This window comes from Coregonus lavaretus, assembly GCF_964263955.1.
Source record: "Coregonus lavaretus genome assembly, contig: HAP1_SCAFFOLD_973, whole genome shotgun sequence".
NCBI lineage: Eukaryota > Metazoa > Chordata > Actinopteri > Salmoniformes > Salmonidae > Coregonus > Coregonus lavaretus.
This window is the reverse complement of record NW_028165980.1, coordinates 33,324-177,502: the sequence shown is the minus strand read 5'-3', so window position 1 is coordinate 177,502 and position 144,179 is coordinate 33,324. Positions and strand designations below refer to the sequence as shown.

The following is a 144,179-nucleotide window of genomic DNA, read 5'->3' as shown; positions in this document are numbered from 1 at the left end:
GGAGCCCCAGACCGAGGGTGATTGACCGTCATCTTGAACTTCTTCCATTTTCTAATAATTGCGCCAACAGTTGTTGCCTTCTCACCAAGCTGCTTACCTATTGTCCTGTAGCCCATCCCAGCCTTGTGCAGGTCTACAATTTTAACCCTGATGTCCTTACACAGCGCTCTGGTCTTGGCCATTGTGGAGAGTTGGAGTCTGTTTGATTGAGTGTGTGGACAGGTGTCTTTTATACAGGTAACGAGTTCAAACAGGTGCAGTTAATACAGGTAATGAGCGGAGAACAGGAGGGCTTCTTAAAGAAAAACTAACAGGTCTGTGAGAGCCGGAATTCTTACTGGTTGGTAGGTGATCAAATACTTATGTCATGCAATAAAATGCAAATTAATTACTTAAAAATCATACAATGTGATTTTCTGGATTTTTGTTTTAGATTCCGTCTCTCACAGTTGAAGTGTACCTATGATAAAAATTACAGACCTCTACATGCTTTGTAAGTAAGAAAACCTGCAAAATCGGCAGTGTATCAAATACTTGTTCTCCCCACTGTATACATAATATGACATTTGAAATGTCTTTATTCTTTTGGAACTTCTGAGTGTAATGTTTACTGTTAATATTTATTGTTTATTTCACTTTTGTTTACTATCTACTTCACTTGCTTTGGCAATGTAAACATACGTTTCCAATGCCAATAAAGCCCTTAAATTGGAATTGAATTGAGAGAGAGAGAAAGTTGTGTTTGTGTGAGGCTCAGTAAGACATCAGTAGGAGCTAATGTGTTTGGAGGATTAGTTGAATCTGTAAATGTTCTTACTGAAGCGTGTGTTTGGATTGGTTAATGATTGGTTAAAACTACATGATGTAACTTTTTATGTGACCTGACTAAATTCCCATAGAAATGTGAGTTCTAGATCTGTAATCATCATCGAAAGGAAGTCTAAGAAGCGGTAGATCTGTGTGCGCTATTTCTATGCTTCCCGTTCTTAAGTTTAGTTTTTGCGGCTTTTACTTTCGGTTTTGCACACCAGCTTCAAACTGATGAAAATACAATATTTTTGCTTATGGTAGAGAGATTTCACAGCAGTTTAGATGGTACAATGATTCTCTACACAATGACTGCTTGTTTTGTCACATGAACTGAAATTAGGCGACCAGGAAATGGTGGTGTGATTTGTGCATAGTGCACCTTTAATGATTGGTTAATGATTAATGATTGGTTAATGCTTGTCGGTCTGGGAGAATAGGAAGAGGGGAGGGAGGAGTCAGAATGAATCAGAAGTAGGTTATTTTGACTTTTGCCCCTATTTCTGTAATGATGTAACTCTAGGTCACGCATGTACACATACCTAGCACTGTGCGTGTGTGTGAGAGAGAGAGAGAGAGAGGTGTACGCGTACGTGACATCAAAGTAGTAATAATAGAACAGTGTAGTTCTTCATCTGTCTAGACATGATGTGTCAGACCTGTTCAGAAAGGTATAAACGTGTTCTCCTAAGCAGGACATTTCTCTAACTCTCCTTCTCTGACCTCTTCTTTGCTTTCTCTGTCTCCTAGCAGAGAAATTGATGTTATTATGCACGCTTTCTTTTTCTCTCTTACACACACACACACACACACACACACACAGGTGAATGAATACATTTTTCTTGTATCTAAAGCGGCAGTATGTACTAATGACTCTGTCTGGGTTTATTCTCTGCAGGAAAAGAGAGAGGGAGCGGGGGAGATTTTTTTCCGTTTTCTCTTAGACTAAATTAGATGTTGCTGAGCTATCTCACTGTCTGACCTTGGCATAGTCTCTCTCTCATTCTCTCTCTCTCTCTCTCATCGCATCTCTCCCTCTCATTCCATCTCTCTCTTTCATTCGCTCTCTCTCTCAAGGTCTAAAGAAAGAGAAAAAATGGAGGGAGGTGAAGTATCCTCTAAGTATTCTCCAGCCGTGCTGTGTCAAGATGAGAGGGAGGTGAAGTATCCTCTAAGTATTCTCCAGCCGTGTTGTGTCAAGATGAGAGGGAGGTGAAGTATCCTCTAAGTATTCTCCAGCCGTGTTGTGTCAAGATGAGAGGGAGGTGAAGTATCCTCTAAGTATTCTCCAGCCGTGTTGTGTCAATATGAGAGGGAGGGAGGGAAGCTGCTGTTGTACAGTTTTATGTCCTTTTAGATCTGAGCTATACAGAGTTGTGCTGAAAGAGGAGGAAATGAACAGATAGATGCCTGATGTGAAGAACCACCCACAGTTACCATCCTCAATTACCCACACAAACAGACTACGGAGCCTGAGGATAGCCTCATTAGTAATCCTCTCCTTATCCCTGATAACGATCGATGGCAGCCAGTGTTGCTCCAGGGACCGGAATGAGCGTCGCACCTCCACTGATAACAATGAAGCTGTTTGCTGGCTGTAATTGCCTTTTCAGCCCTGAGACCAGAGAAGGTGACCGCTTTAAATACCCATATTTACACTACAAATTACTCTGGAGAGAGAGGTGAGGGGGGGTGATGACTCCAAATAGTCTTTGGGGGGCGGCTCTAGCGGAAGGGCGTTGAGGCTGAAATGGAACTCTGTCTCTCGCTCTCTCTCCCCTTCTGTTTAAAGTCTTATCAGGCGTGGAGCCGTGACTTGAGCTAGCTTCATTAGCCCCAACCTACACTATATATGCAAAAGTATGTGGACACCCCTTTTAATTAGTGGATTCGGCTATTTCAGCCAAACCCGTCACAGAACGGGACCGTCGAGTGCTGATGCACGTAGTGCGTAAAAATTGTCTGTCCTCGGTTGCAACATTCACTACGGAGTTCCAAACTGCCTCTGGAAGCAAAGTCAGCACAAGAACTGTTCGTCGGGAGCTTCATGAAATGGGTTTCGATGGCCGAGCAGCGCAATGCCAAGTGTCAGCTGGTGTGGTGTAAAGCTCGCCGCCATTGGACTCTAGAACAGTGTAAACGCGTTCTCTGGAGTGATGAATCACATTTCACCATCTGGCAGTCCGACGGACAAATCTGGGTTTGGCGGATGCCTGGAGAACGCTACCTGCCCGAATGCATAGTGTAAGTTTGGTGGAGGAGGAATAATGGTCTGGGGCTGTTTTTCATGGTTTGGGCTAGGGCCCTTAGTTCCAGTTAAGGGAAATCTTAACGCTACAGCATACAATGACATTCTAGACGATTCTGTGCTTCCAACTTAGTGGCAACAGTTTGGGGAAGGCCCTTTCCTGTTTCAGCATGACAATGCCCCCATGCACATAGCGAGGTCCATACAGAAATGGTTTGTCGAGATCGGTGTGGAAGAACTTGACTGGCCTGCACAGAGCCCTGACATCAACCCCATCGAACACTTTTGGGATTAATTGGAACACCGACTGCGAGCCAGGTCTAATCGCCCAACATCAGTGCCCAACCTCACTAATGCTCTTGTGGCTGAATGGAAGCAAGTCCCCGCAACAATGTTCCAACATTTAGTGGAAAGCCTTCCCAGAAGAGTGGAGGCTGTTATAGCAGCAAAGGAGAGACCAACTCCATATTAATACCCATGATTTTGGAATGAGATGTTCGACGAGCAGGTGTCCACATACTTTTGGTCATGTAGTATATCTGCTAGGCATTGATAGGGCTGCCCATTAAATGTTTACGATGGGCTGCGTACGTGCGTGCATGTGTGCCTGTGTGTGGGTGTGTCAGAAAATGATGTGCATGTCTCTGAAAATCTTCCCCCAACAATCCAGTTCCTCTTTCCACAGTGCAGTACTGCCCCTAGTGGTTTAATTAACTACATCTACAGTGTCTTCAGCATTAGTTCTGCAGAGGAACGGTTTGGAGGACTCACATTAACACAGTTTCACATTATTCACACAACATATGGTATGACTCTGCCTCAATGTCCTCTATGGTCAATTACTTCCTTTCATTCTTTTCAGGACTATTTTCACTCCCAATTCCTCCTATTGGCAGTGTAATATCATGGATGTTCACAACACACACACACAAAGTGTAATATCATGGATGTTCACAACACGCACACAAAGTGTAATATCATGGATGTTCACAACACGCACACAAAGTGTAATATCATGGATGTTCACAACTCGCACAAACAGTGTAATATCATGGATGTTCACAACACGCACACAAACAGTGTAATATCATGGATGTTCACAACACGCAAACAGTGTAATAACATGGATGTTCACAACAGTGTAATATCATGGATGTTCACAACACAGTGTAATATCATGGATGTTCACAACACGCAAACAGTGTAATAACATGGATGTTCACAACAGTAATATCATGGATGTTCACAACAGTAATATCATGGATGTTCACAACACGCACACAAACAGTGTAATAACATGGATGTTCACAACATGCACACAGTGTAATATCATGAATGTTCACAACACAGTGTAATATCATGGATGTTCACAACACACAAACAGTGTAATAACATGGATGTTCATAACACGCACAAACAGTGTAATATCATGGATGTTCACAACACAGTGTAATATGTTCACAACAGTGTAATATCATGGATGTTCACAACACGCACAGTGTAATATGGATGTTCACAACAGTGTAATAACATGGATGTTCACAACACACAGTGTAATATCATGGATGTTCACAACACGCACACAGTGTAATATCATGGATGTTCACAACACAGTGTAATATCATGGATGTTCACAACACGTACACACAGTGTAATATGATGGATGTTCACAACACAGTGTAATATCATGGATGTTCACAACACGCATACAAACAGTAATATCATGGATGTTCACAACACGCACACAGTGTATTATCATGGATGTTCACAACACGCACACAAACAGTGAAATAACATGGATGTTCGTTCACAACAAGCACACAGTGTAATATCATAGATGTTCACAACACGCACAAACAGTGTAATATCATGGATGTTCACAAGACTAATAACATGGATGTTCACAACACAGTGTAATATCATGGATGTTCACAACACAGTGTAATATCATGGATGTTCACAACACAGTGTAATATCATGGATGTTCACAACACACACACACAAACAGTGTAATATCATGGATGTTCACAACACGCACACAAACAGTGTAATATGATGGATGTTCACAACACGCACACACAGTGTAATATGATGGATGTTCACAACACACACAGTGTAATATGATGATGTTCACAACACACACAGTGTAATATCATGGATGTTCACAACACACAGTGTAATATCATGGATGTTCACAATACACAAACAGTGTAATATAATGGATGTTCACAACACACAGTGTAATATCATGGATGTTCCCAACACACAAACAGTGTAATATCATGGATGTCCAGAGTTTGAAGCAGGAAGGAGTTTTGTTAGTCTGATGTGGACATTTGATTTGTTCTCTATGCTGTTTTCTTTCTTCCTTTCATCCAGGAAACGTGACTATTTTTTTTATACACATTCAAAAACCTAACTCAATATTCTACATATGTTTTGCTCTCCTGTCCCAATAGACTTTTCAAACAAAGTAATTATGAGACGTTTCTGTTGAGTTGATGTAGTGGAATAGTATGCCGTTTGAGCCTGCCTGTCAGTAGAACGGAGTTATAGGATAGAATAAGTTTGTTACCAAGGGAATGTGAAGTGTGGTTATAAAAATCACAATAGACAACATTACACAACGGCATAATTCAGACAGTCCATGTATAACCCCTTTTTATAACAACCCTTGAGGTGCACAAAGTTGAAAAAAATATCCTTCATATTAAATAGACATGACAATAAGTTAATAATAATAAGCCATTTAGCAGACGCTTTTATCCAAAGCGACTTACAGTCATTGTTAAGTAGTACATTCTTTAAGTTCTGATGATAGAAGAAACGCAACATCCTACAATACCTGATTTGGCCAAAGTAGGTCACTGTCGACCTAATCTCAGGGCCATCTCATCCATTGGTGTCTTCAGTAACCTCCAAGACAGATCATCCCCTTAGCTACAGTCCTCTCACTTTGTTTCGATGTGTCACTCATGAACCTGCATTACCTCACAAGTGTTTGTCGTCCATTACCTTGCCACGTAGGTTCTGCAGGCTGAGCATGTCTAACTGACCGTTATAGACAACCAGGTGCTGCAGTTCGGGAGGCTGGTGAGCACGTCCAACACCTACGAGCCCGTCACCCAGGGAGACCAGAGGAAGCCTCTAACCGTGACTATGGACCAGCCGCTGCTCTGGAGCATGGGCATCTGCAGGGACAAGAAATTACATCATCGACCAGGATGCTCCACCCTCTGCCAGCATGGGGGGGGGGGACGACGACGATATACTCTCAATGGTGGATTGTAGGGTGCAAGTCTACGGTTTGGAACCCAGCCCCAATGTTACTTCACCGTAGTCTCTTAACAGACAACATTCACCACAGGCGGCCGGTGGCACCTTAATCGGGGAGGACGGCTCATAGTAATGGCTGGAACGGAATCAAACACATGAAACACATTGTTTCCATGCGTTTGATACCACTCCGCTCCAGCCATTATGAGCCGTCCTCCCCTCAGTAGCCTCCTGTGATGTACACAATATACATCTCATACATAAGAATCATCATACAGTCACACGCAGCTTTTCTTTAATTTATTAACACAGCCAAATAAACATTGCACACTGAATGTAAAAAAAATAAAATAAATCACATCCCTTCACCCCTATCCCATGTTGCCCCACTGTCTCAGGTTTCTGGGTATTGTAGTTCTGTAGTTGTAGTTCTGTCACACCTGCAGAGGTTCAGCCGCCCCTGAGAGAGAGAAGAACACCCATGAACAGGGCCACATAGGCAAATTAAGTTCCTCACCCAAATGTCTACAATCCACCACATGATTTGAAATAGAGCATGTGTAATGCATTCAATCAGATCAAAGTGCTGAAAAACAGCAGTATGTGTGATATTATTGCAGACCTATCTTCCAAGGCATTACTACATGCATCTATGCACATCATACCTTGATTACACATATTGGAATCATGTAGACTGGTAACACTAGTGCACTTTAGCTAAAATCACCCAATTTCTACGCTAACCTACAAAGCCAAATGGACTGAACTTGAAGGGTATTTTCTCCCAATGATGTACATAATAAAGTACTGACTACTGGTGTGTGTTCTGCAGTCCAGTCCTATGTTGAAGGTGTGGTCCTACTTACACAATGATGTTGTTGATGGGGATATGGATGAGCTTGACAAAGAACCCAATGAAGCCCATGATGGCAAACCCAATCGCTGTTGCCATTGCGATCTTCTGGAATTCTAGAAAATATCACAATTAGAATCTATCCTGTTACAGAATCTTGACAGATTTGACAGACAACAGCAGAAAAACTAGACAGAGCTTCACAAGAGTCTTCTTGATCAATCTGTTTTTTTAAATCAAGGGGTTTAAAATAGAAAGACTGCTCCATTCACTTGATGTCATGCTAAAAAAAGATTGGTTATATTGGTTGTTGTCATGTAAAGTCAACACTAAAGATTCAATCAGTGATGAATCAGCATTACTATCCACCTACTACTAATACTCTGTAGCTGCTCAGCTATGTAAGGTTGCAGTCAGTTAACTTGCTACCCAAGTAACCCCTTTGACAATTTCATTTTACTCATTTAGCAGACGCTCTTATCCAGAGAGACTTACGGTTAGTGAGTGCATACATTTTTCATACTGGCCCCCCGTGGGAATCGAACCCACAACCCTGGCGTTGCAAGCGCAATGCTCTACCAACTGAGCTACAGGAGGCCTACTGTGCAATGATTTTATGCTCGAAAGGGTGTAAACTCACTCAGCGGACAGTGAACTGACAAAAGACAAAATCCTAAAACAGGATAGCAGATTGTGTAACCTAAACACATATAGAAGTGTATCAGTAAACCACAGACACATACAGAGAGAAGACTGGGTGACTGATAACCATACCTTTCCTGTCTGGTTTGGTGCACCTCTTCACGAGCCTTATGGAGTCCTTGACGAACTGCCGACTGGGCTCAACGAACTGCATAACCTGGTCCATGATGGTTCGGCTGGGGAGTAAACAAGTCCGACAGATTTTCTGTATGGGTGCACGAATAAACCAGGTACTGGAGCTAACGTTAACTAGCTAGCTAGTTAGCTACATTAGCTATTTAACTGGTGTCGTTGGCAACCATTGACTAGGAAGATTTCACAACTAACAACTTGGTTGAGCAATCAAGACAGACATTGCTTTCTAATTTCAACGTTGCACTGAAAATCTCAAGATTGTTTGTTTATTTACCAGCTAACATTAATCTAACTAGCTACTGTAGACAGCACCCACAATGAAAGAAGACGTAGGTATATACCATTATAACAGTTTGGCTACCAAACTAGAATAATTCTTTAAAATGTGGTTTCTTACCTAGCTATGCTACTATATCAACGTGTCCAAACGAGTATCTCAGAATAAATAGATGAAGTAGCTAGGCTTTGACGTAGCTAAGAAAAGCCACGTAGCTTTCGGCAGCTTTTTATAGAAGACAGTTGACGTAGTATTCTGATGCGCATGCGTGAGTGCAGAGAGCAAGAGGCGAAGCGAGAGGTTTTACTTCGTCCAAAATCTGTCCACGAAAATAAGACCACGAAGTAAGGTCAATGAGAGTGTCGAATTTGGTCAACAAAACGTTGAATTGCTAATTTGGTACGTGCGTCTTATTTGATCAAATAGAAGATTCTTAATGGTTAAGTTGCTACGAATGCACTGATGTAAGTGGACGCACATAGGCATTTCGGCAACTTTGAAAAAAAAACGACTTTATATCAGAGTTGTGCCTGTTGTCATAGAGATAGATAGAATACTTATCATTAGTGATGAGCTATTAGTGCTTTTTGAGGTCGGTTCGGTTTCAGTTCGATTATCCCAAAAATGATCACATATTTCGGTTTTGATAATTTTTTTAGACATTCAATGCACAATGCATTATGTGGGTTGAATGCTGTAACAACACAGAATAAAACAATTAATAAAAAGACCCATGATTACTGCTTATCACTTATTAACCATCATTTCTTCACATTACTTTACTTTAATAAAATATTGGTTTCATTTGATGACTTTATTATTTCATTCCAAGTCATCATCTCATATAGAGCTGCTGCCTATGCTGTCTGACAAAATCACAATTTTAGTAATTATTCAAAGTAAATAAGGCATACTTTTATGACTGCTGAATACCAACTATCAATCACTTAGTCTTAGATCATGTATTTTCAGGCTCTCGTAGCTGCTTTCTATCCCTCTCGATCGTGCGTTCTCTCTTCTCTCCTCACTCGCCATGTCTTGCTCCTGACAGACCCCAGAAGTTTAAGTGGGCGCGCAATGGATTATGGTCATTGTAGTTAATTACCATGTTTTCTGTGCTAAACTATGTAGAATATTGGCCTGTTGGAAACTACAACTCCCTACTACATCACACAGTTCAGACTTGATCTGATTTATCTCTACAGAAACTGCACATCAAGCTCACAGAAAAAAACAGAACAAAATGGAATTCAAATAATTGAATCGACTTTGGTCAATTAGTTGTTTAAAAATGGAAAAATAACCAACATTTTGGTTAATCGCTCAGCACTACTCATCATGGATATAACCAGTTTTAGCATGGACATTGCTGTTGAGGACTTCCACCATTTTAAAATAGTCAACTGGGTGGGGATTCCTATGAGTTGGAAGCAGACCCGGCGCCAGGATAAAGGGGGAAGTTGAAATCGGTGAGCGGCACAATTTTGGTGGGTTCTTCCATTGACTGAGTGCTTTTGAAGTGACAGGTTGGCGAGAAATCTGTAGCCTATCTCCGCTGCGCTGTATCAGCACAATGGACAGATCCCTACACACTAAAGCAAGGCCGTTTTGGTAATGAATATAGGCTATAAGATGGATAGGGTAATTCACCTATTACAAACAGCCTATTTGAATGCAGCTGTACACACAGCTGTCTTACCTAAATAGTGCAAACTATACTGAACAAAAATATAAATGCAACATGTAAAGTGCTGGTCCCATTTTTCAAGAGCTGAAATAAAAGATCCCAGAAATGTTCCATCTGCACAAAAAGGTTATATCTCTCAAATTCTGTGCACAAAGTTGTTTACATCCCTGTTAGTGAGCATTTCTCCTTTGCCAAGATAATCCATCCACCTGACAGGTGAGGCATATCAAGAAGCTGATTAAACAGCATGATCATTACACAGGTGCACCTTGTGCTGGGGACAATAAAAGGCCACTCTAGAATGTGCAGTTTTGTCACTCAACATAATGCCACAGATGTCTCAAGTTTTGAGGGAGCGTGCAATTGGCATGGTGACTGCAGGAATGTCCAAAAGAGCTGTTGCCAGATAATTGAATGTTCATTTCTCTACCATAAGCTGCCTCCAACTTCGTTTTAGAGAATTTGGCAGTACATCCAACCAGCCTCATAACCGCAGACCACGTGTAACCACGCCAGCCCAGGACCTCCTCATCTGGCTTCTTCACCTGGTGGATCATCTGAGTAGGGGGAAGGGGGGTGCTGAGGAGTATTTATGTATGTAATAAAGCCCTTTTGTACGGAAAAACTATTTCTGATTGGGTGGGTCTGGCTCCCCAGTGGGTGGACCTGGCTCCCAAGTGGGTGGGCCTATTTAGACCTCTTGACTTTTTGTTATTTTGTTATGGTACAGCCTTATTCTAAAATGAACTAAATTGTTTTTTCCCCCTCATCAATCTACACACAATACCCTATAATGACAAAGCAAAAACCGTTTTTTTAAATACTTTTTTTCAAATGTATTAAAAATAAATATCACATTTACATAAGTATTCAGACCCTTTACTCAGTACTTTGTTGAAGCACCTTTGGCAGCGATTACAGCCTTGAGTCTTCTTGGGTATGACGCTACAAGCTTGGCACACCTGTATTTGAGGAGTTTCTCCCATTCTTCTCTGCAGATCCTCTCAAGCTCTGTCAGGTTGGATGGGGAGCACTGTTGCACAGCTATTTTTAGGTCTCTCCAGAGATGTTCGATCGGGTTCAAGTCCTGGCTCTGGCTGGGACACTCAAAGACATTCAGAGACTTGTTCCGATGCCACTCCTGCATTTTCTTGGCTGTGTGCTTAGGGTCATTGTCCTGTTGGAAGGTGAACCTTCACCCCAGCCTCAGGTCTTGAGCGCTCTGGAGCAGGTTTTCATCAAGGATCTCTATGTACTTTGTTCCGTTCATCTTTCCCTCGATCCTGACTAGTCTCCCAGTCCCTGCCGCTGAAAATAAATCCCCACAGCATGATGCTGCCACCACCATGCTTCACCGTAGGGATGATATTAGCCAGGTTTCCTGGTTTCCTCCAGATGTGACGCTTGGCATTCAGGCCAAAGAGTTCAATATTGGTTTCATCAGACCAGAGAATCAGCTCTAGGATGAGTCTTGGTGGTTCTCAACTTCTTCCATTTAAGAATGATGGAGGCCACTGTGTTTTTGGGGACATTCAATGCTGCAGAAATGTTTTGGTACTCTTCCCCAGATCTGTGCCTCGACATTATCCTGTCTCTGAGCTCTACGGACAATTCCTTCGACCTCATGGCTTGGTTTTTGCTCTGACATGCACTGTCAACTGTGGGACCTTATATAGAAAGGTGTGTGCCTTTCCAAATCATGTCCAATCAATTAAATTTACCACAGGTGGACTCCAATCAAGTTGTAGAAACATCTCAAGGATGATCAATGGAAACAGGATGCACCTGAGCTCAATTTCGAGTCTCATAGCAAAGGGTCTGAATACTTATGTAAATAAGGTATTTCTGTTTTTTAAAACAGCTAACATTTCTAAAAACCTGTTTTCGCTTTGTCATTATGGGGTATTGTTTGTGGATTGATGAGGAAAAAACGAATGTAATCAATTTTAGAATAATGCTGTAATGTAACAAAAATGTGGAAAAAGTCAAGGGGTCTGAATACTTTCTGAATGCACTGTATGTACTGCAGGACCAAATCGGAGAGATGGGTAGGAGCCTGTCCATGTAATGCTTTGTAGGTTAGCAGTAAACCTTGAAACCAGCCCTAGCTTTAACAGGAAGCCAGTGTAGAGAGGCTAGCAATGGAGTAATGATCACATTTTTTGGTTCTAGTCAAGATTCTAGCAGCCATATTTAGCACTAACTGAAATGTATTTAGTGCTTTATCCGGGTAGCCGGAGAGTAGATCATTGCAGTAGTCTAATCTAGAAGTGACAAAAGCATGGATTAGCTTTTCTGCTTTTCTGATTTTTGCAATGTTACGAAGATTGAAAAAAGCTGCCCTTGAAATATTCTTGATATGTTTGTCAAACGAGAGATCAGGGTCCAGAGTAACGCAGAGGTATTTTCTTTATACCAGGGAGCAAATATCTTGTGACAAATATATACGTTTAAATGTAGATCCTCGGTTAGGTGGTTAACATATTTTTGTCCTCTGATGTCCTTGGGTAGGTGGAGGGAGTCTGAAAGGGCATCTAGGAATCTTTGGGTTGTCCGAGAATTTATAGCGCAGCTTTTGATAATCTTTGGTTGGGGTCTGAGCAGATCATTTATTGCAATTGCAAACATAATAAGATTGTGGTCCGATGGTCCAGGATTATGAGGAAAAATATTTAGATCCACAATATTTATTCCACGGGACAAAACTAGATCCAGGGTGTGACTGTGGCAATACGTAGGTCCAGAGACATGTTGGACAAAACCCACTGAGTCGATGATGGCTCCGAAAGCCTTTTGCAGTGGGTCTGTGGACCTTTCCATGTGAATACTCAAGTCACCAAAAATTATAATATTATCTGCATGACTACAAGGTCCGATAGGAATTCAGGGAACTCAGTGAGGAACGCTGTATACGGCCCAGGATGCCTGTAAACAGTAGCTATAAAAAGTGATTGAGTAGGCTGCATAGATTTTATGACTAGAAGCTCAAAAGACGAAAACGCAGTCTGAAACTTGCTGTCACTAGTGTAACCAGGAGGAGAGGCCTCATTTAACACAGTAAATTCATCAGGCTTGAACCATGTTTCAGTCAGGCCAATCACATCAAGGTTATGATCAGTGATTAGTTCATTGACTATGATTGCCTTGGAAGTGAGGGATCTAACATTAAGTAGTCCTATTTTGAGATGTGAGATATTATCACAATCTCTTTCAATAATGACAGGAATGGAGGTCTTTATTCCAGTGAGATTGCTAAGGCGAACACCACCATGTTTAGTTTTGCTCGACCTAGATCGAGGCACAGACACGGTCTCAATGGGGAAAGCTGACTACACTGACTGTGCTAGTGGCAGACTCCACTAAACTGCCTGGTCTGCACCCTATCTATTGTGGAGCTAGAGGAGTTAGAGCCCTGTCTATGTTGATAGATAAGATGAGAGCACCCCTCCAGCTAGGATGGAGTCCATCACTCCTCAGCAGGCCAGGCTTGGTCCTGTTTGTTGGGGAGTCCCAGAAAGCGGGCCAGTTATCTACAAATTCTATCTTTTGGGAGGGGCAGAAAACAATTTTCAACCAGCAATTGAGTTGTGCGAGTCTGCTGTAGAGCTCATCACTCCCCCTAACTGGGAGGGAGACAGAGACAATTACTCGATGCCAACACATCTTTCTAGCTAGGTTATGTTGCCCTTGGTGACCTCTGACTGTTTCATCCTAACATCGTTGGTGCCGATGTGGATAACAATATCCCTATACCATCTACACTCGCCAGTTTTAGCCTCAGCCAGCACCATCTTCAGATTATCCTTTACGTCGGTAGCCCAGCCACCTGGTAAACAGTGTATGATCGCTGGATGATTCTTTTTAAGTCTAATATTGCGGGTAATGGAGTCGCCAATGGCTAGGGTTTTCAATTTGTCGAAGCTAATGGTGGGAGGCTTCGTCGGCTCAGACCCTGTAACGGGTGGAGAGACCCGAGAAGGCTCGGGCTCTGACTCCGACTTGTTGCTTAGTGGGGAAAACCAGTTGAAAGTTTCCATCGGCTGAATGAGCGACACCGGTTGAGCATGCCAAAAGCATTTCTTTCCAGAAGCCATGAGAAAATTGACCGGCTGCGGGGACTGTGCAGGGGGATTAAAAGCCAATTTATGCTTGATCCGAAAAATGTGGTTTGAGGCTTCGTATGGAGGGTGTGATGCAATTGCGGAGCCTCCGGAGGCATGCAGAGGCCATATCAAGCTCCGTACCACATCTATTTTTTTAACAATGCTGAGGGCTCCATATAGTTCCGCATTGACATGATTGGTTGTCGGTAGGTGAGGGTGGGAGGTCCTGTATAAATACAAACTCACTTCCTTGACGACTTCCTTCACAATAGCTCTGCGCTGCTCTGTGAAGCGCAAGAAGTATAAATGCCCTGACTTCTGCAGAAGCCGTATCTCCGTAAATGCTGCACGGCCAATGCAGATGTTGGATTGACCATGTATACGGAGCCTTCCGCATTGTTACAACATTTGGGAGGTGCACGGCGATGCGGTACGGAGCTCAATTTGCTTCTGCAAGCCTCCGGAAGCTCCACAATTGTGTCACACCCTCCATACGGAGCCTCCGACCATATGTAACGGATCAAGCATAAATAGGCTTTTACTTAGCTTCTTTTTTTCGGCAGGGGAGGTCCTGCAGATCTATTTCCAGATAAAGCGTCCTGGGTGAAAAAAATGAATAGAAAAAGGACAAAACTAAGACCTTGGTAAACTTGTTAAATACAGAGTTTGATTAAACAGTTATTAAGAGTACAGAGATAACGCGGAAGTGCGTTGCGTCACCACTCACGTGATGCTGCCACTACAATACTTGAAAATACAGAGGATCTACAACATTGCTCAATGTTGTCTGGAAGTGAGTTCCACAGCCGCGGAGCCACGCAACTGAAAGCCCTGTCACCCATAGTGTTTAGTCTGCTGAGATGGACCTGGAGGTGTAGCCAGAGAAGAAGAGGCTAACAAAATCTGTCCGCATATGATAAGCCCTTTTGTGTATGGAGGTCTATGAGAGTGTTAAATTACGTCAGGCTTCTTTGATCGAATAGAAGTTTCATAATGTTTAGGGCGTTAAACATTTACTGATATGCACGTGGCATTCCGGCAACTTTGAGAAAAACAACTTAGTTGTGCCTGTTGTTCACATGCGTATCTGCCCTCTCATTGGCTAGAATGGTCCCACCTGATCTCGCCTCCCACCAGATCTTCCATCTGCCATCCATCTTTGAGGACATGTATTTCCATTGTTAGAGCGGTCACTCGACTATCTTGTCAATTTAATAGATCATCTTTGGTACAGCCAGAGTCTGAACAGGAAGGGTCTGTGCTATCCGGGATCCTTGGGTTAAGGTTAGGATTCAAATCACATTTTAAGAAGATAAATTGTAGAGACTAGTGACAACCAGGCACAATGCCGATAGTGTTTTTTCTCAAAGTTGCCGGGATGTCACATGTCCTACTTATATATAGTGAACAAAGATATAAACGCTGAAATAAAAGATCTCAGAAATTTTACATACACACACAAAAAGTGTATTTCGCTCAAATTTTGCGCACAAATTTGTTTACATCCCTGTTAGTGAGCATTTCTCCTTTGCCAAGATAATCCATCCACCTGACAGGTGTGGCATATCGAGAAGCTGATTAAACAGCATGATCATTACACTGGGGACAATAAAAGGCCACTCTAAAATGTGCAGTTTTGTCAAACAACACAATGTCACAGATATCTCAAGTTTTGAGGGAGCGTGCAATTGGCATGCTGACTGCAGGAATGTCCACTAGAGCAGTTGCCAGAGAATTTTTAATGTTAAGTTATCTACCATAAACTTCCTCCAAAGTCGTTTTAGAGAATTTGGCAGTACGTCCAGCCAGCCTCACAACAGCAGACCACGTGTAACCCCGCCAGCCCAGGAGCTCCACATCCGGCTTCTTCACCTGCGGGATCGTCTGAGACTAGCCATCCGGAAAGCTGATGAAACTGTGGGTTTGCACAATCGAAGAATTTCTGCACAAACTGTCAGAAACCGTCTCAGGGAAGCTCATCTGCGTGCTCGTCGTCCTCACCAGGGTCTTGACCTGACTGCAGTTTGAAGTCGTAACCGACTTCAGTGGGCAAATGCTCATCTTCGATGGCCACTGGCATGCTGGAGAAGTGTGCTCTTCACGGATGAATCCTGTTTGTATGGCGTCGTGTGGCCGAGCGGTTTGCTGATGTCAACGTTGTGAACAGAGTGCCCCATGGTGGCGGTGGGGTTAGGGTATGGGCAGGCATAAGCTACGGACAACAAACACAATTGCATTTTATCGATGGCAATTTGAATGCATAGAGATACCGTGACGATGCTCTGGATCGACGTGTACGACCGTGTATTCCAGTTTCCGCCAATATCCAGCAACAGCCATTGAAAAGGAGTGGGACAACATTCCACAGGCCACAATCAACAGCCTGATCAACTCTATGCGAAGGAGATGTGTCGCGCTGCATGAGACAAGTGGTGGTCACACCAGAGTCTGACTGGTTTTCCGATCCTTGCCCCTATGACCTACAAATGCATATCTGTATTCCCAGTCATGTGAAATCCATAGATTAGGGCCTAATGAATTTATTTAAGTTGACTGATTTCCTTATATGAACTGTAACTCTGTAAAATCTTTGAAATTGTTGTATGTTGCATTTATATTCTTGTTCAGTGTACATAATTGGCCCCTACTCGTCATTATAATAGGAAGATGTCATGTGCACAGTCTACCACTAGGTGGCGACACTCATGTTGATACAGTCAACTGATCAGTTCATATCAGGTGGGTAAAAACGGTATAAGTCTATTTGTTCAGTGTAGTTATAGTAAAGGCTCCATCAGATTCTATGGTGTCGAAAAATAGAGGGAGTGAACAAATGTGAACGATGATGAAGGCCAATGATGAAGGTGCGTCGAGCGACTTGCAGATGCCAGACTGGTGTATTGATTCAATATGGCATAGTCCAGAAGGATGGCTGTATATTTGCATCTAACAGGAGAAAGCCACACCTTTGCCGTGGCAATCTCCAGGACGGGACGTTCCCACAGAACCCTGGGAGCACAGACACCATCGGGGGTGTGAAGACGGATGAAAACTTGAATCGACTAAATCAATGTTACTGTATGAATTAAGTTGTCGTGTTTGGTTTGTTTCAAGAGCTCAAAAATAGCTATGAGTTTTTATGTCTTATTGCATTGTCAATCAAAACATTTACAAAGAAAAAAAGCACCAAAACAAAGTGTCAAGGTAAGCCAGTTTGGATTAGGCTTCACTCCTATCACATCGTATCAAGGGAAATACGTCATTGACAGAAACAACTTGAATTGTTGCATCTGGTTGTGTTGTTGTCCTCCGGTGGCTAGCTCTCCGCCAGCTCTCCGCTCCAGACCTCCAGTCTGCCTTCACAGTCCGGTCCGGCCCGTTCCTGCTCCTCGCACCAAGCCAGTGGTGCGCGTCGCCAGCCCGGCCCGGCCTGTTCCTGCTCCTCGCACCAAGCCAGTGGTGCGCGTCGCCAGCCCGGCCCGGCCTGTTCCTGCTCCTCGCACCAAGCCAGTGGTGCGCGTCGCCAGCCCGGCCTGTTCCTGCTCCTCGCACCAAGCCAGTGGTGCGCGTCGCCAGTCCGGCCCGGCCTGTTCCTGCTCCTCGCACCAAGCCAGTGGTGCGTGTTGCCATTCCGGCCCGGCCCGGCCCGTTCCTGCCCCTCGCACCAAACCAGGGGTGCGTGTTCCTAGTCAGGTCCGGCCCGTGCCTGCTCCTCGCACCAGACCAGTGGTGCGTTTGTCCAGTCCGGCACGGCCCGTGCCCGTTCCACCGGTGCCTGGTCCGGCACCGGTCAGCTGCTCCACTCCGGAGCCAGAGCAGTCCGCTCCACCGGTGCCTGATCCAGTTCCGGTCAGCTGTTCCACTCCGGAGCCAGAACAGTCCGCTCCACCGGTGCCTGATCCAGCTCCGGTCAGCTGCTCCACTCCGGAGCCAGAGCAGTCCGCTCCACCGGTGCCTGATCCAGCTCCGGTCAGCTGCGCCACTCCGGAGCCAGAGCAGTCCGCTCCACCGGGGTCTAGTCCAGCTCCGGTCAGCGGCTCCACTCCGGAGCCAGAGCAGTCCGCTCCACCGGTGCCTGATCCAGCTTCGGTCAGCGGCTCCACTCCGGAGCCAGAGCAGTCCGCTCCACCGGTGCCTAGTCCAGCTCCGGTCAGCGGCTCCAGTCCAGACCATGACGTCAGCCCCTCTCCAGGTTCGGGGTCTCCCACACCAGGGTCCAGACAGGGCCTGGCGTATCGTGGGAGGAAGGAGAGGGGAAGCAGCGCGCCGAGGTCCAGACCAGACCAGGGGCGCAACAGGGAGGCGGAGAGTGAGAGGTCGTCACGCCCCGAGCCGGATCCGCCTCCGAGTCCGCACCTTTGGGGGGGGGGGGGGGGGGGGGGGTACTGTCACGCCCTGTCTCAGGGGACTCTTATATGTTGAGTCAGGGTGTGTATATTTGTGGTGTTTTCTATGTTTTAATCTATTATGTGTAGATCTATGTTGGCCGGTGTGGTTCCCAATCAGAGGCAGCTGTAGCTCGTTGTCTCTGATTGGGGATCATACTTAGGCAGCCTATTGGCACTAGTGGGTTGTGGGATCTTGTTCCTTGTAAGGTATGTTGTGTGTGCTACCTTGGACTTCACGTTTCGTTTCGTTTATTGTTTTGTCGAGTGTTTATTGGTTTAATAAACATGTACGTATATCACGCTGCGCCTTGGTCTGTCCCGTCATTAAACGAACGTGACAAATCCTGAAGTGACAAAAGCATGGATTAGCTTTTCTGCCAATTTCTGGACAAAACCTTTCAGATTTTTGCAATGTTATGAAGATGGAAAAAAGCTGCTCTTTAAATATCCTTCAGTTTTATTTGAGATGACTGTACAACCATCGAGATTCAATGTCAAATCCGACAGCAGATCTCACTGTTTCTTGGGACCTAGAACTAACTAACATCTCTGTTTTGTCCGAGTTTAAAAGTAAAACATTTGCCACCATCCACTTCCTTATGTCTGAAACACGGGCTACTAGGGTAGGACATTTTGGGGCTTCACCATGCATAGCAGTGAAAGTTGACATTGGATTGCTGATGCTATGTATTGGCCAATTAAAGGCTTTGAAGCCACCGGCCGCCATTTTGGTACTCCCCAATATTCCATAGGAATGAATGAAATTCTACAGTGTTTCAATTAAATGTTCCAATGAGCCCAATCAGTCCTCCATGACAACAAAATAAACCACAGAGTAGGCTAATTAGTCCTTCGTTTTTTGGTTACGCTCAGGTAAAACAATTTAGCTAATCTATATTTCCATATTTCCAAGTCCTATTCTTGAAGTTCAAGGGGTATTAAATTAATTGGAATGACTGGAAATCTGACAGACTTTGCCTATAAGATAATGGTTAAAATAGTTGTAGCAAAGGCTCCGTCAGATTCTGTGGCACCATATGTATTTGACTTCCTACCCATAAAACAAAGAGCTGACACATAATATACCAATTACACAACAAAAATGACAGCTGACATATGGGCATAGTAGTGGCCCATGTGCATGCTTGTTTGCGCGTGTGTGTTACAGTTGACGTATGGGCGTGGGGGCGTGGGGGCGTGGGGGCCCACTATTGACCGGTGTACTCCTTTTCAATGTGTTTCTTTGTTGAGTTCCAGTCACTCGCAAAGAAACATGACTCCTTATATTGTAGGTAGATAAAGAAATACTTCAACTGAATGGAAGGATCAGTTCTGTCACATTCTTTTACACGTCAGATTCTAATGACATGCGGTCCTGTCAGCTCACCTAGTGTTTCACTTGATCAGAATCCTTGACTTTTTTATGGGACATTTTACATATAATATAAATAATAATAATAATATGCCATTTAGCAGACGCTTTTATCCAAAGCGACTTACAGTCATGCGTGCATACATTTTTATTTTTTTTGTGTATGGGGTGGTCCCGGGGATCGAACCCACTACCTTGGCGTTACAAGCGCCGTGCTCTACCAGCTACATCAGACGACATAGACTGCATCATTTGTGAAGAGCTTCCATTTCAGAATGAGGGGTGCTGTAGCTCTGCTGGTGTTGCTGTTCTGTCTGTTTGGGGTCATGGGGTCAGGGAGAGAGTGTAGGGGTCAGGGCTGAGCTGAAGGAGCTGAGAGACATGCTGGTGGAACAGAGGTTGAACCAGCGTCACAAAGGCTGAACTGCAGCAGAGTAGCAAGATCAAGGAACTGAAGAAAGAGAATGCGGGTATTAAATGAAGTTGGATTTTATTGTTAATTGACAATTTATTGATTCTTATTAGGGCTCTACACTACATTTTCCCCATAGCACCAGCACTGAATTTGGTAGCACGCTGTGCAATAGGAAAATATGAAATTCACAAATCATTATAGAAATGGAATTTGCCTTCCGTTGTGTTAGGAAATATATTGTGCTGGGGCACCAAAGGGAAGAGACTGTTAAAATAATGCGCAACACTGCATTCTTTAAAACAAATAGGTCATCAATAATAGACTTGCAATGCTCAGCTTTATAGCAAGAAAGTCACAGGGCTGCCATTTGGCCCAGAAATGTATTACATATTATGTCTTTAAAGTTTACTAAGTTTATTTTTTGTAACTACAGCCTTGAAGGCCAGACTGAGTGCCAGTGAGAGGGAGATGGAGGACCTGGAGATAGAGAATGCAGGTAATGAACAGATAACGCCAAGTAAAGTTAATTAAAGGTCTAATTAACATTTTAATGAACTAATATTGATTTCCCTTTTATTATGAAAAAAATCAGCTATATTTTATTTTCATTGTGTTGTTTTAGTTTTTTCAACTGTCTGTTAATGTTTCCTTTCATGTGGTGTCAGCCCTGGAGGCCAGAGTAACAGCCGGTGAGAGGGAGAACACAGGTAATACAAAGAAGTCGTTGATACATTAAACTATCATCCTAAAAACATGGTTAGCTAAGTTTCAGTTTCCTAATGTATCTTTCTGTAACCGCATCCTGCGAAGCCAGACTGAGTGTCATTGAGAGGGAGGTGGAGGTGCTGGAGAACAAGAAAGGTTAAAGAGACACAAACCTCACCAAAACATGGTGGTCATTATCACTTACCAAAATACATTGTGAGATTTGATCTTCTTAGTAATATATGATGTATGCTAACAGTATTGATTTAATATGGCTCTTAATGGATAGTGCAGTTAATGCTCTCTACTGTATTAAAGATGTTTGTATAGTGGTTCTAACTAAAACACCTTCAGTGGCTTCCTGCTCTTCCTTGCACATGGTAAGAGCACCGTGCTGTGATGAACTCAGCTTTCTGATGTGAGCAGTTCTGGGGTTAAAGCCCCCAATGTTCCTCTCTAATTAATAAAGAAGCATTATAAAAGCTAAACAAATCTCTTTTGTATCCTTGAATTATAAGCGCTGCCTACTTGCAAATTGTTTACACCTATCCCATTGCTTGGTTGACTGGTTAACTGCAAGACGTGAAGCGAGAGGTTTTAATCCAAACAAAAATCTGTCCATGAAAATATGCCCACGAAGAGAGTATGGGATTTGGTCAACAAAAAATTTAATTGCTAATTTGCTACGTGAGGCTTATTTAATAGAATAGAAGTTTCGTAATGTTTTGGTTGTTACGAATGCACTGATATAAGTGAACGCACGTGTCATTTCGACAATTTACGCAAAAATGACTTTATATCGGAGTTGTACCCAAACTTCATTGAGATAGATAGAAGACTCATCATGGATAAAACCCATTTTAGCATGGACATTGCCATTGAGGGCTTCCACCATTTTAAAATAGTCAACTGGGTTGAGATTCCTGTGAGTTGGGAGCAATCAGCCAATGAAGAAGAAGAAAATTGACTACTTTAAAATGGCACAGACACTAAATTGGCACAGATACAAAAATGAGTCCTTTATTTATCTCTATGGTCTGTTGTTCACATGCATATCTGCCATTTCATTGGCTAGAATGGTCCCAACAGATCTCGCCTCCACCCGCCTGCCTCCCATCTTGGAAGACATATATTTCCATTTTTTAGAGCAGTCACTAGAATGTATTTTCAACATAATGGACAATTTTCGCTGCAATGCACTTAACCATAGACTTATACAGGACTTTTTACCCATCTGATATGAATTTATCAGTTGACTGTATCAATATGAGTGTCGCCACCTAGTGGTAGACTGTGCACATGACATCTTCCTCTTATAATGATGAGTATAATAATAATAATAATAATAATATGCCATTTAGCAGACGCTTTTATCCAAAGCGACTTACAGTCATGCGTGCATACATTTTTTTGTGTATGGGTGGTCCCGGGGATCGAACCCACTACCTTGGTGTTACAAGCGCCGTGCTCTACCAGATGAGTAGGGGCCAATTATGTACACTGACAAAAATATAAACGCAACATGCAACAATTTCAAAGATTTTAGTGAGCTACAGTTCATATAAGGAAATTAGTCAATTGAAATAAATTAATTAGGCCCTAATCTATGGATTTCACATGACTGGGAATACAGATAAGCATCTGTTGGTCACAGATACCTTAAACAAAAAAGGTAGGGGCGTGGATCAGAAAACCAGTCAGTATCTGGGGTGACCACCATTTACCTAATGCAGCGCGACACATCTCCTTCGCATAGAGTTGATCAGGCTGTTGATAGTGGCCTGTGGAATGTTGTCCCACTCCTCAATGGCCGTGCAAAGTTGCTGGATGTTGGCAGGAACTGGAACACGCTGTCGTACACGTTGATCCAGGTCATCCCAAACAGGCTCAATGGGTGACATGTCTGGTGAGTATGTAGGCCATATTCAGCTTCCAGGAATTGCGACATGGGTCCGTACATTATTATGCTGAAACATGAGGTGATGGCGGTGGATGAATGACACGGCAATGGGCCTCAGGATCTCGTCACGATATCTCTATGCATTGAAATTGCCATGGATAAAATGCAATTGGGTTCGTTGTCCGTAGCTTATGCCTGCCCATACCATAACCCCACCACCACCATTGGGCACTCTGTTCACAACTTTGACATCAGCAAACCGCTCGCCAACTCAACGCCATACACACTGTCTGCCATCTGCCTGGTACAGTTAAAACCGGGATTCATCCGTGAAGAGCACACTTCTCCAGCGTGTCAGTGGCCATCGAAGGTGAGCATTTGCCCACTGAAGTCGGTTACGACGCCGAACTACAGTCAGGTCAAGACCCTGGTGAGGATGACGACCACGCAGATGAGCTTCCCTGAGACGGTTTCTGACAGTTTGTGCAGAAATTCTTCACTTGTGCAAACGTAGAGTTTCATCAGCTGTCTTTGGTGGCTGGTCTCCCCGCAGGTGAAGAAGCCAGATGTGGAGGTCCTGGGCTGGCGTGGTTACACGTGATCTGCGGTTGTGAGGCCAGTTGGACATACTGCCAAATTCTCTAAAACAACATTGGTAGAGAAATGAACATTCGATTTTCTGGCAACAGCTCTGCTGGACATTCCTGCAGTCAGCATGCCAATTGCACGCTCCATCAAAACTTGAGACATCTGTGGCATTGTGTTGTGTGACAAAACTGAACATTTTAGAGTGGCCTCTTATTGTCCCCAGCACAAGGGGCACCTGTGTATTGAACATGCTGTTTAATCAGCTTCTTGATATGCCACACCTGTCAGGTGGACGGATTATCTTGGCAAAGGAGAAATGCTCACTAACAGGGAAGTGAACAAATTTGTGCACAACATTTTAGAGAAATAAGCTTTTTGTGAGTATGAAACATTTCTGGAATCTTGTATTTCAGCTCATGAAACATGGGACCAACGCTTTGTTGCATTAATATTTTTGTTCAGTTTATAGATAAACCCTGGTTTGCTGATGCTACGTACTGGCCAATCAGAGGCTTTGAAGCCACCGGACGCCATATTGGTACTCCTCAGAAGTAGTCCTCCATAGGAATGAATGGAATTCTACAGTATTTCAATTAAATGTTTCAAGGACAGAATGATGTGTGTTTTAGTATTTCTTAGTTGAAGTGCGGACAGTAACATTAGTACTCAAAAAAAATTATTGTTTTTTTATACATTTTTAATTGTTATGTTCAATTAACATAACATAATTTAAAAGACTGCCTTAAGTTGTCTGTAATACTTGCCAAAAATGAATGTAGACATTAATAAATGCATTTCTATTGCTTCCACAATCTTTTTTACAATGGTGGAGGAGTACCAAGATGGCTGCACTGTGGCTTCAATACAGCGCCCCCTTGCAGTCATCCAGGGTTTATATACATCATTGGTAAGGGGCTCTATTCAATCCATATCAAGTTCAGCCCTATAGCACACTTGAAATTCAAAGGTAATATCCGATTGAGTCGGCAGCATTTACCGTGAATGCAGTCTCTGCTAACACATCGGGTAGGCTGTTTGGAGTGGTTAGCCGACTGGATAAAAAAATAACATATATATCTATATATATATCATTATGTTCCCCCCTCTTCTAAAACCAAAGTTGTGCCCCTGCATACATCAAATTGTTACAATTTACAAATAATTCAAATAGATTAACATACTTTTATTGTAGTAATTCAATACATTTTAATACAATGCCATACAATGTATTGATACAATATCTGTAATGATGTACTACAAAATGATAATACAATGTACTATTGTAATCCAATGACATCTTATTAAGTGTCTGAAAAGGGAGGAAAAGAAAGGATGTATTTTCAGAGTTTTGAAACAGGACATCTCTGTCTACACAAGGCTCGGGCCAAAAGCTGTGCACAACACTGAGTGTACAAACCATTAGCAACACCTTCCTAATATTGAGTTGCACCCCCTTTTGCCCTCAGAACAGCCTCAATTCGTCGGGGCATGGACTCTACAAGGTGTCGAAAGCGTTCCACAGGGATGCTGGCCCATGTTGACTCCAATGCTTCCCAAAGTTGTGTCAAGTTGGCTGGATGTCGTTTGGGTGGTGGACCATTCTTGATACACATGAGAAACTGTTGAGCATAAAAAACTCAGCAGCGTTGCAGTTCTTGTCACAAACCGGTGCGCCTGGCACCTACTACCATACCCTGTTCAAAGGCACTTACATTTTTTGTCTTGCCCATTCACTCTCTGAATGGCACACATACACAATCCATGTCTCAATTTTCTCTATTTTCTTTAACCTGTCTCCTCCCCTTCATCTACACTGATTGAAGTGGATTTAACAAGTGACATCAATAAGGGATCATAGCTTTCACTTGGAGTCACCTGGTCAGTCTATGTCATGGAAAGAGCATGTGTTCCTAATGTTTTGTACACTCAGTGCATATGGGGAACAAGATTTTCAGCCCTCAACAAATCTATTTTTCTGTCTGTTTATGAAAGTAATAGCAATCATACTGTTTGTTTTATATACAGCTACAGTATATATACAGTAGTAATGCTTTTTACACATTTTAATCTATAAATTGAGGATGTAATAACTGTAGACAGAATACCCTAGTCACATATCAAATAGCATCCTATTGCCTATACTAAAGCCACTGTGTGCACTGTATAGGTGATCAAGGCAAAGGGTGGCTATTTGAAGGATCTTAAATATAAAATATATTTGTATTTGTTTAACACTTTTTTGGTTACTACATGATTCAATATGTGTTATTTCATAGTTTTGATGTCTTCACTATTATTCTACAATGTAGAAAATAGTAAAAATAAAGAAAAACCCTTGAATGAGTAGGTATTCTAAAACTTTTGACTGGTACAATATATATATATCTATATATATATATATATATATACAGTTGAAGTCGGAAGTTTACATATACCTTAGTCAAATACATTTAAACTCAGTTTATCACAATTCCTGACATTTAATCCTAGTAAACATTCCCTGTCAGTTAGGATCAACTCTTTATTTTAAGAATGTGAAATGTCAGAATAATAGTAGAGAGAATGATTTCTTTCATCTTGTATTTCTTTCATCACATTCCCAGTGGGTCAGAAGTTTACATACACTCAATTAGTATTTGGTAGCATTGCCTTTAAATTGTTTAACTTGGGTCAAACGTTTCAGGTAGCCTTCCACAAGCTTCCCACAATAAGTTGGGTGAATTTTGGCCCATTCCTCCTGACAGAGCTGGTGTAACTGAGTCAGGTTTGTAGGCCTCCTTGCTCACACACGCCTTTTCAGTTCTGCCCACAAATGTTCTATAGGATTGAGGTCAGGGCTTTGTGATGGCCACTCCAATACCTTTACTTTGTTGTCCTTAAGCCATTTTGCCACAACTTTGAAAGTATGCTTGGGGTCATTGTCCATTTGGAAGACCCATTTGCGACCAAGCTTTAACTTCCTGACTGATGTTTTGAGATGTTGCTTCAATATATCCACATAATTTTCTTTCCTCATGATGCCATCTATTTTGTGAAGTGCACCAGTCCCTCCTGCACCAAAGCACCCCCAAAGCATGATGCTGCCACCCTCGTGCTTCACAGTTGGGATGGTGTTCTTCAGCTTGCTAGCAGCCCCCTTTTTCCTCCAAACATAACGATGGTCATTATGGCCAAACACTTCTATTTTTGTTTCATCAGACCAGAGGACATTTCTCCAAAAAGTACGATATTTGTCCCCATGTGCAGTTGCAAACCGTAGTCTGTCTTTTTTATGGCGGTTTTGTAGCAGTGGCTTCTTCCTTGCTGAGCTGCCTTTCAGGTTATGTCGATATAGGACTCATTTTACTGTGGATATAGATACTTTTGTACCTGTTTCCTCCAGCATCTTCACAAGGTCCTTTGCTGTTGTTCTGGGATTGATTTACACTTTTCGCACCAAAGTATGTTCATCTCTAGGAGACAGAACGCGTCTCCTTCCTGAGCGGTATGACGGCTGCATGGTCCCATGGTGTTTATACTTGCGTACTATTGTTTGTACAGATGAACGTGGTACCTTCAGGCGTTTGGAAATTGCTCCCAAGGACGAACCAGACTTGTGGAGGTCTACAATTTCTTTCCTGAGGTCTTTGCTGATTTCTTTAGATTTTCCCATGATGTCAAGCAAAGAGGCACTGAGTTTGAAGGTAGGCCTTGAAATACATCCACAGGTACACCTCCAATTGACTCAAATCATGTCAATTAGCCTATCGGAAGCTTCTAAAGCCATGACATCATTTTCTGGAATTTTCCAAGCTGTTTAAAGGCACAGTCAACTTAGTGTATGTAAACTTCTGACCCACTGGAATTGTGATACAGTGAATTATAATTGAAATAATCTGTCTGTAAACAATTGTTGGAAAAATGACTTGTGTCATGCACAAAGTAGATGTCCTAACCGACTTGCCAAAACGATAGTTTGTTAACAAGAAATGTATGGAGTGGTTGAAAAACAAGTTTTAATGACTCCAACCTAAGTGTATGTAAACTTCCGACTTCAACTGTATATACATGCATTGGGATATTATTTTTAGACCAGAGGAAAGAGTGCCTCCTACTGGCCCTCCAACACCACTTCCAGCAGCATCTGGTCTCCCATCCAGGGACCTCCTACTGGCCCTCCAACACCACTTCCAGCAGCATCTGGTCTCCCATCCAGGGACCTCCTACTGGCCCTCCAACACCACTTCCAGCAGCATCTGGTCTCCCATCCAGGGACCTCCTACTGGCCCTCCAACACCACTTCCAGCAGCATCTGGTCTCCCATCCAGGGACCTCCTACTGGCCCTCCAACACCACTTCCAGCAGCATCTGGTCTCCCATCCAGGGACCTCCTACTGGCCCTCCAACACCACTTCCAGCAGCATCTGGTCTCCCATCCAGGGACCTCCTACTGGCCCTCCAACACCACTTCCAGCAGCATCTGGTCTCCCATCCAGGGAACGACCAGAACCAACCAAGTCTTAGAGAAACGTCCTTTAATTCTAAATATTATCTCTATTAGGTCGACAGGAAGCCGCACACGCACGCACACGCACGCACGCACACACACACACACACACACACACACTCACACACACACACACGCAGACACACACACACACACACACACACACACATACATAGATTGGGGAGAGGTCAAGGAAGGGTCAAAGAGCTGTATGTGTGTGTGCTTGCTTGCATAACAATGTTTATGTTATCTGTAAGACTGTGAATGAACTGTCCTTAGTTCTGTCCTCTATAGTATTCAAAGTTAAGCAGTGTGTATCTTTATGGACACAGGGTGTATGGCGAGAATTCAAACAGTTTTTAAAGCAACTGAACTCCAGCAAAAGTCGCAGACTCTTTTCTATCCAAATAAGATTGAGTGTCTGCCCCAATCCGTGACTGGCTAGTAGCCTTACTTCTGGAGCTAAGGATTAGATAGAGAGCTGTAATCCAGCCCCTATTAATTCTCCATTTAGACGGAAAACAGAGGCTAATATGCTGATTTACCATGTTAGCCTGGTTAAGTAATTCTTTACAGACTCCTCCAGACCACTTATAGAACAGCTAAATGCCTCGTTAGATGCTTTTTTGCCCTTCCGCGTCACTTTATACACACAAGATCTCCGCTAAACATAAAATCAAGATGTTTAACTGTCTCTCTGTGACCCGATAACTTCAGAACGAAGTTGACTACAAATAGAAAGTTGCCAATGTCTTTGCAATTGTTACAAACAAGCAAAGTATAAAAGTATGCTCCAAAAGAAAACCGAAAAGACTGCATTAAAAGATAAATACAGTACAGGCTACATCGACCTGTATATTTAAAACATGCTGAAATCCAATTTCATGTTCATTCAATTGAGTTCTATTTTGCTAATTGTAGACTAGGCTTACTGTCTGTAATTTTTGCCTCAATATATTTCATAATGTGTAACAACATGCACAATGAAAATCTATGATTTAGTGTATTATTAAAGGATAAGCTTTAGAATAAGCTGCCTCAATATTTGTTTTGCCATAGGTGATAATTTCTCTCTAGGAGCTGATCCGTCATCAGTATTGTGGAATAATTCTACACTCTTACAAAGAATGGTTCCAAAAGGAGAACCCTTTTTGGTTTCAGGTAGAACCCTTTTGGGTTCCATATAGTTCTACATAGAACCCAAAAGAGTTGTAACTGGAACCAAAAGGGTTCTACCTGGAACCAAAAACGGTTCTTCAAAGGGTTGTCCTATGGGGACAGTCGAAGAACCCTTTTAGATTCTAGATAGCACTTTTTTTTCTAAGAGTGTAATGTTAAGGGAAGATTTGAATGGGGAAAGCTTTCTTTTGATCATATCAGTATCTACACATGCTCCAATGACACACTTAGTGAATGTTCTCTCTGCATGGTGTTTTGGGAAACGCATGTTACATATTTGGCCGTTGCAGGAACGATGCATCGTTAAAACACTCGTAAGACTACGTTCCATCATTATTGTGAAACCGGGCCCTGGTTAAGAACATGCATGCACTGATTTAATGGAGCTAATGTGATAACACATACAAACTGAGTAGGCCTAGCATATCAAACGTATCTTTCCTTCAGTCAAATGACAACATCGCCCTCTAGTGGTCTCATCAGGGGAACGTTATTAACATTTGTCATACTTTCATAATTAATCAACATTATTTAAAAAAACCTGCTGAAAATCCAGTGTTTCTATGTCAACCTGTTTTGTTACAGTTCAGTCTTCTGTGATGTATATAAAGTGTAATATTGGGATGCAAACTCAAAATGGAATACATTTTCAATACATTATATCTGACATGGTACAGTTGTCTTCTTTTTTTAAGCCCATAACCATGTGTGTGAGGTGTATACTTTTGTTTCAAAGTAGATTATTTAAGACTACCAAGAAACCCTGATTTAGCCCACTGCAGTAAAAGGTTATTAATAACGAGTGCAACCTTGATTCTAGGGCCTAGGTTTTTCAGAAGGGTTTAAGCTTGGGTTGATTGATTGATCTTACCCAGGTGCTTGACTCCAATATGCATCTTGAAGACAACCGTGATGATGCCAGCATTGTTTGTTTATCAGGATATTTACCTGCTTCTCCTCTGCAAATACATTGCAAAAGCTTTCAGAAACATTCTGTCCCTCCCTCCCTCCCTCCCTCCCTCCCTCCCTCCCTCCCTCCCTCCCTCCCTCCCTAAGGGACCCTTGTTAATCAGCTCAGAGAACTCTCTGATAGACTTAGTGCCAGACAGATCCAGTTTGTGAACAACAGTGTTTTCATTTCCAGAATCTTCTGTGATCTCTTTCCTTCTCTACACGCCATGATGATGCGAGCACCTGAGAGGGGGATCAGAGGGGTCAGAGGTTACACAGAGGCAGGTCATAAGGTGAATAACACACGGCAGGATAAATGTGAAAGATGGCATTGTTCATTTCCGTTTAAAATCCCTCATCATCATAAATTAGTATGCATCGTTCTCTACAGTAAATATAATCTCTCAAAACACAAGCATAATATCTCCGTTTACAGAATATTCAATTGTTCATTTAACCATGTTTGTCGGTAAATGAACAGGCAGTGTAGACTGTTTCTTTAATCTGCATTTGGCACTTTACTGCTCATCCTCTTTTAATGAGCCCACGCACGCGTCCACATACACGCACACACACGTGCGCACTCACGCACACACACACACACACGTACGCAGGCACACACACACTCACACACACACCACACACAGTAACTGTCACGGCCCAGTAATTTTGGAATAGAAGCCAGTCATTATTCCATGGGAGCGTTCCGTCTGGAAGCTATGCGTTCCGTCTGGAAGCTATGCGTTCCGTCTGGAAGCTATGCGTTCCGTCTGGAAGCTATGCGTTCCGTCTGGAAGCTATGCGTTCCGTCTGGAAGCTATGCGTTCCGTCTGGAAGCTATCAAAGTGCCTTTGTTACTCTCCCTCTACTCTGATGTGGGAATCAGAATTGTTTCCTGAGTTCACTGAAAGAGCAGCCAATCATAATTAAAACACAAACGATAAACAAACAATTAGGAGGAAGTAAGAGTTTGAGTCAAACCAATCGCGCAAACAGTGATGATCCAGGGTGATCTTATGCTGACATAATTTATTAGTTCCACATGGGTGAGTAGTGTGTGTGTGTGTGTGTGTGTGTGTGTGTGTGTGTGTGTGTGTGTGTGCCCGCGTGCGTGCTTTGGACACCGCAACATTAACTTCTCTAGCTGTTGTCTACAGTGCATAATTAACACATTTAGGGATTCTATAAAAAAAAATTACCTTCAGAGCAATTTTCATTGAGTTAAATTAAAATGTACAGTACATCAACATTTTAAACTACACCAAAGTGAGTTGAAGGACAGAGGAAGGTAACTTGAGGATTATATTTCCAGTTCTTTAAGTGGAAGACTGGTTTCCAAACCAGGAAATAGAATGTAATGAATGTAATGTAAGGCTTTATCTTGGCCTGGCCTGTCTGGAAAAACATAACCAAATCTCAAATTGACCTCCTGGTCAAATTAAAGATGAATGAAAGAAAGTGTAATACAATGATACAATTTATAATTTTATACAACCAATCTCTTTCAACTATTTCCTCTAGCCTACTTCTTGACATCATAAAGTATGATCAATATTTCCTTGTATAAGAAATGGCTTTAGGAAACAAAAGAACCGACAGCTATGTATATTTTGTTCCCAGCTCTAACCTCAGCCATGAACAAGTGAAAGGTCTTTATGATATTTATTTTGTTTCTGGGAAAGTGGTAGGCCTGTCCCGGCTGTGGTCATTTACTGATGTCTTACTGAGCCTAAAAACACACAAACACACACACACACACACACACACACACACACACACACACACACACACACACACACACACACACACACACACACACACACACACACACACACACACACACACACTGTTGTGTTTTGTAAGAGGAAGTTGGTGCCAACTTTTCAAGTGCAGCCAACGGCACAAATCAGACCACGTGTGCAGAACCAGCTTCCATCTGCCTCTGTGTGTGTGTGTGTGTGTGTGTGTGTGTGTGCCCCACTGCATGCCTGGGACGGATGGTTAACGGTCTACTCTGACAATGCCCTCTCTGTCTCCACCTCTCCTGGATCCTTAATGACTGCTACTGATAATATCATTAGCAGATTGATCTCAGAAAGGGAATAAAAGCAGTTCAACCAATTTGACTTCAGGTGTAGCCAAAAATCCCATGTACATCAGAACAAAACTGTGTGACATTTACACATGATGGTCTTCATCCGAAAAATATTTCTCATTAAACTATTTCTGATAAAGGCGATAGTGCTGAAACAGTGACATGTATTCCTGGATGCCAAGGGAAGCCAAAAAATTGACAAAGAAAAAAAGAACAAAAATATAAAATATTTTCTCTTTCGTCTCTCTGTGTTTTCATAATTTTACTTCAATTCGCAAGAGGCCCTAATGTATCTCAGCGGAGAAAGCCTCAGAGCGAGAGAAACAGCGCCCCTCTGTCTCTGTATGTGTAACCCATCTATCTGATGCTGTGTGGTCAAAAAGAGTATGATATTGTTGCCGCCCGTAGCATTGAATGCAAGGGAAGCTAGTGAGCATCTGGCCTCCCTTGATAAAAAAAATCTACAATAATAGCCAATCAGCGCTGAGCTAAACTGAGCAAGCTCAGCTGTGATTGGTCCTGGAGCACCAAAAAAAAGTGTAAAGGAAAGCCAGTTTGGATTTGGCTTCATACAAATCACATCACATCACATCAAAAGCCAAATGTCATTGTCCTCCTGTGGCTAGCTAGCTAAAATTGGCCCTTCCCTAAATTAGCCATGGATGGAGATAGGGATTTGGACTTGTGGTTTTACTTAATTCTCCGTACCGGCCAATGATTAAAACGACGCTTCTGATCCAACCATAAATTCATACATTGTGCCTCTGGCCTGAGAAGATGGACGTTCAATATGTAGCTAGATGTAGAAGGCTAATGTTAACTAGCTAACAGAGTCCTAGACCGTTTAGGTGTAATATGGCTTTTTTTCTGGCTTGGCTTTCCAATTGATTTTAACCACGCACCACTACTGCAACTGAGAACTAGAAGCCCCAACTCCTCAACTTCACCGCTACTGGACTGAAATTAGAGTATGGGTTGAGAGAGAGAGAGAGAGAGAGAGAGAGAGAGAGAGAGAGAGAGAGAGAGAGAGAGAGAGAGAGAGAGAGCGAGAGAGAGAGAGAGAAAGAGAGAGAGAGACAGAGACAGAGACAGAGAAAGAGAGAGAGAGAGAGAGAGAGAGAGAGAGAGAGAGAGAGAGAGAGAGAGAGAGAGAGAGAGAGAGAGAGAGAGAGAGAGAGAGAGAGAGAGAGAAGAGAGAGAGAGAGAGAGAGAAAGAGAGAGAGAGAGAGAGAGAGAGAGAGAGAGAGAGAGAGAGAGAGAGAGAGCGAGAGAGAGAAAGAGAGAGAGAGAGAGAGTGGCAGAGAGAGAGAGAGAGAGAGAGAGAGAAAGAGAGAGAGAGAGAGAGAGAGAGAGAGAGAGAGAGAGAGAGAGAGAGAGAGAGAAAATGGCGGAGTGAGAGAATAAGACAATTGGAGATAATTCCACAGAGGATTAGATTGTACAGGCTAACACCTCATTCAACTATTCAAAAGATAACTCATATGCGTAAGAACAAAAGCCTGTACACCATGCACTTTATCTCTCCAGGGCAGGAGTCACCCTCCCCCAGTAGAGAAAATGAAATTAAAAATTAAAAGGTATGAATGTTGTGTTCTCTACCTCGCTTGGCCAGGTCCCTGGCGGTCTGCCAGTGTTAGCTCCTGTGATGATGACAGTCTGACCGTCTCTACCTCGCTTGGCCAGGTCCCTGGCGGTCTGCCAGTGTTAGCTCCTGTGATGATGACAATCTGACCGTCTCTACCTCGCTTGGCCAGGTCCCTGGCGGTCTGCCAGTGTTAGCTCCTGTGATGATGACAGTCTGACCGTCCAGACGCATGTCACATGACCAGTGGCTACAGAAGAAGTTCCTGACAGAGTCAGACACACAATCAACACAGTCAATCAACACAGTCAATCAACACAGTGTTGAACCTAGTTAAAACCATTTCGGGGATGTGGTAAGAAAGCTTATTACAGAGACAGGAAGTCTATGTAGTAATAAACTAACACAACACACATATTACAGAACAACACAACAACAACATACATACAATACACCCATAATGTCACTCTGAAACCCAGAGCAGACAACAATCAGAACATCAACTTATACATCAGCAAGACAATAAAGTAAACTTTCTAGCTTCAACAATGAACCACATTATAAAATGTAAATACTTAGTCTTACATGTAACCCTTTCCTGCAGTCAAATGACCTCGTGGCCTCATGGATGGAATATATACAGTACCAGTCAAAAGTTTGGACACACCTACTCATTCAAGGGTTTTTCTTTATTTTTACTATTTTCCACATTGTAGAATAATAGTGAAGATATCAAAACTATAAAATAACACATAGGGAATCATGTAGTAACCAAAAAAGTGTTAAACAAATCAAAATATATTTTATATTTGAGATTCTTCAAAGTAGCCACCCTTTGCCTTGATGACAGCTTTGCACACTCTTGCCATTCTCTCAAGAAGCTTCACCTGGAATGCTTTTCCAACAGTCTTGAAGGAGTTCCCACATATGCTGAGCACTTGTTGGCTGCTTTTCCTTCACTCTGCGGTCCGACTCACCCCAAGCCATCTCAATTTGGTTGAGGTCGGGGGATTGTGGAGACCAGGTCATCTGAGGCAACAATCCATCACTCTCCTTCTTGGTCAAATAGCCTGGAGGTGTGTTGGGTCATTGTCCTGTTGAAAAACAAATGATAGTCCCACTAGTGCAAACCAGATGGGATGGCGTAACACTTTTTTGGTTACTACATGATTCCATATGTGTTATTTCATAGTTTTGATCTCTTCACTATTATTCTACAATAGTAAAAATAAAGAAAAACCCTTGAATGAGTAGGTGTGTCCAAATAGTGTATATACTGTACATATATATATATTTTTTGTTGTTATAATTTTTACCCCAATTTCGTGATCACGATCTTGTCTCATCGCTGCAACTCCCCAACGGGCTCGGGAGAGGCGAAGGTTGAGTCATGCGTCCTCCGACACGATGAGCCAAGTAAAGCCCCCCCGGCCAAACCCTCCCCTAAACCGGACGACGCTGGGCCAATTGCGCGCCGCCCTATGGGACTCCCGGTCGGTAATGACACAGCCTGGGATCGAACCCCAGGCTGTAGTGACGCTGCAACACTGCAATGCAGTGCCTTAGACCGCTGCGCAACTCGGGAGGCCAGGGATGGAATATTTCTTACTATATTTCATAATTCATTACTATTAATAAACATTAATTTTTTTTAACAGCAGAAAATCTAGTGTTTCTATGTCAAACGGTTTTTATATTTTTCAGTCTTCTGTGATGTATATAAAGTGTAATATTGGGATGCAAACTCAAAATGTAATACATTTCAACTCTATATCTGACATGGTACAGGTGTCTTCTTGTATTTAAGCCCATAACAATGTGTGTGAGGTGTAGACTTTGGTTTCAAAGTAGATTTGTTTAAGACTACCAACAAACACTGTGTGGCCCTGATTGGCCCTGCAGCTGGGTCTGGTCTACTTAGTTCATTGACGTTCACTGAACCAGAACAAAACTTTTAAAAAACAGCAAGTGGGGTGTCTCGCTTCCTCTTCCATCTCTGATTTAGGTCAGGGTGCACCAGACGCTGTGTTAAATGGGGTAATCGATTTCCATTCTGTGAAGTTATTGGACTCGTTTCAGTGGTAAGGTGAAATCAACCGACTGTAGATGAAAGTCGAGGAGTGAAGTCGGGATTTTCAACAGACACTGATGTGGTTTACCAACAGCAAGGCTCAGATCAACATTGCAGTGTTGCCATTGTTTATAAAAGTGTATCTTTATAATGTCGAAATAAGCATGTCCCCAACCCCCACATCACACACCTACAAACTGAAAATGTATGTGTGTACATTGTAGGCTACAATCAATTGGTGAGACAGCCTCAAAGTTGGTTCCTCTGTCAGTCATGTCTTTGATGACATTTGCAGGTGTCAAACATAAACACCCTAATGATTGGTTGACAATTAACCTCCCACAATGCAGGAGATGGCTGCAGGATGAAGTTGGTGAAGAACAGCTGCAGAAACTTGCAGTCGCCTTCAGTCAAAACTACAAGACCTTTGATCACGTGATTTTTATAAAGTTCATGCAGTCCACATGTAGGCGCAAGTCGGACAATTGGTATCCCCATAATGCAACACACTTTGAAAGCCGTTGACCAACGATGGTCACAGATTTGACAAAAGTGATCCGCTTGAATGCTCCCATTGCCTTTGAATTGATTGGTTAATTGATCGGATCCGTTCAGTTTATTATTAACAATTCGGAGATAGCCTACCGGTATTCAAGTTTTGTATAGGCCTATTTTCAAAATGTTTGTTCCTTTTCCCTAGAATACAAAAGGACACAAAACATATTGGCTGATGATGGCAGTTTACATTACCATTTGTTTCGGCCTGAACAAGGACAGTCAGAGAACAAATATTTACAAAACATATTTCCTGCTTAGAATAATATGAACTTTTCTTTCCTGGAAAAATTGGCCCACACATACTGAGTGACTAAAAAAGTTTGTGAGACAATGTGTCACATCTGCTCCTGCTGCGCCCTCTACTGCTCATCCTGTGTCTCCTTGACCTGCCGTAACTCCCCCAGTACTCTCTCCCTCTCCCTCTCCCTCTCTCTCTCTCTGTGTGTGTGTGATTGTGTTGGTGGAGACAGGTGTGCTGGAGTCAGAGCAGATCCCCACCAGCTGCAACCTGTTCCATAATCAAGACCTCTACAAATACTCAGTCCGGCCACTTCCACGCTGCCAGATCGTAATCTCTGCTCAGTCAGTCTACGGTTCTAGCCGTTTGTTACTATTCAGATCCTGTTATCCTGTTGTGCCTGTTTTCCTCTCCGCTACAGTTCTGCCCGCTCTGACTCTGGTCCCTGTCTCCAGTCCCACGTCTCGTCATCCTGCTACTCTGTCCTGGATTCCCCACTCTACTACTCCCTTGGATTCCCCTCCGGACCTGCTCACCCTGTTTCAACCCCCCTCGCTCCAGCCTCAGCCTCAGCACCTGGTTTCCAGCAGTTTCCCCAGACAGGCACTCCATCTTCCCCCTGTGTTTCAATAAATACCTTGGTTACTTCATCCCAGTCTCCTCGTCTGAGTCTGCTCTTGGGTTCCCCTGTTCCACTCCGTGTAACACAATGTCAATGTTGTGTAGGAAAACTCACAACCTTTTCTTTTTACAATCCGAGGTTCAGTTGGCTGCTACATCATCTTCTTCTTCTATTGCGCTATGACTGAGCGCTCATTTTTGGACGTCCTCTTGTATGCTCTGACCCCTTAAAGTCCCCATAGGCCAATTTTTGTGATACTTGTCAGACCTCTTATATCGTGTTCTTCTAATAGAGAATTTCTGTGGAGAAAGATATTGCCGGTTCAAATAATAGAAAGTCTAAATTGCTCCCAACAAGAAAACAGACAGATTGTGGGTCCTGTCATTCAGCAATTTAATTGGATAATATTTAAATTTTCTCCAGAAAGCTCAGGAATCAAAGGTGTAGAAACTGAGAATTACATGATTTAGCTTAACTGAATATTTGACATATAGCTTTCCTTCACCAGTCTCAGAGAGTTTACTGACTGCAACAATGTCTCTCAACATTCTAGAACCTGTCTGTACGACTTACACTGAACATCAGCCCCATCATGCATCACCTGTCTGTCTCCCTCTTCACATTTTACCCTCACATTTACAATTTGATTAGTAGGACTTATGACAGTAATATTGTCTCTGTATTTGGTGTAAAGATAGCATTATCCAGCTGATGTCCAGTAGATGACAGCTAACACCCTTCATCACTACCAGCCCTGGCACTCACTGCCTGGGCACACTCAGTAAAAGAGAGAGAGAGAGAGAATTATAGTTATTTTAGCTCACACCCTTCTTCAGGGGAAATCAAGTACAGTGCAGGTTAGTGTTCAGGGTCAGGTGTGAGAGGTGAAAGGTCACTGACCTGTAGTAACCCCAGAGGTGAGTTCAGTGTCAGGTGCAGTACAGAGTGGTGCAGGCTCCCTCTGCTGGTGTCTTGAGGAAGTAGCTGAACTTCTTAAACATGAGCTGTAGGGGGCGCTTTCTGTGACATGTCAGATCAGTGTTCGCTACCCCTGGGGGAACTGCATAGGCTGTCACACCTAGACCTGTCAATACACACACACACACACACACACACACACACACACACACACACACACACACACACACACACACACACTCTCCTTGTACAAGTGCTCAGGGCATCTTTGCTCCATTTCCAACCCCTTAATGTTGGTGGTTAAACCATGAGACACTCACACTGGTGCATGCTTAGATCCACTCTCCATGCTATGGGGTGCACACACACACACACACACACACACAAACCAGGCCCGAAATCAGTGTTGCCAGCCCTTCTCATGTGGTTGTAGAGAAAATAGTCCAATCCGTCTCTGTGCTTCCGATAGAAAACTAATATCCTCTGAGAGACTTCAGAATTCCCCTCTTCAACCAGTCTGTCTTTCTGACACAGAAAACGGATGTGTTAAAGGATGCTGTGTGTCGCCTAAGACTCTGGTGTGTGTGTGTGCGCGCGTGCGCGTATGTGTGTGTGTGTGTGTGTCATGCCTCCAAATTGTTAATGAACTATTGATAGGCTACAGATAAAATCACACTTTCATCAGAGGAGAGTTATGTCGTAGAGCAATCCTCACAAAATGTGTATCTGAATAGTAACAGTATTCTCATTCTGTGCCAAGTAGGACCATTGAGGGAGTTAGTCAAGAGATATCCAGCCGTAACCCGGAGGCTCCTTATATTGGGCATCAAGTTTTACCTGACCATGTGACTTGACTGTGAAAACCTAGTGTCACATGATAAGGTAAAATCCAGGTCCCTACATGAGAGAGACTGTTAGAAAGGAATCTCACACTCCCATGCAGATTATGTTTCATCTCAGGTGTAATTCAAGCCTGTCTAAACAGCAGCTGAAAATATTCCAGTTTCAGCGTTTCTCTCTGAGATGTTTCTGGTAGTTTCCAGGTGAGCATCTGTTGCCCTGTGTCACCAGCAGAAAATCAGAAAACCTCATCCCTACAGGGAATACAGTGTGTGTGTGTGTGTGTGTGTGTGTGTGTGTGTGTGTGTGTTGTGTGTGTGTGTGTGTGTGTGTGTGTGTGTGTGTGTGTGTGTGTGTGTGTGTGTGTGTGTGTGTGTGTGTGTGTGTGTGTGTGTGTGTGTGTGTGTGTGTAAATCCTCCACTAGGTGGTATCCTATCATAGTTAGGTGCCAATGTTCTCCAACCTTCTAGAAACCAGCCTTATGCTACACACATCCCTCTTCTGTTCTGTTCTGTAGAAGGAGCTGAGGACATCTCATTTAAACCATGTGCAGGCTAGTTATAACTTTCTGTTTTCACAGACAACAGAAAATACCCTCCTCTCCTGGTGGGCCTCAGGGCCACTACCACACAAACGCATGCATGCATGCATGCACGCAAGCACACACACACATACACACACACACACACACACACACACACAAACACACACAAACCAGGCCCGAAATTAACATTGCCAGCCCTTCTCATGTGGTTATAGAGAAAATAGTCCAATCCTAAATGCTACGCTAGCTAAACGTGGCCTATGCTATGTTGGCCCTATACTGCCAGCTGGCAGCCATCTTGTGTGATAATGAAAGACTGTCAGTCTGTCTGTCAGCATTGGGACAGTGACAGAAACTGAAGCCTGGCCGCATGTGTAATTAGTTCTGTTTTCACAGTCATTATGGCTCTGAGAGAAGATAAATAACTATTCATTGTAATTACCAGATAGCAGACAGTAAACCATTGAATAACAGTAAGACTGCTGTCGTGATGGGGCTTGATGAAAAAACACAATGAATTTTTATCAAAACAGTTCCATCATTTATTGCAATTTGATTTGAATCAACATGTACATTTTATTTACAGATATGAACAAGGTAAAAGTCTCCACTTTCAACTCCTGAAAGCTTAATTTTATTGGTTAGCTATTCAATACCTGGTCTCAGACCTGGACTTGTGGAGCCAGATTAACAAAGCCATGTCTCGGTTTACACATGCTCTCAGTTCCTAAGGAAGGTCAATGGTGAACCATGAGTAGGTGCCTGATTCTCTTGGTGGGTGAATCCTGGGTCTCTTGCTGGGCACAAGACTGTTAGTCCTCTGAGCTAAAGCTAACACGTCTTTTTAGACAAGGTACTCAGTGTGGATCACCAAACCACTTCCATGGTTTTTGTAGTAAGATAATAAGGTATTTGGTTCCAGAGATTTCTTCATTAGTCCACCATCTGACAGCATAAAAAATATCAAAAAACTAAACATTTACATGTATAGTATACACTGAGTGGACATAACATTAGGAACACCTGCTCTTTCCATGACATAGACTGACCAGGTGAATCTGGGTGAAAGCTATGATCCCTTATTGATGTCAATCAGCGTAGATGAAGGGGAGGAGACAGGTTAATTAAATAATAATTTTTAAGCCTTGAGACAATTGAGACATGGATTGTGTATGTGTGCCATTCAAAGGGTGAATGGGAAAGAAAAAAGATTTAAGAGCATTTGAACGGGGTATGGTAGTAGGTGCCAGACCGCACCGGTTTGTGAACGGGGTATGGTAGTAGGTGCCAGACCGCACCGGTTTGTGTCAACAGTTTTTCACGCTCAACAGTTTCCTGTGTGTATCAAGACTGGTCCACCACCCAAAGGACATCCAGCCAACTTGACACAACTGTGGGAAGCATTGGAGTCAACATGGGCCAGCATCCCTGTGGAACGCTTTCGACACCTTGTAGAGTCCATGCCCCAACGAATTGAGGCTGTTCTGAGGGCAAAAGAGGGGGGGGGGGGGGGTAGGGGGGGACAACTCAATAGTAGGAATGTGTTCTTAATGTTTTGTCCACTCAGTGCATATAGCTCAACACATGCAGAGCATTTTCTTTAACAACAAATCACACTCGTGGTGCTCTAAGAACAAATCAACACCAAGGATAACAACAAGAATAGCGTCAAACTCATGGACTTCATTTCAGTTGTCTAGCACTTTTAGATCAGTCCGGATAAAGGAAAGGAGACGATGAAGGAAAGGAAGCAACATGAAACTAGGGTGACCGTATTACCGCCACACCAGCGGTCACGAGTCATGACGGCAGTCAAATTCCACATGACCATTTAGTCACGGTAATCAGGCTTCTCCAAGCTCTGATGCTGCTGATGGTCATTAGCAGCCTACCAAACTTGCTAACTGCCTGGTACTCAGCACTCCATTGTCCCTCTAATCACTCTGGCATCAATGCAAATGTCATTGAAAATCGAATCAAACACTTCATGAGAGCCCATGAGCTCATGTTGTGCAACATTTCTATAGTCTATGCAATTGCGTGAGAAAACAGAGGAGAATCCCATCAGCTTTCTACAGTACTAGACCTACTATATTTATTTCTCAACTTTCCTAATATTAGGCACATTGCTTATCTTTGCAACAGTATAGCCTACCTGGCTGGCATGAAAATGAACCACGGCTAAAGCGTCCTCCATTCGCTATTTAAGTGCATAGATTACATGTATTTTTTCAAGTTTGGGGAAGATCATTTTCACCATAAAAATGCACCTTTATAATAAAAGCATAACATGCATAATCGCATTTGTGTTCGCTTTTGAGAATGGTGTTTTCCTGCTAATGGAACATTCGCACTTATAGTGCTGTGTGCGCATTGCTGTGCTTTTAATGTGAAGAAAAAGCCTAATAGTGTATCAACATTTTAAGCTAAACGTTCTCATCTGTTGCGTCAGGCTCATTGCTTAAAACAGTTTTTTGATGCTAGTGGTTGTATTAATTGGGGATCTATCGCACCCAACAACTGTCCCAGACTATGTTTGGAATATTTATTTCTCGCACAGAATAGAATAGGTCAACTTTTGTACTATGGGGGATAGTAAATTGACATAGGCTAGTGCTTTTGCTGTTCGTAAGGCCTACTCATCTTGTTGGCTGACGAAAAGTAAATGTGGACAGTTCTTCCAATATCTTCAATATGCGCCTCGGAATTGGATAAGGATGCATGCAGTTGTGTCCCCGATGTGTCTGTCTTCACTTGTAGCCTGTGAGAAAGACCCAATCACGTGACAGAGAGCCCTGTAGCTCAGTTGGTAGAGCATGGCGCTTGCAACGCCAGGGTTGTGGGTTCATTTCCCACGGGGGGCCAGTATGAAAAATGTATGCACTCACTAACTGTAAGTTGCTCTGGATAAGAGCGTCTGCTAAATGACTAAAATGTCAAATGTAATGTGAGTGAGAGGTGCTATCGCACGCTGCCGGGAGAAGGGAATTATCATTATTATATTCAGCCCAAGGGCACAATGGCCACTGGCTGCAAAAGGCATAGATTTTTTTAGGGGGCATTATGGCCACACAAAGGGGATGCAGCTGGGAAATTCGAGGCATTATCAAGTGCTTGTCAAATTGTGAATGAGAGACTGATGAAGTGTGTACAGCCAGCGCAAAAAACAAAGCAGAGCTCATGCCTTTCATGCAACTTTTTTCAAATCATCATTAGAGTCGCATCATGCAGCCTTAGAATGTATTAAAAATCTAAACATACAGCCCAAAATGAGTATCACAACTAAAGTTACATAAATAGCTCTAAATTAAGCATACCAGTTTCTTTGTTAACCCTTCAACACAGAATAGCCGCATGTGTGCACTCCCTCAAATCGTTTGGTGAAAAATTCCTTTCTATTTTATTCAGCTTTGTTCATTTGTATTCTTCATATTATATAATATAAAATAATGCCACGGAATTCTAAGCAAATCTTGTCTGCTAAATGAACTAGTGTAGCCCACAGCCATTTGGCATAGCCAGATCAGGACCTAACATAAGGACAACTCAGAGTTTGTTATTCTGTTCTTCTGAAATAGACTACATTATCTTCATATCGTGTTTCTTTAGACCTGCCTAAAATAAATAATGGATTTACTGTGATGGTTTAGGCTACATTACATGGATTTATTAGACTTTCTAAAATGTAGATGTTCCAAAGGTCTGCATCAGTGGCTTGTGTGGAAGCCAGGAGATGCTAAATGTGTTTATGTTAATTACGGGTCAATAACTGTGAGACCGGCAGTTGTTTGCTTGTCAATCACCAGCTGACAAAATTTCATGACCACCACAGCCCTACATGAGACTATTGAGAAACAACCACAAGGTCCAGATGAGGATCACAGTCCTCCAGGTTCCAAGTCTATGGCCCAGTTCCAATACTTAACGCCAACCCAGGAAGACCATGGACTATTGTTTGGAGTAGGTCATAGCAGTAGGTTTTGGACTGGCTTTGCTCCTCTCATGGTTTTATGGTACACTATCCAACATTTTCACGTTTCAATTCTCCCTGGGCCACTCATCAGTCACTTCCTGAACCGGCAGGTTGTCCTCCAGCCGTAGGGGGTTATGGGTAATGGAGTTTACTGAGGATGGCACTGGCGAATGGCTGACACTTTTGGAGGAGGTGGAACTCTGGAACAGCGGAGCTCTCTCATTGGCCTGTTCCTGGACGGGGCTTCCGAACGCATCGTCTGGCCCCTCCCCCTCATTGCCTAGCGACGTCTGGCTGACGTAGACGACGATGACATCAGCGCTGAAGTTCATCACCTGACCGCTAGAGATGAAGGTGGTGTTGTTGTTCCCCGTCACCTGACCTGAGAGAGAGAGAGAGAGAACGAGAGAGAGAGCAAGAGAGAGAGAGAGAGAGAGAGAGAACGAGAGAGAGAAAGAGAGAGAACGAGAGAGAGAGAGAGAGAACGAGAGAGAGAGAGAACGAGACAGAGAGAGAGAGAGAGAGAGAGAGAGAGAGAGAGAGAGAGAGAGAGAGAGAGAGAGAGGGAGAGAGAACGAGAGAGAGAGAACGAGAGAGAGAGAACGAGAGAGAGAGAACGAGAGAGAGAGAGAGAACGAGAGAGAGAGAGAGAGAGAGAGAGAGAGAGAGAGAGAGAGAGAGAGAGAGAGAGAAAGAGAGAGAGAGAACAAGAGCGAGAGCGAGAGAGAGAGAGAGAGAGAGAGAGAGAGAGAGAGAGAGAGAGAGAGAGAGAGAGAGAGAGAGAGAGAGAGAGAGAGAGAGATACATAGAGAGCGATAAGGGGTCAGTTTAGCCAGCATGTTAGGGATGACTAATAGCCAGTGGGAGTGATACTAACTGTAAGTCGCTCTGGATAAGGGCGTCTGCTAAATGACTAAAATGTAATGTAAATGTAATGATGACGGTGCACAGTGACTACAGAAAGACCGTGGTTGGCTGCGGTACCGTAGACCATAGTCTTGGTCAAGGACATCATAACCATATCCTTCAACATCAGGGTTTCAGTATGACAAGCAGTTTCCATTCTATGTGAAAATGTCCAACTTTATTCAAATCACCACTTAGACGTAGAGAAGTACAGTTTGTCAGAACATTATCACAGACGACATGTCCTGTTCACTACAGAAATAGATACTGTTATTAAATCTGACATTATAACTTACAGCTTCAGCAGCAAACCTTGCAGCCAGCCACCACACTGAGCCATTGGAACAACTCTGGCGTTTGCATTCAAATCAAGAGGAACAAACTTCCATTTATTCCCTTATTTCCATGTTCATGGATCACACCACTGATGGAAACGTACAGACGTCCGTGTCTGTGTCCGTCTGCTGTCCATTTCAACACACCTCCCTCTTTCTATCCCTCCCTCTCTCTGTTTCACTTACCCTCTATTCCCATTTCAACTCTTTAGAGGTGCAACGAGACTGTCACCCCAGACCCTTCACACGTTGTTTACACACACACACGCACACACGCACACACACACACACGCACCTACGCAGGCACACACACACGCATGCACATATGCGTGCACGCACGCACACACACACACACACACACACACACACACATTTATCATAACATATGTGTGGGTGTCTGGAATCACATTTGAAATAACTTACTGGAACTGAATTACCAGTCTGGCCAGGAATACCTGGTGTCTCTGTTTACAGTAGACTGTCTGGAGTTACCCAAGAGGGGCAGATAACATAAACCATACACATGGCATGGTAAGAATAGAAGAAGAAAAAAACTATCTGACCACATGATTGTGAAACATTTTGGTCTAAAGTGGCTTCCTCTCCTCTCCTCACCTCCTCTCCTCACCTCCTTTCCTCACCTCCTCTCCTCACCTCCTTTCCTTCTTCCTTACTGATGTGATCATGTGATCATGTGATCATGTGGTCATGTGGGAGAACTGTCCTTGCTTCGCTCTCTGTACTATTCTCACCTATCCTGCAGCTCTTTGGCAAGGAGAGGAAACCTCAATAGACTGTTGAGATGCAGCCCCTGTCTCTCCCTTTCTCTCTGAGGTGTGATCCCATGTTTAACCTCTGAGCGGGAAGTCCAGTTAATGACATGTTATTACTGCATTAAGGGAAACTGTGTTTATTTGCTTACTGCTGCCTTTGGGCATAATTCAAGTATATAGTGATCAATGAGAGTCTGAAAGTATGTGAGTTTGGGTATTACTCAAGGGCTGTGTATTCAGAGCACATCTTGTTTCAATTACACCTGTGGTCACTTTGCAAAACCCTGTGGAACTCTGGGTAAACAGCTCACACTCAGAGAGTTAAACACACACAACCACACACACACACACACTGAATGTTACAGCTTGTAATCACTGGCTCCTCACACACATTCCTACTGTGTGTGGTCCTTAAGCCAGGCCAACAGGAGGACATTAGGAGGAAACCAATATACTCATTTTGGAGGAGCAACATTGAGATTTCAGAATCGTCTTTTCACAGTCCTAGCCAAAACAGTATACAATAACCCAGGTCCAATAACCCAGGTCCAATAACCCAGGAGAAACACCAGTGGATTTATTTATCTTTCCTCTTTAACAATGGTTGGAATGTATAATGACACGTGTATTTAGCCTTTTTCTTGTGAGTGTGGCACTGCTAGAACTCTGTGCTGTATCTACCTGAGGTGAGTGCTGGTTCTGTGAGTTGACTCAGGAGGCTCTCAGGGGCACACTCCAGCTCCGAGCCCCCATACGAGAGCTTGTTTCCCCACTTTCCCTCCAAGAAAGTCCCCGGTCTCGCTCACTGCTGGAGGCCTCAGAGGTCAGCTCGGACTGCCGGTCGCCCACAGTTACAGAGGTCACAGATGGGTCAGGAGAGATTGAGGAGGTCAAAGGTGGCGTGGCTTCTGTGATGGGTGTGGAGCTTATGCTGCAGTTCAGTCTGTATAGCCCCTCCCCTTTCCCTGGTGAGCTGTCAATTAGCTGACCTTTAACCTCTGACCTGGCTTGGGTCAGCGGAGGGTAGAGGTCACATGAATGGTCAGCGGGGGAGAGAGGGGAGGAGGTGGTGGAGCGGGGGAAGGAGGTGGGAGAGAGGGAAAAGGGGGAGGAGGTAATGCTGCTCCTCTCAGACCTCTTACCTTGCAGTCCCTCACCCACCTTGGCTCTCTCCCTCCCTCCATCTTTCCTTTCATCCTTCTCTCCATCCCTGCTCTCCCCCTCTCCTCCACAGGAGCAAGTCCCGAGGGTTCCAGGGTTGACAGCCTGGCTACAGTCTTCATTATCCCCTACCTCTAATGGTTCCCTGACAGACAACACACACACACAGGAGCCAGCCCACAGTGGAGACACACACACACCCTCTGATACACCCTCCTCACACACACCATCTTCAGAAACCTCCTCCGCCTCCCCCGACCTCACTTCCCACCCCCTCATCCTCCTCCTCCCTTCTATCGTCTTTCTCCTTCCTCTCCTCCTCCATCTCTTTAGAGGGTGGCAGTTTGACCCGGTCACAAGGTGTAGCTGTAGGACAGGTGTGTGGGGTTTCTGAGGGGGTGTGAGCCAGGCCAATAAGACAGGTTGTCTCACAGAGGGTGCAGTTCTGAACCTCTAGCCCCACTCCTACACCCCCACTGTGGTAGAGAGGGGCCAGAGTCTCCTGGAGAGAGAGACAGACAGATAGGTTAGACTATTTGTCACTGTTAATGCATGTCATCTCGACCACTAAAGAGAGTCTACCTTACCTGCTGTATCCTGGTCCTTTTCAGATTCTGGACACATGATCGTAAATTCACTGTAAGACATAAGAGGATGACATTTGTCACTAATTTCACTCATTAGTCACTAATTTCACTCATTAGTTAGTCATTTTATGCCAAGGCATATTTCAATAAAAGCAGAATTCTCTCAACATCATTGTCCTCTATGACAAATGTGATATCTGAATCAGGTACCTGAGAGTAGTCGAAGTTTGTCCTTATAGCAGAAGAGCAGGAGGATGAGGAGACAGAGGACAGTGATGACTGACAGAACACACAGTAGGACCCAGGAGGTAGAGGCACCAGAGAGAGGGGGTCCACAGACAGCATCAGTCTGGTCGCTCCAGTCTGTTTGTCACTCTTCCCAGGCCTTTACAACTGGAGGAGTAAACACAGGAGAGGAGAGGACACATGGTCATTATTCTGTTTATAGCAATCCAGGCATTCCCTCTCTCTTTATCTCTCTTTATCTCTCTTTATCTCTTTCTCTCTCTCCCTCTCTCTTTATCTCTCTTTATCTCTCTTTATCTCTCTTTATCTCTTTCTCTCTCTCCCTCTCTCTTTATCTCTCTTTATCTCTTTCTCTGCTCTCTCTCTCCCTCTCTCTCCCCTCTCTGTTATCTCTTTCTCTGCTCTCTTCCTCCTTCTCTCTCCCTCTCTCTTTATCTCTCTTTATCTCTTTCTCTGCTCTCTCTCCTCCCTCTCTCTTCTTTCTCTCTCTCTCTCCCTCTCTCTCTCTCTCTCTCTCTCTCTCTCTCTCTCTCTCTCTCTCTCTCTCTCTCTCTCTCTCTCTCTCTCTCTCTCTCTCTCTCTCTCTCTTTATCTCTTTCTCTGCTCTCTCTCCCTCTCTCTCCTCTCTCTTTATCTCTTTCTCTGCTCTCTCTCTCTCTCTCTCCTCTCTCTCTCTCTCTCTCTCTCTCTCTCTCTCTCTCTCTCTCTCTCCCTCTCTCTTTATCTCTCTTTATCTCTTTCTCTGCTCTCTCTCTCCCTCTCTCTCCCTCTCTCTTTATCTCTTTCTCTGCTCTCTTCCTCCTTCTCTCTCCCTCTCTCTTTATCTCTCTTTATCTCTTTCTCTGCTCTCTCTCTCCCTCTCTCTTTCTCTTTCTCTCTCTCTCTCTCCCCTCTCTCTCTCTCTCTCTCTCTCTCTTCTCTCTCTCTCTCTCTCTCTCTCTTTATCTCTTTCTCTGCTCTCTCTCCCTCTCTCTCCCGCTCTCTTTATCTCTTTTCTTTCTCTGCTCTCTCTCTCTCTCTCTCTCTCTCTCTCTCTCTCTCTCTCTCTCTCTCTCTCTCTCTCTCTCTCTCTCTCTCTCTCTCTCCCTCTCTCTTTATCTCTCTTTATCTCTTTCTCTGCTCTCTCTCTCCCTCTCTCTCTCCTCTCTCTTTATCTCTTTCTCTGCTCTCTTCCTCCTTCTCGCTCCCTCTCTCTTTATCTCTCTTTATCTCTTTCTCTGCTCTCTCTCTCCCTCTCTCTTTCTCTTTCTCTCTCCTCTCTCCCCCCCCTCTCTCTCTCTCTCTCTCTCTCTCTCTCTCTCTCTCTCCCTCTCTCTCTTTATCTCTTTCTCTGCTCTCTCTCCCTCTCTCTCCCGCTCTCTTATCTCTTTCTCTGCTCTCTCTCTCTCTCTCTCTCTCTCTCTCTCTCTCTCTCCTCTCTCTCTCTCTCTCTCCCTCTCTCTTTATCTCTTTCTCTGCTCTCTCTCTCTCTCTCTCTCTCTCTCTCTCTCTCTCTCTCTCTCTCTCTCTCTCTCTCTCTCTCTCTCTCTCTCTCTCTCTCTCTCTCTCTCTCAATTCAATTCAATTCAATTCAATTCAATTCAATTCAAAGGGCTTTATTGGCATTGGAAACATATGTTTACATTGCCAAAGCAAGTGAAATAGATAATAAACAAAAGTGAAATAATCAATCAAAAATTAACAGTAAACATTACATTAACAAGTTTCAAAGGAATATACACATTTCAAATGTCATATTATGGCTATGTACAGTGTTATAATGATGTGCAAATAGTTAAAGTAAAAAAGGGGAAATAAATAAACATAAATATGGGTTGTATTTACAATGTATTTATCACAATGGTGTTTGTTCCCTTTTCTTGTGGCAACAGGTCTACCAGCATGTTACATTTGCAACAAGAGGAATAAAACTCTAGACCACCTTTACTCCACACACAGAGACGCGTACAAAGCTCTCCCTCGCCCTCCATTTGGCAAATCTGACCATAATTCTATCCTCCTGATTCCTGCTTACAAGCAAAAACTAAAGCAGGAAGTAACAGTGACTCGCTTAATACAGAAGTGGTCAGATGATGCAGATGCTAAGCTACAGGACTGTTTTGCTAGCATAGACTGGAATTTGTTCTGGGACACATCCGATGGCATTGAGGAGTATACCACATCAGTCACCGGATTCATCAATAAGTGCATCGATGACGTTGTCCCCACAGTGACCGTACGTACATACCCCAACCAGAAGCCATGGATTACAGGCAAAATCCGCACTGAGCTAAAGGGCTGCCGATTTCAAGGAGCGGGACTCTAACCCGGATGCTTATAAGAAATCCCGCTATGCCTTCAGATGAACCATCAAACAGGCAAAGAGTAGATACAGGACTAAGATTGAATCCTACTACACCGGCTCCGACTCTCGTCGGATGTGGCAGGGCTTGCAAACTATTACGGACTAAAAAGGGAAGCCCAGCCGCGAGCTGCCCGGTGACACAAGCCTACCAGACGAGCTAAATTACTTCTATGCGCACTTCGAGGCAAGCAACACTGAAGCATGCATGAGAGCACCAGCTGTTCCGGACGACAGTGTGATCACACTCACCGTAGCCGATGTGAGCAAGACGTTCAACATTCACAAGGCTGCAGGGCCAGACGGATTACCAGGACGTGTACTCCGAGCATGCGCTGACCAACTGGCAAGTGTATTCACTGACATTTTCAACCTGTCCCTGGCTGAGTCCATAATACCTACATGTTTCAAGCGGACCACCATAGTCCCTGTGCCCAAGAACACCAAGGTAACCTGCCTAAATGACTACCGACCCGTAGCACTCACGTCTGTAGCCATGAAATGCTTTGAAAGGCTGGTCATGGCTCACATCAACACCATCATCCCAGAAACCCTAGACCCACTCCAATTTGCATACCGCCCCAACAGATCCACAGATGACAATCTCTATTGCACTCAACACTGCCCTTTCCCACCTGGACAAAAGGAACACCTATGTGAGAATGCTGTTCATTGACTACAGCTCAGCATTCAACACCATAGTGCCCTCAAAGCTCATCACTAAGCTAAGGACCCTGGGACTAAACAAATCCCTCTGCAACTGGAACCTGGACTTCCTGACGGGCCGCCCCCAGGTGGTAAGGGTAACCAACAACATATCTGCCACACTGATCCTCAACACGGGGGCCCCTCAGGGGTGGGTGTTTAGTCCCCTCCTGTACTCCCTGTTCACCCATGACTGCGTGGCCAAGCACGACTCCAACACTATCGTTAAGTTTGCAAAAACAGTTTGATTTGATTTTATTTGAAATATTGCTGCTGTGATGGCACATTGTGGTATTTCACCCAAAAGATATGGGAGGTTATCAAAATTGGATTTGTAGGTCTATGTAATCTGAGGGAAATATGTGTATCTAATATGGTCATACATTTGGCAGGAGGTTAGGAAGTGCAGCTCAACTTCCACCTCATTTTATGGGCAGAGTGCACATAGCCTGTTTCCTCTTGAGAGCCAGGTCTGCATACGGAGGCCTTTCTCACTAGCAAGGCTATGCTCATTGAGTCTGTACATAGTCAAAGATTTCCTTAATTCTGGGTCAGTCACAGTGGTCAGGTATTCTACCACTGTATAATCTCTGTTTAGGGCCAAATAGCATTCCAGTTTGCTCTGTTTTTTGGTAAATTCTTTCCAATGTGTCAAGTAATTATCTTTTTGTTTTCTCATGATTTGGTTGGGTCTAATTGTGTTGATGTTGCTGTCCTGGGGCTCTGTTTGTGAACAGAGCCCCAGGACCAGCTTGCTTAAGGGACTCTTCTCTAGGTTAATCTCTCTGTAGGTGATGGCTTTGTTATGTAAGGTTTGGGAATCGCTTCCTTTTAGGTGGTTGTAGAATTTAACGGCTCTTTTATGGATTTTCATAATTAGCGGGTATCGGCCTAATTCGTTTTTGCAGAATTCTGCATGCAGAGTCTCAATTTGGTGTTTGTCCCATTTTGTGAATTATTGATTGGTGAGTGGACCCCAGACCTCACAACCATAAAGGGCAATGGGTTCTATAACTGACTCAAGTATTTTTAGCCAGATCCTAATTGGTATGTCGATTTTATGTTCTTTTTGATGGCATAGATGTCCCTTCTTGCCTTGTCTCTCAGATCGTTCACAGCTTTGTGGAAGTTACCTGTGGTGCTGATGTTTAGGCTGAGGTAGGTATAGTTTTTTTGTGTGCTCTAGGGTAATGGTGTCTAGATAGAATTTGTATTTATGGTCCTGACAACTGGACCTTTTTTGGAACACCATTATTTTTGTCTTACTGAGATTTACTGTCAGGGCCCAGGTCTGACAGAATCTCTGCAGAAGAGTTAGGTTCTGCTGTAGGCCCTCCTTGGTTGGGGACAGAAGCACCAGATCATCAGCAAACAGTAGACATTTGAGTTCAGATTCTAGTAGGGTAGGGTCGAGTGCTGCAGACTGTTCTAGTGCTCTCGCCAATTCGTTGATATATATGTTGAAGAGGGTGGGGCTCAAGCTGCATCCCTGTTTCACCCCACGGCACTGTGGAAAGAAATGTGTTTGTTTTTTACCCATCTTAACTGCACACTTGTTGTTTGTGTACATGGATTTTATAACCTCGTATGTTTTTCCCCAACACCGCTTTCCATCAATTTTTATAGCAGACTGTCATGCCAAATTGAGTCAAAAGTTTTTTTGAAATCAACAAAGAATGAGAAGACTTTGCCTTTGTTTTGGTTTGTTTGTTTGTCAATTAGGGTGTTCAGGGTTAATACGTTGTCTGTCTTACAGTAATTTGGTAAAAAGCCAAATTGACATTTGCTCAGTACATTGTTTTCACTGAGGAAATGTACAAGTCTGCTGTTAATGATAATGCAGAGGATTTTCCCAAGGTTGCTGTTGACGCATATCCCACTGTAGTTGTTGGGGTCAAATTTGTCTCCACTTTTGTGGATTGGGGTGATCCTTGTTTCCAAATATTGGGGAAAATGCCAGAGCTTAGCCAATTGAAATCTGTGGTCTCTATATTTTATCATTTAATTTAGGATACCATCAACCCCACAGGCCTTTTTGGGTTGGAGGGTTTGTATTTTGTCCTGTAGTTCATTCAATGTAATTGGAGAATCCAGTGAGTTCTGGTAGTCTTTAATAGCTGATTCTAAGATTATTTTTTTTTTATCATGTACAGTATATGTTTTTGCTGTTTGTTCTTTGTTATAGAGCCAAAAAGATTGAAGAAGTGGTTTATCCATACATTTATCCATACATATATAGATAACTCTTCGTGTTGTTGTTTGTTTAGTGTGTTCCAATTTTCCCAGAAGTGGTTAGATTCTATGGATTCTTCAATTACATTGAGCTGATTTCTGACGTGCTGTTCCTTCTTCATCCGTAGTGTATTTCTGTATTTTTTTGGTGATTCACCATAGTGAAGGCGTAGGCTCAGGTTTTCTGGCTCTCTATGTTTTTGGTTGGATAGGTTTCTCAATTTCTTTCTTAGGTTTTTGCATTCTTCATCAATCAAACCATTTGTCATTGTTGTTAATTTTCTTAGGTTGTCTGCTTGAACGTTTAAGATCTCTCTCTCTCTCTCTCTCCCCCCATCTCCCTCTTTCCCTATCCCTCACCATCTCTCTCTTTCTCTCTCTGCTCTCTCTCTGCTCTCTTTCTCTATCCCTCCCTCTCTCTCTGTTCTTTCTCTTGGTTCACCACAGAGCCAGGCAGTGGTAGAAACAACTCTCTGTTAAAGGGGAAGTGGTGCAGCATTAGTCAGAACACCGGTGCGGTGGAGCTTTGGGCGCCTGCAGAACCCTGTTCCTGTCTCACCCGGACACACTGGACTAAAAATAGGAGCACCCAGGGAGAAATCTGTGTATGACGGGACGTGGTGTACAGTATGTGTGTGTTTGTGTGTTAACTCACTTGGTCCACAGCTTGCATGGTTCCATAGAGCTGTTGGGAGAGAAATGTCCTCTCTTGCATGCAACACAAGTTCTCCTGCCCGACTCTGAGTTTAAAACACAAGCAACAGAGGACAAAGAGTAAAAACTGGACTGCTGACAACAGTTGTGACACAGAAGTGTTTGTGTATGTGTGTACATGCATTCTTACGTGTGTGTGTGTGTGTGTGTGTGTGTGTGTGTGTGTACATGCATTCCTATGTGTGTGTGTGTGTGTGTGTACATGCATTCCTACGTGTGTGTGTGTGTGTGTACATGCATTCCTACGTGTGCGTGTGTGTGTGTGTGTGTGTGTGTGTGTGTGTGTGTGTGTGTGTGTGTGTGTGTCTCTCTCTCTCTCACCAGCGTCTGACTCCAGTCCATATCCTGGTCCACAGGTAGGAATCTTCTCACAGAACTCACAGTTGATAGGAGAACACTGTAGACCAGGTTTACACTGACAGGGTACCGCAGCCTGAGGGTTACTGGGCCTCACACGGTTAAAACCCTTACCTGGGGTTCACACACAGGTCAGGGGTTAGGGGTTAACCAAAGCAGACACCACAGACATCAGCATCTCCAAAAGACTTTGCTAAAATGTCAGGCAAACACCAGTTAAAACTGACTAGAAAACAAAGCTTCAACAATAGACTACTGACTCCACCCTACTGAGTCTCCCCAGGCCAAGGCCCAGTCACCCAGCTAGACTCCTGACTCCCCCCAGGCCAAGGCCCAGTCACCTACTGACCTGTGTCACAGAACTTCTGAGGCAGACACTTGGTCTCGTTGGTCCAGTCAGGCTGGTACTCATCACTACCACACGGACGACACTTGGTGTCATAGGAGCCAGCACACTCTGCAAACACATAGGACCCTGGGGGGTGGGGGAGAGAGAGAGGGTTAGGGTGAGGCCAGACTGCCCCGTTGATATTATCCCTATCCGTGATTTCCAATGCTTTCTCAATGGGAGCCGTACGTTTGACGGGCAGACGGATACGTTTAGCCAATTAGAAAACAGAGCATGTTATACGTCACACACTCCACACGCACACTGACCACGGACCAAAATGATTTTGTTCTAATTTGGTGTCCGTTTGCCACGGATCAGTCTGACTTCGCCCTTAGACTGGACACCAGTTATACACCAAGGTTCCAGTGACCTGCTGATGCAAGAGGGGAAGGGAGTGTGTGTGTGTGTGTATGTGTGCGTATGTGTGCGCATTGCAGCAAGTCAGTTCCTCTTTTCAACATCCTTCCTCAATTATTTTCAGGAAAATATTGAGCATGGAAGTTTCCGTCTTCCATGCAGACAACGGCTCACTGCTAAATTCCAGACCGGTATTGTAGTGTAGAGGGGTCATGTTGGTTGGTGGTAATGTCCATTCATCTACAGTACCAGTCAAAAGTTTGGACACACCTACTCATTCAATAGTTTTTCTTTATTTTTACTATTTTCTACATTGTAGAATAATAGTGAAGACATCAAAACTATGAAATAACACATATGGAATCATGTAGTAACCAAAAAAGTGTTAAACAAATCAAAATATATTGTATATTTTTGATTTTTCAAAGTAGCCACCCTTTGCCTTGATGACAGCTTTGCACACTCTTGGCATTCTCTCAACCAGCTTCATGAGGAATGCTTTTCCAACAGTCTTGAAGGAGTTCCCACATTGGCTGAGCACTTGTGGGATGCTTTTCCTTCACTCTGCGGTCCAACTCATCCCAAACCATCTCAATTGGGTTGAGGTCGGGGGATTGTGGAGGCCAGGTCATCTGATGCAGCACTCCATCACCCTCCTTCTTTGTAAAATAGCCCTTACACAGCCTGGAGGTGTGTTGGGTCATTGTCCTGTTGAAAAACAAATGATAGTCCCACTAAGCGCAAATCAGATGACATGGCGTATCGCTGCAGAATGCTGTGGTAGCCATGCTGGTTAATTGTGCCTTGAATTCTAAATAAATCACTGACAGTGTCACCAGCAAAGCACCGCCACACCATCACACCTCCTCCTCCATGCTTCATGGTGGGAACCACACATGCAGAGATCATCTGTTCACCTACTCTGTGTCTCACAAAGACACGGCGGTCAAATTTGGACTCATCAGACCAAAGGTCAGATTTCCACCAGTTTAATGTCCATTGCTCGTGTTTCTTGGCCCAATCAGGTCTCTTCTACTTGTTGGTGTCCTTTAGTAGTGGATTCTTTGCAGCAATTCGACCACGTAGGCCTGATTCACACAGTCCCCTCTGAACAGTTGATGTTGAGATGTGTCTGTTACTTGAACTCTGTGAAGCATTTATTTGGGATGCAATCTGAGGTGCAGTTAACTCTAATTAACTTATCCTCTGCAGCAGAGGTAACTCTGGGTCTTCCTTTCCTGTGGTGGTCCTCATGAGAGCCAGTTTCATCATAGCGCTTGATGGTTTTTGCGACCGCACTTGAAGAAACCTTTAAAGTTCTTGAAATTTTCCGGATTGACTGACCTTCATGTCTTAAAGTAATGATGGACTGTCGTTTCTCTTTGCTTATTTGAGCTGTTCTTGACATAATATGGACTTGGTCTTTTACAAAATAGGGCTATCTTCTGTACACCAACCCTACCTTGTCATACAACTGATTGGCTCAAACACATTAAGAAGGAAAGAAATTCCACAAATTAATTTTTAAGAAGGCACACCTGTTAATTGAAATGCATTCCAGGTGACTACCTTATGAAGCTGGTTGAGAGAATGCCAGGAGTGTGCAAAGCTGTCATCAAGGTAAAGGGTGTCAATCTGAAGAATCTCAAATATAAAATATATTTTGATTCGTTTAACACTTTTTTGGTTACTACATGATTCCATATGTGTTATTTCATAGTTTTGATGTCTTCACTATTATTCTACAATGTAGAAAATAGTAAAAATAATGAAAATCCCTGGAATGTGTAAGTGTGTCCAAACCTTTGACTGGTAATGTATTTCTCTGGTTTAGTTTACCTGGTTCACACCTGCTGCAGCATCTCTTGTCTTTGAGGTACTGCTGCTGGGAACAGGTGGGTCTGGACAGGGCTCTCTGGGAGACAAAACACAGACCACTATGATCAATCTGGTGGTTCAAGGTGACAGTAAATGCAAGCACAACATCATTCATTCATTCATTCATTCATTCACTCACTCACTCATGCATTTGTTTGTTCATCCATCCATAGACACGATAAGCCTATTAGCTCTCAGCTCATGAAATGACAGCCTGTCAGTATTTAACAGTGTCTGTAGGAGGGATCAAATCAAATCACATGCGGCGAATACAACAGGTGTAGACCTTACCGTGAAATGCTTACTTACAAGCCCTTAACCAACAATGCAGTTCAAGAAATAGGGTTAAGATAATATTTACTAAATAAACGAAAGTAAAAAATCAAAGAAACAAAATAAAATAACAATAACGAGGCTATATACAGGGGGTACCGGTACCGAGTCAATGTGCGGGGGTATTCTTCATTTCTATAAATCTTCACCACCACCACCACAGCCCCAGAATGCTACTGCCCAGTATTACTGACCCCATCCTGAAGCATCTAAATAATAATATGCCATTTAGCAGACGCTTTTATCCAAAGCGACTTACAGTCATGTGCGCATACATTTTTACGAATGGGTGGTCCCGGGGATCGAGCCCACTACCCTGGCGTTACAAGCGCCATGCTCTACCAATTCAGCTACAGAGGACCACATTAGCTCTGCTTCACTGTCACATGGTACAACTCCTGTCCCTTTCCCTCTGACCCTACTCATTGTCCCCCAGTTACAGAGGAAACTCATTTAAAGCTTTTCACCTTGGAGTTTTTCTTGTGACCCACCAAGTAAACAAAACGAAGTCTCTAGTCACGTCTTAAGCTGCAACCCAGAACAAATCAGCTGACTGGCTGCAACCAACCCTTTGAAACCCTCCAATGATAAACTGTTTAGTTTGTGCGTCTGCAGTGCCCCAAAAACATGATGACACAAATCCCAACAAGTGTTTAATTACTTCCACAGAGTGTCTCAATGTAAATGTAAATGTAATGTAAATGTCTCACATCAGTCATTGTTTTGCTTTTAACGATGAACTCAGAGTTGTGACCACAGTCATAATGATCAACATGTGTTAGAAGAGAAGACTGAGATCAGAGCAATGCTGCCATTCATCAACATACAGCTGTTGGAGAAGGACACAGTTCCCATACATCCGTATTGAAGACTTATATTTACATTTATTACTTACATCTTATAGTGGGATAAAAACAAAGAGAGGAGGAGGAATGGAGACGTGGTTCTGGGCGAAATGGGACAGGAAACCAAAAGAATGCTGGGAATCGTATTTCTGTTTTAGCTGCCTCCGAACATCAGGCAATAATTATGAGACATTGCTGCAATATGTTGTCATTCACTAAATATATAAGAGCAGGGTCAGATCCACCCTGAATGATTACAGGCTAGACAGAGAGAGAGAGGCCAGGATATAACATAGACTCCTCTAACCTCCTTTCTAAATGTATCTGAGAGTGCAACTACAGTCAGTTGTTACATACAGACAGTGGTTCCCAAACTGTCTGGATGCCAAACTGTTTTTGTGTGTGCTTTGACCGATCAAAAAGTCTGAGTTTTTCTTGTGTTGTGACCCACGAGAGAGAGAGAGAGAGAGAGAGAGAGAGAGAGAGAGAGAGAGAGAGAGAGAGAGAGAGTGAGAAAGCGAGAGAGGGGAAGAGAGAGCGTGAGAGAGGGGGGAGAGAGAGAGATCTGTGATTCCTGATTCATATAATCTGCTATCATGTGAGATACATTCCAGTCTTTCTCATCGCGCTGGCTGATTTGCATAACTGCCACGCCAAGCTCTGACTCCTGGTCAACCTCCCTCATGGGCCAACCTGACTCCTGGTCAACCTCCCTCATGGGCCAAACTGACTCCTGGTTAACCTCCCTCATGGGCCAACCTGTCTCCTGGTCAACCTCCCTCATGGGCCAACCTGACTCCTGGTCAACCTCCCTCATGGGCCAACCTGACTCCTGGTTAACCTCCCTCATGGGCCAACCTGACTCCTGGTCAACCTCCCTCATGGGCCAACCTGACTCCTGGTCAACCTCCCTCATGGACCAACCTGACTCCTGGTCAACCTCCCTCATGGGCCAACCTGACTCCTGGTCAACCTCCCTCATGGGCCAACCTGACTCCTGGTCAACCTCCCTCATGGGCCAACCTGACTCCTGGTCAACCTCCCTCATGGGCCAACCTGACTCCTGGTCAACCTCCCTCATGGGCCAACCTGACTCCTGGTCAACCTCCCTCATGGGCCAACCTAACTCCTGGTCAACCTCCCTCACATTAAAGTAAATGTCCAGTGTTTCCAGATTTTTAAGAAATATGACCTACAGTTGTGGTCAAAAGTTTTGAGAATGACACAACTATTGGTCTTCACAAAGTTTGCTGTTTCAGTGTTTTTAGATATTTTTGTCAGATGTTACTATGGTATACTGAAGTATAATTACAAGCATTCCATAAGTGTCAAAGGCTTTTATTGACAATTACATTAAGTTTATGCAAAGAGTCAATATTTGCAGTGTTGACCCTTCTTTTTCAAGACCTCTGCAATCCACCCTGGCATGCTGTCAATTAACTTCTGGGCCACATCCTGACTGATGACAGCCCATTCTTGCATAATCAATGCTTGGAGTTTGTCAGAATTTGTGGTTTTTTGTTTGTCCACCCGCCTCTTGAGGATTGACCACAAGTTCTCAATGGGATTAAGGTCTGGGGAGTTTCTTGGCCATGGACCCACAATTTCGATGTTTTGTTCCCCGAGTCACTTAGTTATCACTTTTGCCTTATGGCAAGGTGCTCCATCATGCTGGAAAAGGCATTGGTCATCACCAAACTGTTCTTGGATGGTTGGGAGAAGTTTCTCTCAGAGGATGTGTTGGTACCATTCTTTATTCATGGCTGTGTTCTTAGGCAAAATTGTGAGTGAGCCCACTCCCTTGGCTGAGAAGCAACCCCACACATGAATGGTCTCAGGATGCTTTACTGTTGGCATGACACAGGACTGATGGTAGCGCTCACCTTGTCTTCTCCGGACAAGCTTTTTTCCGGATTCCCCAAACAATCGGAAAGGGGATTCATCAGAGAAAATGACTTTACCCCAGTCCTCAGCAGTCCAATCCCTGTACCTTTTGCAGAATATCAGTCTGTCAGTGACGTTTTTCCTGGAGAGAAGTGGCTTCCTCGCTGCCCTTCTTGACACCAGGCCTGCTGCCATTCCTGAGCAAGCTCTGCACTGGTGGTGCCCCGATCCCACAGCTGAATCAACTTTAGGAGACAGTCCTGGCGCTTGCTGGACTTTCTTGGGCGCCCTGAAGCCTTCTTCACAACAATTGAACCTCTCTCCTTGAAGTTCTTGATGATCCGATAAATGGTTGATTTAGGTGCAATCTTACTAGCAGCAATATCCTTGCCTGTGAAGCCCTTTTTGTGCAAAGCAATAATGACGGCACGTTTCCTTGCACGTAACCATGGTTAACAGAGGAAGAACAATGATTTCAAGCACCATCCTCCTTTTAAAGCTTCCAGTCTGTTATTCTAACTCAATCAGCATGACAGAGTGATCTCCAGCCTTTGATCTTTGCAATTAATTGCAATTCATCTGATCACTCTTCATAACATTTTGGAGTATATGCAAATTGCCATCATAAAAACTGAGGCAGCAGACTTTGTGAAAATTAATATTTGTGTCATTCTCAAAACTTTTGACCACGACTGTATAATGTATTACAATAAGAGTGAAATAGTTTTCCTTCCAAATTGTTATAATTAAGCATGTTAAAAAGCAGCTTTTCTGTGTTGGAATTGTGTGGGCGTACCCCAACAACAGAATGGTGTGGGCTTGTACCGGTCATTAAAAATATTCATGCGAGTAGACCACCGATTGGCCAGCTCATCCTCTCTTTGAGATACAAGTTTGAGGTGGGGTTTTTTTAAGTGTTTTTTCTCTCCAATTAATGCTTTGGCCACAAATACGAATATAGGATGGGTCAACAACATTATTTGGGTATGAGTTAACAGAATATTAACTTTTAAAAGTGAGATTTTCACTGTAGTTACTTTAAGGATTTTACACCTGGATCTTTGTAGACTAGAGATTTGAATATACAAGTAACTGCCAAAATAAAATAAACACTTAAATGAGGGATACAAAGTATATTGAAAGCAGGTGCTTCCATTTGAGTTAATTAAGCAATTAAAACATCCCATCATGCTTAGGGTCATGTATAAAAATGCAGAGTTGCCCATTATTTTGTCTACCATGGCTAGAAGAACAGATCTCAGAGACTTTGAAAACGGGGTCTCAAATGAGCATAGGGGGTTTAAAGGGTGTGTGTGTGTGTGTGTGTGTGTGTGTGTGTCTGTCTCTGTCACGCCTGCTCCCCCTCCCTGGCGCTCGAGAGCCAGGCTGCCCATCATTACGCACAGCTGTCACCATCGTCATGCGCATCTGCGCCTCATTGGACTCACCTGGAATTCATCACTGTTTGATTACCTCCCCTTATCTATCTGTTCCTCAGTTTGATCCCCGTGTCAGCATTAATGTCGTTATGTTTCCCCTGTCCAGACGCTGTCCGTGTTTTGGTTCATGGCTGTATATATTAAATGTTCACTCCCTGTACCTGCTTCTCGTCTCCCAGCGTCTGTCCTCACAGTGTCACAAACCAATTTAACACTTATTAGAGATTATGGAGTGGCGCCTGAGACAGCGTTTTCCACCACTATCAACAAAACACCAAATTATGGAATTTATCGTAGAAGAATGAAAAGAATGGTGTCGCAAACGAAGTATAGAGTTCCATTGTAGAATCTATGCCAAGGGGCACTGAAGCTGCTCTGGCGGCCGAACACCCAATTAAGACACCTTATGTTGGTGTTTCCTTTATTTTGGCAGTTACCTCTAGGTACTCTGTGAAGTTATTGCATGATAATCTCATGTCCATTCATGCTAATAAACAAATGACATAAACGATGACTTACAAACAGTTTACTAACTAGCATGTCTTTATAATGAACGTAATACCCTCATCATATTTTATTCCCGATTTTCACCCAAATAACCACACCAATAACAGGCTATAACATTCTCTTCTTCATTCCCACAACCATAACCCCCCACGACGCATTGGAGCAGAAACGAGAACGTCCGCTAAAAACAAGGCCAGCAAGAATGCATTCAGCTGCGCTCGGCTTCTGTGGTTTACCGGGACCGGAAGAGGGGCAGGAGCGCGGGGACACGACCCAAACATAACTGTTTCCAGTCATTGCTGGAGCATAAATACATCTTTCAATGTATACTTTTCTCCCAACTCCTCCAGAGCAATAACAATGGCTAGATGTACACTGTACAGAAAATGTTAAGTGCAGGTAACACTTTGACCAAAGAGTTGAGTAAACAAAAAAAGCCTGTGGATTACTTAATAATATTTTGTTAAAACAACTCACAGTGTAGGCTAGATCTAGAGGTCAGAAAACGTTTAATACATCAACTAAACAGTTGTCTTGCAATGGCTAGTGTCAATATCCAGAATACACAATCAAACTATTATAATCTATATGCAGCACTTCTTTGATGTATGCATGTTTAAGTATGACTTACCTGTGCGCACAGAGTGAGAACCAGATGGATGATCCAACCTTGAAATATCCAACTGGTGGAGAAGTGAACTCTCATCTCTCCTGATTATTCACACACCAGAAAAGAGAAGAAATCCAGTTGTCTTGTACAGATTTAGGATGATCGATATTGTCGACATTCAAAGGAATTGGTACGGTTTGTCGGTAAGTCTGGGGATCTTTGTCTGGGGTACAGCGAGGAGCCTCCAGACCCGTTTGTCATTCTTGCTCCGCATGCCCGGTAATGCACGCTCTGATCTCCTCTCTCCTCATCGACGCACTCTGGAGTGAGCAGCCTCTTGTCTGAGCAAGCTTGTGAAAACAGAGTAAGTTTACTAGGGGAGAGAGATAGTCTAAACCCCTCCTATGCCCTTGTAGACCCCCCCCCCCTGTGTGTGTGTGTGTGTGTGTTTTCATTGCCTCAGACATAAGTGTGCAATGCTTTGCGTCTCACACCTAAAGTAATGTTCTTTCACAATTTAAATGAACCCCTATAATCCATCTAAATCCACATAACTTTATACATCTAGTCCTCTCCACTGTCTTAAACTAACATGACATTCTGTGGTGAATGTTGTAATGTATTCATTGCCATGAATACAATGCAAGAGCCTAGTAATATAGAGATTTAGGGGGCAGATTCTGAGTAGGGTTTGAACCACTGAACCTACATTTATAGAGTAAACACAATACCTATTGTGCCATAAAAGTTCAGACCCCTTGGCTGGTGGGTATCTGATAAGTGTAACAAAATGAGTGAGTGGTATTTGGGGAACCTTTGTACCAGCCTCATTTATCCTCTCTACCTCGCTCCCTCCCTCCCCCCGCCTCCCTCTGCTCGACTTCTGTCTGTACCCCACGCTCAGCTCTGCCCCTCCTGCATCCATTCTAAGCCTCCAGCTGTAATTTAATATTTGCATAACCGTCACTTTAGATTAGAGAAATGGCTTTCTTCACCTTTACTCACCCCTCCTACCTCTCTCGTTCTCTCTCTCGTACCAGGGACCAGCATAATCTCAAATGCAAATTCTTGTATTTTTCTAGGAGTGAGAGAGAGGGGGGATATATCCTGGAAGCATTCTCTGGAATTTGATCAAACTAAATGTTCTACTTCCATGCTCCAGGAACACAGAGCAGACTGAGATGGAGTTGGACTTCTAATTCTGTCATTCCAGGTTCCGTGAAACTTTCTTCTGATAACGATGATCCAGAGAAGCAGGGATGTGTTGTATGAGTGAAGTCATATCTGATATATATACAGATATACTCTGTTTGTATACACTGTATATGATTTGTTGCTCTTGTTCCTGTTATACAGTTGATATTAGCCTATACTTCAATGCAAGTTATTTTCTATGTTAATAAAGCTAGTCTCTTCTCCCCCCCCCTCCTCCGGCCCTTCCCGTAAGCCTTCGCTTAGTGAGGCATATTTGTGGTGAGGCCTCCCTACAGTTAGCAGAGTGGCAATTAGGAGCTGGAACTGACTAGCGTAGCAATTAAATGCCTCAACTTAAACTCTGAACATATCGCTAACACAGGACATGCACAGTTCAAGGCTTCAATTTAGCCTCTAATACCAAACTTAGCTAAAGCCACAGAGCCATCTGCCTGTGTGTGTGTGTGTGTGTGTGTGTGTGTCTGTGTGTAAGGCTAAACATTGCCCAAAAGGCCAAAGCAAAGTGATTAATTGGGCATGTTCGGCAAATAAGCCACCATCCAACCTAATTTCTGCTACAGGCAACGCACTTACAAAGGGATTGTAAAACATGGACAACCAGGGAAGGCCAAGAAAGGGTTCCATTAATACGTGCTCCAGTGGTCTGCCACACTGGGAATGTGTGTGTGTTTTCGGCCATAAAAGTGACCACAGTGCTGGACTCAGCTCAAAGGGTTCCTTATCCTGTTTGCAGTTGTGTCACTGACAAACACGCACACGCACACGCTGAAGGGCAGAGAGCAGTAGAAACAGCAGAACACCATTGCTACTTGAAGACCATTTGTGCAGCGTGCTTCGTAAACAGACATGATTTTCTGACTCACCACACACACACTGTAGTAAGTTAAGTAAAAACAAGAAAGTCATCATTCAACAAGGTTGGGCTTAAAAGCCTCCTCTGACACACTGCAAACATAGCTCTCATGCAAATCAGCCACACACTCTCTCTCGCTCTCTCTCTCACACACACGCACATTCACACAAATACCAACATGCTCCCACTATGTTCCATTCCTACCCACACAGTACACTGTCCTCAACTATATCAATTATTTGTCCACCTGGTGAGTTATCAGCAACAAGTTAAATATTAAAGGGAATATGCTAATTCTGTTCTGTATGAGGGGTGGGGACAGGGTGATATATTGACAGGACAGCACATAGCTTCACACATCACTCCCTATAGTACACTGTATACCGGTGCCAGGACTCTGTAAATGGTTTCGAGTCTGACCCAGTCTACGGGTCAGCAACCGTCTGTCCCGGCTAGTGAACTTTGGAATCCTGGACAGACAAAGGGACATAAAGCTCTTTGAAGTTCTAGAAGTAGCGGCGTCTGTGAAAGATGAGGGGGATTCTGAATATTTACCAACGTTTATTACTCTGAACACCTGCTGAAACTTTGAGCTCTATATTAAAAGGCAATGAGGATGTTTTACATGCACACATACAGTACCAGTCAAAAGTTTTAACACACCTACTCATTCCAGGGGTGTTCTTTATTTTTTTACTATTTTCTACATTGTAGAATAATAATGAAACCATCAAAACTATGAAATAACACATATGGAATCATGTAGTAACCAAAAAAAGTGTTAAACAAATCAAAATATATTATATATTTGAGATTCTTCAAAGTAGCCACCCTTTACCTTGATGACAGCTTTGCACACTCTTGGCGTTCTCTCAACCAGCTTCATGAGGTAGTCACCTGGAATGCATTTCAATTAACAGGTGTGCCTTGTTTTAAGTTAATTTGTGGAATTTCTTTCCTTCTTAATGCGTTTGAGCCAATCAGTTGTGTTGTGACAAGGTAGGGGTGGTATACAGAAGATAGCCCTATTTGGTAAAAGACAAAGTCCATATTATGGCAAGAACAGCTCAAATAAGCAAAAAGAAACAACAGTCCATCATTACTTTAAGACACGAAGGTCAGTCAATCCGGAAAATTTCAAGATCTTTGAAAGTTTCTTCATGTGCAGTCGCAAAAACCATCAAGCGCTATGTTGAAACTGGCTTTCATGAGGACCGCCACAGGAAAGGAAGACCCAGAGTTACCTCTGCTGCAGAGGATAACTTCATTAAGAGTTACCAGCCTCAGAAATTGCAGCCCAAATAAATGCTTCCCACCGTGAAGCATGGAGGAGGAGGTGTGATGGTTCTTTGCTGGTGACACTGTCTGTGATTTATTTAGAATTCAAGGCACACTTAACCAGCATGGCTACCACAGCATTCTGCAGCGATACACCATCCCATCTGGTTTGCGCTTAGTGGGAGTATCATTAGTTTTTCAACAGGACAATGACTCAAAACACCTCCAGGCTGCGTAAGGGCTATTTGACCAAGAAGGAGTGCTGCATCAGATGACCTGGCCTCCAAAATCACCCGACCTCAACCCAATTGAGATGGTTTGGGATGAGTTGGACCGCAGAGTGAAGGAAAAGCAGCCAACAAATGCTCAGCATATATGGGAACTCCCTCAAGACTGTTGGAAAAGCGTTCCAGGTGAAGATGCTTGAGAGAACGCCAAGAGTGTGCAAAGCTGTCATCAAGGCAAAGGGTGGCTACTTGAAGAATCTCAAATATAAAATATATTTTGCTTTGTTTAACACTTTTTTGGTTACTACAGTGAGGGAAAAAAGTATTTGAGCCCCTGCTGATTTTGTACGTTTGTCCACTGACAAAGAAATGATCAGTCTATAATTGTAATGGTAGGTTTATTTGAACAGTGAGAGACAGAATAACAACAAAACAATCCAGAAAAACGCATGTCAAAAATGTTATAAATTGATTTGCATTTTAATGAGGGAAATAAGTATTTGACCCCTCTCAATCGGAAAGATTTCTGGCTCCCAGGTGTCTTTTATACAGGTAACGAGCTGAGATTAGGAGCACACTCTTAAAGGGAGTGCTCCTAATCTCAGCTTGTTACCTGTATAAAAGACACCTGTCCACAGAAGCAATCAATCAATCAGATTCCAAAATCTCCACCATGGCCAAGACCAAAGAGCTCTCCAAGGATGTCAGGGACAAGATTGTAGACCTACACAAGGCTGGAATGGGCTACAAGACCATCGCCAAGCAGGTTGGTGAGAAGGTGACAACAGTTGGTGCGATTATTCGCAAATGGAAGAAACACAAAATAACTGTAAATCTCCCTTGGCCTGGGGTGCCATGCAAGATCTCACCTCGTGGAGTTGCAATGATCATGAGAATGGTGAGGAATCAGCCCAGAACTACACGAGAGGATCTTGTTAATGGTCTCAAGGCAGCTGGGACCATAGTCACCAAGAAAACAATTGGTAACACACTACGCCGTGAAGGACTGAAATCCTGCAGCGCACGCAAGGTCCCCCTGCTAAAGAAAGCACATATACAGGCCCGTCTGAAGTTTGCCAATGAACATCTGAATGATTCAGAGGAGAACTGGGTGAAAGTGTTGTGGTCAGATGAGACCAAAATCGAGCTCTTTGGCATCAACTCAACTCGCCGTGTTTGGAGGAGGAGGAATGCTGCCTATGACCCCAACACCATCCCCACCGTCAAACATGGAGGTGGAAAAATTATGCTTTGGGGGTGTTTTTCTGCTAAGGGGACAGGACAAATTCACCGCATCAAAGGGACGATGGACGTCAAACCGTCAAATCTTGGGTGAGAACCTCCTTCCCTCAGCCAGGGCATTGAAAATGGGTCGTGGATGGGTATTCCAGCATGACAATGACCCAAAACACACGGCCAAGGCAACAAAGGAGTGGCTCAAGAAGAAGCACATTAAGGTCCTGGAGTGGCCTAGCCAGTCTCCAGACCATAATCCTATATAAAATCTGTGGAGGGAGCTGAAGGTTTGAGTTGCCAAACGTCAGCCTCGAAACCTTAATGACTTGGAGAAGATCTGCAAAGAGTGGGACAAAATCCCTCCTGAGATGTGTGCAAACCTGGTGGCCAACTACAAAAAAAGGGTTTTGCCACCAAGTACTAAGTCATGTTTTGCAGAGGGGTCAAATACTTATTTCCCTCATTAAAATGCAAATCAATTTAAAACATTTTTTACATGTGTTTTTCTGGATTTCTTTGTTATTATTCTGTCTCTCACTGTTCAAATAAACCTACCATTAAAATTATAGACTGATCATGTCTTTGTCAGTGGAAAAAACTTACAAAATCAGCAGGGGATCAAATACTTTTTCCCCTCACTGTACATGATTCCATGTGTTATTTCATAGTTTTGATGTCTTCACTAATATTCTACAATACAGAAAAACCCTTGAATGAATAGGTGTGTCCAAACTTTTGACTGGTACTGTATATACACACAATCACCAAAAGCATGTGTACATAAGTACACACTTGTTTATTTCGTGTTTTATTATTTCATGACACCAATCTCAAATGTACATAATAATATGGGTACCGTCCTCTTCATTTCAGTGTATCATACAGTTATTTACTTGTAGTGCATAAAATGTTCACAAAAATAAAATAACTAAACCCAAATCAAACAGCCACTTTAAAAAATAACCACCAGAGACACTGCAACACGCAGAGGCAGAACGAGGCAGAAAAGGAGAGAAGGAGAGAGAAATGGAGGGATTAAGGAAGACAATCAGTGTTCTTCTCTTTACCATCACAATTCCAACAGAAAAAACCCAAAGCCAATGAATGGTAGTGATGCTGATGATGTACATCATCTATAATAAGACGACTCTGAAATCAAAACAGAATAAAGAGAAAGTAATAATAAAGTGAAGGGCACATTTCTTTGGAGGAATAAAGTCTTAAGACATAAATAATTTATAAAATATCAAAACAATGAGAGACGTGACAAAATAAAGGCAGATTGTTTTCACTTCAAGTAGGCGATTCCCCAGAGCCATGAACATACAGACGTCAGTTAGTTAGCTAGTCCTCTCCATGTTGACACAAAAAGGTTCTGGAACAATCACATTCTGACGTAGAACGCCACTAACATTCTAACTGGACTGGACTGCAACGTTCATAAAGCTTTTGGTGCCAACATGGCGCCTGTTAAAATTCTAAATCAAACCCAGTTGGCCAAATCTTAGTGGCTGTATCTCAATAGTATATAATGACTTCCTCTCCTTGAGACGAGGAGAGGAAACCACTTCAGACTATTGATATACACCCTGGCCCTGATCAAATACGTTTAAAAGGGCCCCCTTCCTTCCTTCCTCCCTCCCTCCCTCCCTTCCTAGGGCTCAGCCACATTGCTGTCTCCTGTCCAGTCAGGGAGGAGTGAAGGATGCATTTAGAAGGTGTTCGAGCAGAGCCCCTGATCTGGCCTATCGCTGGTGGCTGGGCCGGCGCTCCCTGACACTGGAGGCTCATGGGATATGTAGTGCGCTGGCTGCCAGGCAGTTCGGTGGCAGAAGGATCACTTCTTTCTCTGGAAGACGTTGGCCAGCATGGCGCCCGACGTGGTCAGCTGACCCATCTTACTCAGGAACTTGGTCTTGGCGTCTTCCCCAACCAGACTGGCAGCGATGGACACAGATCTACAGGAACAGAAACACACACAGTTTGAACACATGTAAATATGTATTAGAGGTTAAACATAGTATCATCATTGGTCCACAGATATACAGATCCAGTATATGGTTTAATTGATGATAGCCTGTACAATGGGATATAGATTATATTATAGCCTGTACAATGGGATATACAGTGAGGGAAAAAAGTATTTGATCCCCTGCTGATTTTGTACTTTTGTCCACTGATAAAGAAATGATCAGTCTATAATTTTAATGGTAGGTTTATTTAAACAGTGAGAGACAGAATAACAACAAAAAAATCCAGAAAAACGCATGTCAAAAATGTTATAAATTTATTTGCATATTAATGAGGGAAATAAGTATTTGACCCCTCTGCAAAACATGACTTAGTCCTTGGTGGCAAAACCCTTGTTGGCAATCACAGAGGTCAGACGTTTCTTGTAGTTGGCCACCAGGTTTGCACACATCTCAGGAGGGATTTTGTCCCACTCCTCTTTGCAGTTCTTCTCCAAGTCATTAAGGTTTCGAGGCTGACGTTTGGCAACTCAAACCTTCAGCTCCCTCCACAGATTTCCTATACGATTAAGGTCTGGAGACTGGCTAGGCCACTCCAGGACCTTAATGTTCTTCTTCTTGAGCCACTCCTTTGTTGCCTTGGCCGTGTGTTTTGGGTCATTGTCATGCTGGAATACCCATCCACGACCCATTTTCAATGTCCTGGCAGAGGGAAGGAGGTTCTCACCCAAGATTTGATGGTACATGGCCCCGTCCATCGTCCCTTAGCAGAAAAACACCCCCAAAGCATAATGTTTCCACCTCCATGTTTGACGGTGGGGATGGTGTTCTTAGGGTCATAGGCAGCATTCCTCCTCCAAACACGGCGAGTTGAGTTGATGCCAAAGAGCTCCATTTTGGTCTCATCTGACCACAACACTTTCACCCAGTTCTCCTCTGAATCATTCAGATGTTAATTGGCAAACTTCAGACAGGCATGTACATGTGCTTTCTTGAGCAGAGGGACCTTGCGGGCGCTGCAGGATTTCAGTCCTTCACGGTGTAGTGTGTAGTGTGTTACCAATTGTTTTCTTGGTGACTATGGTCCCAGCTGCCTTGAGATCATTGACAAGATCCTCCCGTGTAGTTCTGGGCTGATTCCTCACCGTTCTCATGATCATTGCAACTCCACGAGGTGAGATCTTGCATGGAGCCCCAGGCCAAGGGAGATTGAAAGTTATTTTGTGTTTCTTCCATTTGCGAATAATCGCACCAACTGTTGTCACCTTCTCACCAAGCTGCTTGGCGATGGTTTTGTAGCCCATTCCAGCCTTGAGTAGGTCTACAATCTTGTCCCTGACATCCTTGGAGAGCTCTTTGGTCTTGGCCATGGTGGAGAGTTTGGAATCTGATTGATTGATTGCTTCTGTGGACAGGTGTCTTTTATACAGGTAACAAACTGAGATTAGGAGCACTCCCTTTAAGAGTGTGCTCCTAATCTCAGCTCGTTACCTGTATAAAAGACACATGGGAGCCAGAAATCTTTCTGATTGAGAGGGGGTCAAATACTTATTTCCCTCATTAAAATGCAAATCAATTTATAAAATTTTTGACATGCATTTTTCTGGATTTTTTTGTTGTTATTCTGTCTCTCACCTTTCAAATAAACCTACCATTAAAATTATAGACTGATCACGTCTTTGTCAGTGGGCAAACGTACAAAATCAGCAGGGGATCAAATACTTTTTTCCCTCACTGTAGATGATATTATAGCCTGTACAATGGGATATAGATGATATTATAGCCTGTACAATGGGATATAGATGATATTATAGCCTGGACAATGGGATATAGATTATATTACAGTTGAAGTCTGAAGTTTACATACACCTTAGCCAAATATATTTAAACTCAGTTTTTCACAATTCCTGACATTTAATCCTAGTAAAAATTCCCTGTCTTAGGTCAGTTAGGATCACCATTTTATTTTAAGAATGTGAAATGTCAGAATAATAGTAGTGAGAATGATTTATTTCAGCTTTTATTTCTTTCATCACATTCCCAGTGGGTCAGAAGTTTACATACACTCAATTAGTATTTGGTAGCATCGCCTTTAAATTGTTTAACTTGGGTCAAACGTTTTGGGTAGCCTTCCACAAGCTTCCCACAATAAGTTGGGTGAATTTTGGCCTATTCCTCCTGACAGAGCTGGTGTAACTGAGTCAGGTTTGTAGGCCTCCTTGCTCGCACACGCTTTTTCAGTTCTGACCACACATTTTCTATAGGCTTGAGGTCAGGTCTTTGTGATGGCCACTCCAATACCTTGACTTTGTCCCCATGTGCAGTTGCAAACCGTAGTCTGGCTTTTTTATGGCGGTTTTGGAGCAGTGGCTTCTTCCTTGCTGAGCGGCCTTTCAGGTTATGTCGATATAGGACTCGTTTTACTGTGGTTATAGATACTTTTGTACCTGTTTCCTCCAGCATCTTCACAAGGTCCTTTGCTGTTGTTCTGGGATAGATAGTACATTAATCTCTAGGAGACAGAACGCGTCTCCTTCCTGAGCGGTATGACGGCTGCACAGTCCCATGGTGTTTATACTTGCGTACTATTGTTTGTACAGATGAACGTGGTACCTTCAGGTGTTTGGAAATTGCTGAGGTCTTGGCTGATTTCTTTTGATTTTCCCATGATGTCAAGCAAAGAGGCACCGAGTTTGAAGGTAGGCCTTGAAATACATCCACAGGTACACCTCCAATTGACTCAAATGATGTCAATTAGCCTATCAGAGGCTTCTAAAGCTATGACATCATTTTCTGGAATTTTCCAAGCTGTTTAAAGGCACAGTGAACTTAGTGTATGTAAACTTCTGACCCACTGGAATTGTGATACAGTGAATTATAAGTGAAATAATCTGTCTGTAAACAATTGTTGGAAAAATTACTTGTGTCATGCACAAAGTAGATATCCTAACTGACTTGCCAAAACTATAGTTTGTTAACAAGAAACTTGTAGAGTGGTTGAAAAACGAGTTTTAATGACTCCAACCTAAGTGTATGTAAACTTCCGACTTACATTTTTAAATGTTTAGTCATTTAGCAGACGCTCTTATCCAGAGCGACGTACAGTTAGTGAGTGCATACAGGTTTTTTGTTTTTTTCATACTGACCCCCCGTGGGAATCGAACCCACAACCCTGGCGTTATAAGCACCATGCTCTACCAACTGAGCTACACGGGACCCATTACTTCAACTGTATATACTGTACAATGGGATATAGATTATACACAGAGTATACCAAACATTAAGAACACCTTCCTAATATTGAGTTGCACCCCCTTTTGCCCTCAGAACAGCCACAATTCGTCGGGGCATGGACTCTACAAGGTGTCGAAAGCGTTCCACAGGGATGCTGGCCCATGTTGACTCCAATGCTTCCCACAGTTGTGTCAAGTTGGCTGGATGTCCTTTGGGTGGTGGACCAGTCTTGATACACACAGGAAACTGTTGAGCGTGAAAAACTGTTGACACAAACCGGTGCGGTCTGGCACCTACTACCATACCCTGTTCAAAGGCACTTAAATCTCTTGTCCGGCCCATTCACCCTCTGAATGGCACATATACACAATCCATGTCTTAATTGTCTCAAGGCTTAAACCTCCTTATTTAACCTGTCTCCTCCCCTTCATCTACACTGATTGAAGTGGATTTAACAAGTCACATCAATAAGGGATCATAGCTTTCACCTGGATAGTCTTCGTCGTGGAAAGAGCAGGTGTTCCTAATGTTTTCTGTGTAATGTCCCCACAGTGACCGTACGTACATACCCCAACCAGAAGCCATGGATTACAGGCAACATCCGCACTGAGCTAAAGGGTAGAGCTGCCGCTTTCAAGGAGCGGGACTCTAACCCGGACGCTTATAAGAAATCCTGCTATGCCCTCAGACGAACCATCAAACAGGCAAAGAGTCAATAAAGGACTAAGATTGAATCATACTACACCGGCTCTGATACTCGTCGGATGCGTCAGGGCTTGAAAACGATTACATTTAAGTCATTTAGCAGACGCTCTTATCCAGAGCGACTTACAAATTGGTGCATTCATCTTAGTATAGCCAGTGGGACAACCACCCTTTTTTCTTTCTTTTTTTATGGGGGGGTGGGGGAGGGGGGGGGGGTAGAAGGATTACTGTTATACTATTCCAGGTATTCCTTAAAGAGGTAGGGTTTCAAGTGTTACCGGAAGGTGGTTAGTGACTCCGCTGTCCTGGCGTCGTGGGGGAGCTTGTTCCACCATTGGGGTGCCAGAGCAGTGAATAACTTTGACTGGGCTGAGCGGGAACTGTGCTTCCGTAGAGGTAGGGGGACTAGCAGACCAGAGGTGGATGACTACTTTTTATTTTATTTTTTTATTTCACCTTTATTTAACCAGGTAAGCCAGTTGATAACAAGTTCTCATTTACAACCGCGACCTGGCCAAGATAAAGCAAAGCAGTGCGATAAAAACAACAACACAGAGTTACATATGGGGTAAAACAAAACATAAAGTCAAAAATACAACAGCAAATATATATATACAGTGTGTGCAAATGTAGCAAGTTATGGAGGTAAGGCAATAAATAGGCTATAGTGCAAAATAATTACAATTAGTATTAACACTGGAATGATAGATGTGCAAGAGATGATGTGCAAATAGAGATACTGGGGTACAAATGAGCAAAATAAATAACAATATAGGGATGAGGTAGTTGGGCGGGCTAATTTCAGATGGGCTGTGTACAGGTGCAGTGATCGGTAAGGTGCTCTGACAACTGATGCTTAAAGTTAGTGAGGGAGATAAGTGTCTCCAGCAAAGGGGAGCACAGCCGCAAGCTGCCCAGTGACACAAGCCTACCAGACGAGCTAAATCACTTCTATGCTCGCTTCGAGGCAAGCAACACTGAAGCATGCATGAGAGCATCAGCTGTTCCGGATGACTATGTGATCACGCTCTCTATGGCCGATGTGAGTAAGACTTTTAAGCAGGTCAACATTCACAAGGCCGCAGGGCCAGACGGATTACCAGGACGTGTACTCCAAGCATGCGCTGATCAACTGGCAAGTGTCTTCACTGACATTTTCAACATGTCTCTGACTGAGTCTGTAATACAAACATGTTTCAAGCAGACCACCATAGTCCCTGTGCCCAAGGACATTAAGATAACCTGCCTAAATGACCACCGACCCGTAGCACTCACGTCTGTAGCCATGAAGTGCTTTGAAAGGCTGGTCATGGCTCACATCAACACCATTATCCCAGAAACCCTAGACCCACTCCAATTTGCATACCGCCCCAACAGATCCACAGATGATGCAATCTCTATTGCACTCCACACTGCCCTTTCCCACCTGGACAAGATGAACACCTACGGTGAGAATGCTATTCATTGACTACAGCTCAGCGTTCAACACCATAGTGCCCTCAAAGCTCATCACTAAGCTAAGGACCCTGGGACTAAACACCTCCCTCTGCAACTGGATCCTGGACTTCCTGACGGGCCGCCCCCAGGTGGTAAGGGTAGGTAACAAAACATCTGCCACGCTGATGCTCAACACGGGGGCCCCTCAGGGGTGCGTGCTTAGTCCCCTCCTGTACTCCCTGTTCACCCATGACTGCATGGCCAGGCACGACTCCAACACCATCATTAAGTTTGCTGACGACACAACAGTGGTAGGCCTGATCACCGACAATGAGGAGACAGCCTATAAGGAGGAGTTCAGAGACCTGGCCGTGTGGTGCCAGGATAACAACCTCTCCCTCAACGTGATCAAGACAAACAAGATGATTGTTGACTACAGGAAAAAAAAGAGGACTGAGCACGCCCCCATTCTCATCGACGGGCTGTAGTGGAACAGGTTGAGAGCTTCAAGTTCCTTGGTGTCCACATCACCAACAAACTATCATGGTCCAAACACACCAAGACAGTCGTGAAGAGGGCACGACAAAGCCTATTCCCCCTCAGGAGACTGAAAAGATTTGGCATGGGTCCTCAGATCCTCAAAAAGTTCTACAGCTGCACCATCGAGAGCATCCTGACTGCTTGCATCACCACCTGGTATGGAAACTGCTCGGCCTCCGACCGCAAGGCACTACAGAGGGTAGTGCGTACGGCCCAGTACATCACTGGGGCCAAGCTTCCTGCCATCCAGGACCTCTATACCAGGTGGTGTCAGAGGAAGGCCCTAAAAAATGTCAAAGACTCCAGCCACCCTAGTCATAGACTAGGATTACTGGCGCACAATTGGCCCAGCGTCGTCCAGGGTAGGGGAGGGAATGGCAGGCAGGGAGGTAGCTCAGTTGATAGAGCATGGCGTTTGCAACGCCAGGGTTGTGGGTTCGTTTCCCACGGGGGGCCAGTATGAAAATAATAATGTAAGTCGCTCTGAATAAGAGCGTCAGCTAAATGACGTAAATGTAAATGTAATAGACTGTTCTCTCTGCTACCGAACGGCAAGCGGTACCAGAGCGCCAAGTCTAGGTCCAAAAGGCTTCTCAACAGCTTCTACCCCCAAGCCATAAGACTCCTGAAGAGCTAAATCATGGCTACCCGGACTATTTGCACTGCCCCCCCACCCCACCCCATCCCCCTCTTTTACGCTGCTGCTACTCTGTTTATTATTTATGCATAGTCACTTTAACTCTACCCACATGTACATATTACCTCAATTACCTCGACTAGCCGGTGTCCCCGCACATTGACTCTGTACCGGTACCCCCCTGTACAGTGGGGAAAAAAAGTATTTAGTCAGCCACCAATTGTGCAAGTTCTCCCACTTAAAAAGATGAGAGAGGCCTGTAATTTTCATCATACGTACACGTCAACTATGACAGACAAAATGAGGAAAAAAAATCCAGAAAAATCACATTGTAGGATTTTTTATGAATTTATTTGCAAATTATGGTGGAAAATAAGTATTTGGTCAATAACAAAAGTTTCTCAATACTATGTTAAATACCCTTTGTTGGCAATGACACAGGTCAAACGTTTTCTGTAAGTCTTCACAAGGTTTTCACACACTGTTGCTGGTATTTTGGCCCATTCCTCCATGCATATCTCCTCTAGAGCAGTGATGTTTTGGGGCTGTCGCTGGGCAACACAGACTTTCAACTCCCTCCAAAGATTTTCTATGGGGTTGAGATCTGGAGACTGGCTAGGCCACTCCAGGACCTTGAAATGCTTCTTACGAAGCCACTCCTTCGTTGGCCAGGCGGTGTGTTTGGGATCATTGTCATGCTGAAAGACCCAGCCACGTTTCATCTTCAATGCCCTTGCTGATGGAAGGAGCTTTTCACTCAAAATCTCACGATACATGGCCCCGTTCATTCTTTCCTTTACATGGATCAGTCGTCCTGGTCCCTTTGCAGAAAAACAGCCCCAAAGCATGTTTCCACCCACATGCTTCACAGTAGGTATGGTGTTCTTTGGATGCAACTCAGCATTCTTTGTCCTCCAAACACGACGAGTTGAGTTTTTACCAAAAAGTTATATTTTGGTTTCATCTGACCATATGACATTCTCCCAATCCTCTTCTGGATCATCCAAATGCACTCTAGCAAACTTCAGACGGGCCTGGACATGTACTGGCTTAAGCAGGGGGACACGTCTGGCACTGCAGGATTTGAGTCCCTGGCGGCGTAGTGTGTTACTAATGGTAGGCTTTGTTACTTTGGTCCCAGCTCTCTGCAGGTCATTCACTAGGTCCCCCCGTGTGGTTCTGGGATTTTTGCTCACCGTTCTTGTGATCATTTTGACCCCACAGGGTGAGATCTTGCGTGGAGCCCCAGATCGAGGGAGATTATCAGTGGTCTTGTATGTCTTCCATTTCCTAATAATTGCTCCCACAGTTGATTTCTTAAAACCAAGCTGCTTACCTATTGCAGATTCAGTCTTCCCAGCCTGGTGCAGGTCTACAATTTTGTTTCTGGTGTCCTTTGACAGCTCTTTGGTCTTGGCCATAGTGGAGTTTGGAGTGTGACTGTTTGAGGTTGTGGACAGGTGTCTTTTATACTGATAACAAGTTCAAACAGGTGCCATTAATACAGGTAACGAGTGGAGGACAGAGGAGCCTCTTAAAGAAGAAGTTACAGGTCTGTGAGAGACAGAAATCTTGCTTGTTTGTAGGTGACCAAATACTTATTTTCCACCATAATTTGCAAATAAATTCATAAAAGATCCTACAATGTGATTTTCTGATTTTTTTTTCCTCAATTTGTCTGTCATAGTTGACGTGTACCTATGATGAAAATTACAGGCCTCTCTCATCTTTTTAAGTGGGAGAACTTGCACAATTGGTGGCTGACTAAATACTTTCCCCCCCCACTGTATATAGCCTCCCTACTGTTATTTTATTTGACTGCTGCTCTTTAGTTATTTGCTTAAATTTTTTTACTCAACACTTTTTTTATTTTACTTTTTATTGAAAAAAACTGCATTGTTGGTTAAGTGCTTATATGTAAGCATTTCACTGTAATGTCTACACCGGTTGTATTCGGCGCATGTGGCAAATAACATTTGATTTGATTTGATTTGAAAGTTAGACGCACAAATATCATACCCCCAAGTGGTCCTCTGTAGCTCAGCTGGTAGAGCACGGCGCTTGTAACGCCAAGGTAGTGGGTTCGATCCCCGGGACCACCCATACACAAAAAATGTATGCACGCATGACTGTAAGTCGCTTTGGATAAAAGCGTCTGCTAAATGGCATATTATTATTATTATTATGTTAACCTGTCACCATTACAATAACAGGGGAGGTTATAATTTTTTTTTGGGGGGGGTTGATATTTGTGTGTCTAACTTTCTCACTCATCATTACTCACTAACCATTCTGGACAATCCGTAATCATGGTAGCATCCACATTAATGTAAAAGTGTTTAGAAACATATTCTATTCTTATTTACAATAAAAGTGACTCTGAAATGACACAATACATTATTTACCATTAATTTCTATTGGGCGCAAAATCTATTGAAACACAACCAAAACAAACAGCAAATGCATCCAACACATTTGTAGAGTCACAAGCTTGTAATGATTGCGCTCTAGGAATATGGGACCAAATACTAAACGTTTGACTACTTTAATACACATTACTGAATTTTTCCCAATACTTTTGGTATCCTAAAATGGGGAGACTATCTACAAAAAGCGCTGTAATTTCTAAACGGTTCACCCGATATGGATGAAATACCCTCAAATTAAAGCTGCTAGCCTGCACTTCAACCTCATAGTCATTGTATCATTTCAAATCCAAAGTGCTGGAGTACAGAGCCAAAACAACCAAAAAGGTGTACTTTTGGAGCTCACTGTAGATGATATAGCCTGTAGAATGGGATATGGATTATATAACCTGTAAAAAACCATCCAGTATACATATCATTCATCTAGAATGTTTTCCCTATAACCTTTCTCTCCCTAAACGTACAATTAAGAGAGGTATTGACATTCTGTCGTTAACTGTCAGATTACAAAATGCTCATGAGTTTGCTTTAACCTTGACGTTGGCTATGTCTCCATATAACTAGACCGGTAAAAGCTGTTGCTTAAGTGTTAACAGTAACAGTCCCTTCTGTTCTCTACTGACTGACAGTTAGGAGACTTCCTCTTTTTCCCTCTCTGCCTAACTGAGGTTGAACAACAGCAAATAGACAAACTGTAGGTTGGCAGTAAAAACTTCACAATGACATCTGGTCAACACTGGAATGGAAGTTATGAAACACGGTAAAATGCTGGAGTTGAGTGGCTTAATGTAGCAAATGTGATGAGTCTAAAACAGGCCCATATGAGGGCTGGATCCTGTCATCGGACGTCACTGTTGTCTCTGACACTGTGCATTATAATAACAGAGATTCTAAAGTTATAACTGTTGTCTCTGACACTGTGTGATGATAACAGAGATCCTAAAGTTATAACTGTTGTCTCTGACACTGTGTGATGATAACAGAGATTCTAAAGTTAAAACTGTTGTCTCTGACACTGTGTGATGATAACAGAGATTCTAAAGTTATAACTGTTGTCTCTGACACTGTGTGATGATAACAGAGATTCTAAAGTTATAACTGTTGTCTCTGACACTGTGCATTATGATAACAGAGATTCTAAAGTTAAAACTGTTGTCTCTGACACTGTGTGATGATAACAGAGATCCTAAAGTTATAACTGTTGTCTCTGACACTGTGTGATGATAACAGAGATTCTAAAGTTAAAACTGTTGTCTCTGACACTGTGTGATGATAACAGAGATTCTAAAGTTATAACTGTTGTCTCTGACACTGTGTGATGATAACAGAGATTCTAAAGTTATAACTGTTGTCTCTGACACTGTGCATTATGATAACAGAGATTCTAAAGTTAAAACTGTTGTCTCTGACACTGTGTGATGATAACAGAGATCCTAAAGTTATAACTGTTGTCTCTGACACTGTGTGATGATAACAGAGATTCTAAAGTTAAAACTGTTGTCTCTGACACTGTGTGATGATAACAGAGATTCTAAAGTTATAACTGTTGTCTCTGACACTGTGTGATGATAACAGAGATTCTAAAGTTATAACTGTTGTCTCTGACACTGTGTGATGATAACAGAGATTCTAAAGTTATAACTGTTGTCTCTGACACTGTGTGATGATAACAGATATTCTAAAGTTATAACTGTTGTCTCTGACACTGTGTGATGATAAGAGATTCTAAAGTTATAACTGTTGTCTCTGACACTGTGTGATGATAACAGAGATTCTAAAGTTATAACTGTTGTCTCTGACACTGTGTGATGATGACAGAGATTCTAAAGTTATAACTGTTGTCTCTGACACTGTGTGATGATAACAGAGATTCTAAAGTTATAACTGTTGTCTCTGACACTGTGTGATGATAACAGAGATTCTAAAGTTAAAACTGTTGTCTCTGACACTGTGTGATGATAACAGAGATTCTAAAGTTATAACTGTTGTCTCTGACACTGTGTGATGATAACAGAGATTCTAAAGTTATAACTGTTGTCTCTGACACTGTGTGATGATGACAGAGATTCTAAAGTTAAAACTGTTGTCTCTGACACATGATGATGACTGACTAAAGACATGGTGATAGAAATGATGAAGTTATAATTGAACAGGAATAGAAACGACTGAGTCAGAAAATGATTGGGTGTGTGTTGCTAGGCTACACCCTCAGAGTTAAAATGTTGAAATGTTCTGAGGGTACACACACCCACACACCTTAGGTTTTGCTTTTAATGAGGCAGAAACACATGTCAACAAGATGGAGAAACTTTTCCCAAAGACACCCACACTACGGCTGGGTCTCAATGCTCTTTACTCTACTCCTCCCTAACCTCCTCTCCTTCTCTCACCCACACTACGGCTGGGTCTCAATGCTCTTTACTCTACTCCTCCCTAACCTCCTCTCCTTCTCTCACCCACACTACGGCTGGGTCTCAATGCTCTTTACTCTACTCCTCCCTAACCTCCTCTCCTTCTCTCACCCACACTACAGCTGGGTCTCAATGCTCTTTACTCTACTCCTCGCTAACCTCCTCTCCTTCTCTCACCCACACTACGGCTGGGTCTCAATGCTCTTTACTCGACTCCTACCTAACCTCCTCTCCTTCTCTCATCCACACTACGGCTGGGTCTCAATGCTCTTTACTCTACTCCTCCCTAACCTCCTCTCCTTCTCTCATCCACACTACGGCTGGGTCTCAATGCTCTTTACTCTACTCCTACCTAACCTCCTCTCCTTCTCTCATCCACACTACGGCTGGGTCTCAATGCTCTTTACTCTACTCCTCCCTAACCTCTCCTTCTCTCATCCACACTACGGCTGGGTCTCAATGCTCTTTGAAGGCTTTCTGCTCTCCTCCCTCACCAATGATCTGAATCTAAAGCTTCAGTTTCTCTACTTGTTTTCTGAAGCTAGGCTTCCAGAGGAGGGTCATGTGACTGTGACCCAGCAAGTCCCGTGTAGCTCATTTGATAGAGCATGGTGCTTGCAGCGCCAAGGTTGTGGGTTCGATTCTCACGGGGGACCAGTATGAAAAAAATATTAAAATGTTTGCACTCACTACCGTAAATCGCTTTGGATAAGAGCGTCTGCTAAATGACAAAAATGTTTTTAAAAACCACTCATGGTTTGGGATCAAAACCAGCAGGCTAGGAAAGTGTGTGTGTGTGTGTGTGTGTTTTGAATGCTCTGACATAGCATACATACATAGGGGCGCTGTTTTAATGGTGTGTGTTAGTACTCACCCCTCGGCCTGTCCGATCCCTCTGTTCTCTACTTTCATCTCCCCCTCCTTTATCATGGAGGTAAGGATCACCTGCAACAAGACACAGTGGAAAACATACCAGACTGCTGTGCTGTGGAAAGTATGCCTGGTGAGTTTCCCTGCTGGAGACAACATCACGCTGTGGTGAGTGGACTGGGACAGGGAACCAGCTGGTCTTTAGCTGGCATGGGAAACAGGTCAGTTGATGTAGTTTGGAAGAGCTACTGTGTGGTCAGTGTGTGTGTGTGTGTGTGTGTGTGTGTACCTCGTGTTCAGGAGATAGCTGTTCCATGTCCGTCCTCAGACACCTCAGGCCAGGCAGGAAGTGATTCACCATAAGCTCCTCTGAGATGACTGGAACAGGATGTCAAGGAGAGGACAACCAAACACTAACACAGAGTTGAACAAAACTTACCAGACAACTAAATACTAACACAGGGGTTTAACAACACATATTGGACAACCAAACAGTTTAAATAAATGTTTTACTGTACAACTGAAGACTAACAGAGTTTAACTAGACTAATATTGGACAACCAAATACCAACACAGAGTTTTACAAAACCTACTGGACAACTGAACACTTACAGTACACACAGTTTAACAACAGTGAACACTGGACAACCAAACACTAACACAGTTTAACAACAAGTAGGTAAGATTAGTGAGGCTGTTATATGACTACATTACCCAGAGGGCCACAGTACTTCCACTGGCTCGTCGCACACACTGATGATGTCACAGCCCCAGGCTCTGATAGTGAGTGATCTGTCAGGGGTTTAGGCACTGTGACCAACGCTACATGAGACCCCCAGTATAGCCTGCTATACTCACACAGTACCAAACCTCAGCCAGCTGGTGGGTGGGTGGGTAGATGTGTGTGTGTGTGTGTATGAAGGTCACCAGAGAGAAGGTTAGGGAGGTCTCTGAGCTGTGAAATATACCCTTGTGAAACCACACCATTTTGGGAACACATTCAGGGAAGGACGTGCACGCATGCACGCACTGAGCCCTATGGTTGGAACCTCTGACCAAAGGCTTGGAGGCAGCTCTCCCTGTCTCATTTTCTCTCCTGGCTTCTCCCTCTCTCTGTGGTCTCTTTCTCTGTCCCTCGCTCTCCTATTTGTGGGCTGTGGTCCGTCTCTAACTCCCTCCCTCTCTCCGCTCAGTCAACCCTGTAATCCGCCTACAGCCCCAAAACGGAGAGTTTATTTTCCTTTCTCCACTCGCCAACGGGACAGGCAACCACTGCACAATCTACACACACACACACACACCTCTGTCACACACACACACACACACACACACACACACACACACACACACACACACACACACACACACACACACACACACACACACACACACACACACACACCTCTGTCACACACACACACACACACACACCTCTGTCACACACACACACACACACACCTCTGTCACACATATACAAAGATCAAAGTTGATGCCAAAGACCAAAGACCTTTTAGTCCAGATAAAATAGTTGACAGCTAAAAAAAAGTTTGAAGGCACACACACACATACAGCTATAATAGAAAACGAATTCAGTGTATATATACCTGTCTAATGAGGCAGGGCAAGTTGAGCCCAGAACCACAAATAATTACGTTTTTAACCACACGCCCCATAGGATCCACTGACTACACTAACCTAGTCTTGACCCAGGTCATGTTATTTTAAAGACATATTCTGAGTCACGGCTCTAAAAGTTACATAAAACCTTCTCCCCTGAACCCAAGCCAAGCCAACACTCTGTACATACCGCTAGTCTATGAACTATTGCCCTGGTTTAGCTTATCCTTTTAAAGGCCTCTTGACTCAACTCGTTACATGTAGCTGTTCGCCTCAACGACGATTAAAGGGTGAGGTAAGTTCTGTACACAGTAGCAGGACACACACACACGGTGGTGCTCCACAAGGTGAAGGATACAGCAGCATGAGAGAGCGCTGTAGGCCTCAAACAGCTGAGTAGCGATGTCTATCCTCTTACTGTCTGTCGCCTGGACGTTGTTAACCAACGCTAGCTTGTGGAGGTGGGGGAGCACAACTGATAGATGGAAAACACAGACAATATTACTGTGTGTGTGTGTGTGTGTGTGTGTGTGTGTGTGTGTGAGTGTGAGTGTGAGTGTGAGTGTGAGTGTGAGTGTGAGTGTGAGTGTGAGTGTGAGTGTGAGTGTGTGTGTGTGTGTGTGTGTGTGTGTGTGTGTGTGTGTGTGTGTGTGTGTGTGTGTGTGTGTGTGTGTGTGTGTGTGTGTGTGTGACAGTACTGACACTCGTCTCTGAAGCGTGGCTCAGCGTTGGGTCCGACCCGTCCGAAGGTCCTGATAATCTCCATGTGTAGAGAGTGCTGGTGCTGGTACTGTGGGTCCTCCAGGAACGACGCTAGCTGCATCTTCACACGCTCCAACAGCTGGGACACGCGCATACATTAATACACACACATACACATTAATACACACACACACACATTAATACACACACACACACACACACACACATTAATATAGACACACACACATTAATATAGACACACACACACACACACACATTAATACACACACACACACACACACACATTAATACACACACACACACACACATTAATACACACACACACATACATTAATACACATTCACACACATTAATACACACACAAACACACACACACACACACACACATACATTAATACACACACACACACATTAATACACACACACATACATTAATACACACACACATTAATACACACACACACTAATTAATACACACACACATTAATACAGACACAAACACATGAATACACACACACGCACTCATTCATATATACACGCACACACATTAATATACACACCCACACACATTAATATACACACCCACACACACATTTAATACACACCCACACATGAATATACACACACATTAGTATACACACACACATTAATACACACACATTAGTATACACACACACATTAAATACACACACACACACATTAATATACACACACACACATTAATATACACACCTGTTCTCAAACATACAACCCAGACTTGTTTATGCATGTGTTTAGTATGTTCATGTACACTACCGTTCAAAAGTTTGGGGTCACTTAGAAATGTCCTTGTTTTCGAAAGAAAAGCAATTTTTTTGTCCATTAAAATAACATAATATGGATCAGAAATACAGTGTAGACATTGTTAATGTTGTAAAAATGGCTATTGTAGCTGGAAACGGCAGATTTTTTATAGAATATCTACATAGGCGTACAGAGGCCCATTATCAGCCACCATTAGTCCTGTGTTCCAATGGCACGTTGTGTTTGCTAATCCAAGTTTATCTTTTTAAAAGGCTAATTTAATTGATCATTAGAAAACCATTTCGCAATTATGTTAGCACATCTGAAAACTGTTGTGCTGGCCTTCTTGAGACTTAGTTGAGTATCTGGAGCATCAGCAATTGTGGGTTTGATTACAGGCTCAAAATGGCCAGAAACAAATAACTTTCTTCTGAAACTCGTCAGTCTACTCTAGTTCTGAGAAATGAAGGCTATTCAATGCAAGAAATTGCCAAGAAACTGAAGATCTCGTACAATGCTGTGTACTACTCCCTTCACAGAACAGCGCAAACTGGCTCTAACCAGAATAGAAAGAGGAGTGGGAGGCCCTGGTGCACAACTGAGCAAGAGGACAAATACAATAGAGTGTCTAGTTTGAGAAACAGACGTCTCACAGGTCCTCAACTGGCAGCTTCATTAAATAGTACCCGCAGAACACCAGTCTCAACTTCAACAGTGAAGAGGTGACTCCGGGATGCTGACCTTCTAGGCAAAGAAAAAGCCATATCTCAAGACTGCCCATCTTAATCTTTTATTTTTATTGGCCAGTCTGAGATATGGCTTTTTCTTTGCTACTCTAAGTGACCCCAAACTTTTGAACGGTAGTGTATGTCTGTTTGTAAATATAGATGTTCGTACCTCTTTCTGCGTGACTGTCTCCATGATGGTGCCAAAGGCAGGGATAGTAGATATCCTGACTGAACTATAACCCAGACAGGAGTTAGAATAGAACCAGGTCTCTGCTTTATAAACACTCCAAGATGCAGCTCAGACTATAACAATAGAACACTGAGCAACACCAACCAATCATCAGTGTGGATCATGTATGTTAATGCCAAGGTTAATGGTGATGTTAGATCAGTCCAGTGTCAGTATGGATTTAAACAATATAATACATTCAAAGAAACCACGAGGATGCAGAGGAGGGAGAGGGAACGAGAGGGAGAGAGAGGAGAAGAGGAGCGAAAACGTCTTTGTTGACTCACAATTCAGGCCCAGTGCACAGTGTTATGAGAGCTGGGGCCACCCAACGGTCTATTAAAGCTTCTGACATGCCTCGCAGAATCAACTGGAAACGGATAGGAGGGAGAGAGGGAGAGGTTAGGAGGGCGAGAGGAAGAGGGAGAGGTTAGGAGAGAGAGAGGAAGAGGTTAGGATGGAGGGAGGGAGAGGTTAGGAGGGAGGGAGAGGTGAAGACAATCGTCCAGGACCTGAGAGTTGGAGGCTGAGGGGGGGATCTGCTAAAAAGTGGGTGAGGAGGAGGAAGGGGGAGGGGGGTAAGGCATTACAGCTGAGCATGCTGGGATGCCTCTAAATGCAGCCAATCAGAGCGCAAGTTGGGTTAGTGTCGGTAGACTGATGATGCGATGAACATGATTGGGTAGTTACTAGACGGCTATGCCAGAAAGGACAATATCCCTTATATCTTCAGTACATTAGATATTTGGTATTAATTAAAGAGTTAACGTTTGGGTTTATGAAATGGTTTAGGTTAGAGGTAAGGGTTTGGGTTAGTGTTTAAATCACATGTTATGGTTAGAAAGCATCATACTTCCGTCCTTTCAAGCATGGTTATATTGAGTTGACCGGGATGTGGGTTAGTGGCGCAGGCTGATGATGCGATAATAGCTTGTGATGGTTAATGTCGCACACTGATGATGTGTGGTTTTAGAGACAGTAAACATTAACATCACAGAACCGGTCGACCGCACCTCAACAGGAAGAAACCCCAAAGAAGATTTTTACCCAGAGTCAGACAGACTTGAAAACATCTGAGAGAGCAGAGAAAATATACACTTTTAGAGAGAGCACCTACTTTGCACTGGATTCATGCTGCAATGCCTCAGTGTCTCTATCCCTGAGTTTGAGACACAATTTAGTTCACTTTAGTCAAGTTCACGTAATTTACCTTGTGGTCGGATTTGTTTAGCTTTTTGAGCTCTTTGACTGTCTGCCCCAATCAAATCCACTATTAAACCAATCAAAATCTCCCGATGATGTGGGGTTCTTCCTGCGAGGTGGTAGGGTCGAGGTGGCCAGACGAGGCAGCAGGGGGACACTTACATTTCAGGGTCGCTGGAGAGCGTGATGAGAGCGGGCACCACCCTCTGAGCCACCAGCGTCTCATTCACCCCCTTCACCAGCAGCTGATTGGACAACACAGCCGTGAGGTCACAGTGATGTAACAGCCCAGGGGCGGGCCACAGACAGAGCCAGCAGTGTCACGGCAACACACCGAGAGAGGGAGGAGGAGGGGGAAAAGGAAAACAAAACAGAAAAAAGTGATATACAACGACAAGAAGTAGCAGCAGCGGCATGGCAGGTACGCAGGTCATGCACGCCATCAAGTAAACATACACACAACCAAACACACACACACACACACACACAACCAAACACACACACAACTAAAACACACACACAACCAAACACACACACACACACAACCAAACACACACACACACACACAACCAAACACACACACACACACACATAAACAAAAAAATTTACAACAAATAATAAGTGAGGAGCCAAGCGAACAGAGCTGGTAGAAGTTACCCCCTAACCACTGGTCCAGAGTCAGATCTTTGTCCATGCCTTAATAGTGATGGCTAGGACTGGGGGCAGAGGAATCTGATCCTACATCTGTGGTTAGGGTTCTACCTAGCCTGCTGAGAATGGTAGGGTGGGATATACCACTATGACAGTGAAGGGGGAGGGGGGTGTCTATACCACTATGACAGTGAAGGGGGGGGGGGGGGGGGGGGTGTCTATACCACTATGAGAGTGAAGGGGGGAGGGGGGTGTCTATACCACTATGAGGGGGGAGGGGGGAGTCTATACCACTATGAGGGGGGAGGGGGGTGTCTATACCACTATGACAGTGATGGGGGGAGGGGGAGTCTATACCACTATGAGGGGGGAGGGGGGTGTCTATACCACTATGAGGGGGAGGGGGGAGGGGGGTGTCTATACCACTATGAGGGGGGAGGGGGGTGTCTATACCACTATGAGGGGGGAGGGGGAGGGGGGGTGTCTATACCACTATGAGGGGGGTGTCTATACCACTATGAGGGGGGAGGGGGAGGGGGGTGTCTATACCACTATGAGGGGGGAGGGGGGTGTCTATACCACTATGAGGGGGGAGGGGGATGTCTATACCACTATGAGGGGGGAGGGGGAGGGGGGGGGGTGCCTATACCACTATGAGGGGGTGTCTATACCACTATGAGGGGGGAGGGGGGTGTCTATACCACTATGAGGGGGGTGTCTATACCACTATGAGGGGGGAGGGGGAGGGGGGTGTCTATATCACTATGAGGGGGGAGGGGGGTGTCTATACCACTATGAGGGGGGAGGGGAGGGGGGTGTCTATACCACTATGAGGGGGGAGGGGGAGAGTGCAACAACATCTCCTCTTCATCAAGAGTGTATTTTATCTAGGTCTTATTCTATTTTGGTCCTAGGCTTTTCCCTAGCTCCTACCTCTTAGGTGTTCACAAGGAAGGGGTACTGGCTCTGGGAAGGGGTTAGGGATTCAAATCTAATCAGACCATAGAGAGGGTAGGCAATAACAAGCAGTGTCTGCTGCAGGGGAAACACATCGGGAGGCATTGCAAACCAGTATAGTTCTGTTTGCATAATAAAAACCTTTAGAACCTTATCAGTGTTCCAACAACACTATAACAACTGTACGTTTAAATCAGCTGGGAGACAACTTCTAGTCCATGACAAACAGGTGTCCATAAAAACACCGCAATCCAAATACAGTGTCATCCTTACATGGTCTGACATTAGCCACTAGACTATAAAGCATGTTGTTCAGTGAGTTAACGTGTGTGTGTATATGTGTGTGTGTGGTGCGTTGCAGCAGGGTGTCGTACCTCAAACATGCGTGCAGCGGTACAGCGGACCAGAGCGGAGGTATGGACCACCCCGTACCACAGTACTGTCAGTAACAACTCATGGTACACTGGGTTAGCTCTGAGAGAGAGAGAGAGAGAGAGAGAGAGAGAGAGAGAGAGAGAGAGAGAGAGAGAGAGAGAGAGAGAGAGAGAGAGAGAGAGAGAGAGAGAGAGAGAGAGAGAGAGAGAGAGAGAAGATGGAGAGAGGGATGTGGGAGAGCAAGAGATGAGGGGGAGAGAGAGAGAGAGGGGGAGAAAGAGAGGGGGGAGAGAGAGAAAGAGAGAGTGGGGAGGAGAGAGAGACAGAGGGAGATCTAAGTAAAAACAATATATTGCTTATTTCACAGTTATCATTCTGTCCGACTCTTGTGTCTGTGTCTGTGTGTGTCTGTGTGTGTCTGTGTATGTGTCTGTGTGTATCTGTGTGCGTGTGTTACCCCAGCTCTATGAAGGAGGCTTTGAGGCTGTCCAGGGGGGCGTGGGAGAGAGACAGGGTCGTCATGACGTCCTCTAGAAAACCAACCAGCAGCTTACGATCCTCATCCTGGTGGAACACACACATTACACATAAACACACACATTATACACATTACACACATTACAGACACATTATATGCTGAGTGTCAACAGGTGGGTGGTTCCACCAATTAGGTATTTTTTGAGTAGTGTAACTTAGTAAAAAAAAAAAGTTTATTTTAACAAACATAAATAAAAAACATGTTTTCCAATATCACAAGGTTAAATAAGGTTGAACAGTGTTGACGATTTCATATTAAAATCAGCCATAAATCCCTTTGTGACAGGGGGAATGGAAGCTCGTTGTGTGCAACAGGGAGTGGCAATTGAACGCAAGCGTCACATTTTTTTATAATAAATTGTTCAAACATTTCTAGCCTGTCCATCTATGGGTAACAGGGTTTACGTGTTATACTCGACCGCTCAGCTTTCCACCACAAAACAGAAAATGCCCAAAAAGAGTAGAACCTGTTCACCTTCTTTTACACTATGATTTCACTTTTAGATGTTCAATTTCTCTTTTGAATAGTTTCACCATATTAAAACGAGAGTTCAGACCACGGAACAGGGTTGACCTTAAAATGAGGGACAGGTAGATTTTTTTCCCCTTCTTAAAATGAATCACTAAATCACATGAAATAAACAATAATCTTCAGAAAATACTTTGTCAAAGCAACAAAATAACTAGGGCTTGACAATGATGGTGAAACTTGGAGAAACGATGGGGTTAAGTGGGTTAAAATCTTCCTAGAGGATGCACAGAGGTGTCAAAATGCACTTTTAGCAAGTCTTTATTCATATCGAAAAAATCTGATTGATTGAATTTTCCATGTGGTCTATATTAAAGAGCACTTAATTTAATATAAAAGGCTTTTAAAATTCAATATTTGTGCAAAATGTCTACTTAAAATATGAAAGGGACGCAAAAGGCACTCATTACGTGGAATGACCCAGTTATTAGAAAGACGGATCAGTGTCCCAATGACAAACATGCACCAAAACACACTTGTTTACCTGACTGTAGCATGTCAGTACTCCTGTAGCATAGACTGGAACTGTAGCCTTGGTCAGAATACCATTCCCTGTTAAAGCATCTAGGAGAGAGAGAATACAAATATTGGAGAAAGAGAAATGGACATATGACCATGTAACATATTTCCTGTTCAGTGAGTTTATGAAACAGAGAATAGTTGGCATGCACACAAGACCAGACACAAATAAAAACACTTGGCAGCGATATCAGACCACAACCTCGTTTAAACTTCAGATATATTCAGAGGATGAGAAGAAGAAGTGAGAAACACCCAGTCCTGATCCCCATAAAATAGATGATTTATAAAAGGTCTGTGTCTTCCACTTACCAACATTCTCTTCAGATAGACGTAGGATCTCTTGGAACTGTGGTTTTACCTGAAAGAGAGAGGACACAGCGCTACAGTCAGCACCAATGAAATGAATAGAAGAGCACAGATTCTGTCCAGCACGAGGCCTACAGTGGACCAGTAGACATTCTTACCTTAGTGTTAGTGAAGATCTTGCCAAACGTGCGACAGAGTCTCCAGAAGAAGCGTGAGAACTCATGGACACACGTAGTGGAGGTTACGTTAATACGACCTACTATCTCTATCAGCTGGGGAAGACTGGAGAGAGAGGAGAGGGGGTCAGGAGTGTGTGTGTGTCTGTGTGTGTATCTGTGTGTGTGTGTGTGTGTCTATATACACTACATGACCAAAAGTATGTGGACACCTGCTCGTCGAACATCTCATTCCATAATCATGGGCATTAATATGGAGTTGGTCCCCCCTTTGCTGCTATAACAGCCTCCACTCTTCTGGGAAGGATTTCCACTAGATGTTGGAACATTACTGCGGGGACTTGCTTCCATTCAGCCACAAGAGCATTAGTGAGGTCGGGCACTGAGGTTGGGCGATTAGGCCTGGCTCGCTGTCGGCGTTCCAATTCATCCCAAAGTGTTAGATCGGGTTGAGGTCAGGGCTCTGTGCAGGCCAGTCAAGTTCTTCCACACCGATCTCGAAAAAAACAATTTCTGTATGGACCTTGCTTTGTGCACGGGGGCATTGTCATGCTGAAACAGGAAAGGGCCTTCCCCAAACTGTTGCCACAAAGTTGGAAGCACAGAATCGTCTAGAATGTCATTGTATGCTGTAGCGTTAAGATTTTCCTTCACTGGAACTAAGGGGCCTTGCCCGGACCATGAAAAACAGCTCCAGACCATTATTCCTCCTCCACCAAACTTTACAGTTGGCACTATGCATTGGGGCAGGTAGTGTTCTCCTGGCTAACGCCAAACCCAGACTCGTCCATCGGACTGCCAGATGGTGAAGACTGATTCATCACTCCAGAGAACGCATTTACACTGCTCCAGAGTCCAATGGCGTCGGGCTTTACACCACTCCAGCTGACGCTTGGCATTGCCCATGGTGATCTTAGGCTTGTGTGCAGCTGCTCGGCCATGGAAACCCATTTCATGAAGCACCCGACCAACAGTTCTTGTGCTGACGTTGCTTTCAGAGGCAGTTTGGAACTTGGTAGTGAGTGTTGGAAGCGAGGACAGACTATTTTTACGCACTACGTGCTTTAGCACACGGCGGTCCCGTTCTGTGAGCTTGTGTGGCCTACCACTTCGCAGATGAGCCGTTGTTGCTCCTAGATGTTTCCACTTCACAATAACAGCACTTACAGTTGACCGGGGCTGCTGTAGCAGGGCAGAAATTTGACGAACTGACTTGTTGGAAAGGTGGCATCTTATGACGGTGCCACGTTGAAAGTCACTGAGCTGTTTAGTAAGGCCATTATACTGCCAATGTTTGTCTATGGAGATTGCATGGCAGTGTGCTCGATTTTATACCCCTGTCAGCAACAGTTGTGGCTGAAATTGTCGAATCCACTAATTTGACGGGGTGTCCACATACTTTTGTATATATAGTGTATATGCATGTGTGTGTATACATATATACTGAGTGTACAAAACATTAAGAACACCTTCCTAATATTTCGTTGCACCCCCCTTTGCCCTTAGAACAGCCTCAATTCGTCGGGGCATGGACTCTACAAGGTGTCGAAAGCGTTCCACAGCGATGCTGGCCCATGTTGACTCCAATGCTTCCCACAGTTGTGTCAAGTTGGCTGGATGTCGTTTGCGTGGTGGACCCGTCTTGATAAGCACGGGAAACTGTTTAGCGTGAAAAACTCAGCTGCGTTGCAGTTCTTGAAACAAACCGGTGCGCCTGGCACCTACTAGCATACCCCGTTCAAAGGCACTTAAATCTTTTGTCTTGCCTTTTCACCCTCTGACTGGCACACATACACAATCCATGTCTCAAATCTTCTTTAACCCGTCTCCTCTCCTTCATCTACACTGATTGAAGTGGATTTAACATCAATAAGGGTTCATAGCGTTCACCTGGATTCACCTGGTCAGTCTTTGTCATGGAAAGAGCAGGTGTTCCTAATGTTATGTCCACTCAGTGTGTGTGTGTGTATATATATATATATATATATATATATATATATATATATATATATAAATATAAATGCATGTGAATGTTTAGTGTATAGACCACTCACAGTTGGTTGACCACCCACAGCAGACTGTCCCAGCCTGTAGTGCCTTCATGTTCTAGCTGGTAATCATACAGGATGAGGAGGGCGCTCAGCGTCTCCCGGCTGCCCACGATAGTCGCTAAATCCTGAAGAGGGGACGCTGGCCGAGGGAACCGCGTCACTGACGAGTCAAACAGGAGTCATAGGTTAGGAGTCAGGGGTTAAAGGTCAGGGATGCAAAATACTAGAGATTGTGGGAGAATATGGTAGTCAGAACATATCAAGGTTACTGGCTTCCAATTTCATGTGTGTGTGTGTGTCCTACCCTCTATGGGGGGGATGTTTCCCTTCAGGTTGACCCTGTGTGTGAAGGGAGCGTTCTGGAGCACCACAGAGAACAGAGGAGGGATGAGAGACTGGAGGGCCGACAGGAACATGTAGAGCTTGTGTTCATCAAGACCATGTTCACCCTGCTGGAGAGAAGGAGGGAGGCACAGATAGAGAGAGAGAGAGAGAGAGAGATGGAGAGAGAGAGAGAGATGGAGAGAGAGAGTGAGAGAGAGAGAGAGAGAGGGGGGGGGTTAGAGCATTCACTTCTCCATCTACTGATCAACCTTATTGATCCATTGGGATCAACAACAACAACAAAAAATCTTACACATGTCAAATAACCAAAGTCCTGTGGCTCTAACTACCTTGAGTAGTTTCTCTATGCGGGCCAGTAGAGAGGGGATGAGAGTGGTCTGGAGGTTTCCCAGCTCTGTGGTCCAGGCAGCGAACGCTGGGATGAACACCTGGTGGATAGCACTGACCACCCTCTCCGATGGGTCACCGAGGGACAGCAACATCAACTCGAAACCCTGACCGCAACATGAACACAACACGACCACAGTCACTTTAACATGACCACAGTTCATTTAACACAACCAAACACAAGAACGGTCAGAAAGCCTTTCGAACACGCACACACCTGGGAGTACTTGTCAGGGTCGTCGATGTATCCCATGATGATAGCGAGGCTTTTGACCACAGCCTCTCTGACCATGTCTGCCTTGTCTTCAGCTAACATCTGCTGCAGCATGGACAACACCAGCGAACTACGTATCTCCTTCTGAGAACACACACACACAGGCAGAGTGAGAACACACACACACACACACAGGCAGAGTGAGAACACACACACACACACACAGGCAGAGTGAGAACACACACACACACACACACAGGCAGAGTGAGAACACACACACACACAGGCAGAGTGAGAACACACACACACACACAGGCAGAGTGAGAACACACACACACACACACAGGCAGAGTGAGAACACACACACACACACACACACACAGGCAGAGTGAGAACACACACACACACACACAGGCAGAGTGAGAACACACACACACACACACACACACAGGCAGAGTGAGAACACACACACACACAGGCAGAGTGAGAACACACACACACACAGGCAGAGTGAGAACACACACACACACAGGCAGAGTGTCTAACAGGCAGATAAGCTGTGTGATAACATGTGAGTACAGGTGTTATGTGTGTAAGTACCGGTGTGTGTATGTATCTGTGTGTGTGAGAGAGAGAGATAGTGTGTGTGCGTGAATCTTACAGGCAGGTAAGGTGCTAAGGCTCCACAGGCCTCTGCTACCAACAACCTCCTCTCTGAATACTTATGGTTGATCTGGGGGAGAGAGCGAGAGAGAGTGAGGAGGATGTGATGAGGGGTAACCCTGTAGATTAGAATATGCTGATCTGTCTTTATTGGGATATTATTGGAAACGTGGCACAATATATTGGTCGTATCCATAGCAACCAATAACTGTTTGTGTATCACCAGCAACAAAAAACTAAATTAGGAATATTTTCAGAGAGAGAGAGAGAGAGAGAGAGAGAGAGAGAGAGAGAGAGAGAGAGAGAGAGAGAGAGAGAGAGAGAGAGAGAGAGAGAGAGAGAGAGAGAGAGAGAGAGGAGTAGCTACCTGTTCCCAGCATTGTGGTAGGAGTTCAGCCTCGATTCTAGTAGGACCAACATGTCTGGCAAACGCCACACAACCTGTTAGGATCATCCGCCTATAGACAGACACACACATGTAGTTAATACACACACCGTCAAGATCATCTTTGATCATCAGCCTAGAAACCCACAGATGGGTATAAAAAGACACACACACACACACACCTCTGTTCGTCGTCAGGTCTCTTGATGAGGTTGAAGAGGATGTGGAGGAGCTGGTCTCTCTCTTTAGGCTCCGGGTGGAGGCACGCCGTACACAGGATGAGAGGAATCAACTCCTAGAAACAGAGAGATAGAGAGAGACAGAGGGATGGAGAGAGGGATGAGAGAGAGAGAGAGAGAGAGAGAGAGAGTGGGAGAGAGAGAAGAGAGAGAGAGAGAGAGAGAGAGTGGGAGAGAGAGAGAGAGAGAGAGAGAGAGAGAGAGAGAGAGAGAGAGAGAGAGAGAGAGAGAGAGAGAGAGAGAGAGAGAGAGATCAGTTTGGGTTTGTGGCTCTTTGGGTGAAGGGGGGGGGGGGGGGGGGGGGGGGCAGGGTAATGGGTAAGAGAGAGGGAGTTTAAGAACAACACTGTGTAATTACCACCAACAGAAACAGAACAAGGGGCAAATTAACTGGAAACCAGAGGAAACAATGTGCTGTTATCATGTACATCCATGTATCATGACAATGTCTCATGGTTTTCTAATATGAATGACTGGTACCCCCTGGTTTATAATAATAATATAATATGCCATTTAGCAGACGCTTTTATCCAAAGCGACTTACAGTCATGTGCGCATACATTTTTACGTATGGGTGGTCCCGGGGATCGAACCCACTACCCTGGCGTTACAAGTTCCTCCAAGTTCCTTCATGAACAGTAAAGGTCATGTGAAGTTGTCTCCTGAGTGGCGCAGTGGTCTAAGGCACTGCATCGCAGTGCTAACTGTGCCACTAGAGATCCTGGTTCGAATCCAGGCTCTGTCGCAGCCGGCCGCGACCGGGAGACTCATGGGCGGCGCACAATTGGCCCAGCGTTGTCCAGGGTAGGGGAGGGAATGGCCGGCAGGGATGTAGCTCAGTTGATAGAGCATGGCGTTTGCAACGCCAGGGTTGTGGGTTCGATTCCCACGGGGGGCCAGTATAAAAAAATATATGTATTCACTAACTGTAAGTCGCTCTGGATAAGAGCGTCTGCTAAATGACTAAAATGTAATGTAAATGTAAGTAAATATGAGAACCAGCCTGGAGAGAGAGAGAGAACAAAAACTAAAGCCTAGTTCCAGGACGGGACGGGACGGGCAGACAGCCCTTCATACTGCCTCATGACGGGACGGGACAGGCAGACATCACTTCATACTGCCTCATGACGGGACGGGACAGGCAGACAGCCCTTCATACTGCCTCATGACGGGACGGGACAGGCAGACAGCCCTTCATACTGCCTCATGACAGGACGGGACAGGCAGATAGCCCTTCATACTGCCTCATGACGGGACGGGACAGGCAGACAGCCCTTCATACTGCCTCATGACGGGACGGGACAGGCAGACAGCCCTTCATACTGCCTCATGACGGGACAGGCAGACAGCCCTTCATACTGCCTCGGGACGGGACGGGCAGACAGCCCTTCATACTGCCTCATGACGGGACGGGACAGGCAGACAGCCCTTCATTCTGCCTCATGGTCAAACTGTGGTTAGCTCTACTTTCCTACCGCACACACAACCAAATTAGAGAGAGGATACACTTAAAAATATGTATTTTCTTTTTTGAAACCAGCAGGGTTTTCCAGGAAGGTTTCATATTTTCCTGATGAACATTGGCAGAATGACCAAACCCAAAGTTGAATGTTGGCAGAACAACAAATAAACCAAAGGCTATCAATTGTGAGAGAGGCTGGGGAATGGAGGGGAAGCCCTGAAATTACTCACTCAGAGTATGCTGGATGTCTGTAGATGCTGAGTACAACTGTCACTCATTCAAATAAATATATGATGTGCTTCACACTCAACACAACCCCCAGACAGAATGACAACTATTCTGATGTGCTTTCACAAACTGTTAGAGACAAGATTAAAATGGAGTTTAAAATTGAATTCGAGCAAGGCAGTTAACCCGCACAACAACTTCTCCCCAGACGTCGATTAAGGCAGCCAGGCAGGGGGTTGGGTAAAATGCGGAAGACACGTTTCGGTTTAATGCATTCAGTTGTGCAACTGACTAGGTATAGCTTTCCCTACTTCAACCTTGTTCTATTCCAGAATCAGTGAACCCTATCTGACCTTGTTCTATTCCAGAATCAGTGAACCCTATCTGACCTTGTTCTATTCCAGAATCAGTGAACCCTATCTGACCTTGTTCTATTCCAGAACCATATCTGACCTTGTTCTATTCCAGAACCAGTGAACCCTATCTGACCTTGTTCTATTGCAGAACTAGTGAACCCTATCTGACCCCATTCTATTCCAGAACCAAGCCACAGATATGTTCCAAGGAAAACATCTGGCCAATGTTGGGTCAACATGTGGGCAGGTAGAGCAGCCATGGAGACACCATGGTGCCACCATGTTTACACCCGAGGTGGCCAACTAGGACCTATTGCAGTACCACCATGTTTAGACCAGGGGTGGCCAACTAGGACCTATTGCAGTACCACCATGTTTAGACCAGGGGTGGCCAACTAGGACCTATTGCAGTACCACCATGTTGAGACCTGGGGTGGCCAAGTAGGACCTATTGCTGTACCACCATGTTTAGACCTGGGGTGGCCAACTAGGACCTATTGCTGTACCACCATGTTGAGACCAGGGGTGGCCAACTAGGACCTATTGCTGTACCACCATGTTTAGACCAGGGGTGGCCAACTAGGACCTATTGCAGTACCACCATGTTTAGACCAGGGGTGGCCAACTAGGACCTATTGCAGTACCACCATGTTTAGACCTGGGGTGGCCAACTAGGACCTATTGCAGTACCACCATGTTTAGACCTGGGGTGGCCAACTAGGACCTATTGCAGTACAACCATGTTTAGACCAGGGGTGGCCAACTAGGACCTATTGCAGTACCACCACGTTGAGACCAGGGGTGGCCAACTAGGACCTATTGCAGTACCACCATGTTTAGACCTGGGGTGGCCAACTAGGACCTATTGCTGTACCACCATGTTTAGACCTGGGGTGGCCTTCTAGAACCTATTGCACTACCACCATGTTTAGACCTGGGGTGGCCAACTAGGACCTATTGCAGTGCCACCATGTTTAGACCAGGGGTGGCCTTCTAGGACCTATTGCAGTACCACCATGTTTAGACCAGGGGTGGCCAACTAGGACCTATTACAGTACCACCATGTTTAGACCTGGGGTGGCCAACTAGGACCTATTGCAGTACCACCATGTTTAGACCAGGGGTTGCCAACTAGGACCTATTGCAGTACCACCATGTTTAGACCTGGGGTGGCCAACTAGGACCTATTGCAGTACCACCATGTTTAGACCAGGGGTGGCCAACTAGGACCTATTGCTGTACCACCATGTTTAGACCAGGGGTGGCCAACTAGGACCTATTGCTGTACCACCATGTTTAGACCAGGGGTGGCCAACTAGGACCTATTGCAGTACCACCATGTTTAGACCAGGGGTGGCCAACTAGGACCTATTGCAGTACCACCATGTTTAGACCAGGGGTGGCCAACTAGGACCTATTGCAGTACCACCATGTTTAGACCAGGGGTGGCCAACTAGGACCTATTGCAGTACCACCATGTTTAGACCAGGGGTGGCCAACTAGGACCTATTGCTGTACCACCATGTTTAGACCAGGGGTGGCCAACTAGGACCTATTGCAGTACCACCATGTTTAGACCAGGGGTGGCCAACTAGGACCTATTGCAGTACCACCATGTTTAGACCAGGGGTGGCCAACTAGGACCTATTGCAGTGCCACCATGTTTAGACCAGGGGTGGCCTTCTAGGACCTATTGCAGTACCACCATGTTTAGACCAGGGGTGGCCAACTAGGACCTATTACAGTACCACCATGTTTAGACCTGGGGTGGCCAACTAGGACCTATTGCAGTACCACCATGTTTAGACCAGGGGTTGCCAACTAGGACCTATTGCAGTACCACCATGTTTAGACCTGGGGTGGCCAACTAGGACCTATTGCAGTACCACCATGTTTAGACCAGGGGTGGCCAACTAGGACCTATTGCTGTACCACCATGTTTAGACCAGGGGTGGCCAACTAGGACCTATTGCAGTACCACCATGTTTAGACCAGTGCTGAATATAGGTCATTATTTCTCTGGTAAGCTAGAGACCAGGTAGATCAGGACAGCAGGTAGCCTAGCGGTTAAGAGCGTTGAGCCAATAACCGAAAGGTTCCTGGTTCAAATACCCGAGCCGACTAAGTGAAAAACCTGTCGATTGTGCCCTTGAGCAAAGCACTTAAAAATGGGAAGTGGGACTGTTGACTATTTATGGTCCTGGTTCTCAAGAAAACCATACAGGTATTGGTCAGTATCTGGTTCCATGAAGACCATACAGGTATTGGGGAGTATCTGGTTCCATGAAGACCATACAGGTATTGGGGAGTATCTGGTTCCATGAAGACCATACAGGTACTGCGTCAGTATCTGGTTCCATGAAGACCATACAGGTATTGGGTCGGTATCTGGTTCCATGAAGACCATACAGGTATTGGGGAGTATCTGGTTCCATGAAGACCATACAGGTATTGGGGAGTATCTGGTTCCATGAAGACCATACAGGTACTGGGTCAGTATCTGGTTCCATGAAGACCATACAGGTATTGATCAGTATCTGGTTCCATGAAGACCATACAGGTATTGGGTCGGTATCTGGTTCCATGAAGACCATACAGGTATTGGGTCAGTATCTGGTTCCATGAAGACCATACAGGTATTGATCAGTATCTGGTTCCATGAAGACCATACAGGTATTGGGGAGTATCTTTCGGCGGTATCTTAGAGTAGGCTTGGTCTGTCTGCCATAAGACCATAATGATTTATGAGTATTGATAGTAAAGAGGACAGGTGGCAGGCAGAGTTTTACTGTTACACTAATTCAGTCAGTCATCAAAGTCAAACGTCTATTGTTCCTAGTCACGTGTCCATAGTGTGGAAAGTTTAGAACTTAAGGTGTGTTTTTGAGCTGGCAGTGGGTGGCCTCCAAACAGTAGGAGCACAAAGGTGTGTGTGTGTGTGTGTGTTGATTCTGGCTTTCTAACAGACACAGAACAAAGTCCATACCCACCTCCACAGAGGCAGAACAATCTCTCTCTTTTGTCTTCACTTTGTTTTTCCTAGATTTTGGCGGGAAGCCAGATTCTTCATAACTGTCAGAAGATCATTAAAACCATAACTGTGATATGCAAATCACAGACTGTGTGGTGAGCCCACCTGACTCTCCCAACCACTCCTTCACACACACCACAATCTCACACACGAACTCGCACACACCACAATCTCACACACGAACTCGCACACACCACAATCTCACACACGAACTCGCACACACCACAAACTCACACACAAACTCGCACACACCACAATCTAACACACGAACTCGCACACACCACAAACTCACACACAAACTCGCACACACCACAATCTCACACATGAACTCACACACCCCACAGTCTCACACACAAACTCACACACCACAATCTAACACACAAATCCAACCATAGCGGACTTAAACATGCGTCCGCATACTTCCCAGCCAAAACAGTTTGGAAGAGTTTGTGCATATATTATGACATTTTGTGACGTTTTTTTGTTCGTTTTGGACTTCGGTGAGGGTTTATTCGGCTGTTCGGGCACAAAAAACATTTTCTGGAGGCAAGCTGAAGAACGGAGCCGAAGTCTACGCCCACTCGTCAGTGATTGGTCAACAGTAGGGATTCTTCAATAAAGTCTTTGTTGTCATTCAACAAGAAGCGACTCGCTTTCATGCAATTTTTTTCATTGAGAAATACTGCACCAAACATCTTAGTTAGATGTAAAATTGAGTGTGACTAAGATCTCCTCTGCAAAAACATCAAAATGAATGACAGATTTCTTGAGTTATCTTATATTAATTCAATTTTTTCAAGCAAAGGTATTTTAAGGGAGTATGCGAGCACACTTGTTCGGTTAGGCTAGGCGCCAGCCAAACTGAAGCATGCTGACGCCTTTAGGCACGGAAAGAAACCATCAGCATTTACTGTTTAGAGCGATGACTTATTTTACACCAACGCCAGATAGTGTTTTTCAATCAGTTCGTCAGTTACACTGCAGGTCTTTCTCACACAATGCACTCAAATTAGTTTATAAATCAGATACAAATGTTAAGTGAAATTATACAAAACACATAGACGTTCAATCAGCTCTGGTTGGCCCCTGTTTCAGCCAATCAGAGATTAAATAATCAACCAATGAGAAGACTGAGTGCTAATGGGAACCAATCATAGAGGAGCGGGGTGACAATGCACAGGGTCAGAGGTATAAAACAGTCCACTATAGATGCGGTAAAGAGATCAATGGAATGCAGACCGTGGGGGACAGAAAAAGAACGCCGTCATTGGCGGCCATTCCATGCCCCACGGGCATTACAATGGCGTTTCCATTGTTTTGGTCGATTTCGATTGATCCCTTTACCGCATATATACAGGCCACAACTACATATGCAATCTTAATGACTAAAACTAGACATTACCCCTAACATAAGCTTTTCATAAATTATCGAAATTCTAGCATGGCTTTGCCCTGCTCGAGTTTTAATCACTAGCCAATCAGATGAGACTGATGTGTGGTTGTAGCCCGTGGCGTGGGCCTGTGTTACCCCTAGGTGTGAGGTCAGGTGAGGTCATGCAGATGTGGGCGTGTCCAACTCACCTGGCACAGGTGTGCCACCATTCTCTAGGAGCAGTAAGGCATGCACAGAGCCAGACAATGAGTGAGAGAGTGAAAGAAAGACAAAAGTGAAAGCAAGAGGACAAAAAAGTGGAAGAGGAGAGATGAGAACTGGTGAAAAACAGTGGAGTCAGATGTTGAATTCCAAACTAAAGACAGAAAGAAGCCTGTGTTGATGGGAGGATGGGGGGAGAAGAGGGGGAGGTACCTCTCGTTTGGCCAGGAGTACGTTGGGGACAATGTGAGGGAGACAGCGACCCAACATCAGCATCACACTCTCCTCATTGTCTGCTATCCTCGACACCTAGAGAAAGATGGACAGAGAGTAAAAAACTGTCACAAATTGGGAGAGAAGGCTAATATGAAAGCGAGAAATCCACAGCTCTGGGGACTGTATATTCAATGGTTTCTGTAGTAGTATACTATACTCTTAGACATAGATAGCTGACACTATGGTCATGTGACTGATTAGGGGTGACCTCTAACCTCTGCCCCCAGACGACTGTCAGCTGACATCTTACAAAAGGACAGCAGAGCCTGCTGGAACGCTGGTGACAACTTCCTGTCAACAAGAAACACAAGACAAGAGAGAGTGAACGAGAATCAAGCTCATTCCAGTCAAGAGAAATAGAATCAGACTGTCTATTACAGGCCACTGGCTCCATCTACAGGTCACACTGAGTAACTACACTATATCTTCAGACTAACCTGTTGGGCTGGTCAAACACCACCGTCCCTCTGTACTTTAGCTTGGCATGGGGTTGTGTAGAGGTGTGTGTACGGGAACTGACGGTCTGAGTGGGGGGGTTGCTCTCAGTGGGGGGGTTGTCAGGTTCTGAGGCTCCCGTGATGTCCAGGTACTGACTGTTGTCCAGGGGGGGCTGGGGAGGGGGAGGTGTGGACGAGGAGCAGAGGGAGTTGAGATGTGAGCCCTGATCAGGAGGAGGCGGGGACACTGTCCTTCTTAGGCTTTGGATCTCACTGGAGAAGAGAGGAGTGAGAAAACAATCAGAATAGCTGTAAAGGACAGAGAGATGACTGAATAGGCCCTGGGTGGACAGAGAGACGACTGAATAGGCCCTGGGTGGACAGAGAGACGACTGAATAGGCCCTGGGTGGACAGAGAGACGACTGAATAGGCCCTGGGTGGACAGAGAGCCGACTGAATAGGCCCTGGGTGTACAGAGAGCTGATTGAATAGGCCCTGGGTGGACAGAGAGCTAACTGAATAGGCCCTGGGTGGACAGAGAGCCAACTGAATAAGCCCTGGGTGGACAGAGAGCCGACTGAATAGGCCCTGGGTGGACAGAGAGCCGACTGAATAGGCCCTGGGTGGACAGAGAGCCGACTGAATAGGCCCTGGGTGGACAGAGAGATGACTGCTGAAATGCCAGTTCAAAGTTCAAGGGATAAAGGTCACATGCTGTGGCAGTGACATTTTCAATTAGCATCTATCTGTGACAACATAGGGTGGAGTGTAGAGCCATTACCCCATCCTCTCTTAACACACACACACCTTTGTAATTTCTTGATCTGGTCAGCCAGACTCTGTTTCTCTTCATTCAGTAGACTGATCTGATACTCCAACTCCTCAACCACTTCCGTCTGCTGCTGAAAGAGAGAGAGAGAAAAAGAGAGAGAGAGAGAAGAGGATTTTAGTATACATTGTGAAAGGAGTGTAGACTAAATCAGTCTGAGTGGATTGTTTAGGTTTTAAAGTCACATCACTGCAAAGCTCTCTCTCACTCTCCTACCTGCTGCAAGAGATCATGTTTCTGGGTAATGTAGTTCCCTGTGAGCTCGCCTGACTCCACTCCCACGGCTACATCCACTGTATCCCGCGGCGACGGAAGGGCGGAGCCACAGTTCCTGTAGCTCTGTAATAGGTCGGGAGGCTTCGGAATGTTCAGGCCCACGTCGTCCCACAATTCAAAGTCCTGAACAACCGAACAAGATAGGATGATATGTATGAAAAATGTATGCACTCACTAACTGTAAGTCGCTCTGGATAAGAGCGTCTGCTAAATGACTAAAATGTAAATGTAATATGTTTATTTACTGTATGTAGCCTTATATGACACACTAAATACACCTTGAGTGACAACACAAAGAAACAAACATTACCTGGTCATTTTCATCAGAGAATGTGATGGCCGATAGTTTGTATTCATTCTTTAATAAATATTCATTCACAAGAAAATTCAAGGCTCGCTTCTCCAGTGGGCGGATAGGTTCCTTAGAGTATAGAGACAGATGAAACATCAATCAAATCGAAAAGTCAAGACGTTTTTCAATAAACTGTAATTTTGAAGAAACATTGTGTATTTGCTGCAGTGGTACTGCATACAGTTACTAACACTGTGTAGGAGAGAGTCCGGCCTACCTGAATCTCATGATTTGATTTGTAGTTCTTGTTTCTCTCCTGAGTGTCGCTCTCTAGAAATAAAATAAAGCAACAGAACAGATGAACCCTTCCACTCCAGCGAAAGATGGGAGGAGCTAGAGAGAAGCTCCATAAAAAGGGAGAGATGGAGAGAGGGATGAAATGGGAGTAGAAGTGTTAAGTACGCCACCTGCTGCCTGAGTCAAGTTGGCGCGTAGAGCCTGAATGGTCTCCTTGGCTTTCCGTAGCTCAAACTCCAGCACTGGACAGGAAGTGACATCACAACACACAGGAAGGAAGTGCATCCAACCAAGGAGCAGGAACAAACAAACAAACACAAACAAAAAGATGGCCATGAAAAATCTAACAAAAAAACGACTCCAAAAAAACAACAGGTATTGTAAGAAGCTGAGGCCAAACAAACAAACAACAGGTATTGTAAGAAGCTGAGGCCAAACAAACAAACAACGAGATTGATAAAAAAATAAAAAACAGGAGACATGCAAACTACGGGGTCTAATGAACGCATGCAGCAGAGGATCCTGGGATAGCTGACTAACGGAGAGTCCTTCATTCTATACGCGTGTCTAAGGCTGCATCCCAATAGTCTAGAGTGGCTTCCTCTCCTCATCTCCTTTACTTCATCTGCACTGATCTGATTACACAGGATAGGTGAAAGCAATGTGGAGGACACCTTCTGGGAATCTGCTTTCACCTATCGTGTTGTTTAAGATCAGTGTAGACAAGAGTGAGACAGAGAAAAAACCACTCTATATACTATTGGGATGCAGCCTACAGTGGGGAAAAAAGTATTTAGTCAGCCACCTATTGTGCAAGTTCTCCCACTTAAAAAGATGAGAGAGGCCTGTAATTTTCATCATAGGTACACGTCAACTATGACAGACAAAATGAGGAAAAAAAATCCAGAAAATCACATTGTAGGATTTTTAATGAATTTATTTGCAAATTATGGTGGAAAATAAGTATTTGGTCAATAACAAAAGTTTCTCAATACTTTGTTATATACCCTTTGTTGGCAATGACACAGGTCAAACGTTTTCTGTAAGTCTTCACAAGGTTTTCACACACTGTTGCTGGTATTTTGGCCCATTCCTCCATGCAGATCTCCTCTAGAGCAGTGATGTTTTGGGGCTGTCGCTGGGCAACACAGACTTTCAACTCCCTCCAAAGATTTTCTATGGGGTTGAGATCTGGAGACTGGCTAGGCCACTCCAGGACCTTGAAATGCTTCTTACGAAGCCACTCCTTCGTTGCCCGGGCGGTGTGTTTGGGATCATTGTCATGCTGAAAGACCCAGCCACGTTTCATCTTCAATGCCCTTGCTGATGGAAGGAGGTTTTCACTCAAAATCTCACGATACATGGCCCCATTCATTCTTTCCTTTACACGGATCAGTCGTCCTGGTCCCTTTGCAGAAAAACAGCCCCAAAGCATGATGTTTCCACCCCCATGCTTCACAGTAGGTATGGTGTTCTTTGGATGCAACTCAGCATTCTTTGTCCTCCAAACACGACGAGTTGAGTTTTTACCAAAAAGTTATATTTTGGTTTCATCTGACCATATGACATTCTCCCAATCCTCTTCTGGATCATCCAAATGCACTCTAGCAAACTTCAGACGGGCCTGGACATGTACTGGCTTAAGCAGGGGGACTGCAGGATTTGAGTCCCTGGCGGCGTAGTGTGTTACTGATGGTAGGCTTTGTTACTTTGGTCCCAGCTCTCTGCAGGTCATTCACTAGGTCCCCCCATGTGGTTCTGGGATTTTTGCTCACCGTTCTTGTGATCATTTTGACCCCACGGGGTGAGCTCTTGCGTGGAGCCCCAGATCGAGGGAGATTATCAGTGGTCTTGTATGTCTTCCATTTCCTAATAATTGCTCCCACAGTTGATTTCTTCAAACCAAGCTGCTTACCTATTGCAGATTCAGTCTTCCCAGCCTGGTGCAGGTCTACAATGTTGTTTCTGGTGTCCTTTGACAGCTCTTTGGTCTTGGCCATAGTGGAGTTTGGAGTGTGACTGTTTGAGGTTGTGGACAGGTGTCTTTTATACGGATAACAAGTTCAAACAGGTGCCATTAATACAGGTAACGATGGAGGACAGAGGAGCGTCTTAAAGAAGAAGTTACAGGTCTGTGAGAGCCAGAAATCTTGCTTGTTTGTAGGTGACCAAATACTTATTTTCCACCATCATTTGCAAATAAATTCATAAAAAATCCTACAATGTGATTTTCTGGATTTTTTTTTCTCAATTTGTCTGTCATAGTTGACGTGTACCTATGATGAAAATTACAGGCCTCTCTCATCTTTTTAAGTGGGAGAACTTGCACAATTGGTGGCTGACTAAATACTTTTTTTCCCCACTGTATATAATATGCTAATAGCTGTCTGACCAGGGATTACAATCAATAGATTACAAAAGTGTGTTCCAGGTTATGCAAAAAAATTAGTCTCTGCTCAAATTTGGAGTGGCGATTTTGGCATTGTGGTTGGTCAAATCATCTGTGTTTTAATAGGATATAATATTAGGCCTACGCATAGGACTGGATACTATAGCTGCTACTTGGCCTATAATAGGCTGGACAATAGAACGAGTCAAAATTCACCCAAGGCTGAAAAACGGCAATAGAGCGTTGGCTAAGCTGGAACACTGGCGCGAGCCCATAGCAAATGAATTGAATCGAACGTTCGCAGATTCTCTTCTGACTGGAGTGAAGCTTAGAATTCAATTTCGCCTAAATGGCACAATTTTTTTTTATCCCTTTTTATTTTACCACTACAATCTGTTCTTAGGACGAAACTGAAGGAAAAAACGACTTGTGTAGAAAGTAAACATCCGCACCTCGATGGTGTCAACTGTGCTTATGTCTGCGTAATGAGGAAAAAATTTAAACTTCTGACTATTTCTGGTCTAGTGATCGATGACAACCAAGCTCGCTGCTCAGACTTACATAATTACAAAGAGGAGATTATCATGATTAAAATGGTGTCTGACTTGGGGGAAAAAAATCTACATATACACATTGTGATATATTTTGCGAAATAGACAGACATACCTATATTTCCCCTATAGGAAACAATGGGACGACCTCAGAGTTCCGTGAGTAATTTGTTGTTGTTGTTGTTGTTGACGTTTTAACTACCAGCAATTGGTTCAACGTGGGCAGGTGTCATTGCCAACAATAGCGAAGCAGGCATTGTGACATTGAACAATGGGGTGGGAATAGGACGTTCGGAAGGCGAGTTGGTGCCACGGTGCTCAATAGAACTAATAGGAGCTGGCAGGGTGAAAAATGTCCTAAAATAAGGCCTGTTCTTTCATGATTACTTCAAAACTACGACAAGAAGCTGGGACATATGGTAATATTATGAAACTGGGCTCCATGGCGGATGCAATGAACTAGTTTTTATCAGAAAAAAGCATTGTTAAAAATGTCATGTGTCCAGCCTACCTATAAATTAACAATACTTACAGGAGAACAATGTATATGAATTGTAATTACATATGCTACATTGAGAGGGCTCTAAAACCTCACGTAATAAGTCTCATTGACTACATAAGTGAGATTCAATCAAATAACAAGTGCATGAGAGCAGGAAAAACACTCCACACATTTCTCTTGGGAAACGAAGAAAAGCACATAGGAAGAAGAGAAGCGATGGAAGGAGAGCAGAGAAGACATGTTGCATGGCTGTGCACCGAAGATCTGCCGCTTCAGTAGGTCTAGTCTGTCCCAGTACCAGTCTGTCCCAGTTCAAGTCTGTCCCAGTTCAAGTCTGTCCCAGTTCAAGAGTAAGGGGTCCAGACAATACTTCCCACTGCTGATCAAGAGTGCACAGGATGCAACAAAACGGAAACAAAATGAAGAACTAAAGTGAAGAAGTAAAAAAACTAGAAAGGAAAGAAAAAAGCAGAGAGCTGCTGCCTGGAGGAGTGTTGTCCAGGACTGGAGCCACTGTGCCGGGGTTTGATCAGAACAGCCAGAAAACCCAGAGTTAGACAGCTGGGACGAAGGAGGAGAGAGGAGAGGGAGGTTTTAGGGGGGAGGAGATGCCGAATCACAGGGAGGGAGGGATGGAGGGAGGACAGGGTGGAGGAGTAGAGGGTCTGTGGTTGTGAAGAAAGGACCACAGGCTTGCTCTGCTGCATGGTTACTGGAGATTCCTCCAGAACTCTCATCTTACAAAGCTAAAGGGTAAGGAATTGACATTTGGCATTTTGACATTCAGAAAAGGAAAGATAACAGGCCAATTATCAGTCACATAAAGATATGAGTTTATACAGTTTAAGTCGGAAGTTTACATATACCTTAGCCAAATACATTTAAACTAAGTTTTTCACAATTCCTGACATTTAATCCTAGTAAAAAATCCCTGTCTTAGGTCAGTTAGGATCACCACTTTATTTTAAGAAGGTGAAATGTCAGAATAATAGTAGAGATAATTATTTATTTCAGCTTGTATTTCTTTCATCACATTCCCAGTGGGTCAGAAGTTTACATACACTCAATTAGTATTTGGTAGCATTGCCTTTAAAATGTTTAACTTGGGTCAAACGTTTCGGGTAGCATTCCACAAGCTTCCCACAATAAGTTGGGTGAATTTTGGCCCATTCCTCCTGACAGAGCTGGTGTAACTGAGTCAGGTTTGTAGGCCTCCTTGCTCGCACACGCTTTTTCAGTTCTGCCCACAAATTGTTTATAGGATTGAGGTCAGGGCTTTGTGATGGCCACTCCAATACCTTGACTTTGTTGTCCTTAAGCCATTTTGCCACACCTTTGGAAGTATGCTTGGGGTCATTGTCCATTTGGAAGACCCATTTGCGACCAAGCTTTAACTTCCTGACTGATGTCTTGAGATGTTGCTTCAATATATCCACATAATCTTCCTTCCTCATGATGCCATCTATTTTGTGAAGTGTACCAGTCCCTCCAGCAGCAAAGCACCCCCACAGCATGATGCTGCCACCCCCGTACTTCACGGTTGGGATGGTGTTCTTCGGCTTGCAAGCAACCCCCTTTTTCCTCCAAACATAACGATTGTCATTATGGCCAAACAGTTCTATTTTTGTTTCATCAGACCAGAGGACATTTCTCCAAAAAGTATGATCTTTGTCCCCATGTGCAGTTGCAAACCATAGTCTGGCTTTTTTATGGCAGTTTTGGAGCAGTGGCTTCTTCCTTGGTGAGCGGCCTTTCAGGTTATGTCGATATAGGACTCGTTTTACTGTGGATATACAGTGGGGAGAAGAAGTATTTGATACATTGCCGATTTTGCAGGTTTTCCTACTTACAAAGCATGTAGAGGTCTGTCATTTTAATCATAGGTACACTTCAACTGTGAGAGACGGAATCTAAAAACAAAAATCCAGAAAATCACATTGTATGATTTTTAAGTAATTAATTTGCATTTTATTGCATGACATAAGTATTTGATACATCAGAAAAGCAGAACTTAATATTTGGTACAGAAACCTTTGTTTGCAATTACAGAGATCATACGTTTCCTGTAGGTCTTGACCAGGTTTGCACACACTGCAGCAGGGATTTTGGCCCACTACATACAGACCTTCTCCAGATCCTTCAGGTTTCGGGGCTGTCGCTGGGCAATATGAACTTTCAGCTCCCTCAAAATATTTTCTATTGGGTTCAGGTCTGGAGACTGGCTAGGCCACTCCAGGACCTTGAGATGCTTCTTACGGAGCCACTCCTTAGTTGCCCTGGCTGTGTGTTTCGGGTCGTTGTCATCCTGGAAGACCCAGCCACGACCCATCTTCAATGCTCTTACTGAAGGAAAGAGGTTGTTGACCAAGATCTCGCGATACATGGCCACATCCATCCTCCCCTCAATACGGTGCAGTCGTCCTGTCCCCTTTGCAGGAAAGCATCCCCAAAGAATGATGTTTCCACCTCCATGCTTCACGGTTGGGATGGTGTTCTTGGGGTTGTACTCATCCTTCTTCTTCCTCCAAACACGGCGAGTGGAGTTTAGACCAAAAAGCTCTATTTTTGTCTCATCAGACCACATGACCTTCTCCCATTCTTCCTCTGGATCATCCAGATGGTCATTGGCAAACTTCAGACGGGCCTGGACATGCGCTGGCTTGAGCAGGGGGACCTTGCGTGCACTGCAGGATTTTAATCCATGACGGCGTAGTGTGTTACTAATGGTTTTCTTTGAGACTGTGGTCCCAGCTCTCTTCAGGTCATTGACCAGGTCCTGCTGTGTAGTTCTGGGCTGATCCATCACCTTCCTCATGATCAGTGATGCCCCACGAGGTGAGATCTTGCATGGAGCCCCAGACCGAGGGTGATTGACCGTCATCTTGAACTTCTTCCATTTTCTAATAATTGCGCCAACAGTTGTTGCCTTCTCACTAAGCTGCTTGCCTATTGTCCTGTAGCCCATCCCAGCCTTGTGCAGGTCTACAATTTTTCCCTAATGTCTTTACACAGCTCTCTGGTCTTGGCCATTGTGGAGAGGTTGGAGTCTGTTTGATTGAGTGTGTGGACAGGTGTCTTTTATACAGGTAAAGAGTTCAAACAGGTGCAGTTAATACAAGTAATGAGTGGAGAACAGGAGGGCTTCTTAAAGAAAAACGAACAGGTCTGTGAGAGCCGGAATTCTTACTGGTTGGTAGGTGATCAAATACTTATGTCATGCAATAAAATGCAAATTAATTACCTAAAATCATACAATGTGATTTTCTGGATTTTTGTTTTAGATTCCGTCTCTCACAGTTGAAGTGTACCTATGATAAAAATTATAGACCTCTACATGCTTTGTAAGTAGGAAAACCTGCAAAATCGGCAGTGTATCAAATACTTGTTCTCCCCACTGTAGATACTTTTGTACCTGTTTCCTCCAGCATCTTCACAAGGTCCTTTGCTGTTGTTCTGGAATTGATTTGCACTTTTCGCACCAAAGTATGTTCATCTCTAGGAGATAGAACGTGTCTCCTTCCTGAGCGGTATGACGGCTGCGTGGTCCCATGGTGTTTATACTTTCGTACTATTGTTTATACAGATGAACATGGTACCTTCAGGCGTTTGGAAATTGCTCCCAAGGATGAACCAGACTTGCGGAGGTCTACAATTTATTTTCTGAGGTCTTGGCTGATTTCTTTAGATTTTCCCATGATGTCAAGCAAAGAGGCACTGAGTTTGAAGGTAGGCCTTGAAATACATCCACAGGTACACCTCCAATTTACTCAAATGATGTCAATTAGCCTAGCAGAAGCTTCTAAAGCCATGACATCATTTTCTGGAATTTTCCAAGCTGTTTAAAGGCACAGTCAACTTAGTGTATGTAAACTTCTGACCCACTGAAATTGTGATACAGTGAATTATAAGTGAAATAATCTGTCTGTAAACAATTGTTTGAAAAATTACTTCTGTCATGCACAAAGTAGATGTCCTAACCGACTTGCCAAAATTATAGTTTGTTAACAAGAAATTTGTGGAGTGGTTGAAAAACGAGTTTTAATGACTCCAACCTAAGTTTATGTAAACTTCCGACTTCAACTGTATGTGGAGCTGATGGTTATCAGCCACATAAAAACGATTAGACAGATCAAATTCTGAAGAAAAAAAAAAATATTAGTACTTTGCATCTTATTCACAGTACTGGTCTCTAGCCATCATATCTTTTCTGGCTAAATGAGGAGAACAAATGCTAGGCTAGGCTATATCGGCCTACACCGTTACACAGAGGTCTGTGTAATATAGCCCCTCCTGGACGGACACCTTGCTCCCTCTACTAGTCTGTTCATCCTCTCTGATTTTTTACGTATTCAGTTAATCCTCTGATCTTTAACGTATTCAGTTCATCCTCTGATTTTTAATATATTCAGTTCATCCTCTGATCTTTAACGTATTCAGTTCATCCTCTGATCTTTAACGTATTCAGTTCATCCTCTGATTTTTAACGTATTCAGTTCATCCTCTGATTTTTTACGTATTCAGTTCATCCTCTGATCTTTAACGTATTCAGTGAAGATTAGCTGGTGGGGGTCGTGAGATAAAGTGTGAATTTTACAACCAGTGACATTGACAGGTCCTGCGAGAGAAAATAACACTGTCTCAATTACATTTACAATTACATGGACTTCACAAAATAGATGGCATCATGAGGAAGGAAAATTATGTGGATATATTGAAGCAACATCTGTAGACATCTGTCAGGAAGTTAAAGCTTGGTCGCAAATGGGTCTTCCAAATGGACAATGACCCCAAGCATAGCTTAAGGACAACAAAGTCAAGGTATTGGAGTGGCCATTACAAACCCCTGACCTCAATCCTATAGAACATTTGTGGGCAGAACTGAAAAAGCGTGTGCAAGCAAGGAGGCCTACAAACCTGATTCAGTTACACCAGCTCTGTCAGGAGGAATGGGCCAAAATTCACCCAACTTATTGTGGGAAGCTTGTTGAAGGCAACCCGAAACGTTTGACCCAAGTTAAACAATTTAAAGGCAATGCTACCAAATACTAATTGAGTGTATGTAAACTTCTGACCCACTGGGAATGTGATGAAAGAAATACAAGCTGAAATAAATAATTCTCTCTACTATTATTCTGACATTTCACATTCTTAAAATAAAGTGGTGATCCTAACTGACCTAAAACAGGGAATTTTTACTAGGATTAAATGTCAGGAATTGTGAAAAACTGAGTTTAAATGTATTAGGCTAAGGTGTATGTCAACTGTATCTCGCCTTCTTCATGTCCGTCTCTCGATCTCTGCCCTGTCAGGACAGGACAGGTACATCTTGTCTTACCTGCCACCCTCTCGTCCGACTCCCGGTTCCCGTCATCAGAGTAACGGGCGAAGTCCAGAGAGTCCAATGTGCTGATGCTGCCCGCTCGGTCTGGCAGGGGGAAAGGCACAGAGAAAGCAATCAATCAATCAGCCCATTCATGTAGTGATCATTACTCTATTCACCACTCATCACCCTGACTATAAACAACAACATGACCAAACATTATATGTGGAGAGTGGACAAGGGGGTAGACAACACCCAAACCGGTTTGTTTTCTATGTAATACATCATCCTGAGGGGTATCCTACCAAGCAGGTTTGAGGAGTTAGCGAGGTAACTTTGGTCAACTCTGAGTTCAACTCGGGATAACCGGTCATACAAAAGAGGCTCACCTTTTAGCCAGGTACATTTTTATGGCAACGAATCCTTCAGAACTAACCTGCTCCGGGGCAGGCTAACTCAGGGCTAACTCAGGGCTAACTCAGGGCTAACTAAGGGCTAACTAAGGGCTAACTAAGGGCTAACTAAGGGCTAACTAAGGGCTAACTCCACTTACCCTGAATGAAATTACTGAGTTGAGGACCAATTAAATCAGATTCCATCCTTCTCGCAAAGATTGCATCATCATCCCCTTCATTTGAAGACGACGACTGACTAAATATTTTAATTTAAATATATCACATTACACATTCAGTAATGACAGAATGCATTTTAAACTTCACGCAATGTAACACTTTTGTATGACTTAATACAAATAAATATTGCACCCCAAAGACAGCATCAACGATAAGGTACAAAATAAAGACGGCCTTCTAAAAACCTTCCACATCAAAGCATCATCCTGCTGAATTTGCAAGATAACTTTTCTTTCATTATGATTTCGGCACAAATAAAAACGTGTCACTGACTCGCCAATGGATTGATGTTTCAGCATTGTCTCAATGAATAGTTCGCCGTTCGACTAGCCATGTGCGACATGCACGCACAGTGCAGGTGGACGAGCAATATCCACCGTCGTAGTATGGATGAAGCTTGAGCTGGAATGTGAAGCTAACTGAAGCTGGTTAGCTTTAGTAAACCCTGACTAGATCTAGCTTGCTTGGTAGGATACCCCTCTGGTTTCAGAAACACACCAGCATGAGATTCAAAACAATGGAAATGCAGGCCTAGATGTAGAATGTGATGATAATCAATCAACAACTATATCGTTTCGGTATGTTACAGGCTTAGTTTTCCTTTTAGTAAGCCTATATCCCTGTCCAACTACAGCCAGCCTACTTTTCACTCCAACCTCAAGAAAGATAGCATAGTGAAACCAAAGGCAGAGAGATCATCATTCATTCTGGGAGTAGATAGACCAGACTAGACTGTGGTAAGTAGGAGTGTATGTTAAGGTAGAGCATTGGTTCCCAAACTGTGGATTGTGCCTCCTAAATATATAAATATATTGCAAATCTATAAAAAAAACAGATATACCTTATTTACATAAGTATTCAAACCCTTTGTTATGAGATTAGAAATTGAGCTCAGGTGCATCTTGTTTCCAATGATCATCCTTAAGATGTTTATACAACATGATTGGAGTCCACCTATGGTAAATTCAATTGACTGGACATGATTTGGAAAGGCACACACGTGTCTATATAAGGTCCCACAGTTGACAGTGCATGTCAGAGCAAAAACCAAACCATGAGGTCGAAGGAATTGTCCGTAGAGTTTTGAGACAGGATTGTGTCGAGGCACAAATCTGGGGAAGGATGCCAAAACATTTCTGCAGCATTGAAGGTCTGATTATCTGGTCTGATGAAACCAAGATTGAACTCTTTGGCCTGAATGCCATGCGTCACGTCTGGAGGAAACCTGGCACCATCCCTACGGTGAAGCATGGTGGTGGCATCATCATGGTGTGGGGATGTTTTTCAGCGGCAGGGACTGGGAGACTAGTCAGGATCGAGGGCAAGATGAATGGAGCAAAGTACAGAAATCCTTGATGAAAACCTGCTCCAGAGCACTCAGGACCTCAACCCTAAGCACACAGCCAAGACAACACAGGAGTGGCTTCAGGACAAGTCTCTGAATGTCTTTGAGTGGCCCAGCCAGAGCCCGGACTTGAAAATAGCTGTGCAGCGACGCTCCCCATCCAACCTGACAGAGCTTGAGAGGATCTGCAGAGAAGAATGGGAGAAACTCCCCAAATACAGGTGTGCCAAGCTTGTAACGTCATACCCAAGAAGACTCGAGGCTGTAATCACTGCCACAGGTGCTTCAACAAAGTACTGAGCAAAAGGTCTGAATATTTATGTAAAAGAGATATTTCTGTGTTGTTGTTTTCATACAGTTGCAAAAATGTTTTTGCCGAGATCTTAGTCGCGCAATTTTACATCTAACTAAGATGTTTGGTGCAGTATTTCTCAAGTGAATAAATGTGCATGAGAACGAGTCATCTCTCATTGAATGACAACAGGCACTTCACTGAAGAATTCCTACTGTTGACCAATCACCGACGAGGGGGAGTAAACACGGCTACCCGAACAGCCGGAAGAAGCCTTGCCGAAGTTCAAAACGGACAAAAACGTCACAAAATGTTGTCCTAATATGCACAAACTGTTCCGAACTGTTTCAGCTGGGAAGCATGCTACTACCAAACCAGAAGTGATGCCACAGTATAGAATGTGAGTCACTTGGTCAGATCTGATCCTGTGGCCACACAAAGCACACACACACACTCAGTCCTGTGACTGCCAAGGGAGGGTGTGTGAGACTGTGTCCATTCACTGCCAAAATGTTTATTGTGTGTGTGTGTGTGTGTGTGTGTGTGTGTGTTCTCAGGTCTGTGCCCATGGCTTATATTGTCCTCTCTGGTGTTTGAGAACAGACAGCCTGACATTTCATACAGACCCATCTTTCCAGTTAGCCCCCTCCCAATCAATGAGCAACAGTGCAGTACGTTGTGGGACGCTAATTGCAACACAACATTCTCAGTGTCTATTTGGCTGCAGGGTGGTGAGAACACTCTGGTGCTTCAGACAGAGAGAGAGAGAGAGAGAGAAAGATGCAGAGAGAGAGTCAGCGCCACAGGTAACTTCCACAAAGCAGTGAACGAAGGCAAGAAGAGCCTTCTATGCCATCAAAAGGAACATAAAATTTGACATAACAATTAGGATCTGGCTAAAAATACTTGAATCAGTTATAGAACCCATTGCCCTTTATGGTTGTGAGGTCTGGGGTCCGCTCACCAACCAAGAATTCACAAAATGGGACAAAGACCAAATTGAGACTTTGCATGCAGAATTCTGCAAAAATATCCTCAGTGTACAACGAAAAACACCAAATAATGCATGCAGAGCAGAATTAGGCAGAGAGAGAGAGAGGCAGAGAGAGAAAGAAAGAGGCAGAGAGAGAGAGAGAGAGAGAGGCAGAGAGAGGTAGAGAGAGAGAGAGGGAGAGAGGCAGAAAAGAGAGGCGCAGAGAGAGAGAAAGGCAGAGAGAGAGAGAGAGGCAGAGAGAGAGAGGCAGAGACAGAGAGAGAGGTAGAGAGAGAGAGAGGCAGAGAGAGGTAGAGAGAGAGAGAGGGAGAGAGGCAGAAAAGAGAGGCGCAGAGAGAGGCAGAGAGAGAGAGAGGCAGAAAGAGAGCGAGGCAGAGAGAGAGAGAGGCAGAGAGAGAGAGAAAGGCAGAGAGAGAGAGCGAGAGAGAGGCAGAGAGAGCGAGAGAGAGGCAGAGAGCGAGAGAGAGGCAGAGAGTGAGAGAGGCAGAGAGCGAGAGAGAGGCAGAGAGAGAGAGAGGCAGAGATTGAGAGAGAGAGAGGAAGAGGCAGAGAGAGAGAGAGAGAGAGAGAGGTAGAGAGAGAGAGAGAGGTAGAGGCAGAGAGAGAGAGAGAGGCAGAGAGAGAGAGAGAGGCAGAGAGAGAGAGAGGCAGAGAGAAAGAGAGGGGCAGAGAGGCAGAGAGAGAAAGGCAGAGAGAGAGAAAGAGAGGGGCAGAGAGGCAGAGAGAGAGAGGCAGAGAGAGAGAGAGAGAGGCAGAGAGACAGAGAGAGAGGCAGAGAGAGTGAGAGAGGCAGAGAGAGAGAGAGAGAGAGGGAGAGGCAGAGAGAGAGAGAGAGGGAGAGGCAGAGAGAGAGAGGCAGAACGAGTAAAGAGAGAGGCAGAGAGAGAGAGAGGCAGAGAGAGTGAGAGGCATAGAGATTGAGGCAGAGAGAGAGAGAGAGGCAGAGAGAGAGAGAGAGGCAGAGAGAGAGAGAGAGGCAGAGAGAGTGAGAGGCAGAGAGAGTGAGAGAGGCAGAGAGAGAGAGAGGCAGAGAGAGAGAGAGGCAGAGAGAGAGAGAGGCAGAGAGAGAGAGAGGCAGAGAGAGTAAAGAGAGAGGCAGAGAGAGAGAGGCAGAGAGAGTGAGAGGCAGAGAGAGAGAGGCAGAGAGAGAGAGCGAGGCAGAGAGAGTGAGAGGGAGAGGCAGAGAGAGAGAGAGGGAGAGGCAGAGAGAGAGAGGTAGAGAGAGCGAGAGAGTTACAACACTGTATATATACATAATATGACATTTGAAATGTCTTTATTCTTTTGAAACTTCTGAGTGTAATGTTTACTGTTAATATTTATTGTTTATTTCACTTTTGTTTACTATCTACTTCACTTGCTTTGGCAATGTTAACACACGTTTCCCATGCCAATAAAGCCCTTAAATTGAAATTGAAATTGAATTGAGAGAGAGAGGCAGAGAGAGAGAGAGAGGCAGAGGCAGAGAGAGAGGGAGAGAGAGAGAGAGAGAGAGAGAGAGAGAGAGGGGTAGAGAGAGAGAGAGAGAGAGAGAGAGAGAGAGAGAGAGAGAGAGAGAGAGAGAGAGAGAGAGAGAGAGAGAGAGAGAGAGAGGCAGAGGCAGAGAGAGGCAGAGAGAGAGAGAGAGGCAGAGAGAGAGAGAGAGGCAGAGAGAGAGAGAGGCAGAGAAGGAAAACCAGTGAAGAACAAACACTATTGTAAATACAACCCATATTTATGTTTATTTATTTTCCCATTTGTACTTTAACTATTTGCACATTGTTACAACACTGTATATATACATAATATGACATTTGAAATGTCTATATTCTTTTGGAACTTCTGAGTGTAATGTTTATTTCACTTTTGTTTACTATCTACTTCACTTGCTTTGGCAATGTTAACATACGTTTCCCATGCCAATAAAGCCCTTCAATTGAATTTGTATTGAAAATTGAGAGCGAGAGAGACATAGAGACAGAGAGAGAGAGAGAGAGAGAGAGAGAGAGAGAGAGAGAGAGAGAGGGACACAGAGAGAGAGAGAGAGAGAGAGAGAGAGAGAGAGAGAGAGAGAGAGAGAGAGAGAGAGAGAGGGACTCTAGGCCTGGCTGGCCCAACAGGCGTCTGTCTCTACAGGAGACTCCTCACCTCTATACCCACTGACAGCTAGGGCTGTGACGTTTATGGCATTTTGGGTAACTATTAACTGTCCTGCAAATAGCCACGGTTATTGTCATAAATTGTCATTTAAAAATACATATATGTTTTGAGCTTGTAATGCATCTTTGAAGATTTGCTTCGACATACCTAATGAATACAACACAGCTCTGGCTCTGGTGACCCGATTATACGATAATTGTGCTAGCCCTACTGACAGGGAGGTGGAGAACAGTAAATCAGAGTCAATACTACAATAGATCTATTCTACAGCATGATGGCTGAATGATCAAGTACATAGACAGTGCAGGCCTTTAGACTGAGATGTGTCCACACCCACACACACTCACCCCACTTAATAGAAGATAGAGCTATGAGCAGGAGCCCAGAACAGAAACAGGTGGAGCAGACCCAAACGTCCCATTGTGTTATTAAATCAGCCTCTCCCAGCCCTGCAGCAAATCTGTGTCCGTGTGTGTTTTCTTCTTACTGTGTGCATGTTTATGTGTGTGTGTGTGATTTCTTCTAACCTATTAAATGTGTTCTTCCTGGTCTGTGTGAGCAAGTGTGTGCTTGACTGTGTGTGCCTAGTGCCCAAGAGAGCAGGGTAGCAGGCTAGGCCTTGGCTAAGTCTTTTCAACGAACAGAGTGGCTAGCTAAAACAGAGCGCTAATGCTAATAGCTTAGTCTCTGAATGAACTTGGAGTTGAGCAAGCAGACTGTAGCGAGATGCTAATCAGCTAGCCACAAAAAGAAAACAATAAGCTGGGGGAGAGAGAGAGAGAGAGAGAGGAGCATTGTGCAAATGGGTGGAGGGAGCTCGTCCTCCAGCTACTCTTGCTTAATGAGTAGCCTAACCTGAGGACTTGTATTAGGCCTAGTGTTTAGGCTTCAGCTCCGTGGGACATGGTGTTGAGTTGTGCAGTGGCCTGCTGCACCTGTTGGAACAGCTAATGTACAATGTTAGAACATAAACTATTTATATATTTTTTACGGGCCCTAAAACTCCTATGTTAACAGCTCAATCAATATCATTCCATTTGTACAGGCCTGCTTGAAACCTGGAAAGAGTGAGCAGAGGAGGCAGGGGCAAGGAAACCCTCCCCTGGTTGTAGGGATGTCCCTTGGGGTAGACCCTTAAGCTGTCCCCCGCTCTCTCCTTTCTCGCCACCTGTTTATCAGTGAAGTTAACACAATAGAGGTCAGGCCGAGTTCCTCTCAACATCCTGTTCTTAAGACCAGATCTAGAATCACCAAATCCTAACCTTAATACTGTGGGGTGAAACGCTAAACTGACCATAGATCAGTGTCTGAGGACAACTTCATCCAAGCCCTCGCCCATCCCTAGAGTTAAAATCAAAAATCAAAATCACATTTTATTTCTCACATGCTTCATAAAGAACAGGTGTAGACTAACAGTGAATAGTAACTTACGGGCATTTGCCAACAATGCAGAGAGAAAAATACAAAAATAACACAAGCAATGCCCCCTGGGATACCTCAGTCCTACAGCTCCACGGCACCAGCGAGGTGCCACAGACAGAGAGGCAATTAGGCTTAGCCATGAGCTGAACAATGACTGCTAAACATAAAGGCTAGTAGGCTACATGATTAGTTGGAATACTTCTATCATGACAAGCATCCTTTCCTTCCTCCCTCCCTTCCAAGAGAGCCTAATCATCACTGATCTCACATGACTGGACAGGTGCAAGCTGTATAGAGGAACCCCTGCTTTCCCCTATCCAGTTTTGTTAGATCGGGTAGGACTAAGTAAGGAAAGTGGGAGGCACATCACACAATCATGGAAACGCAGTTTACGCAGCTCAGGCTTCTATTCTTTTCGTAGCTTTTATCAGTAGAAAGGGATTGTCATTGGGCTGTGGCGGTCACAAAATTTCGTCAGCCGGTGATTGTCAAGCAAATAACTGTCAGTCTCACGGTAATTGACCATTAATTAACATAAACACATTTAGCATCTCCTGGCTTCCACACATAGCCTACAAGCCACTGATGCAGACCTTTGGAACATCTACATTTTAGAAAGTCTAATAAATCCATGTAATGTAGCCTAAACCATCACAGTAAATCCATTATTTATTTTAGACAGGTCTAAAGAAGAATGATATGAAGATAATGTCGTCTATTTCAGAAGAACAGAATAACAAACTCTGAGTTGTCCTTATGTTAGGTTCTGATATGGCTATGCCAAATGGCTGTGGGCTACACTAGTTAAATTTAGCAGACAGGATTTGCTTAGAATTCTGTGGCATTATTTTATATTATTGTATAGTATGAAGAATACAATTGAACAAAGCTGAATAAAATAGAAAGGATATTTTCTCCAAACGATTTGAGGGAGTGCGCACATGCGGCTATTCTATGTTGAGCAGTTAACAAAGAAACAGGTACTCCTATATGCTTAATTTAGAGTTATCAATTGAAATGTAGTTGTGATACAAACGTTGGGCTGTATGTTTAGATTTTTAATACATTCTAAGGCTGCATGATGCGACTCTAATGATGATATGAAAAAAGTTGCATGAAAGGCATGAGCTCTGCTTTGTTTTTTGCACAGGCTGTACACACTTCATCAGTCTCTCATTCACTATTTGACAAGCACTTGATAATGCCTCGAATTTCACGGTGGCATCCCCTTTGTATGGCCGTAATGCACCCTAAAACAATCCATGCCTTTTGCGGCCAGGGGCCGTTGTGCCCTTGGCTCGGAGTGCTGCGTTGTGCCCTCCTCCCTGAGTGCTGCGTGCTCCGAAGCACCTCTCACTCACATGGCTCTCCACCACGTGATCGGGTCTTTCTCACAGGCTACAAGTGAAGACAGACACATCAGGGACGCAACTGCGCACGTCCTTATCCAATTCCGAGGTGCATATTGAAGATATTGGAAGAACTGTCGACATTTACTTTTCGTTAGCCAACAAGATGAGTATGCCTAACGAACAGCAAAAGCACTAGCCTATGTCAATATACTATCCCCCATAGTACAAAAGTTGACCTATTCTATTCTGTGAGAGAAATAAATATTCCAAACATAGTCTGGGACAGTTGTGGGATGCGATACATCCCAAATGAATACAACCACTACCATCAAAATTATAAAGGTGCATTTTTATGGTGAAAATGATCTTCCCCAAACTTGAAACTCACGCACTGCTTATGTATGCCAGTTAGGCTCTACACCCCTTGTAAAGCGGATTAATGTGCTTAATTTTAAGAAGTTATTTGGCCACTTTAGTTGTGATACAAACCTTATCAAAACATATAGGCCTATGGGCTAGGCTACATGAGGTGTGCGACTATGATTAGAAAAAGTCGCAAAAAATGGCATTGTTTCTTGCCTTATGCTGAGCATCATTAACAAGTGATAATATATATATTTCACAAGTGATAGGCTAATAGTCACCCATCAGACTATTCTTGATTTATCTTGTCTTTACATATACATTTGTCAAATTTGTTTTGATTTAGAATGGACCATTATCATGCACCTGTCTCGAAACAGAGGCAGCGGGAAAAAATAAATGTAATCTATGCACTTAAATAGCGAATGGAGGACGCTTTTCTCATGGTTCATTTTCATGCCAGTCAGGTAGGCTATACTCCAGTTGTAAAGAGAAGCAATGTGCTTAATATTAGGAAAGTTGAGAAATAAATAAATATAGTAGGCCTAGAAAGCTGATGGGATCCTGCTCTTTTTAGTAGAGGCCATCACTCTGTTTTCTCACGCAATTGCATAGCCTATAGAAATGTTGCACAACATGAGCTCATGGGCTCTCATGAAGTGTTAGATTAGATTTGTGAATACATTTGCATTGATGTCAGAGTGATTTGAGGGACAATAGAGTGCTGCGTACCAGGCAATTAGCAAGTTTGACTTTTTTCACATTTTGTTGTGCCTGAATTTAACATGGATTAAATTGAGATGTTTTGTCACTGGCCTATACACAATAGCCCATAATGTCAATGTGGAATTATGTTTTTTGAAATTATTACAAATTAGTTAATAATGAAAAGCTGAAATGTCTTGAGTCGATAAGTATTCAACCTCTTTGTTGTGGGAAGCCTAAATAAATTCAGGAGTAAAAATGTGCTTAACAAGTCACATAATAAGATGCATGGACTCTGTGTGCAATAATTGTGTTTAACATGATTTATGAATGACTGCCTCATCTCTGTAACCCACACATACAATTATCTGTAAGGTCCCTCTGTCAAGCAGTGAATTTCAAACACAGATTCAACCACAAACACCAGAGGTTTTCCAATGCCTCGCAAAGAAGGGAACCAATTGGTAGATGGGTAAAAAAAAAGCAGAAGCAAACATTGAATATCCCTTTGAGCATGGTGAAGTTATTAATTACACTTGACTACAAAGACACAGGTGTCCTTCAGTTGCTGGAGAGGAAGGAAACCGCTCAGGTATTTCACCATGAGGCCAATGGTGACTATAAAACAGTTGCAGAGTTTAATGGCTGTGATAGGAGAAAACTTAGGATGGATCAACAACATTGTAGTTACTCCACAATACTAACCTAATTGACCAAGTGAAAATAAGGAAGTCTGTACATAATAAAAAATATTCCAAAACGTGCATCCTGTTTGCAACCAGGTACAAAAGTAATACTGCAAGAAATGTGGCAAAGCAATTAACTCTTTGTCCTGAATACACTTCAAATTTTTACATTTTAGTCATTTAGCAGACGCTCTTATCCAGAGCGACTTACAGTTAGTGAGTGCATATATTTTCTTACTGGACCCCCGTGGGAATCGAACCCACAAAGTATTATGTTTGGGGCAAATCCAATACAACACATTACTGAGTACCACTCTCCATATTTTCAAGCATAGTGGTGGCTGCATCATGTTATGGGTATTCTTGTAATCGTTTAGGACTGGGGAGGTTTTCAGGATAAAAAATTTACGGAATGGAGCTAAGCACAGGCAAAATCCTAGAGGAACACCTGATTCAATTCTGCTTTCCACCAGACACTGGGAGATGAATTCACTTTTCAGCAGGTCAATAACCTAAAACACAAGGCCAAATCTACACAGGAGTTGCTTACCAAGAAGACAGTGAATGTTGCTGAGTGGCTGAGTTACAGTTTGGACTTAAATCTGCTTGAAAATCTATGGCAAGACCTGTATAGCAATGAAAATAATAATGGGCAAATTTAGCACAATCCAGGTGTGGAAAACTCTTAGAGACTTACCCAGAAAGACTCACAGCTGTAATTGCTGCCAAAGGTGCTTCTACAAAGTATTGACTCAGGGGTGTGAATACTTATGTAAATGAGATATTTATGTATTTAATTTTTCTATACATTTGCAAAAATGTCTAAAAACATGTTTTCACTTTGTCACTATGTAGATGGGTGAGAAAAATACACTTTTTATTTTGAATTCAGGCTGTAACACAACTAAATGTGGAATACAGTGCCTTGCAAAAGTATTCATCCCCCTTGGCGTTTTTCCTATTTTGTTGCATTACAACCTGTAATTTCAATGGATTTTTATTTTGATTTCATGTAATGGACATACACAAAATAGTCAAAATTGGTGAACTGAAATTAAAATAATACCTTGTTTCAAACACCCCTAAGTAAGGGGCACCACCAAGCAAGCGGCACCATGAAGACCAAAGAGCTCTCCAAACAGGTCAGAGACAAAGTTGTGGAGAAGTACAGATCAGGGTTGGGTTATAAAAAAATATCAGAAACTTTGAAGATCCAACGGAACACCATTAAATCCATTATTTAAAAAAATTGAAAGAATATGGCACCACAACAAACCTGCCAAGAGAGGGCCGCCCACCAAAACTCATAGACCAAGCAAGGAGGGCATTAATCAGAGAGGCAACAAAGACACCAAAGATAACCCTGAAGGAGCTGCAAAGTTCCACAGCTGAGATTGGAGTATCTGTTCATAGGACCACTTTAAGCCATACACTCCACAGAGCTGGGATTTACGGAAGAGTGGCCAGAAAAACGCCATTGCTTAAAGAAAAAAATATGTTTGCTTGTGGGAGACTCCCCAAACATATGGAAGAAGGTACTCTGGTCAGATGAGACTAAAAGTGACCTGTTTGGCCATCAAGGAAAACGCTATGTCTGGCGCAAACCCAACACCTCTCATCACCCGAGAACACCATCCCCAGAGTGAAGCATGGTGGTGGCAGCATCATGCTGTGGGGATATTTTTCCATCGGCAGGGACCGGGAAACTGGTCAGAATTGAAGGAATGATGGATGGCGCTAAATACAGGGAAATTCTTGAGGGAAACCTGTTTCAGTCTTCCAGAGATTTGAGACTGGGACGGAGGTTCACCTTCCAGCAGGACAATGACCCTAAGCATACTGCTAAAGCAACACTCGAGTGGTTTAAGGGGAAACATTTAAATGTCTTGGAATGGCCTAGTCAAAGCCCAGACCTCAATCCAATTGAGAATCTGTGGTATGACTTAAAGACTGCAGTACACCAGCAGAACCAATCCAACTTGAAGGAGCTGGAGCAGTTTTGCCTTGAAGATTTGGCAAAAATCCCAGTGGCTAGATGTGCCAAGCTTATAGAGACGTACCCCAAGAGACTTGCAGCTGTAATTGCTGCAAAATTGGCTCTAAAATGTATTGACTTTGGGGGGTGAATAGTTATGCACACTCAAGTTCTGTTTTTTTGTCTTATTTCTTGTTTGTTTCACAATAAAAAATATTTTGCATCTTCAAAGTGGTAGGCATGTTGTGTAAATCAAATGATACACCCCCCCCCCCCCAAAAAAGGCAACAAAATAGGAAAAATGCCAAGGGGGGTGAGTACTTTCGCAAGCCACTGTAAGTCAAGGGGTATGAATACTTTTTGAAAGCACTGTAGAGGCAGTTAGCGACAGCTAAAGACAGCTACAGGCAGTTAGAGAGAGACAGAAGAGAGATAGGCCTAGTTAGTATTGGAACTATAGCACAGAGCCATGTATAGCCATCTTCAGCAGCAGCCTACATGACGTCAGGATGCAAATACAGTTGAAGTCGGAAGTTTACATACACCTTAGCCAAATACATTTAAACTCAGTTTTCACAATTCCTGACATTTAATCCTAGTAAACATTCCCCGTCTTAGGTCAGTTAGGATCACAACTTAATTTTAAGAATGTGAAATGTCAGAATAATAGTAGAGAGAATTATTTATTTCAGCTTTTATTTCTTTCATCACATTCCCAGTGAGTCAGACGTTTACATACACTAAATTAGTATTTGGTAGCATTGCCTTTAAATTGTTTAACTTGGGTCAAAGGTTTTGGGTAGCCTTCCACAAGCTTCCCACAATAAGTTGGGTGAATTTTGTCCCATTCTTCCTGACAGAGGTGGTGTAACTGAGTCAGGTTTGTAGGCCTCTTTGCTCGCACATGCTTTTTCAGTTTTGCCCACAAATGTTCTATAGGATTGAGGTCAGGGGTTTGTGATGGCCACTCCAATACCTTGACTTTGTTGTCCTTAAGCTATGCTTGGGGTCATTGTCCATTTGGAAGACCCATTTGTGACCAAGCTTTAACTTCCTGACTGATGTCTTGAGATGATGCTTCAATATATCCACATAATTTTCTTCCTCATGATGCAAAGCACCCCCACAGCATGATGCTGCCACCCCTGTGCTTCACGGTTGGGATGGTGTTCTTCGGCTTGCAAGCAACCCCCTTTTACCTCCAAACATAACGATGGTCATTATGGCCAAACAGTTCTATTTTTGTTTCATCAGACCAGAGGACATTTCTCCAAAAAGTACAATCTTTGTCCCCATGTGCAGTTAAAAAAACCATAGTCTGGCTTTTTTATGGCGGTTTTGGAGCAGTGGCTTCTTCCTTGCTGAGCGGCCTTTCAGGTTATGTCGATGTAGGACTCGTTTTACTGTGGATATAGATACTTTAGTACCCGTTTCCTCCAGCATCTTCACAAGGTCCTTTGCTGTTGTTCTGGGATTGATTTGCACTTTTCGCACCAAAGTACGTTCATCTCTAGGAGACAGAATGCGTCTCCTTCCTGAGCGGTATGACGGCTGCGTGGTCCCATGGTGTTTCTACTTGCGTACTATTGTTTTATACAGATGAACGTGGTACCTTCAGGCGTTTGGAAATTGTTCCCATGGATGAACCAGACTTGTGGAGGTCTACAATTTTTTTCCCTGAGGTCTTGGCTGATTTCTTTTGATTTTCCCATGTGCTCCCGAGTGGCGCAGCAGTCTAAGGCACTGCATCTCAGTGCTTGAGGCGTCACTACAGACCCCCTGGCTCAGTTCCAGGCTGTATCACAACCGGCCGTGATTGGGAGTCCCATAGGGCGGCGCACAATTGGCCCAGCGTCGTCCGGGTTTGGCCGGTGTAGGCCGTCATTGTAAATAAGAATTGGTTCTTAACTGACTTGCCTAGTTAAATAAAGGTACAATAAAAAAAAATGTCAAGCAAAGAGGCACTGAGTTTGAAGGTAGGCCTTGAAATACATCCACTGGTACACCTCCAATTGACTCAAATGATGTCAATTAGCCTATCAGAAGCTTCTAAAGCCATGACATAATTTTCTGGCATTTTCCAAGCGGTTTAAACTGTAATGTAAACTTCTGACTCACTGGAATTGTGATACAGTGAATTATAAGTTAAATAATCTGTCTGTAAACAATTATTGGAAAAAATTACTTGTGTCATGCACAAAGTAGATGTCCTAACCGACTTGCCAAAACTCTAGTTTGTTAACAAGAAATGTGTGGAGTGGTTGAAAAACAAGTTTTAATGACTTGTGTATGTACACTTCCGACTTCAACTGTATCTCAATTACTAGACTGGTATTTTTTTTATTTAACCTTTACTTAACTAGGAAAGTCAGTTAAGAACAAATTCTTATTTACAATGATGGCCTACCAAAAGGCAAAAGGTTTCCTTCGGGGACGGGGGCTGGGATTTAAATAAATAATAATAAAAACTATATAGGACAAAACACACATCATGACAAGAGAGACACCACAACACTTCATAAAGAGAGACCTAAGACAACAACATAGCATGTCAGCAACACATGACAACACAGCATGGTAGCAACACAACATGACAACAACATGGTAGCAACACAACATGGCAGCAGCACAACATGGTAGCAGCACAAAACATGGTACAAACATTATTGGGCACAGACAACAGCACAAAGGGCAAGAAGGTAGAGACAACAATACATCACACGAAGCAGCCACAACTGTCAGTAAGAGTGTCCATGACTGAGTCTTTGAATGAAGAGATGGAGATAAAACGGTCTAGTTTGAGTGATTTTTTGCAGCTCGTTCCAGTCGCTAGATGCAGCGAACTGAAAAGAGGAGCGACCCAGGGATGTGTGTGCTTTGGGGACCTTTAACAGAATGTGACTGGCAGAACAGGTGTTGTATGTGGAGGATGAGGACTGCAGTAAGTATCTCAGAAAGGTGGGAGTGAGGCCTAAGAGGGTTTTATAAATAAGCATCAACCAGTGGGTCTTGCGATGGGTATTCAGAGATGACCAGTTTACAGAGGAGTATAGAGTGCAGTGATGTGTCCTATAAGGAGCATTGGTAGCAAATATGATGGCCGTATAAAGAAGGTTGTCTGATAGGCCTTTTCAGGTTGCCAGCTACCTATTCATAGTCACTACTATTCTGGTTCGTGGACTACTGGAAATGGAAGGCCAAGCACGCCCCCATTCACATCGACAGGGCTGTAGTGGAGCGGGTCGAGGGCTTCAAGTTCCTCTGTATCTACATCACTAAGGATCATGGTCCAAACACACCAACACAGTCGTGAAGAGGGCATGACAACGCCCCTCAGGAGGCATTAAAGATTTGGCATGAACCCTCAGATCCTCAAAAAGTTCAACAACTGCACCATCAAGAACATCTTGACTGGCTGCATCACCGCTCGGTATGGCAACTGCTTGCCGCTACAGGGTAGTGGGTAATGTGTACGGACCAGTACCTCACTGGAGCCGAGCTCCCTGCCATCCAGGACCTCTGTACCAGGCGGTGTCAGAGGAAGGCCTAAAAAACTGTCAAAGACTCCAGCCACAGACTGCTCTCTTTGCTACAGCACGGCAAGCGGTACCAATGCACCAAGTCTGGAACCAACAGGAACCTGAACAGCTTCTACCCCCACGCCATAAGCGTTCTGAACAAGACTGCTAATTAGTTAATCAAATGGCTTCCTGGACTGCCAGCATATACCTTTTTTGCATACTGGACTCTACCCACACACTCACACCTCAACACACACACACGCATACTGAAGTCACACACATTTTCACACTCAACACATACGCTGCTGCTAGTCACTTAACCCCTACCTATATGTACAGTACATAACTACCTCAGTTACCTTGCATCCCTGCACATCGACTCGGTACTTGTACTCCCTGAATATAGCAGTTATTTTCTACTCCCTATATAGAGCCATGTTATTTTTACTCGTTATTTTTATTCGTTATTCACCGTGTCAGTATTTATATTCTTAATTAAATGTTTTATCTTATCTTTAACTCTGCATTGTTGGAAAATAACCCGTAAGTAAGCATTTCACTGTTAGTCTACACCTGTTGTCTTCGAAGCATGTAACAAATACAATTTCATTTGATTTGGTTGCATCTGTTCCAAGCAGTTGACACCTAGGGGAGAAACTCCCGTCTCACAGGTTAACAAAGGTAGGTGAGCTAACTCTGTACGATTAGTGAATTTCCCGTGGTTTCCATTGCTATTATCTAATCTAGTTAGCTAGCTAGAGCGAAAGACAGGTGTCGTATCGAATTTCGTTTATTCTGCATAGCCAGACCAATGTTGGCTGACAAGCACCGTGCCAACATTGTTTCCCCATTGAATAACAAGTTGGCTGCTATCTAACTAGCACACATAGCTATCTACATTATAATGCATTTTGGTTATAAATTAGCTAGTACGGTTAGCGAATAGCTACTTACTTAGCGGTCCACCTTGCCCCAGTCCTTGGTCTTTACAAGCGGGCGGAGTGCCGCTTTGCCTCTCGAAATTGCCGGGGTTGGAGAAATAATCCCGCAACCGGGGAAGCTCCCTCCCTGACTCCAACAGCTCCGTATGAAATTCAAGGGCCGTGAGGATGTATTGATCCCGTATTAGCTGAGCAGCAATCACATCTACAGATACCCGAGTCTCTGCCAAGCCGCCTGCCATTGCGGCAGCTGCGGCCGCTATGGAGATGCCTTCCACACTGGGGCTGGTCCGGGTGCTGGACAGCAGAAGGGCCGGGGGCTCGGCGTCTGCCTGCAGGGAGAAGGGATTGTTGGAGGGGGGCCCAGGCGCTCCATCGCTAGGGCTCCTTTCGGTATCAACCCCGTCCTCTGGTCTCTGCTGTGCCTCATCTTCAGAATCGCTCAGATTAAACGGGTTGACGCTACCCGCCGCCATTTTTCCACTATAAAGATTTAACCTAGCTAGCTAGATAGCTTAAAATTGGACCCCTCTTCCTGGACGGATGGCTAGCTGCCCTTCCTTCCCCGATCAGCATGAAAGGGGGTGAATGCAGGGTAGGGTTTGGTTGAATGTCATTCCAGCACCCGCCTCCTACATTGAATAGTGGGATTAGATTGGATACGGGAGAGGTTAGGAGAAACTACGAGAAGGGTGGCCGGAATTCGGGGCGTTCCTGCATCTGGTCATTTCTGCATCAGCAGGATCCCCTCTTTAGACTTGTATTGGACCGTTTTTAAAACTGCAGTATGTAACTTTTTGGGCAACCCGACCAAATTCACATAGAAATATGAGTTATAGATCAGTCATTCTCATTGAAAGCAAGTCGAAGAAGCAGTAGATATGTTCTATGTGCTATATTTATATATATTTATATACAGGGTACCCCCCTGTATATAGCCTCCCTACTGTTATTTTATTTTACTTCTGCTCTTTTTTTCTCAACACTTTTTAGTTGTTGTTGTTTTATTTTACTTTTTTATTAAGAAATAAATGCATTGTTGGTTAAGGGCTGTAAGTAAGCATTTCACGGTAATGTCTACACCTGTTGTATTCGGGCATGTGGCAAATAACATTTGATTTGATTTGATTTGATTGAAGTGATAATGCCAGAGAAGCCGATGTTTGGACGATATATTGGCACAGGTGTTGTTAGGCCCGAGACTTGCCAATATATTATCCAAACACCGGCTTCGAGGGCATTATCACTTCTATACAAGGGGTTACCAACATATTCAAATAATGATTGACATATTTTCATTAAAAACGTTATTTTGATCAAATTATTCATACTATTTCATCCTTCCACAAGATATAGTCCCGACACAAATCTGGGCTTGCTAAAGACACGACCCAGTTGTTCAGTCTTTTTGTTCTGTATCTATAGACGCGACCCAGTCGTTCAGTCTTTTTGTTCTGTATCTATAGACGCGACCCAGTCGTTCAGTCTTTTTGTTCTGTATCTATATACGCGACCCAGTCGTTCAGTCTTTTTGTTCTGTATCTATAGAAGCGACCCAGTCGTTCAGTCTTTTTGTTCTGTATCTATGGACGCGACCCAGTCGTTCAGTCTTTTTGTTCTGTATCTATAGACGCGACCCAGTCGTTCAGTCTTTTTGTTCTGTATCTATATACGCGACCCAGTCGTTCAGTCTTTTTGTTCTGTATCTATAGAAGCGACCCAGTCGTTCAGTCTTTTTGTTCTGTATCTATAGACGCGACCCAGTCGTTCAGTCTTTTTGTTCTGTATCTATAGACGCGACCCAGTCGTTCAGTCTTTTTGTTCTGTATCTATAGACGCGACCCAGTCGTTCAGTCTTTTTGTTCTGTATCTATAGACGCGACCCAGTCGTTCCTTCTAAGTGTTCCATTGCCATACTGGCTGGCAACGTTCTTATCCCTTGCTTGATAGCTAGCCAACTACGGCTGATTTACAGTCATGTCAAAAAGTGCAGCCAGAATAACAACAAAGTAGCTGCATTTGCATTTGTTTAAGCTGTTTTCTAGTGACATTTATTTGGATACATCCATAACAATGAGCTAATGAGGCGAGATTTCGCCTGGCATAGAAAATGTGCTCACCCGTCAGGACACTGTTGTTCAGAGGAGCTAGCCAACAACACAGCTACAGTAACACAATCACTTCAACCTGAAGCTGGAAAACTGCAAATTAGCAACGTTTCGTTTAACCTTTTTTCAACTGACCTTTTTTTTTGTATACTGTTAGAAATTGCGTAATTCAAATCTGGTATTGGAATAAGAGAAAACATAATCAAGAGATATTCAATCCAAGCTAATTTTATTATATGCAAAATGTATGTATGATAAGTATGTTGGTTCGTATACGGGCTCACTGAAATACCACGCAGGGCAGACAGAGAACTAATCCATTGTTACAGGTTCTTCTTCAAATACTCTGACAGAGATAGTTCCCACTCTCTGCTGGCCAATCAGAGTAGAGACTGAGCGTGGTTTAGACTTACTCAGCCTATCCGTTGGCGCACGGGCTGGTCCCAACCCCTTGGCGCATCCCTGTTGCCAGGCATAAGTTGCTATCATAATAACCTGTGGAGTTAGCACCCAAAAGACACCATTCCACTGTACTACGTTCAAGGACGGTTCACAGACAACAAAGAGGCAGTGTTCGTATCTGTGAGAAATACAAGTCTTATCTATAAGAAATACAAGTTTTATCTCATCCTAGCCCCTAACGTTCCTCACATGAATCACAGCCTGTTATGTGAAACAATTTATATCAGTATAGTACAAACCTATGCTTATCATTAATGCATTCCTTCTAAGCTATTCATCACATACAGATCAAATTATGAGAAAACAAATCCCAACAATACTGTATATCCATAAAAATGATGCCAGCTGATTCATGATTTCGACTGGCTGAGAAAAGCTGCCTGCCTGTCTGTCTGTCTCATCCCGGCTCCTGACACATTCATTACTATGGGACAGCAGGAGATCGAATTTGAATATTGAAACAATGTTGCAAGTGTCTGAGACAGATAGCAAGGTGTATACAAATCTCCGCTGTTGAAAACGAAATGTTAGTCTAAAAGAAATGTGAGATAATGTCTAGATGCTTTTTATAGTGGAGATCAAGTTTATAAATTGCCTGGCTGGGCTGATGAGACAGTGGATTGTGTAGTCAGATGGAACAGAGTAAATTGGCATTTTAAAGTCATAGATTTAGCCAGTGGAAATTTGTGGTATAGACACCGGCTGGAATGCGGTTTTAACCAATCAGCATTCAGGATTAGACCCACCCGTTGTATGGGGAATAGTTACATGGGAGAAGAATGAGCCAATTGGAAGCTGGGGATGATTAGGTGGCCATGATGGTATGAGGGCCAGATTAGGAATTTAGCAGGACACCGGAGTTAACATCCCTACTCTTACAATAAGTGCCATGGGATCTTTAGTGACCACAGATAGTCAAGATACCCACTTAACGTCCCATCCGAAAGACAGCACCCTACACAGTGCTTCTACATCTGCATTGCTTGCTGTTTGGGATTTTAGGTTGGGTTTCTGTATAGCACTTTGTGACATCTGCTGATGTAAAAAGGGCTTTATGAATCAAATTTGATTGATTGATTGAATGTCCCCAATCACTGCCCTGGGATATTTCTTTATTTTTAGATCAGAGTAAAGAGTGCCTCCTATTGGCCTACCCACACCACTTCCACTTCCCATCCAGGGACCAACCAGGACCAACCCTGCTTAGCTTCAGAGTCAAGCCAGCAGTGGTATGCAGGATGGTATGATGCTGGCTTCCTGTTGTTAAGTTTTGTTTTTACATCTTTTACTTTTGTTTTTTTACACCAGGTGGCCCACATTTTAATTGCATATACAATAGTGATGTGCAGTTCGCGAACGATTTGTTCTTTTTGAACAGCTCTTTTTACTGACTCGAGAGTCATGATTATTTTTTTTCAGAGTGACTCATTCATTTTTGTAATTCATTTGACCTGCTGGACGCAATGAATTCTACAACAGGAGTAAAATACAAACTCCTCCGGCTCAGCGACGCCGGAGAAGTGCTCCGACCAGCAACTGTCTATCATGTGCGCGAGGGAAAATAGATCATGCTGCAGGCAGCATAGAGGAGAAAATGTTTAGAACTGATAATTGATGGCATTGTGCAAGAATGAATGCAATTAATTGATTATTGAATGTTTTGATTGACACAGATTTGTAGAATCAAAACAAACACAGCCTCTGCTCAACAAACTCGAACTCGAGAACGAATCATTTGGGGGTTGCAGTTCTCGAATGATAGGCTATTGTTTGTGTATAACACTCACAGCAGTCAAGCAATGCATTCCTCCAAGTGTCACAATCTAGTCCGGTTGCGGCCACCACAAATAGAACTTGTTTCAACTATATCAAGAAATAATCTTATTTGTATGCCTAGCAATCAACAAATGTACATTGTTTAAAGCACACTTTTACAAGTCTGTCACAGATGACCGCTCCAATAAGCCCCCTATGGTGAAGGTCATGTGAACGAGAGGCTTGTAGAATTATGACTCTTTAGAGTTTTCAGTTCATCGTTCTCCGGTAGGGGTCCTGTGCCTGTGTGCTCTGGGCATTACTGACTCAAATGAACGAAATGAGTCGAACGATTCGTTCTTTTGACTGAACGACTCAAAAAGATCAGAGTCAGTAAAAATAGCCAAACTTCCCATCACTAATATATATGGGGGGGGGGGGGGGGGGGTTCATGCAGGAACCAATGGGTAGCTTCAAGGGGTGGCGTTCATGCAGGAACCAATGGGATGCTTCAAGGGGTGGCGTTCATGCAGGAACCAATGGGTAGCTTCAAGGGGTGGCGTTCATGCAGGAACCAATGGGTAGCTTCAAGGGGTGGCGTTCATGCAGGAACCAATGGGTAGCTTCAAGGGGTGGCGTTCATGCAGGAACCAATGGGATGCTCGAGGGGGAATGCCCACATGCAGGAACACCCCAAATTGCATGCTGCAATCACACACAATTGGACGCTACGCCTGCTGCTACGTTAGGTCAGGGAGAAACTGGGCAGGGTAGGAGATTTGACGGCTGACAACATCGGTTTGACAGCTAGCTAGCTACCCTTGCTAGTGGAAAGTGATCATTTACTCACCATCACAAAAATAAAGCATGAATGGACCATTGCTATATAATTTTAACCATGTGAATCCAAAATAGCGACAATGACCTATTTAATTTCTGTAGCACCGGTAGATAAGCTTGACACACTGTCCTTATTCCGGATATATACGTGTGCTTCTTAATTCAGTTCACCTGAAACTAAGGTCTGTTGATGACTTGGGTGAACTTGGATCGCCAGACAGCAGACAGTAGCAGGTGTGTGTCTGTGTGTTTGAATGACTTGAAACTCAGGCCTCTTATTCATTCAAGATTCCAAGTAACCAGACTGCCACCGGCTTGTATGGTTGGATCTGAAACAAGAAAGTGTTGAAAGGTCAGATTTTAATTCTGTTTAGCACTTCTGTTGTTGTTAACATGTGGAACATTTGTGTTCTAGTGAGTGGACGTGATAGGTAGAGTTTCTGACATTTATGAATGGACGGTAGCACCTCTAACTCATATGGCCACAACAGATTATTTGAAGTCTGTATCCCCGCTTTGCTCTTCTCTCACTCCATCCTTTCTCCCTCCTTTCGCCCTCCCTCTCAAGGACCTTGGAGGTCTCCCCAGCGCCCAGCCTTCATCATGAGGATGATGATGTCCTTCCTGGTTGGACTTCTGGTCCATGTAGTTTTCTTCATCTCTATGTTTGACATCTACTTCACGTCGCCCCTGGTCCACGGCATGGCCCCCCAGGCCCCCCCCCCCCCAGGTGTCCCCCCCAGGTGTCCCCCCTGCCTCCTGCATGGTGCTGGTGGTTACAGGGCAGACAGCCTCTATTAGCCTGATGGCAATGGATCCACCAGGGCTCCTTTCTTAAGGTGACTGAGCTCTCCTTCAGATGAACTCGCTGTGTGGAAGTGTGTGTGTGTGTATGGTTTGTGGGATGGGGGTGGCCAGGTAGTGTGTGTGGTGAGTGTGTTAGAGAGAGAGAAAGAAAGAGAGAAATAAATAATATATGTTTGCTTGTGTGTATGCATTATTTCTCAAAAAGTGTGTGTGTTCAATCAGGCGTATGATAGAGGAGAGGGGAAGTTGTGGTGTGTCACACTTGCGTTCCCACGGAGTCTCGGCCCGGCCACGTTGCTCTGATCGCTGGGTTCTATGAAGATATCAGCGCTGTCGCTAAAGGTCTGTGTGTGTACAGTGAGATGGTATGGGGTTGGTTTCTGTGGGACTGTCAGTGACTTACTGTTTAAAAAAAAACTAATGCTGAGTTTATCATCTTTCTCTGTGTGTGTGTGTGTGTGTGTATGTGTGTGTGTGTGTGTGTGTGCGTAGGCTGGAAGGAGAACCCAGTGATGCATGTTTATCAATAATTAGAAGAAGCAATTTCATAAGTGCAGCTTCTGGATGCACCTTATTAATCACATCAGACCAACACATTTTAAACATCATCCACATAATAGTCACATCAAAATCTTTTGTATGATCTCATATACATTATTTTAGGCCCAGCTTTTGGAAGATTCCTGGATATAGCCACTATATTGTGATCACTGCATCCAATGGGTACGGATACAGCTTTGATACATGTGGATGATCTTGTTCCTGTGGTGTTTATAAACATCCTGGTAGGTTGATTAATAACCTGAACCAGATTACAGGCACAGCTTGATGAAAACCAGGCAATATCCAGGTCCCCAAGAAATTAGACCTCTCTGTTTACATCACATACACTATCAAGCATTTCACACATATGATTTAGATACTGACTGTTAGCACTTGGTGGCCTATAGCAACACCCCAAAATAAAAGGCTTTAGATGTGCCAGATGAACCTGCAACCACAACACTTCAATAACACTTCACATAAGATCTTCTCTACATATTACAGGGATATGGCTCTGAATATATACAGCAACACCTCCCCCATAACCATTCCTGTCTCTTCTGTAGATGTTATATCCTTGTATTGCTACTGCTGTATCATCAAATGAATTATCTAAGTGGGTCTCAGAAATGGCTAATATATTAATGTTATCTGATGTTAGCAAGTTATTGATTTCATTAACCTTATTTCTAAGGCTACATATATTAATATGGGCTATTTTCAGCTCTTTCCAGGGTAGCTTCTCAGAGATAGACATAATATGGAAAAGAACAAACAAAGCAAGATAAAAATATATACATTCAGCAGTCCTTTAATCAATTGGTGTGTGTGTGTGCTGCGGGGTTGAAGCTACAAACCCATAGGCTTGGCTCTCTCATCCGTTCCAGGCTTTTGGGAGGGAAGGTGGACAATGAGCCTGTCATAGCGGATGTAAGCAATGTCCCCATGCGCTCTGGCAGTTCTATATCGTGGAGCTCCGCCCCATAGGGGAGCTCTGCTCCTATTGGTTTACCCTCTGCCCTAAGGCAGCATCAGCCTGAGACAAAATTATGCACTTATAATTATGCCTTATAATGAGCACACCTGGAGATTTTCCACCCCCAAAAGCTATTTTCAGAGCTCAATGCCGATGCTCCTCCATGGCGGCTGTAGACTCCCACGACATGTGTTTCGTGTGTTTGGGTTCTCAGCATGCCAAAGAGGGCATCAGCAATCCCCCTAACTGTGCCTCCTGCGCCCTCCTTTCTGTAAAGGAGAGGAAGCAGCGTTGGCCGTTTTTCAGGGAGGATATTCCTCTAGAGGACGTGCTGTCGGTGTTAGCCTCTGCTTCAGAGGCGTCATCGGACTGCGCCGACTCAGGAGATGATGGGGATTATGAGGAAGAGACGGGTGTTCCGATGGAACAATCCGACCCCCTGTCTCATACGTTCAAGCCCCCCTTTCCCTTGGAGAGTGAGAGGGCTTGCAGTTCCCTTGGCGATGACGACACAGGCTCTGAGAGGTCAGAAACCTTGTCTTTCGCTGCAGCCTCTCTGAGGTCGGACTTTCCCGGACTCATTGAGAGGGCTGCCAGACGTCTGGAGATAGCGCTGCCCCCTATTCCCTCCGCACCGGTGGTGGATTTAATGGAGGGCGGCCCCTATTCCCGGCCAAGGAGAGCGGCAGAGCCACTGGCTCCAGCAATGCCCTCATTGGCTAAGTACGTCGAGGGCTCATGGGAGGCACCTCTAGCGGCGCGTTCGCCGGCTAGATCGTACCTCCCATTCACTAGAGTGGAGGGAAGATACCAGGGCCTTTCAAAGGGAATCCCCAGGTTAGAGAGCGCCATGGCTGCGTACCTCATACCGGATTCGAGTCCCTGGCCCTCTTCCAAGAAGGCCACCTTGCCATCGCAAAAGGACCGTTTCACAGCGCAGCTGTTAGAAAAGTCCTTTACTTTGGGAGCCCAAGCTGTAGCAGCAGCTAATAACATTGCCCTCTTGGCAGCCGCTCCAGAAGTTGCAGAAGGGTTATGCCATCCAATTCCATCGGACCCCACCCCCATTCAGGGAAGTGGTGGAGATGGTGATGAAAACGCCCGAAAAAGTGGCCGCTCTGGTTTCAGAGATTACGGAACTTTTGGCGAAGGAGGCGGTCACAGTAGTTCCCCAGGAGCAAAGGAACAGAGGGCTGTATTTGCCCTACTTCCTGGTGCCCAAAAAGACGGGGGGAATGAGGCCGATATTGGATTTACACATTCTCAACGAGAGCGTAACCAAACGGCCCTTCCGAATGCTCACGACAAAACGTCTACTGGAATGTGTCCAGAAAGGAGACTTTTGTACAAGCATACACCTAAAGGACGCGTACTTTCATGTGCCAGTGCAGCCACGTCACAGGAAGTTTCTGCGATTCGCCTTTCAAGGGGTGGCGTACGAATACACAAGGATGCCATTCGGGTACGCCCTGGCACCTCGCACGTTTTCCAAGTGTGTGGAGGCGGCATTGGAACTGTTGCGTCGTCAGGGAATAAGGCTACTAGCCTACCTAGACGACCTACTGGTTCTCGCCCCGTCAGCAGAGCTGGCATTCACTCACACGACACAGACAGTGATTCATCTCACACGTCTGGGGTTCGCTGTGTTTTGGAAAAAGAGCGCCCCCTGGCCCAGTCATCAGAATGTCTACCTGGGATTGCAGCTAGACACTGTAAAGATGAGGGCTCGAATTTCGGACCCTCGAAGGGTAGCCTTGTTGCTAGCCCTGAGGAAGTGTCGTCCGAATCACACGGTAACGGCGCTGTCGGTCATGTCACTTTTGGGTCTCATGTCGTCAGCCCATTCCGTGGTTCCGCTGGGACTCCTGCGCATGCGCAGGATGCAGCGATGGTTCGCCCAACTAAGACTAGACCCAGTGCGTCAACGTCATCGGTTGGTGGTGGTTCCCCTCTCGCTCAGTGCAGATCTGAACTATTGGAGAAACCTGCGCGTTCTCACGCACGGAGTCCCGATAGGCAAAGTGTCCTCCTACATTCCAGTGTTTACAGATGCCTCTCTGACTGGATGGGGAGGGACATGTCAGACCCAAGCGATAGGAGGTGTGTGGCCTCTTTCGAGTCGCCACATCAACCTCTTGGAGTTGGAAACGGTTCGACTGGTTCTGACCCACTTCGCATCTACCCTTCGGGGTCGCGATGTGTTGGTCTGGTCAGACAACCGGACCACAGTAGCTCACATAAATCGCCAGGGAGGAGTCAGGTCTCCTGCTCTCCACTGGGCGGCAGAGGAATTGTGGCTGTGGGCTCACGAGCACCTTCGCTCATTGAGAGCAGCACACATTCCGGGCTACTTTGAACGTAGGAGCAGACCTCATGTCGCGAGGGGTTCCTCGAGACGACGAGTGGTTTCTGCATCCGGACATTGTTCTCAAAATTTTTGCGCACCACCCGTGGTCGAGAGTTGTCCCTCCGCTGTCCTGCATTCTCCCACTGTTAGCCAGGGTGAGATCAGGAGGGCTGTCAATAATATTGATAGCCCCCGATCGCCCAGGGGCTCCATGGTTTGCGGAGATGAGTCAGATGTTGATTGCGCCACCTTGGCCAATTCCACATCGACGGGACGCATTGTCTCAGGTGGGGGGTTCGATAGGGCAATTGCCCATAATCTGCCAACCACTGAAGGCTTGGCTCCTGAGAGGGACAGGCTAGAGCGCCGTGGGTTATCTGATGCAGTGATCAGGACCATACAGGGTTCACGTGCCAGTTCCACTTCCAGGATGTATGCCAGTAGATGGAACGTCTTTTCACAGTGGTGTGTCACACAGGGTGTAGACCCCATGAGCTGTCAGGTTGAGAGTGTTCTCTCTTTCCTGCAGTTTATGTTTGATAAGCAGCGATCGCCCGCCACCATTAAGGTGTTTGCAGCGGCGATTTCAGCTTGTCACGAAGGGTTTGGCAGAGACAATGTCTTCAGCCACCCTCTAGTGAAACATTTCTTATTGGGAACACGGCGGCTTAGGCCAATGCCTAGAGCCACGCTTCCTCAGTGGGATTTGGCTTTGGTACTCGAAGCGCTATGTAAGTCGCCGTTCGAGCCATTGAATCAAATACCCCTCAAGATGCTGTCTATGAAGATGGCACTGTTGCTCGCTTTGACTACTGCTAAGCGTGTCAGTGATTTGTGTGCTCTTTCGACGAGACCCGACTGCCTTGCCATTAATGGCGATCTGAGCAGAGCGGTGTTACGTCCTAACCTGGCATTTGTGCCGAAGGTTATTAAGAGCTCATATAGGTCACAGACCGTGGAGCTATGGGCTTTTTCTCCCCCTCCTCATAAGGAGAGGAGTGAGGAAAGGCTCCATCGCCTGTGCCCAGTGCGCGCTTTGGCGTGTTACGTTGAGCGCACAGCAGCGATTAGGTCATTGCCTCAGTTGTTTGTGTGTCACGGTGCGGCTGCACTAGGTAGACCACTTTGAAAACAGCGTTTGTCTCATTGGCTTTGCGAAGGCATTGAGACAGCTTATGAGGCAGCGGGGCGACAATTGCCTCAGGGTATAAGAGCTCACTCCACGCGTGGAGTAGCGGCTTCTACTGCCCTTTTCAGAGGAACAGGGGTAGAGTATATATGTGCAGCGGCGTCATGGTCGTCACCGTCTCCATTTATCCGTTTCTATCTCTTGGATATGTCTTCTAACTCTTTGGCTCAGTCTGTACTCAGCGTGGCTGAGGGGAGGACTTGAGCTAGGAGAGAGGAATGCAGGACTGAGGAGACAGGTCTCTTTCAGTTCCGCTTCTGATGGAAGGACATATTTGTATGATGAGGGATGATAGTAGTAACCTTGGTTACGGTAATAATAATAATAATAATATGCCATTTAGCAGACGCTTTTATCCAAAGCGACTTACAGTCATGTGTGCATACATTTTTACGTATGGGTGGTTCCGGGGATCGAACCCACTATCTTGGCGTTACAAGCGCCATGCTCTACCAATTGAGCTACAGAGTACCACACGGTACTATTTGACCGGTCATGACAATTTTGACGGAATGTAACGTCATCTCTCTGCTTGTTCAGATTAGTATGAGTCATGTTCTGGGATCTGCCCACTAATCTCTGGGGTTCCATTGATTGAGTGAGGCGGCCTACCGTGTACGCAATGTAGAGTGACACTTTGTGTCATTCCATTAGTGGTCGGTATGATTGTGACAGGATATTGAGGTACCATCTATCTGCTAGTACAGATTAGTATGGCCCGTATTCTGATGATCTGCCCACTCACTAGTCACGGGTGTTGCCATTGGACTAGGTGGGGCGGGTTTTTATCCGATGACGCAGTATATTGTGACACTTGTATTGTCATACAGTGGTTGCAGTACTGCGGGACTTGGTTGCAGCCATTGCTAGGCCTGACCTTTTCGTTTCGATGGGAAGTGTTGGGCTCGGCAGGGAGTACATTTTGGAGCGCTACGCTCCGCCTTAAACCAATAGGAGCAGAGCTCCCCCATGGGGCGGAGCTCCACGATATAGAACGATTAGTTACCGGAGTGTAACTCCAGTTCTATGAGTGGAGCAGAGCCCCATAGGACTTAAGGCCCTGCCGACCCTCTCTAGTCTCGCTGAAGATAAATATCTCGGGAGGCTGATTGAGGGGAGGCATCCCCTCTTATAGGGACACCTGTACTCCTATTGGCTGCAGGTGTGTGCATAATTTTGTCTCAGGCTGATGCTGCCTTAGGGCAGAGGGTGAACCAATAGGAGCAGAGCTCCCCTATGGGGCTCCGCTCCACTCATAGAACTGGAGTTACACTCCGGTAACTATCGTTTTCATGGCTGGGATAAGTTCTTTCCTCTTCTGGCGCACAGCTTCAGGAAAGTCCTCGTTGAGGAAGATATACGTTCCTCTCAAGCTCTTGGCTCTTTAATCAGGTGGTGTGTGTAACTGTGTGTGTGTGTGCTGCGGGGTTGAAGATACGAACCCATTGACTCGCTCATCCCTTGCAGGCTTTTGGGAGGGAGGGTGGACAATGAGCCTGTCATAGCAATGTAAGCAATGTCCCCACGCGCTCTGGCAGCTTTCATGCCTGGGATATGTACTTTTCCTCTTCTTGGGCACAGGGATGATCAGTTGTTCTACCTGTATAACACTGTCATAATGCTGACATGATGTTGATGTCTCTATTGGTGTCTCTGTGTCAGAGTGGCCTCCTCACCAATGTATCCTCACAGCATCTGGCCCTGACTGATGACGTCACAACCACGTATTTCCTCTGTGTGTTGAAAATAGTCAGAAAGCAACAGTGATCTGTTCCCCAGTATGAGGCTAGATGTGTGTTACAGGCAGACATAGCACCTCTGATGTCATCTCTTATTGGAGTACCTCCATCTCAACTCTGTGGTGAGTCACCCACATCCCATAACAGTATCTTTGTAATACCATAATCAACAGAAACATATGATCAGAAATGCTGTTATACAGTAACTACTATCTGTACTGTGGTTACTGCTCTGAGATGCAAAATAAAATGTATGTGCAGACGATAAGGTATAATCTCATGTAATAAACTCAGCAAAAAAGAAACTTCCCTTTTTCAGGACCCTGTCTTTCAAAGATTATTTGTAAAAATCCAAATAACTTCACAGATCTTCATTGTAAAGGGTTTAAACACTGTTTCCCATGCTTGTTCAATGAACCATAAACAATTAATGAACATGCACCTGTGGAACGGTCGTTAAGACACTAACAGCTTACAGACGGTAGGCAATTAAGGTCACAGTTATGAAAAATTAGGACACTAAAGAGGCCTTTCTACTGACTCTGAAAAACACCAAAAGAAATATGCCCAGGGTCCCTGCTCATCTGCGTGAACGTGCCTTAGGCATGCTGCAAGGAGGCATGAGGACTGCAGATGTGGCCAGGGCAATAAATGGTAATGTCCGTACTGTGAGACACCTAAGACAGCGCTACAGGGAGACAGGACGGACAGCTGATCGTCCTCGCAGTGGCAGACGACGTGTAACAACACCTGCACAGGATTGGTACATCCGAACATCACACCTGCGGGACAGGTACAGGATGGCAACAACAACTGCCCGAGTTACACGAGGAACGCACAATCCCTCCATCAGTGCTCAGACTGTCCGCAATAGACTGAGAGAGGCTGGACTGAGGGCTTGTAGGCCTGTTGTAAGGCATGTCCTCACCAGACATCACCAGCAACAACGTCGTCTATGGGCACAAACCCACCGTCGCTGGACCAGACAGGACTGGCAAAAAGTGCTCTTCACTGACGAGTCGCAGTTTTGTCTCAACAGGGGTGATGGTCGGATTCGCATTAGTCGTCGAAGGAATGAGCGTTACACCGAGGCCTGTACTCTGGAGCGGGATCGATTTGGAGGTGGAGGGTCCGTCATGGTCTGGGGCGTTGTGTCACAGCATCATCGGACTGAGCTTGTTGTCATTGCAGGCAATCTCAACGCTGTGCGTTACAGGGAAGACATCCTCCTCCATCATGTGGTACCCTTCCTGCAGGCTCATCCTGACATGACCCTCCAGCATGACAATGCCACCAGCCATCCTGCTCGTTCTGTGCATGATTTCCTGCAAGACAGGAATGTCAGTGTACTGCCATGGCCAGTGAAGAGCCCGGATCTCAATCCCATTGAGCACGTCTGGGACCTGTTGGATCGGAGGGTGAGGGCTAGGGCCATTCCCCCCAGAAATGTCCGGGAACTTGCAGGTGCCTTGGTTGAAGAGTGGGGTAACATCTCGCAGCAAGAACTGGCAAATCTGGTGCAGTCCATGAGGAGGAGATGCACTGCAGTACTTAATGCAGCTGGTGGCCACACCAGATACTGACTGTTACTTTTGAATTTGACCCCCTATTTGTTCAGGGACACATTATTCAATTTCTGTTAGTCACATGTCTGTGGAACTTGTTCAGTTTATGTCTCAGTTGTTGAATCTTGTTATGTTCATACAAATATATGTTAAGTTTGCTGAAAATAAACACAGTTGACAGTGAGAGGACGTATCTTTTTTTGCTGAGTTTATAACCTCTCAATAGGGGCAGTGTGTGTGATGTAGGGAATTGGAGTATTGCTCTAACTTGGCAGAGAACCACCTGTTTTGAACCCCACCTGTTTAGCTAAAAAAATATATATATATATATTATATATATTTTGTTGCCTGTTTTGCATGTTATTTTGGCATTAATTCATGTCACGTACAGTTGAAGTCGGAAGTTTACATACACTTAGGTTGGAGTAATTAAAACTCGTTTTTCAACCACTCCACAAATTTCTTGTTAACAAACTATAGTTCTGGCAAGTCGGTTAGGACATCTACTTTGTGCATGACACAAGTAATTTTTCCAACAATTGTTTACACAATTCCAGTGGCTCAGAAGTTTACATACACTAAGTTGACTGTGCCTTTAAACAGCTTGGAAAATTCCAGAAAATGATGTCATGGCTTTAGAAGCTTCTGATAGGCTAATTTACATAATTTGAGTCAATTGGAGGTGTACCTGTGGATGTATTTCAAGGCCTACCTTCAAACTCAGTCCCTCTTTGCTTGACGTCATGGGGAAATCTAAAGAAATCAGCCAAGACCTCCAAAAAATAATTGTAGACCTCCACAAGTCTGGTTCATCCTTGGGAGCAATTTCCAAACGCCTGAAGGTACCACGTTCATCTGTACAAAC

At 44.1% G+C, this 144,179-nt stretch overlaps 2 protein-coding genes, 1 long non-coding RNA gene and 1 pseudogene across 4 annotated transcripts; all 4 read right to left on the bottom strand.

Annotated features, from left to right (window-relative positions):
• Window positions 1-4,041: 4,041 nt before the first annotated feature.
• On the bottom strand, window positions 4,042-6,246 carry LOC311115247. Its single transcript, XR_014611208.1, has 2 exons — window positions 5,901-6,246; window positions 4,042-5,588 (listed from the first exon to the last, which is right to left on the bottom strand). It is a non-coding gene; the product is annotated as an uncharacterized lncRNA (long non-coding RNA).
• A 947-nt stretch (window positions 6,247-7,193) lies between these two features.
• On the bottom strand, window positions 7,194-8,507 carry LOC311115246 (protein transport protein Sec61 subunit gamma; the record flags this gene model as incomplete). Its single annotated transcript, XM_084190443.1, has 3 exons — window positions 8,419-8,507; window positions 7,959-8,062; window positions 7,194-7,300 (listed from the first exon to the last, which is right to left on the bottom strand). The coding sequence occupies exons 2-3, from the start codon at window positions 8,050-8,052 to the stop codon at window positions 7,194-7,196; spliced, it is 201 nt and encodes a 66-aa protein (XP_084046569.1). The 5' UTR covers window positions 8,053-8,062; window positions 8,419-8,507.
• Window positions 8,508-43,388: 34,881 nt separating this feature from the next.
• LOC311115243 lies at window positions 43,389-62,458 on the bottom strand (annotated as a pseudogene). Its single transcript, XR_014615293.1, has 9 exons — window positions 62,137-62,458; window positions 56,459-56,534; window positions 54,221-54,346; window positions 53,836-53,985; window positions 53,456-53,540; window positions 47,487-47,669; window positions 47,277-47,326; window positions 46,210-47,191; window positions 43,389-43,896 (listed from the first exon to the last, which is right to left on the bottom strand). The product of XR_014615293.1 is annotated as an uncharacterized misc_RNA (transcript).
• A 5,225-nt stretch (window positions 62,459-67,683) lies between these two features.
• LOC311115245 (RAB11-binding protein RELCH homolog) lies at window positions 67,684-129,459 on the bottom strand (the record flags this gene model as incomplete). Its single annotated transcript, XM_084190442.1, has 29 exons — window positions 67,684-68,882; window positions 81,159-81,229; window positions 81,444-81,532; window positions 83,130-83,246; window positions 83,474-83,612; window positions 85,176-85,239; window positions 86,601-86,683; window positions 88,421-88,520; window positions 88,879-88,985; window positions 89,972-90,051; window positions 90,319-90,367; window positions 90,474-90,597; window positions 92,546-92,702; window positions 92,847-92,991; window positions 93,217-93,381; window positions 93,492-93,632; window positions 94,150-94,221; window positions 94,519-94,609; window positions 94,719-94,831; window positions 101,660-101,755; window positions 101,938-102,013; window positions 102,160-102,432; window positions 102,968-103,062; window positions 103,206-103,388; window positions 103,576-103,686; window positions 103,835-103,887; window positions 104,025-104,096; window positions 112,632-112,721; window positions 128,997-129,459. 29 exons carry the CDS (start codon window positions 129,457-129,459, stop codon window positions 68,762-68,764), a joined length of 3,540 nt encoding a protein of 1,179 aa, XP_084046568.1. The 3' UTR covers window positions 67,684-68,761.
• Between the last annotated feature and the right edge of the window lie 14,720 nt (window positions 129,460-144,179).